The sequence below is a fragment of the Fulvia fulva genome, chromosome 13, assembly GCF_020509005.1.
Source record: "Fulvia fulva chromosome 13, complete sequence".
In the NCBI taxonomy this organism is placed as follows: Eukaryota; Fungi; Ascomycota; class Dothideomycetes; order Mycosphaerellales; family Mycosphaerellaceae; genus Fulvia; species Fulvia fulva.
This window is the reverse complement of record NC_063024.1, coordinates 1,367,958-1,504,891: the sequence shown is the minus strand read 5'-3', so window position 1 is coordinate 1,504,891 and position 136,934 is coordinate 1,367,958. Positions and strand designations below refer to the sequence as shown.

Sequence of the window (136,934 nt, the reverse complement as noted above, 5' to 3'; positions counted from 1 at the left end):
AGTACCTTTAAGAGAATATACGAATATTATAAGCTCTCTAAGTAGAAGTAGCAAACCGCTACCGAAGTATTCCTCTAGACTACAAGGTAGGTAATTAGGTATATCTTAGTACTAAGAACATCCGTACGACTCGACTATCTAAGAAGCTAGATAGGAGATATGCCGGCCCTTACTAGATTACGGAAGTTATACCGGCTAGACTCTCTTATCGACTAAAACTATTAGACGCTCTAGTAGGACTTAATAACTGCTTCTATACCTTACTACTATAACGAGCCGACCACCCCGATTTCCTACTACTTAAAGGGCAGTATCTAGCGCCGCTACTACTAATAACTATTAAACCTAACACTACCGAGGCTAATATAGTAGCCGATATAGTAGTAGTACCTACGTATATATACGAGGTAGAAAAGATCCTTAATATATATACCCGTAAGCGGGTAGGTAAGGTAAAGAAGGGGTATAAGCGTAAGGTAGATATATAGTATAAGGTGAAATAGGCTAGATATTAGAACGAGGAGGATAGTAAGACCTAGTAACCTATAGAGGATATACTTAAACACGTAGCCGCCGCTATTATAGACTTTCACTATAATCGGCCGGAGTTGTCTACGCCTAGAGGCTTCGTAGCTCTATCTAACTAGTCCCTACTAGCTACTAAGGTGCTCGGGCTTAATACGATTAGGGTCATTCCGAAAGATACCGTTACGAATAAGTCGCCTCGGGCCTTACCTCTAATAGAATCTACTCCGTATATATTTACTACGTACCGCTATATTAGCTAGGTTATAGGAAAGCCTACTATTATAACTAGAGTCTCCGGTCTTAACTACCGCCCTTAGCTCTATAATAGTACCGGTAGTTATACTAATACTCGAGTAGAGCCTATAGAGCCTATAATAATACCTAACTTTAGTTATAAGGATTATACGCGAGTACTAGCTAAAGATAGACTTAGGTCTAGGGCAAGCTAGCTAACTAGGTAATATATTTCTCGAAGGAAGCCGGTCGAGGATAGTCTTAATAGAGCGAATACGATGTTATCGGATAACGACAGGGTACTAGAAGATAATTAGGCGTTCGCGCGATTATAGAGCTCGATAGGTAAGTAGCCTTATAAGGTAGATAACGCTTAGAGGACTAAGGCATATTTTGAGAGGGGGGGTACTATTACGGGTAGCCCGCGACCCCTTACTATAGCTACGTCGGCCCGGGTGAACCGCGGACCTTCCGTATCGGGTTAGCGCGGCTTAGCTTTACTTTATAACTTCGCCGCGCCTCGCGCTCCTCTTTCGTAGCTTTATAGAACAATAACTATCTCGTTCGGACCCTATAGTACGCGCGCCCTTATAACTAATACTATATAAATAGCGAGACAATTACGAGATCTACGATAAGGAACTCCTCGCGATTATTAAAGTATTCATCATTTAATAGCCCTTATTAAGACGAGCAATCCACTTAAGTAGTAGCGACCCGCCTACGCTAGCGGCGGCGTAATCGTAGTATAAAGAACCCTAAAACTAAGGTTCCGTTCCCCTAAAGGCAGACCCTATTGAGAATATGTAGGTCATAGGGTCAACATTGAGTGCTTAGGGGGATTAGTAATCAGGGCTTGCTAGTCAAGTCCTAAGTATAGCTGTCCCTCCTAAAACACCTACACCAACACCGGCGATACTATATGTAGATATACGCTATCCTATTAGGTCCTTCTTCGTCTTTAGTATGATCCGCCGTCTTCTACTACTGCGTAACTCGTACCTATTTAATAGACCCTAGAGTTACGGAGTTACGGAGGACAACTGCCTAATTAGGAAGCGCGACCCCGAATAGTAGCGAAGGATAGTAACTAACGAGAGCTATAGCCTTACGAACACTCTATACTAAGAGTCAAACCGGGGAATAGACTAAGAAAAAACCTAGGACATAAGCCAAGGCCTACTATATAGAAAGTAGAGGCTAACGACAAACAATATAGCGTAGACGACCCTATATACGGAGGCGGAAGACTTGCTAGGGGATAACGAACACCTAGCCCGGACATATAATAACACTATAGTATAGCTACTAGGAGCGCTAAAAGCGCTATTATACTAAATCCCGAAGACAATCTAATAAGTAATATAGAAGGTAGCCTAGAGACTAACTATATAGGTAATAGTAGTAGTAGGTAAGAATAAACCCCCTCCGAAGGCAAGTAAGGCGGTACGTCTATACATTACTAATCCGGCGGAAAAACAAGAAATCGTAGCCCTAATAAGTAAGGAGATTGTCGACAGAATCGGCCAAAAGGAGGTAGTTAGAGCGAGGGTAGAGGCAATAGGCGTAGTGAGACTCTTTACCGTATAAGAGTCTAAGAGACGAAAGCTAGAGACCTATAAGGAGTAGACTACTAAAGTCGCGAAGTCGGTATAAGTCTCCTACTAACAGTATACCGTCATCGCCTACGGGGTCCCTAGGACATTTAAGGTCGAAGACCTTCCCTACCTCTAAGTATAGAACTAGAACACCTCCCTAGGAGTACGACTAGCAAAGGCGGTATAGCTATATAAGACAGTAGACCGAGAAAAGACGTACTTATCGCTTATTATCGAGGTAGAGATAGCGGAACAAGCTAACTAGATACTAGACATTAGGCTATTCTAGAACTACGAGAGAATAGACACGGAGATCTATTAGAGTAGCTATAGGGTACTACAATACTTCTAATACTAATAGTACGGCTATATAGCCCTAAAAAACGGGGAGAAGACCCTAAGGTATCCTTACTACGTAGGCCTATACTAGGGAAGGGAATGCCTAAAAAAGGAGAGTAGGTATATATACTACGGTAGAAGGTACCTAGTATATTTAAACTAATGCCTAGCTAGAATAGTAGTATAAGAACGAGCGAGTCAAGTAAGGATCTCTATACTAGCTAGGTACCCCTAATAATAGTAGGAGGGACCTACTATATATAAGGGCTTCGAGCCGAGTAAAAGGAAGAGGGTAGAAGAGACGAATAAGGGAACCTAACCGTAAACGTATCTACCTCCCGGTAGGCCTCGACACCTTAACTAGGCCGCTAACGAACTAGGCCAAATACGAATCTTTAGGGCGCCCTAGCGGCCCTAGGGCTAGCCGGATAGCGGGATATAGGCTTAGGAGATATAGTAGGTTAGTACGGAAATAGACCTTACGGTTAACAAATAATACTATACGACGACATTACTATTATATAGTATAACGTAAACAAAAGTAGGGACAAGGTCTAGCGCCACTTTCTATAAGAGCTAGACCCGCTACGGTACTACGTTATTACGGTATAGGAACTATAGATCAACCCCTACGTAGAACTCCTAGCTACTTATAATGACTAGAGATACTATACCGTAATCGCGGGCTAACGAGGCGTTATCCCGAGGACATATATATACGTAAGTAAGACTATAGACCTTGAGTCGTAGAAGGTTTTACTACCGTAGTAGGGCAACCTAGGAGACATAACATTAATCTAGATCGATACGACATAAGGCCCTATCTAGATCTATAACGTTTATAACCCGCTACCGCGGGGTCGGACGAGTAGGGAACTAGGAACCCTCGCCTACCTAGAGCGGACCCTAAGCTAAGATACGAAGTAAGTACTCCTCGGCGACTTTAACCTCTACTCCCTATAGTAGGGACTCGAATTTACTCCCCCGTACGCGTTTCTAGGGGGAAAGCTACTAGATATAACCGTACGCTACGGAATAGCCTTAGTAATACTAAAGGGAATAGAGACGTAGAAGGCCTATATAAGTATAAGTACGATCGACCTATACTTTCTATTACGAGAACTTAAAGAGAGACTAGTCTAATGCCGACCGAACTACGCGCCAGAAGCCTCCTTAGACTATATCCCTATCTAAACGACGCTAGGGGTGAAGGCGATAGAGGAGCTAGTAAGCGAACTACGCCGTAACTAGAAGAAGGTACGCTAGGACGATATAAGAGGCTTCCTAATAGCGAACCTACTATAGTATAGAGAACTCGAGACGACAGCTCAGCTAGATCAAGTAGCGGAACAGATTACCTCGGTCATATAGTAAGTAGCGGAACAATATACGCCGTTACTTTGGCCCTTAACGTAGTAGAAGGCCTTCTAGACCCCTAAATACTCTACGAAGGTAAGGGAGGCTAGAAGGGCAAGGCGATAGTAGACGAAGGAGCATACCTAAGAGACGTAGGAGCAATACTATCGCGCGACATAAGAGAAGAAGGCATAGATAAGACGCGATAAGCTATAGGACTAGAGAGCGACAATCGGGCTCGTTATAGAAAACCCGGAACAGATATAGAGACTTACTAAATAGGCACGACTACCTAAAGAGTAACAAACCCCTTACTTCCCCCTAATCGTAGACCGCGAAGGGATTGCCTAGGCTACGCCCCGGGGCAAGGCAAAAGTATTAGCCGACTATTTCTTTTCGACGTAAGTAGAGGTAGACCTTACGGACATCGACCCGAGTATATACCCGGAACCCCTAGATATAGATTAGGCGGTTAGCTCTAACATAGTAATAGGAGTTATAAGTAAGCTAAAAGGACGAAAAGCCCTAGGCCTAGACAGGATACTAAATATACTACTAAAAGAGTATAGAGAAGAGATCGCGCCGAGCCTTATAAACCTATTTACCGCGTACCTACGGCTAGGGTATCACCCGAAGCCGTATAGAGAGTCTATAATAGTAGTGCTACGTAAGCTATAGAAGGAGGACTATACTTAGCCTAAATCGTATAGACTAATCGCACTTCTAAATACGATAGGGAAGGTCCTAGAAAAGATAGTAGCCTAGAGACTTACGTAGCTAGCCGAGGACAACTACGTACTCCTAGTAATATAGATAGGGGGAAGAAGCTAGCGATCGACACTAATAGTAATAGAGCTAATTACGGAGCAAATTCAGACCCTCTAGTACTACGGTAGGAACCGAGCGGCGTCCTTACTATCCCTCGACATTATAGGAGCCTTCGACAACGTCTTATACTAAAGGCTTATACATATCCTATAGTAGAAAGGCATCCCCTAGTAGGTAACGACGTTCGTCTACTCCTTTCTCTAGGAACGGACGACATACCTAGTCCTAGGAAGGTATACGTCCGACCCGGTAAAGGTAGAGGCTAGAATACCTTAGAGATCTACTCTCTCCCCTATCCTATTTCTAATATTTATGTCTAATCTAATCCCCCTACTCACCTCTCCGTAAACCTTAGTATCGGGGTTCGTAGACGACATAAACATCCTAGCCTAGTTAGACTCGATAGAAGAGAACTGTCGCCTCCTCGAAGATAGGTACAAGAAATGCGAGGAGTGGGCAAAGAAGTATAGTGCCCGGTTCGCCCCTAAAAAGTACTAACTTATACACTTTAGTAAAGCGAGAACATACTATAATATAAAGGCGGCGGTAAGAATCTAAGGCTATAAGACAAAGCTATTATCGGAGCTACGAGTACTAGGGATCTAGCTCGACCCGAAGCTAAGCTAGAATATATAGGTTAAGAAAGCCTAGAGTCGAGCGCAAGTTAACGAAGCCTCGATAAAGAGACTTACGGTATCTATATAGAGAGTAACATTCGATAAGGCAAGAGTAATATATAAGGCGATCGTTAGACTAGCTATATTATATAGGGTATAGATTTAGGGAATAGGAGGCGTAGGTAAGCCGATCCCGAAACGGATAGAGTAACCCCTAAAAAGGATATAAGTAGGTAACCTACGTAGGATACTAGGCGTATATAAGACAACGTTAATAAGCACGGTAGAAATAGAGATAGGAACACTACTAATCGGCTAATATATCCGGGGAATAAGAATTTAATACGCGGTAGTGACGATAGGTTACCTAGTATAAACTACGATCTAGGAGGTAAAGAATAAGATAGAAAGCCACTACCGGAGAGGGGCCGGACATAGGACAAGCTAAAAAGAGGATGACCTTACTACCTTTACGGCTATATAGACAAGCACCGAATAGCTAGTACGAAAAGAGGAGGAGCGTAGGACTCGCTAGGTAGGCGGGAGCAAGGCTAAGACCTAAAGCCTAGCGGAATAGATAGCGAGCTACCTATAGGAGTAGGACTAGAAAAGGAAGCCCCCTAAGACAATAGGCCCGATAGCGCTCCGAGCCTTCTAGAGACATAATTACTAGCTATATAGGGACCTAATAAGGGCCGAAGCAAGCATAGCGATCCAAATCAGGTCCGAATATATTGGATTAAGGGCCTACCTATATAGAAGACGCGTACTAGACATCTATAGCCTAGCCTACTAGTATAGCTACCTATCGCAAAACCTAGAATATATACTACTACAATACCCGTAGTAGGCGAGAGGTAGGGGAAATTAGAGGTACTAAGCGGGAAGGAGAGACTATAAGTCAATTATTAGAGACAAAGGAAACATTCGCCGAATCTCTCGGTAAATACTATAGTAGGGACACCTCTAGTAGTTTAGCCTCGCTAGCGAGACGGAGGAGTAGATAGATAAGAGGCGGAAGCTAGGGGGTAGCAGATAGGGTAGTTATTAGGGCAGGCCTATAATACTAGCGTACCCCTAATAAGCGAAATTTAAGACGATAACTAGGGGGAAAAGACAGGCGGGAAGGAGGAGGGGTTTTTACTAACACGGTTTCCCCTCTATATATACGAAAACAAGATAGTATAGCTATATAGGCCAAAGGGCACTATAATAGCTTAATAAAATATCTATCTATCTATATAAATAGCGACTAGACGCCGAGTCCGCGGACAAGTTTACGGCTAAGATATAAGAGATATACTAATACTTACGATAGTAGATAGCCTTAGTATAAGTAGTCTAAGCTAAGTACGTAAGCTAGACGCGTATACCTATACTACGGTACGCCGAAGGCGACGAAGTATAGGTAAGCACTAAGAACTAGACAATAGAGAGACCTTCTCGTAAGATAGACGTAAAGTAGTCTAGACCGTACGTAATTATAGAGGTACTACCGGGTAATACTTATAAAGTAGAGCTCCTACCTACTTTAAATATCGATAATCGCTTCTACTTATACCTTCTTATACTAGTTTATCCGCCGGTTATAGGAAAGACATAACCCGTACTACTACCGATCCGAGATATTAACGACGAATAATACGAAGCCGATCCCGCCGAACCCGTTTAATAGGAAGTTAAGCAAATTCTAGACTATAAAAAGAGATAGCCGCGAGGACTAATACCGGTAGGAGGTAAATAGCTATATTAGAAATACTTAGTAAAATATATTAAATATAATAATATTACGGGTAGTGATCTATAAGATAGTATAGGGCTACCGTAAAATAAGCGTTATTCGGTAAGGCTACGAAAGAGAAGCGCAAAGCGCGCGAGATATATAGGGAAGCGCTAAGGCGCTAGTACGTAGGGAAGAGCCGCGGCGCGACGTTACGGTAGTAGTAAACCGTAATAGTACCCCCCCTTTAGATCGCTATTCGTCCTCGGACGGCTCTATCTCTATAGTAGTATATCTACGGAAACTATATTATCCTCTAGTCCACCTTGTTTAGCTTAATGTCGATTACTATATCCGTCGGGCGGCTAAGCTAGTACGGCTATATAGAGGCTTAGGGTGTGTTTCAATAAGACACTAACGGCGACTCCTTAGAGAAGCCCGATCCTTATAGAAGTAGGTATACGCGGTTCTATAGTAGCCCTAGCGTATTAAGTATCCTAGAATAAAACTCTATTATACTCGTATTAAGTCTTATCGAGCGGCGTAACGTCCTTACTTATAGCTTAGACGCCGTTACGGGCGTATTAGTTTACGATATAACTACCGGTATAGACGTACTCGCGTTCTCCGTAGGCACCTAGCTAGACTTAGTATAAGATCGTAGTATACTAGTAACTCGGTCCTTATTAGGTACCTAGTCGTACGGCGGCTTAAAGTTAGTAGGTATAGACTTCGTCGGAAAGTTATAGTAGAAGTCTATAATAGAGGCGGCTACTCCTACTAATACTTCTAGTAGCTCCTAGCTTAGCTCGCGGTATCCTTTCTACTTTACTAGGTACTTATACTCGTCTTGCTTCTATAGTAAGTGTTTTAGTAGTCTTCCCTTTAGCTTAAAATATTTCCTATCGAGTATATCCTCTACGAAGTACTCTTCGGATATTTCGCCGTCGTCGTCGCGGGTAATCTCGATTAGGGGCGGCGGTACTAGGATCTGTCTAGGTTCGGGGTTATTAGTAGCTAGTTATAGGAGCGAGGCGTAGAAAGTGTTATAGAGATTGCCTAACTAATCGGGTATTATAACGCGGTAAGCATTTTAATACGGGAGTGCTACGGCGATCTCGTACGGCCCTACGTTCTTAATGTCGAGCTTCTTAGACGGGCGTATTATTAACTAGTTAGTAGTATTAATATAAACTTCGTCGCCGATATTATTTTCGGAGGTAGCTAGCGATATACGTTTATAAAATCTACTTATAACGCTTAGGCTAACACAATTTCTTGCCTTAGGTATAAGTTTATCTAGTTTATACGCTTAGTAAACGTATTCGTAGATTCTATATCGAGTCGTTACTTATAGGGCATAAGAATTATAGGGGTGGTTAGACTAGTATCCGTAAATTCTAGGTTACGACCGGTATTAGCGTAGAAGGGTAACACTCTAGTAGTAGCTAATATATAATTGTTAGTAGCAAACTCGGTAAGTAGTAACTAGATAGAGATAGATAGATATTTTATTAAGCTATTGTAGTGCCCTTTAGCCTATATAGCTATACTATCTTGTTTTCGTATATATAGAGGGGAAACCGTGTTAGTAAAAACCCCTCCTCCTTCCCGCCTGTCTTTTCCCCCTAGTTATCGTCTTAAATTTCGCTTATTAGGGGTACGCTAGTATTATAGGCCTGCCCTAATAACTACCCTATCTACTACCCCCTAGCTTCCGCCTCTTATCTATCTACTCCTCCGTCTCGCTAGCGAGGCTAAACTACTAGAGGTGTCCCTACTATAGTATTTACCGAGAGATTCGGCGAATGTTTCCTTTGTCTCTAATAATTAACTTATAGTCTCTCCTTCCCGCTTAGTACCTCCAATTTCCCCTACCTCTCGCCTACTACGGGTATTGTAGTAGTATATATTCTAGGTTTTGCGATAGGTAGCTATACTAGTAGGCTAGGCTATAGATGTCTAGTACGCGTCTTCTATATAGGTAGGCCCTTAATCCAATATATTCGGACCTGATTTGGATCGCTATGCTTGCTTCGGCCCTTATTAGGTCCCTATATAGCTAGTAATTGTGTCTCTAGAAGGCTCGGAGCGCTATCGGGCCTATTGTCTTAGGGGGCTTCCTTTTCTAGTCCTACTCCTATAGGTAGCTCGCTATCTATTCCGCTAGGCTTTAGGTCTTAGCCTTGCTCCCGCCTACCTAGCGAGTCCTACGCTCCTCCTCTTTTCGTACTAGCTATTCGGTGCTTGTCTATATAGCCGTAAAGGTAGTAAGGTCATCCTCTTTTTAGCTTGTCCTATGTCCGGCCCCTCTCCGGTAGTGGCTTTCTATCTTATTCTTTACCTCCTAGATCGTAGTTTATACTAGGTAACCTATCGTCACTACCGCGTATTAAATTCTTATTCCCCGGATATATTAGCCGATTAGTAGTGTTCCTGTCTCTATTTCTACCGTACTTATTAACGTTGTCTTATATACGCCTAGTATCCTACGTAGGTTACCTACTTATATCCTTTTTAGGGGTTACTCTATCCGTTTCGGGATCGGCTTACCTACGCCTCCTATTCCCTAAATCTATACCCTATATAATATAGCTAGTCTAACGATCGCCTTATATATTACTCTTGCCTTATCGAATGTTACTCTCTATATAGATACCGTAAGTCTCTTTATCGAGGCTTCGTTAACTTGCGCTCGACTCTAGGCTTTCTTAACCTATATATTCTAGCTTAGCTTCGGGTCGAGCTAGATCCCTAGTACTCGTAGCTCCGATAATAGCTTTGTCTTATAGCCTTAGATTCTTACCGCCGCCTTTATATTATAGTATGTTCTCGCTTTACTAAAGTGTATAAGTTAGTACTTTTTAGGGGCGAACCGGGCACTATACTTCTTTGCCCACTCCTCGCATTTCTTGTACCTATCTTCGAGGAGGCGACAGTTCTCTTCTATCGAGTCTAACTAGGCTAGGATGTTTATGTCGTCTACGAACCCCGATACTAAGGTTTACGGAGAGGTGAGTAGGGGGATTAGATTAGACATAAACATTAGAAATAGGATAGGGGAGAGAGTAGATCTCTAAGGTATTCTAGCCTCTACCTTTACCGGGTCGGACGTATACCTTCCTAGGACTAGGTATGTCGTCCGTTCCTAGAGAAAGGAGTAGACGAACGTCGTTACCTACTAGGGGATGCCTTTCTACTATAGGATATGTATAAGCCTTTAGTATAAGACGTTGTCGAAGGCTCCTATAATGTCGAGGGATAGTAAGGACGCCGCTCGGTTCCTACCGTAGTACTAGAGGGTCTGAATTTGCTCCGTAATTAGCTCTATTACTATTAGTGTCGATCGCTAGCTTCTTCCCCCTATCTATATTACTAGGAGTACGTAGTTGTCCTCGGCTAGCTACGTAAGTCTCTAGGCTACTATCTTTTCTAGGACCTTCCCTATCGTATTTAGAAGTGCGATTAGTCTATACGATTTAGGCTAAGTATAGTCCTCCTTCTATAGCTTACGTAGCACTACTATTATAGACTCTCTATACGGCTTCGGGTGATACCCTAGCCGTAGGTACGCGGTAAATAGGTTTATAAGGCTCGGCGCGATCTCTTCTCTATACTCTTTTAGTAGTATATTTAGTATCCTGTCTAGGCCTAGGGCTTTTCGTCCTTTTAGCTTACTTATAACTCCTATTACTATGTTAGAGCTAACCGCCTAATCTATATCTAGGGGTTCCGGGTATATACTCGGGTCGATGTCCGTAAGGTCTACCTCTACTTACGTCGAAAAGAAATAGTCGGCTAATACTTTTGCCTTGCCCCGGGGCGTAGCCTAGGCAATCCCTTCGCGGTCTACGATTAGGGGGAAGTAAGGGGTTTGTTACTCTTTAGGTAGTCGTGCCTATTTAGTAAGTCTCTATATCTGTTCCGGGTTTTCTATAACGAGCCCGATTGTCGCTCTCTAGTCCTATAGCTTATCGCGTCTTATCTGTGCCTTCTTCTCTTATGTCGCGCGATAGTATTGCTCCTACGTCTCTTAGGTATGCTCCTTCGTCTACTATCGCCTTGCCCTTCTAGCCTCCCTTACCTTCGTAGAGTATTTAGGGGTCTAGAAGGCCTTCTACTACGTTAAGGGCCAAAGTAACGGCGTATATTATTCCGCTACTTACTATATAACCGAGGTAATCTGTTCCGCTACTTGATCTAGCTGAGCTGTCGTCTCGAGTTCTCTATACTATAGTAGGTTCGCTATTAGGAAGCCTCTTATATCGTCCTAGCGTACCTTCTTCTAGTTACGGCGTAGTTCGCTTACTAGCTCCTCTATCGCCTTCACCCCTAGCGTCGTTTAGATAGGGATATAGTCTAAGGAGGCTTCTGGCGCGTAGTTCGGTCGGCATTAGACTAGTCTCTCTTTAAGTTCTCGTAATAGAAAGTATAGGTCGATCGTACTTATACTTATATAGACCTTCTACGTCTCTATTCCCTTTAGTATTACTAAGGCTATTCCGTAGCGTACGGTTATATCTAGTAGCTTTCCCCCTAGAAACGCGTACGGGGGAGTAAATTCGAGTCCCTACTATAGGGAGTAGAGGTTAAAGTCGCCGAGGAGTACTTACTTCGTATCTTAGCTTAGGGTCCGCTCTAGGTAGGCGAGGGTTCCTAGTTCCCTACTCGTCCGACCCCGCGGTAGCGTGTTATAAACGTTATAGATCTAGATAGGGCCTTATGTCGTACCGATCTAGATCAATGTTATGTCTCCTAGGTTGCCCTACTACGGTAGTAAAACCTTCTACGACTCAAGGTCTATAGTCTTACTTACGTATATATATATCCTCGGGATAACGCCTCGTTAGCCCGCGATTACGGTATAGTATCTCTAGTCATTATAAGTAGCTAGGAGTTCTACGTAGGGGTTGATCTATAGTTCCTATACCGTAATAACGTAGTACCGTAGCGGGTCTAGCTCTTATAGAAAGTGGCGCTAGACCTTGTCCCTACTTTTGTTTACGTTATACTATATAATAGTAATGTCGTCGTATAGTATTATTTGTTAACCGTAAGGTCTATTTCCGTACTAACCTACTATATCTCCTAAGCCTATATCCCGCTATCCGGCTAGCCCTAGGGCCGCTAGGGCGCCCTAAAGATTCGTATTTGGCCTAGTTCGTTAGCGGCCTAGTTAAGGTGTCGAGGCCTACCGGGAGGTAGATACGTTTACGGTTAGGTTCCCTTATTCGTCTCTTCTACCCTCTTCCTTTTACTCGGCTCGAAGCCCTTATATATAGTAGGTCCCTCCTACTATTATTAGGGGTACCTAGCTAGTATAGAGATCCTTACTTGACTCGCTCGTTCTTATACTACTATTCTAGCTAGGCATTAGTTTAAATATACTAGGTACCTTCTACCGTAGTATATATACCTACTCTCCTTTTTTAGGCATTCCCTTCCCTAGTATAGGCCTACGTAGTAAGGATACCTTAGGGTCTTCTCCCCGTTTTTTAGGGCTATATAGCCGTACTATTAGTATTAGAAGTATTGTAGTACCCTATAGCTACTCTAATAGATCTCCGTGTCTATTCTCTCGTAGTTCTAGAATAGCCTATTGTCTAGTATCTAGTTAGCTTGTTCCGCTATCTCTACCTCGATAATAAGCGATAAGTACGTCTTTTCTCGGTCTACTATCTTATATAGCTATACCGCCTTTGCTAGTCGTACTCCTAGGGAGGTGTTCTAGTTCTATACTTAGAGGTAGGGAAGGTCTTCGACCTTAAATGTCCTAGGGACCCCGTAGGCGATAACGGTATACTATTAGTAGGAGCCTCGTACCGACTTCGCGACTTTAGTAGTCTACTTCTTATAGGTCTCGAGCTTTCGTCTATTAGACTCTTATACGGTAAAGAGTCTCACTACGCCTATTGCCTCTACCCTCGCTCTAACTACCTCCTTTTGGCCGATTCTGTCGACAATCTCCTTACTTATTAGGGCTACGATTTCTTGTTTCTCCGCCGGATTAGTAATATATAGGCGTACCGCCTTACTTACCTTCGGAGAGGGTTTATTCTTACCTACTACTACTATTACCTATATAGTTAGTCTCTAGGCTACCTTCTATATTACTTATTAGATTGTCTTCGGGATTTAGTATAATAGCGCTTTTAGCGCTCCTAGTAGCTATACTATAGTATTCTTATATATCCGGGCTAGGTGTTCGTTATCCCCTAGTAAGTTTTCCGCCTCCGTATATAGGGTCGTCTACGCTATATTGTTTGTCGTTAGCCTCTACTTTCTATATAGTAGGCCTTAGCTTATATCCTAGGTTTTTTCTTAGTTTATTCCCCGGTTTAGCTCTTAGTATATAATGTTTATAAGGCTATAGCTCTCGTTAGTTACTATCCTTCGCTACTATTCGGGGTCGCGCTTCCTAATTAGGTAGTTATCCTCCGTAACTCCGTAACTCTAGGGTCTACCTTTAGGGGAACGGAACCTTAGTTTTAGGGTTCTTTATACTACGATTACGCCGCCGCTAGCGTAGGCGGGTCGCTACTACTTAAGTAGATTGCTCGTCTTAATAAGGGCTATCGAATAAATAGTCCTCGTCGATATTCCCTCCCGAGGATATATTCTAGTAATATAATAAATATCTAAGTAGTAACTAATCAACCTAATTATCTTAGGCGTAGTTAATGTAGGCCCTAAGGTAATGTTCTATAACCTTATTCGTGTTTTTAGACTATCTATCGGATTCTAGGTAAAAGGCCGTCGACAGTCGTTATTAAATACCGAGTAGGGAGTAAACTCGTCTCTAGAACGTAGACGTCTACTAGGAGCCCCGATCCGAGACGATGCTCTTAGGAATACTATAACGTACAAAGATGTAGCGGATAAAGATATATACGATATATAGGGCGTCTATCTATAGTACTAGAACTAGGTATCTCTCCTTAGTAAGCCTGTCCGTAACTATAAGGACGTTCTTATACGTTTGTCTATCGGTTAAGCTCTTACTTACGGGCAAATCTATAACAAAGTTAATAGCGATATCCTCCTATACTCCGAAGGGTACCGGTAATAGTATAAGGAGGCCCTAATACTACCGATTTGACGGAACCGTTATTCTATATATAATATAATTACGGACGAATCTCTTAATCGTTTGTACTATACGTAGCTAGCGGTAGTATCTACTAATCAACTCGAATGTCTTTTTACGGCCGGGATGCCTAGCCGCGGGTATGTCGTAGAAACATTTCGTGATTAGAGTACGAAGTTCTACTACGCTAGTAACTTCTAGGACAAATAAGCTATATCCTCCGTAGGCGTTCTTTATATAGATTATACTATCTTCTACTTTAAACGTACGATCGTCGATCTTATATTTACGTAATAGGGGTACTTACTAGTTCTAGGATAGCTATTATATAGTAGCCTAAACGGTCTCTTCGTTATATAGAGCCTTGACTTATATAAGTAAATCCTACTATACTACCTACTACGCTACCTCCCCCTTCCGTAGCTCGCTTGAATTAAGCTTAGTATCGAGGCGAGCGGGCGGTAGGATGACCTAGCTCTAATACTATAGACGTAGATCGCTTAGATCCGACGGTAGATCTTACGATCGTCTAGTAAGACTATTAGGCTTTATACCCTATACACCTAGACAATAGGTAATTTTGAATACGAACTGTACTAGGAACTATACCTAGCGTACCTACCGTCTATTAAGTTGTTTCGTGCTTATAAAGTATTCTAGGTTCTTGTGATCGGAGTAGATAATAACGGGATTATTGTCTATATCCTTTGTATTCTCGAAATCGGTATCTATATTATCGTCTAAGTTAACGGTAAGCTTAGGTCTCTATTCTTCGAAGGCGAGGACGATAGCTAATAGTTCCTTATCGTAAATCTCGTAGTTATACTCCTATAGTAATATCTTCTTAGATATATATACTACCGGTCTCTAGACGTCTCCGTGTTTCTATAAAATTACTACCGTAGTAACGAAATCTAAGGCATCTGTTTCGACTATAGTTTCTAACCCTAGTACAAAGTATACGAGTACCGTGTCCGTTAAGAATACATCTTTTAATCCTTAGAAGGCTGCTTCGTATTCTATTGTCTAAACGAATAGTATCGGTTTACTATTCTTACTAGTCTTTATTAAATTCGTAAGGGGTATACAGATTTTAGAGAAGTTCTATATAAACCTTCGATAGAAGTTTCCAAACCTAAGGGATACTTATATATCCTTTAGGCATATTAGAGTAAGCTAGTTCTTAACTACGTCGACCTTTTCTAGGTCTATACGGATACCGTCGACTCCTATAATAATACTAAGGTACTTCGTCTCTATTTAGTAGAACTCGCATTTGTCGATGTCTAATTATAGGCCGGCTTTACGTATACGTTATAGCACTTTACGTACGTATTATATATATTCCTCGAATGTATCGCTAAAGATCAGGATATTATCTAGGTATACTAAACAGAAGTTATCGAGATACTCCCTAAGCGTATCGTTAATATATAATTAGAATGTTCCTAGAGCATTATATAGGCCGAAAGGCATTACTATATACTCGAATTGACTATAGCGAGTACTAAACGTAGTTTTCTATTCGTAGCCCTCCGTAATACGAATACGGTTAAAGGTAGAGATAATATCGAGTTTAGTAAAGTACTTCTTCCTATTTAGGCGGTTTAGCGTTTCTTAGAATAGCGGTATTAGGTATCTACTATTGACCGTAAGGGCGTTAAGAGCTCTATAGTTGATATAGACCCGTAGACCGCCGCCTAGTTTACGTACAATTAGTACTAGTATAGAAGCCGGGCTCGTACTTCGTTATATCGCTCTAGATTATAGCTAATTGTCGACCTACTTCTTTATTACCTTATTCTCGCGAGACGACATTACGTATAGCCGCTTAAAAGGAGGTGACTTAGTTTCGTCTTTAAGGTGTATTTTATAGTCTTTACTAGGGCGGTAAGGTAGGATCTTCGATATATCCTAACGGTTAAAATAGTCCTCGAAATCGTATGGTTCCTAGGGTAAGTAGACCTTAGTATCTTAGTCCTTATCTTTGCCTTTTATAAATCTATCGAAGTCGCTATTCACTATTATTATATATACTATTAAGGGGTCTACTAACTATACCTTTCGAAGGTTTATAGCGTAGAGCCTAGTAGGATCGAAGTCTTACCTAGTCGCTACTATTACGTAGGCTCGTAATATATTAGCGTAGTACTTCTAACTAGGTAGTATAGTCTATATTATATAGACTTCCGCTCCTTTCTTACGAGCTAGTTTTACTACGTAGGCCGCGGAGATGTTTACGATATCGATCTCTAGTTCTATTTTAACAACTCGTTACTTTTATTATCGTATGTTAGCACGGTCGCTTTAACGTCTTAACGCCGTCTTCCGGTAACGGTTATCGAGTATATATATAGAAGTTATCCTCTTCGTCCTCGAACGTCGTATAGAACTATAGTTAGGGTATATACTTAGGTAACGATAGCGTAGGAGCGGTAACTTCGTCGGGGTTATCTTCTACTATCGGCGGTCGATAATTGCCTAATAGTACTAGCGTAGCTAGATAGTTAATAGACTATACTATTAGGTACTTATTAGACCTCTAGTCTGCCTTATAGGTACGGCATTTCAAATGATTCATTATTATAATGCCCTTCTCCTACTATATCTCTAGTTCGTAGTCTATAAACTAACTAGAGCCGAGTACGATATTATACTCTAGTAATTCTACTAAATAGTAGCTAAGGATTTCGACGTAGCCGCCAATATTAAAAGGAAAGTACGTAGACTCGGTAATAAGCTCGTTAGCGGAGCCGCTATTAGCTAGTCCTAATTAAAGAGGTTCTTCCTAGAGTCGAGAAAGATTATATATACGAGCGTATATAGAATTTATATACTAAGAGGTAGTACTATAATTAAGAAAGGCGAGAGCTTAATTACTATCTATACTACTAGGCATTATAAGGTAAGGGAATACTCTCGGCCTTAGTACCCCTCGTGTAATAGGCGGTATTAGAGAGCTTACTAATATACGTAAAGCGTACTCTAGTCCTTATATTACCGTATCTCGCTATATTTCCTTCTTAGTATTATGTTCGTAAGTAGGACTAACGGTTATCGTACTTAAGCGTTAGTCTAGCTATTTCTCTATTACTAAGAGTTAGCCGGTGTCTATATTATAGAGCTAGTATTCGCGCGCGGCGGAGGGCGCTTATACTACTTAATAGGGTAGTCTAGCGAGTATAAGTTATAGTCTATACGGCGGTAGCGGATATAACCGCCTACTACGATAATACTAGCCTTCTTCTTAGGCTCGAGCTTCTTAAGTTCCTTAAATTCGCGCGGTATCTAAGCGTATAGCTTAAGGCCTAAACCTTAGGCTAAGCCGGGCGTAGTAGGTATAGTGCCGTTACTACCGCTAGTACTACGAGGTGGTCGTAGTATAGCTAGGGTCTTTGACTTTAGGCGCTCAAACTTAGCTTCGAGCTTATAGTATAGGTCGACCAAGTCTTCGCGGTCCTTAGTCTCTATAGGTAGTGCCTCTATATATTTATAGTTAAGCTTACCCTCGAATAGGCGGTGATTAGTCTTAGCTAATAGGTCGTATAAGTTACGCTGTTCGTCGTACTTAGCGATAAAGATAGAAAATGACTCGTTCTTACCCTACTATAAGACCTAGAGCTTCTAGAAGGCCTTGCCTACGACGTCCTTCTTACTATACCGATCGATAAGGAATTAGATTATCCTATCGATAGACTTGAAGGGGTTAACGTAATTGCGCTTAGTACGCTTAGAGGGTACTCGCGGATTATATAGCTAGTACGGGTACCCGTCGAGGTAGTTAAGGATATAGCGTAGTCCGTCCTCGATAGTCTAGAACTATATTACGGACAGCTTAATCTCTAGCTAATCGAGCTAACGGTTAAAGTTTATATTCTTATTATCGAACTTACTTTCTAGGTCCTTAACTAACTTATTAGTATATATAACATTAACGGAGGGCTCGATAGTAGTAAACTAGCTAACGGCGGTATTGCTAGTTACCCTAGAAGCACTACTAGGTATGCCCTAGCGTTCTCGTCGTAAGGAGTTACGGCGTAGGTAACGGCGTAGTCGACTATTGTCTCTACCCTTATCGTTATTAGAGTTGTCTCCGTCGTAATCGCTACTACCTCTACAACCTCCTCGTCGGGTGCCTCTACCTATACGGTCCTACTAAGTAGGAGGCGTAGGTAATCGTAAAACACCGTTACGACGAGGAGAGTAGACGCGGACCTAACGACTACGGTTATTATTATTATTACCGTTAGTACCGCTAGTATCGCTAGTACCGTTCGTGTCCTTAGCTACTAGCTAAGCCTTTAGCTCTACTACCTCCTTATTTAGAGCCTAATTACGCTTAGACAGGGCTTTAATGTCCTTAGGTAATATACCTACCTACGACTCCTCGACCTATCCGAAGAGCGTATCGTTGTCCTATCGGAGGCGCTAATTAGCTTCGTAAAGGTCTTATATCTAACTCTTATACTTCTAGTATTTGTTAAAGTAGAATATAAAGAGGCCCTTCACATCCTTATCCTTTTCGAGTTGACTAAGACTATCGGATACGATATTACGTTCCTTCTTTATATTAGCGTACTTACGCTATATAACCTTATTAGCCTTCTTTAGGGACTCGACCTAGTTAAAAAGTATAATAAAGTCTAACTATATCTAGCGAACGAGGTGAAACATAATCTCTAGGTATACTATAGTACGAGTCGCGAACTCGGCTAGGCTCTTAATAGTAGTATATTCTAAGGCGATTACCTACTCTTTAGGTTAGCGTATATTATCAGTTTTACTATCTTATATAGATATATTATCTCTTAGCTCTATAATCTTATATACCTTAATTCCTCCTTCTTCTAAGATCTATTCTTTGTCGAGGAATTATACGAAGTTAATAGGGTCGGAGGTTAAGGCAAACTACTATTCTTTAGGTAGTAGATCCTTCTTAATCTCTTATTATTCGGCGGCGAATACGTTCGAGTCGTCGTCGGAAGGGAAGGCACCTAGGGCGGTATCGATACCTAGGTTATCGAGTGTCTACGTTTTAGTAGATACGGTTAGGAAAAGCTTAGCGCGTACGAGCGACTAACGCTTATACTTACTAAGATCTAGATAAAGAGGTTACTTAGGTAAGAGCACCCCGTTAGTAGTACTACCGGGTGTAGCTATATTATACTATTACGTAGTAGATAAGACTACTCTCTTAGTAGGTATATAAGGGCCCTATAAGAGTAGGGAGGCGCGCGTTTTACGCGAAGGAGAGAGGTGATCTATTAACTTAACTAATACGCTTATTTACGCGACTATAGTTATTATTAGTACTATTTGATTATGACTACTAGCCTAACTAGATAGGCCGCTTATAAGACCGATTAAACTACTACGGGTAGTAATCTATAAGATAGTATAGGGTTACTATAAAATAAGCGTTATTCGGTAAGGCTACGAAAGAGAAGCGCGAAGCGCGCGAGATATATAGGGAAGCGCTAAGGCGCTAGTACGCGGGGAAGAGCCGCGGCGCGACGTTACGGTAGTAGTAAACCGTAATAAATAAGCTATCCTATAAAGCTACGGACTAGGTTATCGAGACTACCGCCGCCTCCGTAGCCGACTTTTACTATAACTACCCGAGAGCGACTAAGCTACCTAGTTTTTAACTACCTATAGACTAAATACCGAATAAGAACGCTATAGGTATACGTATAGCGCGCTAACTAGTATAAGTAGCGATAGCTCTAATACCGGTAGAACGAGGCCTCCGGGCTTATATAAAAGAGAGCGATATATATAGTCTAATAGATAATAAGGTATTTACGAAGGTAATAAGAGATGTAATAGATACGAAAGATATAAGAGGAGAGGAGAGTACTCCGGAGCGTACTCTAAGGGGGGGTAGTATTACCGTACCGGCGTATATTTACTTGAACCCGCGGGTACGTATCTAGACCTCGCGCCCGCTAAATAATCCGACTAGCGGCTTGGCGCCCGGAAATAACTCTCGCGCCCTCCGCGCCTCCCTTAGATAGAATATCTATTCGACTTATACCTTACCTAACTACGTACTTATACCTACTTATAATACTTATCGAAGGTTAGAGACCCTCTAGACTAAATATACTTACGCTTTCGTACTTTCCGCTATATAAGGGCCTCGTTAGACTTACGTAGCTTACTAATCTCGCTTCGTATAAGAGCTATCTAATACGCTATCTCTCTACTCCCTCTCTATTACTCTATTAAACGACCTTCCTCTTTCTACTACGCCTTTCTAAACCCGTAACGACGCTCTAAGACATAATAACACCTATTATAAACTCTTTCTCGTCGAAGTTATAGGTGTCCTAGTTAAGGATACTATACTTCTCCTTTATATTACGTATAAGTAAGAACTACTTCTCGATAACGTCTAGATCTTCTATTAGGGCTCGCTAACGATCGTATCTACGTATTATATAAACCTTTAGCTTACGATACCGCCTAATGAACCTGTCTATCTAATTAAGACTAGCGGGCTTAAGACCCTTCTCTTATAGTAATAAATCGGCTATTACTTATATACTAGCCTTTAATAGCGGGAAACCTCTAAGATCTAGCTCGAGTATATACTTAAGTATTACCCTCTCTTCTAGCTCTATAAGCTTCTTCGAATTAGGCTCGTAGTCACCCCGAGGAGGTTGTCTATTCAATCGATACCCTAGTATAGTTCGAGACGTATCGTATACCTTTATAGTAAGTCGATTCGTGATTATCGCGTCGCGTTTCGTAGCCTAGATAGCTAAGGTCAGTTTGGCCTCGTTTAAAGATAATATACGCTATAATAGTAGTTATATAGCTATATCTATAGAAGTGGTATAGTTCTTAGTAGAAGTAGCCCGCTCGGTAGTATAGCCCGCTCGGTAGTAAAGTACGTTATATTAAATAGTCCTATAAAGTTATAACTTATAGATAGATAGATAGATTTGTTATTCCCCTGTTCTAGGACCCTATTTAGCCTATATAGGTATATATCTATTGTTATATACAAAGGGAAACCCGAATAGGTGAAAACCCTTCCCGCTCCCGACTACTCCTTATCTAGATTAGCTTTCCCTCTGAACGTACGTAGTCTATATCACTACCCCGTTAGCCCCCGCTCCTAGCCGGTCTCGTCGCGCTACGCCGTGTCCTCTCTTCCTATACTACTCCTACTAGGCGGTACTGTTCTAGCTAGCCCTTCTCTAGTATCTAGTTCCTAATACGCCGTAGGTCCTTAGCGTTGTTAAGAAGTGCCCTAATCGTCCGGTTCCTCGCCTTTACTATCTACTCCCCCCTTCCTAGCGACCACCTCGGATAGACGAGGAGTACGTACCGTACGTTCTAGGAGCGATAGCCGTAGGGGTAGCTAGTATTCGTATATCCTAGAACCTTCCTCTATAATAGGTACCCCTAGAGGCCGATGTGTTCGCTTCGTAGTTAGGTTGCTATACTACTCTATACCCTCGTAAGGCGGTAGTAGATAAGCTTCGGGGGGTGCTTAACCGCGGATTTTGTAGCTAACTATTCCTTAGGTTGTCCCGCTAGCTAAGGGCGTCTACTATACCCTACAACCTAGTTGTTCTACCTCTCTTTCTATAGTTGCTCTATAAACGATTTCTTACCTTCCTATTATATTGCTAGCTGTTCGTCCCTTAGCCGGTAGTTCGGCTCGTTTCCGGGTCGAATGCCCCTATACGCTAGTACTGATTCGCGAGCCCTTACGACTACACTAGCGATGACCTTCTATACTAGGTACTGTGCCGACTTGCCTAAGTAGGAGGTCCGTAGTCCCTAGATATATAGGTCGATCGGCGGTATAGCGGTCTCGTACTTAAGTATCCTCGTTAGTGTCGACTTATATGCCCCGGTGACCTTCCTTAGGCATTAGTTTTAGATCTTCGCTAGCGGCGCGACGAGTCCCTTCGATAGGTAGGCCCTCTCGCCTAAGGACTATACTTGGCTACTATAGGTAAGGACTGGCCGTATAATAGCCGTATATAGAAGTCGTAACTACCGGAAGTCCGCCCCCTATATAGACGTAGTGAGCCTCTAGTATAATGCTATATTCTGTTTAGCTTTCCGTAATATTGCCTATACGTACTTCCTCTACCGTAGCGCCGGGTCTACCTATAGTCCGAGGATCCTAAGCTAATTTGCTGGGTTAGTCGTATACCCCTATATCTAGATAGAAGCTTGTATATTATAGAACCGTGGCCGGCGCGTAAAGTGTATTAGATTGTACTTTTCTAGGGCAAACCGAGCCCCGTGCCTCCTAGCCTAGTCCTCGTAGATCTTGTGCTTCTCTTCTAGTAGCCTATAGTTCTCCTTAGTCGAGGAAGACTACGCTAGGATATTCGTATCGTCTACGAAGCCGCTCGTAGCGGTGTTCTAGGATTCTAGGGCTAGGAGTAGCGTCGCTATAAAGAAGAGGAACAGAATAGGTACTAGCGTTAAGCCTTACGGGATTCTAGTATAGACTACTTGAAATAGGCTTTTGTACTAGCCGACTAGGATCGACGTGCTACGGTTTTAGAGGTAGGACCGTACGAAGTTAATAAGCTACTTAGGGAGTCCTTTCGACCTTAGGATATAGAGTAGCCGCGGGTATAATACGTAGTTAAAGTCTCCCGATATATCTAGACTAAGTAAGGATGCTACCTTATCCCTATTCTTATACTAGATAGCCTTTACCTAAGAGGTAATAAGTTCTATCGCGGATAGTATCGATCGCTATAGGCGCGTACCTATCTAGGTGTCCGGGAGTAGGGAGTATTCCTCTACCGCCTCGGAAAGTCTCGTTATAACTAGCTTCTTAAGCGCCTTCCTAAGAGTATTAAGGAGCGTAATTAGGCGGTACGACTTTACCTACGTATAGTCTTCCTTTTACGGCTTACGTAGGACTACTATCGTCGATTATTTAAATACTATCGGGTAGTATCCGGTCTATAGGCAGGCGTTAAAGATCGCTACGACTACTAGGGCTAGTTAATCTCTATACTTCTTTAGTAGCTCGTTTAGGATCCTATCCGGCCCCGGGGCTTTCTTCGCCGGTAACTTCCTAAGTATAGCGGTAACTTCTCCCTCGGATACCTCCTATTAGACCGCGATACTTAGGGCTAGGGGAGTAGAGCTATTTATGTCGCTTAGATCGGCCTCGACTAGGGGCGGGAAGAACTTGCTAGCTAGTAGACGCGCCTTAGCCTCGGGGTCGCTAACCGGGCTACTAGGCGATTATAGCGCTAGGATAGAGAAGGAGGGGCCCTATATAGGGTCCTATCGGGCCTATTTTGCTAGCTTCTATATCCTCGCTAGCTTACCGGCGATTTCTTCTACTATAGCCCTCTAGCCGACTACTTTCTCCCTCCGTATTATAGCCTTCTTCTATTAGTATATCTCCCTATATACGTTCTAGGCCTCCTCGCTATAGCTACTCGTCTACACCCGGCGGGCTCTCCTTACTTCTCTTACTACCGTAGTGTACTTCGGCGTCTAGTATAGTTTAGACTATATTATTAGTTAGGTAAGCGGAACGTAAAGTAAGGTCGCTTTTCTTATTTCGTCTATTAACCCTTAGACTACCTTGTCTATCTCGTCTTTACTATTATATTACTACTACGCGATCTAGACTAGCCTCTCGGAGTTATCGAGGTACGCCTAGATATTAGCCTAGTAGGCCTTTCCCTAGCTTAGCTTAGGGGTTCTCGCTAGTATACGTTATATCTATATTATAATAGAGGTCCTAACTAGTATATAGTCTAACGACGCCTCGAGTTTATATTCGATCCTATAGTAGGTTACTATATAGTAGTAGCTATCTAAGATCTAGGAGAGGTCGATCGTACCTTAGAGTCCCCCTCTCTTCTAGGTACCTAGGTCCTTCGGGGTATTTAGGGCAATTACGTTACTTACTATCAAGTCGAGTACTTCGTCGGCTATAGGGTACGGCTATATAAGGCTTTCCTAGGAAGGGTAGTATATATTAAAGTCTCCTACTACGATATAGTACCCTTGTCTCTTAAGCGTACTGTCTAGGTATCTATAGACCCTAAGGTCGCGGCTAGACCTCGAGGCTAGCGGTTATATATATAGGTTGTATATCTAGGTACTACCTACGTAGAGGGAGGTAATATCGCCCCCGCCTTCTTCGTCTACGTAGTATACTACCTCCTAGTCGGATTCTAGTATGTCCTTACTAATATAGAAGCACGTACGGGGTCTACCGTCGCCTCGTAGGTATATCGTATAGCCTAGTAACTTATAGGTCGTTAGTCTCTTATAGTACGGGTTAATCTATAGCTCCTAGATTACTAGGACGTAGTAGACGTACGGGTCCGCCTCGTATAGGAAATGGTTCTAGACTATATCCTTGCTATAGTTAACGTTATACTATATAATACTAAGCGTATCGAGGCTAGTTATCGGTATTGATAATCATTTCCTCTATAATGTCCTATATCCTACTACCTTATACGTCCTAGTCTACGCCTATCGGCTATATACTAAAGGGGAGCTAGGCCTAGTTAGATTCCCTCGCCGTAGCTAGTAGAGTACGTAGCCTCCCGTACGCCCTAGGTTACGTATCCTTTATATTATTCTCGGCCCTAGGGCGCTTATACCCGACCGCCGCTAGCTAGTTCCGGTATAGACTAGCCTTACGGTTACCGTAGAATCTTAGGGCGACGGTTCTGTTTATAATTGCCTTGTTTTTTGCTAGTTTCCGCTATAGGCATTCCGCGCTATACGATAGGTAGTGCCCCGGATAGCTCGCGTACCGTCTCGTAGCCGATATATAGTCCCTAGATATATAGTCTTCTATATATAAGGGCGCGCGTATTATAGGGTCCGAACGAGATAGTTATTATTCTACGAAGCTACGAAAGAGGAGCGTAAGGCGCGGCGAAGTTATAAAGCAAAGCTAAGCCGCGCTAACCCGATATAGAAGGTCCGCGATTTAGCCGGGCCGACGTAGCTATAGTAGGGGGTCGCGGGCTACCCGTGATAGTATCCCCCCTCCTAAAATACGCCTTAGTCCTCTAAGCGTTATCTACCTTATAAGGCTACTTACCTATCGAGCTCTATAATCGCGCGAACGCCTAATTATCCTCTAGTACCCTATCGTTATCCGATAACATCGTATTCGCTCTATTAAGACTATCCTCGACCGGCTTCCTTCGAGAAACATATTGCCTAGTTAGCTAGCTTGCCCTAGACCTACGTCTGTCTTCGGCTAGCACTCGCGTATAATCCTTATGACCAAAGTTAGGTATTATTATAGGCTCTATAGGCTCTACTCGAGTATCGAATATGTGCGGAGTAGATTCTATTAGAGGTAAGGCTCGAGGCGACTCATTCGTAACGGTGTCTTTTAGAATAACCCTAGTCGTATTGAGCCCGAGCACCTTAGTAGCTAGTAGGGACTAGTTAGATAGAGCTACGAAGCCTATAGGCGTAGACAACTCCGGCCGGTTATAGTAAAAGTCTATAATAGCGGCGGCCGCGTATTTAAGTATATCCTCTATAGGTTACTAGGTCTCACTATCCTCCTCGTTCTAATATCTAGCCCATTTCACCTTATACTATATATCTACCTTGCGCTTATACCCCTTCTTTACCTTACCTACCCGCTTACGGGTATATATATTAAGGATCTTTTCTACCTCGTATATATACGTAGGTACTACTACTATATCGGCTACTATATTAGCCTCGGTAGTATTAGGTTCGATAGTTATCGGTAGTAGCGGCGCTAGATACTACCCTTTAAGTAGTAGGAAATCGGGGTGGTCGGCTCGTTATAGTAGTGAGGTATAGAAGCAGTTATTAAGTCCTACTAGAGCGTCTAATAGTTTTAGTCGATAAGAGAGTCTAGCCGGCATAACTTCCGTAATCTAGTAAGGGCCGGCATATTTCCTGTCTAGCTTCTTAGATAGTCGAGTCGTACGGATGTTCTTAGTGCTAAGATATACCTAATTACCTACCTTATAGTCTAGAGGAATGCTTCGGTAGCGGTTTGCTACTTCTACTTAGAGAGCTTATAACATTCGTATATTCTCTTAAAGGTGCTTATAAAGCTCGCAAATTTAACGTATAAAGGTTTCTACTAATCGCGTATCTAGTCGCTAGAGAGTAGTCAGTCCTCCCTCCTTTCTAGCGTTTAGGTCAACTCGCTCTATAAACTTAGGGTTGTAGCCTAAGGTAGCGTAGAACGGCGACATACTAGTAGTCTCGGACAGGTAATTATTGATCGCGAACTAAGTAAGGTATAGCTATTCTGCCTAGTCATCCTATACCTTATTAGTAAATATACGAAGATACTGTTCTATCGCCTAGTTAGTACGTTCTGACTATCTATTAGTTTCTAGGTAATACGAAGAACTTAGCTTACGATTTGTACGGAGTATCTTATAGAGTTTCTTCTAGAAGGTAGTAACCTACTACTTACTACGGTCTAATATAATAGTGTTAGAAAACCCGCGCCGACAGAACATATGTTTAAGGAAAAGCCTTGCCGTATTCTATACTATTATTACGCTAATAGGGATCAGCTCGACTTCCTTAGTAAGCCTATTAGTAACGGTCATAATGTTATTATAGACTATGCCGTCAAGAGTACTATCTAGGAGTCCGATAACGAAGTCGACTACAATATGTTTCTAAGGCCGATCTAGAACAGGAAGTGGCTATAATAATCCTAGTGGCTAGGAGTATAGAGATTTTGTTATACGGTAGGTACGGCAATTCGCGGTATATCTACGTACGGATCTCGCTAATCTAGGCCAGTAGAATTTACGTACTACGAGTTTATAAGTACGAGCTCGTCCTAGATAGCCTACTACTAGAGCGTTATAGTTTATCTTAATTATCCTAGTCTATAAGGCTTAGTCATTTAGTACCTATAAGCTCTAGCCGTTGTATTGATTTCGAATATATAGTAGGTCGCTATCTACTTTATAGTATACTAGGTAAATCTTCGCTCTCTATAGTAGTATAGGAGTGCGGTCTTTCTATAGGTCCTTAATCGCGGTCTTAAGCTCGTTATCGGTTACGTACGCCGTCGACATTCGATACTCGAGTTCGGCTTCCTATTAACTTTTACGCGTCGCCGGTTATTTAGTAGGCGTATCTCGTTCTATAGGCATAAACTCTTCAGCTTTAGGGTCTAGCTATACTAGTTCCTCTTCTTCCGGCGTATCTTCTACTATTGCCTATAGTAAGGCAATCTTAAGGAATCGCTTAGGAGGTAGTAATGTCTAATGCTAATGCTAGTTCCGAGGGTCGTTCACCCCCTACGGAAGGTCCTAGCTACGTCTCGTTAGGCTGTCTAGCTTTATACCTTAAAGTTCTAGACAGTATATTATCTTGAAGTTGAACTATAATAAGAACTTAGCCTAACGCGCTTGTCGCCGATTTAGCTACTTTGTCTTTATAAAGTATTCTAGGTTCTTATAGTCGGTATAAATCTTAACTAGCTATAAGTCCTTATTATCTACTTTATAGGCGAGCTCGGGTCTCTATTCCTTAAAAGCCTTAATAATAGCTAACAGTTCCTTGTTATAGATTTCATAATTACACTCCTATAGACTTAACTTCTTCGAGTAGAAGGCTATAGGATGTAGTATACCCTTCTCGTTATACTACGAAAGTACGCCGGCGTTTACAAAATCTAAAGAATCTGTCTCTACTACCGTTTCCCTACCTAGTATATAATATGCGAGCATACCGGCTTTACTAAACGTAGCTTTCAAATTGTTAAAGGCTCGTTAGCAATCTAGTGACTATTAAATCCTTCTGTTCTTGTGATTGCTTAGTCCGTCCGACTTGGTCAGGTTTATAAGAGGAGTAGCTATACGCGAAAATGCTTCGATGAACCGCCTATAGAAGTTAGCAAATCTAAGGAAGGCCTAGACATCCTTTAGGTTCTTAGGAGCTTCCTATGTCTAAATATATTCGAGTTTCTCGGGGTCTATCTCGATACCGTTAGGGGTTATAATTAGCCTAAGATACCTCACCTTCTATTAGTAGAATTCGCTTTTGTCGATATCTACTATAAGTCCTACATCGCGTAGCTTAGTAAGAACCTTCCGCACGTGTTCAATGTGCTCCTCTAAGGTGTTACTAAAGATAAGTACGTTATCTAGGTAGGCCGACATAAAGTCGTCTAGGTGTTCTTATAAGACCTTGTTAATATATAATTAGAACGATACTAGTCCGTTATATAAGCCGAATAGTAGTACTAGACACTCGTAGATGCCGTATCGTGTCGCAAACGCCGTCAACTACTCGTGCCCTTTAGCTATCCGTAACTTGTTAAAGGCTACTATAATGTCTAGCTTCGTGAAGTACTTCTTACCGTATATACGGTTAAGCGTCTCTTATATCAAGGGAATCGGATACCGGTTCTTAATAGTGATCGCATTTAATCCTCTATAGTCGATATAAACACGTAGCCCACCTCTAGGCTTACGTACTACTAGTACTAGTATAGGAGACTAGCTCGTCTTTTGCCCTACTTTCCGTACCTTCCCTTTAGATATTTACTCGTCTAGCCATTTCTTAACTACCTCGTTCTCCTTCTTAGCTAGGCCGTAGGGCTTGCGGTATAGTAGCTCTTATAGACTATTAGGCTTAATGTGAATCTTATGATCTATACCTAGTCGGTAAGGTAGGAGTTCTTTATAATCCTTAGCTAAGAAAGCGTCCGTAATATCGTAGTATATCGGCGGTAACTTCTCCTTCGGGTTATAATTGAACTACTTATTCAAGAATTAGTCTAGATTATTAGTAGCTATTATACTTAGCTTAAGCTCTCCGTCGTCGCTCTTACGCCTAGTAGGCATAATGTAGAAGCACTTAGCCCTAGGCCGGTACGCGTACATTCTCTACGCGCGTTAAGAAACGCCCTAGTAGTCCACTTCTTCATCGTCTATATCTTCTAGATTATATAATAAGACGTTTAGCTCCGCCCCTCCTACTATAAAGCTCGCTACTTCTCTAGTAAAGGGCTCTAGTCCGTACCGTACTAGTGCCTACTTCTTCTTCTCGCGATAGTTTAGGGATTATACTATTGTCGATGTCTTATTCTATAGACAGTGACCAAAGTAGTAATCCGATCTGAATGCCACCTCGCCTATCTCCTAGAAGATGTTTAGGTTGTACGCTATAAGCTACGGTAGGCTAAAGACGATGTTATATTCGAGGTCGGTAACGTAGTATAACATTTGCTCGTAATAATCGCCGATAACTACGTCTATAAGGGCCGCGTATATAATCTGCCGTATAGTAGCCGTTCTATCTCCTAGTGTTAGTCGTCGGCTTTGCGTTAAAGGGATTAGCGGTATTATATATTTGCGTATGAATTTCTAGTTAAGAAAGGGAGAGGTAGAAGCAGAATCTATAAGGCCTCGAGCCTTTCTATATTATATTATTACGGGTAACAATATATAAGGGTATATAGCTAGCTATTGTTTATCTAGTACATATACCAATATCTTAAGCTCCTTACTATAGTCTATTACCGTCTCTTGCATTCCGTGTCTCTTAATCTTATACTCTTTCTGTCCTAGGAAGTTCGGCTAACCGCTATCTACTACGCTTAGGTAGCGGTCGTGCCATTTCCCTACTACGGATCGGCGGCTAGGGAACTGAGGTTCGCGTTCGGATTCGGCGTAGTATTACGTAGACGCGGTGGGCGATAGTCGCTATCGTACCTATATATTAGGCATTTAGGGTTAGTCGATACGTAAGAACCTATACGGTAGCGGTAGTACTTACCCTACTTCTTAAGGTCTTCGCGCTACTTACGGTTAAGTATAGGTAGGTTCTATAGATATATCGGTAGATCCTCCTTCTTCTTAGTACTAGCGTACTATAGTAGGCGCTATACTAAGGTACCTACTATACTAGTAGCGGTACTAGTAACTACGTTACCGTTGTTCTAGTTATTCTAGCCGCTATTACCGTTCGAGTTACTATTACTACGGGGGCGCTCCTTCTACGGGTATAGTCGATCTGTCTCGTAGAAGCTCTCGTCTAGTACGGTGTACTCCTCGATAATATCTTATATACTATCTAGGCGGCGGTCGACTTCGCGGTCGCCGAAGGTCTTAATAAAGTACTTACGGTTTAGTCGGTTACGGAATAGTATAAGCTCGGTCTTATCGGTCTATAATATCTAGGCGCGTAACTTCGAGTAGCGTGTATAGAAGGCTATAAAGGTTTCGCCTTGTTCTTACTTATAGGTAGCAATATTAACTATAGCCTTAGTTCCTTTATTACGTATACTATATTAGCGTATTATCTAATCTAATAACTCTTCTCTAGTCTTGAACTCGTTAAAGGACTACTGTCTAGGCATAGGGATCCTCGGCTTAATGCTTCGCTAAGGATTACCTTACGTCTACCTATATACGAAGCGTAGACTATCTGCCTTAGTACGGAAGGTTGCTATAGTTAGCTTTAGGAGAACACTACTATACTAGCTATCGAAATTAGGGTCATTATCGTTCTCAAAGTACTTAGGGTTAGGCACACCCTTACCGATCTCTATACCGCGAGTAAGGGTGCGGTTAATAGTAAAGAGACGTTCTAGAAGGTTAACTAGTAGTATCTAGGTACGGGTGTTACGTATTCTCGAGTTACGACTATTGTTAGGTCCTAGTCGCGGACGGTCGTTATTACGTCCTCGGCTATTATTACTACGGTTATAGTCGTCTCTATCGTTATCACTACTACCGCTACCGCTACCTCTACTAGTAGCTTCGCGATACCTACGTAATAGCTACTCGAGTAAGGTCTCGCGTAGGCGGGAACGAGAGGGTCGGCGGCCTAAGCGGCCCCTACCTCCGTTCTATATAGTATCTCCTACCTTAAGCCGAGCCTTTAGATCATCGACTTCTTGTTATAGGGCCTAGTTCTTCACCTTAGTATCTTGTACCTTCTTCTTCTCCTTCTCGTAGATCTCGCTAAACTGCTTATATAGGTTATTAGCTTCCTTATATTTCTTCTCTAGCTCTTATAACTTAGCTAGGTCGTAATCCTTCTTACTCTTAAGATCTGCTACCATTTTCTATATAACAAGCTCTTTACTTCGTAGCATCTTATAGATACGGTCGTATTCGGTGTATAGCGTAGTGTACTAGGTGTTCTAGAGGTCGTTAGCTCGCTCTATTACATCGAGTTGTCTACCCTTAGTAATCGCCGTGTTAACTACTTATAGCACGAAGTCGTAGGTAGTCTTCGGGTGTTAGGATGTAAGGGTCGTAAGGTTGTCTAGGGTAACATTCTAGTATTCGGATACGAGAATATATTCTGCCTCGTCGAGTGATAGATACACCTCGTCTAGGTCGCCGCCTAGGTTCTCTTCGAGCTTGAACTCGAACAGTTCTATAAAGTCAATCTTACTACCTTCTTCTCGCTCGAAGGCCTTCTAGTAAGCTTTATTAATCTCTTATTATAGCGCGACACCGGTATCTACTATAACCCGCCGGTTATCGTCCTATATCTAACTCTAAGGAAAAGAGGAGAGGTCGGGGAAAAGAGATATACGCTACTTGCTTTTGCCCTTAGGCTTAGGTAGCGGTAGTATACCGCCGTTCGCTATTTATAAAGTCATATTGTCTAGGTTCGGGGGAGGCGTGACGGTGCCTATATCCTAACTATCTACGAGCGCGCGACTACCTACTAATAATGTCGCTACGTTACGTTCTCTAGGCATCTACGCGCTATACGCCTTACCGTGTTCTATGTTCTAATACGACTCTACGCGTTCTCGAGTTCTACGGTTCTGTCTATTCCTATTATTACGCGTCCCTTACCTAGATCCGCGATCTAGGTAGGGTAGTAGAACAAACTATAAGGGCGCGCGTATTATAGGGTCCGAACGAGATAGTTGTTGTTCTACGAAGCTACGAAAGAGGAGCGCGAGGCGCGGCGAAGTTATAAAGCAAAGCTAAGCCGCGCTAACCCGATACGGAAGGTCCGCGGTTCAGCCGGGCCGACGTAGCTATAGTAGGGGGTCGCGGGCTGCCCGTAATACTATATAGTTTGAGTAGGCCTACTTGTTTATATACGCGTAGGTTTAGTATCTATACTATTAGCATTTGAAGTATTAGAGGACACGAAAGGATAAGGAGTGCTTTTCTACTATCTTAAGGCTATATTACTAGATTAGGCCTTGTTCTATCGCTAGATCCGCCGCTTTCGCGTCTTATAGCTATACTATTAGCGCCGAGGCCTTCTTACCTTCTAGCTATTTCCTATAGAGCTAAGTCGCCTTCTAGATTAGAGAGTTAAGAGTAACCGGGTTGTCCTCTTAGAGAGTACGTAGGTGACCTTAGTTAGTGAGGTCGAACTCCTTAGGTATATCGTAGACTAGGATCGTAAATTGCTTCGTTAAGACCTTCGCTAATACCGTAACCTTAGATACCTACTATAGCTATGCCTCTAGGTGCCTCCTAGTAGTAGTAGAGCTAGTATAGATCTATAGAGTGCCGTTAGACTATTAGTTCACTACGACCACCCCTAGTTAGTTAATTCGTTAGGCGAGCTCCTTATTCGATAGCTTCGTAACTTTGGCCTAGTCTTCCTTTACTATAATACGGATCGTAACTATATCGTACGTTAGGCGGGGGCCTAGTATCGATACCGCGACCGATACCTAGCTATAGGGGTGTTAATTCTAGGTGGCCTTACTAATCGCCTAAGACGTCGTCCTTATTTCTTATTACCCTCGGTAATACGATAGTATAAGCGCCGTACGTAGCTAAGTGATTATTACCTATAGAGACCGGTATAGGAGCTAATCGTTAGTTTCTATACTTTTTACGTCCTCTATAAGTTACTACTAGTTATCTTAGGGGAGCTTCGCCTATAGAGCCGTAGGCGCCGGTAGTACTGTAGCCTAGGCTACTATTACCTAGGAGTTGCCTAATATAGCTAGGCACCTCCGCGGCGTTTAGAGCTAAAGAAATAGGGTAAAGAGAACTTTAAGCTATTCAAATTAAATAAGGTAGAACTCCCTTAATTCTAGGGGCAGTGGCCTACTTTATAGATCGTTAGAATAGCCTTAATAAGAGCTTTCGAATATGTCGTGTTTTGCCCTAAAATACTAAAAGTATATAACTTATAACTTATATAAAGCTTAAAATCTGAAAATTTTAGGTCTTAAAATCTTAAGGTTTTAGCGTTTACTAATAAGTGAATATATAAGAACATTAGATTTATAGTATAAAATGTGCTATTAGCGGTTATAAACCTCTAAAGGTAAGCGTAGCGGAGTAGAGCTCTCTACTAATCCTTCTAGACTATAAAGTAGCGTACGATCTACGCTACCGCTACCCGACGTATAGTACTTATTATACGACGACATAGGCGTTAGCGACGAGTATATGTTTGCGAGTTCGCCAACAGGCACAGTGCGGTAGGTCACGTGACCCTTAAACTTGAAAGTTGACCAATCAGAGCGGGCGCCAAGGCTAGTTGAGGTCTGGTATAGAGCTTCTCTCCCTCGCTAACGCCTCACCTACGTACTCGCAAGCTCGTACTCCGGTGTGGCTAGCGCTCGGTCGCTACGCTTAATTACCATATACTTTTCTTAGTTCTACCTCTTGCAAAACCTCTAAAACGTATATTCTACACACCCTAGCGTTGTTCCCGCGATGCTGCGACTACTACATATAGACGAAGGACATCGTAGTATTTTTGCAACAATGCAAGGGCTACGGGAGAACTTTTTAACATAAGAGGGACATGGCGGTACTTTTTGACACAATAAGGGACATGGGAGTATTTCACCGAAATCTGTCGCTACATCAAAGCCCTACCACCATCAACCTGTGCAAGCCAGAGTCAGCACACACCCCTGGAGTTCATCAGCTCTAGTACCCCCATACTTACCGGAAACTCAATCCCCGTGATAAAACTACTCTCCTCACTCGCCAGAAAAGCCGCAGCATTCCCAATTTCCTTCGGCTCCCCAATCCTGCCCATAGGAATCGCAGCAAGCAGCCTCTGTCTACTCACGATCAGCACCATCGCATCCACGCCGCCCTCAAAACACATACCTTCCCTCAGGCGTATCAGTCCCACCCAACACACTACTCACCATCCCCGTCTCTGCGACCACAGGACAAATCGCATTACACCTCACGCCCGCAGGCGCAAACTCGGCCGCGAGTCCTTTCGTGATAGCACTAACAGCCCCCTTACTCCCCGCATACCACACCAAATTCGGCCTCGACCTCGGCGCAGAAATCGAAGAGACATTGACGAATACCCCGTGGCCTTTGGCCTTGGGTCTTGAAGTGCGGGAAAATGTGTTTTTTGGCGGAGTGTTAGAGGGATGAGACGTTGATTCTCATGATGCGGTCATACTCAGATTGGGGGACTTCGTAGCTGGGCTGTTTTTCATGCTCGTTTGTAGGACGAACATGTTTGAATGGGCGGAAGGGTGACACTTACAGCACTGCGATGCACGACCCCGGCGTTGTTGACGACGATGTCAAGCTGGTCGAAGGTGTCGAGGACGTGCTTGAGGGCGGCGGTCCATGGGTTCTCGTTTGTGACGTCGCCTTTGAAGAAAGATACGGATTTCTCTAGAAGGGTTTGAACGAGCTTCTGGCCAAGGTCCTTGTTGATATCGAAGACAGTACCTTCACCAAGACCCATGCTCCCGCCAGTCACGATCGCCACTTTGCCGTGGAGTGTCCCATGACGTTCGGGCATGATTGATTTGGTGCAGATGATCTGGCGCTGAGGGAGGGGTTTGATGGAATAGACGTAGTGGAAAATGGGGAATGAGGTGGTGCGGGAGGTGAAGTATGAACAGTAGAGATGGAATGTACCTACTTACCCAAGGCACACGAGGCGCTCTACTCCTCACGAGCGAGGTATGTAACTATGTAGCGCTACTGTCAGGTACGAAGCGACGTGAGGTGGTAGGAGGACAGCTGCTTACCCGTTGATCATGAAGCTCCTCGAGCTCACCCCGCTTGCTTGCTTTGCTCTCCTGAAACTGCGGCAGCCGGGAATAGCACCATGCTTGGCCCACCTGCATTGTAATAGCACGTGAACATGAGAAGGGTGAACATGGTTGATGTGTAACTTTCGATCTTGCTCGCTGTACCGTCTCATTCACAAATGCGACACCTCCAGTCCTCCGCTGTCTCAATGCATCTGCATGAGCATTCAATCGCTGTAGCTGCTTTTGCCACCTCTACCAACACATAGCACACGCGTCTCTTCCTCTTCGCCGTGAAAACACATTACGCCTTAACGCCATCGCATGTATCGAAATAGCAGGCCAAGTATAAGCAAGTAGTAGTAAGTATAAATAGGTCATCTTCGTGGTCGGGTGTATAATTCGGTTCGGTGGCTCGGGGGTATATGTAAGTCATGTTTGGGTGGCCATGTCGAAGTATGTGATGTGCACTGTGGCGTAAAGGTGCTTTTCGGTGGACATGTGCATCGCATTGCAGAAGCCACGGGCCACGTGCCTGGTTTGTGCTTCCACGGGTTGCATGTGATGGCTTACATGACATTGCAGCCGCAGCCATCGCTGGATTTGTCGCCTTTGACGTTCTTGACTTGTAATGCCACGCGTGCGGCTTCGGTGAAGGCTTCGTTGACGCCGCGGTTTTTCATGGCGGAGCATTCTGTGGGAGGGTCGTCAGCTGCTGGGTGCCCATACCTTCCCAATTGTGTAGCTGTACTCACCCAGATATCTCAACGCCTTGATCCTCTCCGCTATCGCCAGACCCTGCTTGTAATCGATCATGTTCCGTTTCGGCTCATTCGCTACTCCGTCGTCCTCATCCTGTCCTTGTTCTCTCAGATCGCACTTTAGCGCCACGAGCACCAGCTTCACCCCCGGGCAGTTCTCTGCAATCTCGCCGACCCATTTGCTTTCCACGTTCTCGAGCGAGTCGGGCGAATCGACGCTGAAGCAGAGCATGATGGCGTGTGTGTCATCGTAGGAGAGCGATCGCAGTCGGTCGAATTCTTCTTGTCCAGCTGTGTCCCATAGCGATAGTTCGACATGGACGTTATCGATGAAGATATCGTGGACGTAGTTCTCGAATACTGTCGGTTCGCTGTGCGGGGTGCTGTGTTAGAGGTGGCTGGCTGGGAGATATCGAGCGTACTCACTATACTGTTGGGAAGTATCCTCGCGTGAAGACATTCAGTAGTGATGTCTTTCCGCATGCACCGTCGCCTCTGGATAGACATTGTGTTAGCCCTGCCTCTCACTTTCACAGCCTTGCTGCGGTTCCATATCTTGTCGCGCTTGCATGGGATACCTACAGCAATACCAGCTTGCGCTGCACCGTCTTCGTCCCGCCACAGAGAGCCGGCATTGTCGCAGCACTTTTGCTTGCTTCTGAAAGATGTACCACCTATTTCTCTACCAAGGCTCCAGCTCGCGCAATCGCTGTCGGGTAAATGTCGTGGGTGTGGTGATGCGCGCGCGAGTCGTGTGGTGGTGGAATCGGACGTAGGAGGTCGTAGGGCTGGGGCGGAGTCGAGTCCAGGTGGTGGTGAAGGTGTCGGTAGCAGATTGGTGGCTTGCGCAAAATACAGGACTCGGGACTCAGCACGTCAGTGCAATCGCAATGATGATCAGGCTAATACCCTTCTTGCCGCCGCGGATGCCGATCGCCGGTTCCGAGGAAGTGGATGATGGTATAAGTCAAGCCTCACTATGATCTCACTACAAAGTCCACGCACTTTCGCGTACAGTTTGAATCAAGATCACGCAGACGTGGAGGATGAAGATGTACAACAAAAGATGTGCAGCCGGGAAGCATGAGAATGGTCAACGACAAGAAGGTTCACCCGGCCAACTTTCCCCACAGGCGCGGCGAACAACCCACCACCCACCACCAACACTCTCCACCATCTTCCGCCCTTTCCCACTTCCACTTCTCCCCGAGCTATACTTAGACGAGCGAAATGCCCGTTCCAGAAGCCCATTGACCGATCATACCGGCCTACAAGGTGATCCTCGTACATGATCTGGACTTTGCATGTACGTTTGTATACATGTACAGCATATTCGTACCTGAAATTTGATGGACTTGTGAACGAGTAAGCAAGGTGTACTGTAATATAGTAGACTTTGGCTCGACCGAGCACGTGGGTCGGATCGATTCTGCAACGAATGAGTGAAAGCCAATTCACATCCTTCATATAAGTGAACAATGAACGGGGTCTGGAGAAGGATTCGAGAACGCTGGTACGTGTGGTATATAGGGTTGCGATACACCGACGGTGTATCTTCATCAACAACCTCCTCAATCATCACGCATTGCACCTTTCGGCCTATCTCCTCCCAGCCTCCGGCCAAGATCGACATTCTCAGCCTCCTTCCTCACACTGCCGATGAATTTGCCCTTCTCTGACCGTTTCCTGTCATCTTCCTCACGCTGCTCAGCTTCCTGCTGCTCAAGGGCAGTCAAGCGAGCCTTGCGATCAGCTTCCAGGTCGGACGCATTTGTCTGCATGGCTGCTAACTTTCTCGCGCGTTCTGCTTCTTCAGCAGTGTCATCCTTCTTCGTGCTGTCCTCTGGCGGCGATCGGTAAGGATTGTCCCTCTTGCTGCGAGGTGGAGAAGATCGCCTTCGATCGTCTCGGCGTGGCTTGTAAGGTGACCGAGAACGGGAGTCAGACGAGCCAGAGCGCTTCGGCGATGGGTATGATCTTCTGCGCTCCCTGCGATCATCCTCGTCACGCCTTCGTCGGGGTGAGCGGGATCTAGAGGCACTGCGATCTCGTTGTCGGTCGGACTTGGAGCGCCGCTCATCTCTGTCACGAGCGTCTCTTCGTGGCGGAGTTCGCGACCGAGATCTTGACCTGGATTCTGAGGGCGACCGTCTGCGGTGTCTGTGGAATCTGTGTCGATGTGACCGCCTCTCATCGTCCCGATCATCGCTGTGCCTTCGTCGCTTTCTCCTGTGCCCATCATCGTCATCGTCTCGGTGCCTGTGCGATCGGTGCCGGTGGCTGTGCCTGTGTTTCCTGTGGCTGTCTTTCTTCTCATCCTCTTCCACTTCCTTGCCCGCAGTTGCCATGAGCATGCGTCGCTTTGCCGGATCGCTCATCATAGCCTCATATGCAGCCTGTTCCTGCTTCTTGATCGCAAGCATAGGGTCGTTGCTGACCTTACTCGCGACATCTCGGGCACTGTTCGCATTGCTGTTCAAGGCCATGAATCCATCCTGAGGCGCATCTTTCTTCAAGGCTTCGCCTTCATTCCTCTTCACCAGTCCGTCCAGCTTTCTCTTTCCCAACAGATAGCCTTCCATTTCCTCGCTCACACCACCTCCAGCGCCCAATCCGCCAGATCCTGGTCCATTGTACATCCAGTCCACGCGATCGGTACGTTTCTTGCCGCCAGCGGCTTCCTGCAGTCGCTCAAGTTCCTGGATCGCGCGTTCTTCAGCTCGCTCCTTGAGTACTTGGTCGGTCTTCTTGCGCTCTTCGAGTGCCTTGAGTTCTTCGTTGTACACCTTGCGCTGGTTGACCATAAGCGCTGGGTGCCATGACTTCTTCAAGTTGAGATCGCCACCCATGCTGGCGGTAATGGCCGCTGAGCGGCTGCAGCAGGATGGTGAAAGGAGTGAACGGTGGTATTGTGGTTGAGAAGTTAAGTGGCAAGGACTTCTGGCGACTTCTTGCTCACGCAGATCTTTGCTTGGCGCGATCTCAGTGGCACGGGCCACGTGGGGAAAGCGCGCTAGTTCAGTGACGTCTGGAGCTTGAATGTCGAAGCAAACGAAACATCTCAGAACACAACACAACACAACACCACCACAACCTTTCCACCATCCTCAGCGCAACCACATAACATACAGGCGACGAAGCCGACCATCCATACCTCAAACAACCCCCGAGCGCGACCGCGATCATGTCGGACGATGATGACTTCATGCAAGCATCCGACGATGAGAAGTATGTGGGAAGTGCTGACTACGAGTTGCGAGCTCGATACTAACAAATCCTCTAGCTACGACTTCGAGTACGAGGACGACGATGACCAGGAAGAAGGCGGCGATGTGGATGTGGAGAACAAATACTACAATGCAAAGCAGATGAAGACCGACAACCCAGAAGAGGCGATTGATGAGTTCTTGGGTGTGCCAGCATTAGAACCAGAGAAGGGCGACTGGGGATTCAAGGGACTCAAGCAGGCCATCAAGCTCGAGTTCAAGCTGGGCAGATATGACAAGGTACGAGAAGGCAGATATTGGACGGAAGGTGCAGCACTGACGTGGACACCAGGCAGTCGAGCACTACACCGAGCTACTGACATATGTCAAATCGGCGGTAACTCGTAACTACTCCGAAAAGTCGATCAACAACATGCTCGACTTTATCGAGAAGAACGCAGAAGACCAGGCAGCCAACCAGTGCATGGAGCACTTCTACTCCAAGACCCTCGAATCGTTCCAAGCGACCAACAACGAGCGGTTATGGCTGTCCACCAACACCAAGCTCGCGCGACTCTGGCTTACACAGAAGGACTACGCTCGTCTTACAGACAAAGTGCGAGAATTACATCAGGCATGCCAGCGCGAGGACGGCACCGACGATCCCAGCAAAGGCACGTACTCGATGGAGGCCTACGCTCTCGAGATACAAATGTATTCGGAGACGAGGAACAACAAGCGCTTGAAGGTATGACAAATTCTCTGGTATGCAACGAGGATTCCAAACTGACCGGAACTGTAGGGCTTGTATCAGCGCGCGCTTAGAGTTCGGTCGGCGGTACCACATCCCAAGATCATGGGCGTGATTCGTGAGTGTGGTGGCAAGATGCACATGAGCGAAGGTAAGTAAAGCAAGGGATACTCTCCAGGTGTTCATGTATGGAAGGCTGACGATTCTTTCTCAGAGAACTGGAAGGACGCACAGAGCGACTTCTTCGAGTCCTTCCGGAACTACGACGAAGCAGGCTCGTTGCAGCGCATCCAGGTGCTAAAGTACCTTGTCCTGACGACCATGCTCATGGGATCGGACATCAACCCGTTCGATTCTCAGGAGACCAAGCCATACAAGAACGATCCTCGTATCGCGGCTATGACGGAATTGGTCGATGCATACCAGCGGGACGACATCCATCAATATGAGACAGTCCTCCAGAAGAACAAGGACCTCCTTGCTGATCCCTTCATTGCGGAGAATATCGACGAAGTCACCCGCAATATGCGTACCAAGGCCGTCGTCAAGCTCGTCGCACCATACACGCGCTTCCGCCTAGACTTTATCGCAAAGCGGCTGAGCATCTCGATACCCGAGGTTCAGGACATCGTGGGCTTCTTGATCATGGACAAGAAACTGCGTGGCAAGATTAACCAGGACGCCGGAACCGTCGAGATCGAGAGTCGTGCAGATCTGGATCGCATGCACGCGGTGGCGGATTGGACAGCGGCAATTCGCTCGCTGGCATCGTTTGTGCTCAACGAAGGTGATGGTTTCAAGGGCGAGGACGGCGTGATGGGAACACAAGGCCCACCACCCATTGCCTCTGCACCGGACCTCCTCGAGGGCATGCCTTCGTCACGGGCCTCGCACGCTGCTGGGAAGCGGAAGCCGAACCGAGCACCAGGGAAATGACTTGCATGCACGTAACTAATCCTCCAATCGTCGCGCGGCGTGAACAGCAGCCACGCCATGCATCTAGATCCATTGCTGGGAGCGAGACAAGAGTAGCCGTGATGGCAGCAAGGCTAGAGAACATTTGGAAGCGATCGTGGGCAAGCCTCGCGACCCGCTTTACTGCTCTCGTCGCGAAACGCGGAAAGGCGCTTGCACTGCGATGTGGTGGAGGGTCATCCAGGTGTTTTCGTTTGATATGGGCTATAGTGCTCTTACCGTTGCACTGGGACGCAAGGGCAAGGTGGTGGTGGTGATGGTGGTTCCGGATCCACTTATCGGACATGGTCGGATTATCTGGCGCACATCATTCGCTATATACCCATGCTGCGTTGCACCGAGCTAGGGATTCGAAAGACCACCAGCCTGCCTTTCCCCGCGGGAAGGAGCGCTTGCAACGTCAGTTCTGAGCAATTACTGGTTTCTGTGAATGGTGAACGGCACAACACAAGAGGCACTATTGAGCATGTGTAGCGTGGATAACGTGGCCGAAGGTACCGGTGACCGGTCTCTTATGAATTCCTCGGCATGCCGTCGCCGTTGCGCCAGCGTCGTGAGAGGTGTTTGATTGTCTCAGATCTGTTGCGTGATGATACGCAGTTCCCGACTGTTTGATGGATTAACGCCCACAGCATCGGCGACGTTGCTTCCCCGAGTGCTCATTGGTGGCGATCGAGGGCCCTTGCTAGATGTGCGACAAGCGAGGCTGCGAAGTGCTTTCTTCGCGTTACCGACCTGCTGGGAGTATCTGCCGCCTGCTTGGTGGAGTGGTAGGGATGTTGTATGCGACTGATCACTTTTGGCGAATGATACCGGCTGGTTGATTCGGCTGCCCTGAACGGCCCAGGGCTCACGGTCGCTTGTTCCCTGTTCATGATGTACGCGAGCGAGAGGTGTAGGAGATACATGTATGCGATTCCCGTACCAAATGTTGGACTTACTTTATACTTGTCGCAGATGATGATATCCTGGTGGGAGATCACCAAAATGTTCCGTGGTTGAATGTCTTCGCTGTCATGGCGACAGCTGCTGCAGCTACAGATGTCTTTCCAGATTGGTGAGGCGTTCGAATCTTGCGATTTGCACGACAGAGTGGCACTCAATGACTGTGCAAAGCTGCGAGATCTGGTCGTACACCTCACGAGACTATTGGCAAACCCTTACCCACAGGTCGACCTGGTGGGCGGGCGGCGACGCGGGTCACGCACAGGACGCGGCGTCGTCTCTTGTGTTGCGATGGCGTTGCGCTGTGCAGGTGCCCATCGGGAGCGAGTCGAGCAACGACTGGAGATGCTCCGTCTGCGCGGGTCCTTGGGAAGTGGTGATGCGCTGCCCGCACTTTTCTGATACATTGGGTTCCTCCTCTTCGTTTAATGCAGGGCTCTGTTGGCGGGCTTGGTTAGAGAGCGTTAGCGCTTGCTTACGTTGCCGTGTGTACATAGGCCTTTGGAAGGCAGTGGTGGAGCACGGGAACATGCTGCTCAGCGCAGTGCTTGGTCTGATCGTGCCGGGTCTTGGGCTTGGATGTTTATGGAGACATCATGAGCCCCCTGCTCGTCGACGGATTGCACTTTTGGTACCTGGCATGATCGATTGCACCTGTGCCCGGTGGCGTCTTCGCGAAATAGGTGATGATGTGGGTATTCTCTTCGGCGAGTGGATCTTGGGATCTGGCGCCAGTTGCGATCTGCTGGGAACGTATATCTGCGAGTATGCTGCCCAAGCTGCTGTGAAGCTCTACCTGCTTGCCTGCCCTGACCTGACCTGACCTGCTGCGCGGTGTTTTGTGGTTCTGCTTCCTGCACGTCTCTGTTGCCCCCCGGTCCGGCTGGAGGTTACTCTACAGCAAGGAAGAAGTGCATTCGACTGCGCACGTCACCCAACCCCAACCCACCTCACGCACCTCCACTCCCTCCGGTCTCTGTTTCGTGTCCAGTGCGTCTCGCAGCGCAGTCCGAGCCTCCGAGCGCCGTACTGCACGGCGAGCCAGCCTGCTGGGCCACCGAACACTTTGGGGGTTGCCGTGGTCACTTCAGTCCTTACCCTGTCGATTGTCTGACCTTGATCAACACGCATACCCTCCACCTCCGACGGGCGTGTGCATTGCATGCGTGCTTCCCGTCCCTTCGGCGTTCCTGGTGCTTCCCTTTGCACTGCTGAGGCGAGCAGATAGCCGTCGACCGCTATCTACCAAGCACATCCTCCTCTCACACCTGGGATACCCTTTCGACTGGACCGACTGCACTGCTGCTGCTGCTGCACGAAGCGAAGTGCATCACCACTGCCAACGTCAAACGACTACAGCCGCCAGATATCCCGGTGCTATCCCGCATTCCAGTGTCGCCGTCCTGCCGCGGACGACATCACGACCACGGCCACGGCCACGACCACCAACGATCAGCGCTTGACAGCACAGCAATACACGTCGAGCTGTCCGGTGCAACGCAGCAAACAACTCTGTTGGTGGTGTCGATAAATCAGAATTCAGTTCGGTCGCCAAAGAATTGGCTGTGCCCCGCTTCGCTGCTTTAGCTCGGGCTTCGACCGCGAAACAAAAGGGACGTAGCTTGCCCGCGAGCCGTGCGAAACCTGGAAATGATGAACCATCGACAACCAGTCGCTACTGCGTCGAGCTACTACCATCACCACGCCGCCGGCCATCACCACCATCCCGCTGCAGCCTCCTTTCCCCCGCACTCCCAGCACTACCATGAGACAGCACATGGTCCGCTGGTGTACCGGCCGTTGCAGCTGCCTCTCGCCGCTCCGAGCCCGCCTGTGCCTGTGCCTGTCCAGCAACAGCAACACCATCAGCAGTCGCAGCACCATCACCTCCCCCAACATTCCGTAGAGCAGCCAGCACAGCTTCCTCTAGCGGCCGTCGGCGCGGGCCCGTACCAGCACCCAACCTTCCGCCACCACTCAGTAGCGACGCTCTCGCACCGCACCCGTGCTCAGACCCGCCAGCATCAGCGATCCGCCATGGCCGACTACCAGGGTCACCACCAAGCCACTGATGAGGAGCTTGCGCAGATGCAAGAACTCAGCGCCAAGTACGAACCGGAAGTCACTGTAAGTTGCTTTCGCATCTCACACCTCACAAGAAGTGATGTCGTCGTCGTGTCCTTTAGACTTTCGGCGCGGATCGTGTTTCTAACGTCGACATGGCGAACCAAAAACATCCGAGTGCTGGCTGACCGGTGATGATCTCCAACAGGGGCCGCTTGTTGGTCAACGCCAACCGAGCACAGCCATTACCACCGAGTACGCTTCGGCAGACCCCATCTACCAGGCGAAGACCACTGTATGTTTGACAACAACCTCTGGATCTGCTATGGCATGCAAGGCCAGGTGCTAAGGACTAGCAGACACTCCCGCAGAAGTATTCGCACTATCGGACTGTGCGTGGAGATGGCAAATGTGGCTGGCGAGGTATGGTCGATGGATGTGTATGGTGTTGAGTCTATGCTGACGAGATTTCACAGCTGTGGCCTTTGGCTACTTCGAAGCTCTCATCCACAATGGCGACACCAACACGATCATGTTCGAGATGGGTCGTCTTGAGTCAATGAAGAATGTGATCGTCACGGCTGGCTTCGACCCCATGCTGGTCGAAGAGTTCGCGGATGAGTTCCGGGACTTGTTGCGCAGCATCAATGAAACGATGCAGCAAGGCGGCAACGCCATCGAAGTTGTGGAGAACGCTTTCAACGATGACATGCAGCAGAACTACATCATCACTCATCTCAGGGTACGGAACACGGCATGGCAAGACAACGTCGACTTGAAGCTAATCGTGCTGTAGACTGCCACTTCTGCTTGGATGAAGACGCGCGACGAGTATGCGCCATGGCTACTTGGCCAAACTGTTGAAGAGTACTGCAAGCTGCAGATTGAGCCTATTGGCGCAGAGATCGATCATGTCGGACTCGTTGCGCTCAAGGACGCTCTGCTATCCCCAGCCGGCATCTCGCTTGAGGTCATGTACCTTGACCGTAGTGAAGGTAGTGAGGTCACGATGCATCGCTTCGACCCTGTCAACCATGGAGGCTACACTATCGGCAGTGTGAGACTTCTCTACAGACCGTGAGTCCACTGTCACAGTTGTGGCGCCAACATGTCAAATACTGATCGGTGCACAGTGGTCACTATGATCTGCTCTACAAGCCAGAGGACCTGCCAGCCCCACCGCCACCGCCACCTGCTCCGGTGCCAACGTACTTGCAGTTCGCAACTCAAGCCTATGAGCCAGTGCAAGACCTTGGTGTATCGGAGTGGATGACCTCGATACCTGGCATGTCGTATGCGAACATGTCGCAAGGCAGCAGCTGGTCATCTTCCAACTTCGGCTCAGGTGCAGACTTCTTCAGCACGCCAGCACCGGTTCCATCTTGTGCACCGGCAGTGCCCACCCCTCCTGCACCAGCCCCTCAGCCGCATGTCCAGTCGCAGCCTATGTATGTGTCCGCGAGCACACCAACCCAAATGGTAACACCACCGACACAGATGTCGCATGAGCTGGCGATACGAACCACTGTTCCTCAGCATACGCTAGGTCATCCGGACTTCCAGCATCAGCTCAGTGGCGGTCCATTCAGACCATCAGCTTGGCAGCTCGAGGAAAACTTTGTGCAGGCGTCGTCGATGCCGTTCCAGACGTCGATCTTCCGAAAGTGAGGATCAACCCATAATCACATGTGTAGTATCAATGTTAACAGTCGCAGCTCCCACTTCAACACGGCCCACTTCCTCAACCCGGAATTCCAGCCCGAACAGTGGGATCCCGATGACGAGTACGCCGTGGTAGCGAGCAGCACCAAAGCTCCGCGACACAAGAACAGCGGCTGACCTCGGTCTACATCGTGGCAACACGGTCCTACGATCCACAGAGGATCCGACTGACCATCTCTCCTCGCTGCCGTCTCCGCTCGTGGGCGCACCCAGACTCTGGTAATGCGTTCCACAGAGTGTCACACAATCGCGACGGCACTGTGCATTAGTCTCTCTCATACTTCTCCGCGAACATCCTCATCTGCACGCAGCCACCAATCTCAACCTTCGCCGCTCCTTTGGTTGTTTCATCAAGCTTTTTTGACGACGAAGATTACGACCTAAGATTTTATCTCCTCAGGGAACCCTATCAGCAGCATGAGTTTTATCAACATATCATACTCTCCGTATCGGATACTCTTGCAACTAATGGTGTGGTGGGAGCGTGGTACAGGGTGGGAAGAAGGAAATAGACTGCACTTGACAGAGTGTGTGTTGTGTAGCTTTAACAGGGCTCGATGAGAGTTGTAAGCATTTAGCGATGGCGATGGGGAGGAACAACATGGGGCATAGGGGGGCGTGATGGGTGGCGAAGGAAGGGAAGAGTCATCACTTTCGGTTTTTGTCCTTATTACTGTGTGCAAAAGTCCACGGTGCTTTGGTGCGTGGCGAAGTAGGATTATCCAGAAGGATTGAGGCATGGCTAGAGTGTTAGACTTAATCAGACACTCTTTTGCTTCACATGATGCTTGCAGGCAACTGACTCCGCATCTTCGACTCACCCTCAGCGCCACGTTGGAACAAGCCTAGTCCAAGATCTGACCTGTCCCGTGGGAGTGCAAAGTGACAAGTCGATAGTCTTGTGCATGCTGAAACACTGAGTCACCGTCTTGATGCCAAATCTCGTCGCCCGACTGAACGGCAAGAGTCTCATGGCCTAAGCGTGGCTTTTGAACCGATGCTAGCTTCGATGAGCAATAGACCAGTCATTCACATGCGTAATTGTGATTCATTGTCAAGTGATGAGAGAAAGAGCGTTCGCGAAGTTGCAAGGATGACTAAACCTTGGCACAAAAAAGCACGGACGTCCACGAAGTTAGCAAACTCCGCACCAATTCTCAATTTGCCATCGACTTTGATCTACCAGCGCACGCATCGCCGACGTCGACAACCACAGTCAAAACCCGAGACGATTCATCGACAAACCAATTCCGACATCAAATAACATCGAAACACCGCAATCATGGTACGTCGCAGCGCTCGAGAGGTGCTGTGGCGGGCGCCCCTGTCCTCTTCGCCATCAGGCACACGACAGCCGAGACTGCACTAAAACGGCGAAGAGGACATTGGGAAGCTCTGCAGACACATTCAAGAGACGAGAAACACAGGCAGGAGGACAGCGCAGGCTAACATGGACACCACAGGTCTTGGCTCAGGATCTCCTCAACCCAAGCCCACAGGCTGAGGCGCGCAAGCACAAGCTGAAGGTATGCATATTCATCAACCACACCCCTCGCATACCACCATCTCTAACACAACACACAGACTCTCGTCCCAGGCCCACGCTCTTTCTTTATGGACGTCAAGTGCCCCGGCTGCTTCACAATCACCACCGTCTACTCGCACGCACAGACCGTCGTCGCCTGCGCCGGCTGCTCACAGGTGCTCTGCCAGCCAACCGGTGGCAAGGCCCGTCTTACCGAGGGCTGCTCTTTCCGGAGAAAGTAAACGACTCGCCTGCTACGATGACATGAGGGCGGTGGGATGAATAACGGAACGGAGGGTGCATGGCACGATATCGACCTCGGCTGGCAGATTGTAGATACTACATAGTATCTACTCGTTCTGCCGGCTACCAACCGCGATGGACGCAAATGGACACGGCTACATTCTTCTTTCGGATGCTGCGTTGCGCAAAAGGGGACAAATTGGCGTTTCCGGTGTACACTCTGTCATATCTTGATGCATGGCGGAGGTGAGATGGTGTGGTTGATGCGATCTCTGGCTGTTTCTGTTTTGCTCGAGCCAGAGCAAGGACCCAGATACCCCGTCGAGGAGTCCTATCCCTGCATGGTCTGCAAATGCCAATGAAAACAATTGCAAATCACGTTGGTGCTGTCTATGATGCTGTTATCCTGACACCTCACGTGATGCCTTCCTCCTGCCTTCGACAAAGTTTTCTGCCAATCCTCTCGTATGCTGCAGCTCTCCGCAGTCTCTGGCTGAATGTCGCTTCTGCATCATATCATGCAATCATGTTCTCCCCACCCACGTCCCCTCGAACCTCTCCCAATCCCAACCCCAGCGCACCTCGGCGCTTAACTCAATCCATCTAGACCACCATCCCACCACGGCTCATCTCTGGTACAGATGCATTATGATGAGCCATGTATTCAACACAGCCTGACCGCGATTCCTTCCCCAAAAACCCTACCCTCCACAGCTCCTCCAGCGATCCCAACAACTTCGCCGCCCTCCAGCAGAGAGTCAACAACGCTTCCTCCGAACGACCCCCTCCCATCTCAGAGCGCTCTGAAACGAACGACGAGAGTAACGAGTACAACACGCGTGGTGAGAGGAAGGCTAGTGGGGTGGGCACTTTGCCGCCGGCGTTTGCGGAGAGGGGGAGGTTAGTGGACGGGCGGAGATGACGACGGAGATGAGTGGTGGGAAGGTGGTGGGGGTGGAGGAGTGGGTGGTGTTGATAAGGGAGGTGGAGGGGAAGGTGCAAGAGGTGGTGAGGGAGGGGAGGACGTATGAGGTGCCGAGCAGTGGTGTTGCGGGCACGATTGATCATACGTTGTTGAAGCTTGATGCGACGGAGGAGCAGGTTACGATGTTGTGTGAGGAGGCGAGGAGGGAGGGGTTTGCGGTATGTTTATGGTTGTGAGAATGGTGAGATACGATATGGTCGAGTCATGCTGACGCTCAACACCACAGTCCGTCTGCGTCCGCCCCGACTTCATCCCCCACGCCCTCTCCAGCCTCAAAGGCACCCCGATCCCCATCGCCGCCGTAATCGGTTTCCACGAAGGCACATATCCTCTGGCCCACAAACTCGACGAAACTTCTCTCTCCACCACCTCCGGCGCCCTCGAACTCGACATCGTCCTCAACTACCCCGACCTCATCTCCAAGTCCTACTCCAAGATATACACCGAACTCTCAACCCTTCGCGCAAAAGCGCCCGCCCCAGTGGTCCTCAAACTAATCCTCGAGACATCGCAACTGAACGCACAGCAAATTGTAGCAGCATGCGTGATTGCCGATAAGGCAGGCTTTGAGTTTGTAAAGACGAGTACGGGGTTCAATGGGGAGGGGGCTACGGTGGAAAATGTTAGGTTGATGAGGGCGTGTTGTGAGGTGCTCGCGAGTCCGGAGAGGAAGATGAAGGTCAAGGCGAGTGGAGGGATTAGAACACTGGGGGATGCTGTGAAGATGTTGGAGGCTGGGGCGAGTCGGTTGGGGTGTAGTGCTGGTGTTGCTATTGCGGAGGAGGGCAGGGGTGGGAACAAGGCGGAGAGGGGGGATGGGGGGTATTAGCTGGGTTGACTGGGTTGATGAGGAGAAGATATGAAGAATACGACAGGGCTTGTGGCAGACAGTACCGACTTGGGTTCCGAGTTTGTGAGGGTGTCATGTGGATGTTGAGATACTGACGCTGCGATAGGCGCTCGTGTTCGACAGGCCTCTCAGGCTTCGAGTCTCAACGTGTGCGCGCTACCAGCATTCACATTCATATTCACATTCACATGCTGGCAAAGCTGATTGCTGGCATTGCTAGCGCGCTGATGTAAGCTTTACTAACGCACCTTCCCAGCGGCGATCACCAACCGATTGACTTCCCCTCCATGACCCATCGACAAAGACAACAGCAACACAACTCCGACACGGCGCAGCACAGCACACAAGAGCGACGCAACTGCGACACCACACCACACCACACCACACCACACGACATAGCATACAGAACATCATGTCGACTGCCGCCACTCTCGCGGCGATGCCGCCAGAAGTGCTCGAGAACATCGCCGAGAACACTTCTTCATAAGATCTCAAGTCCTTACGACTGGTGAGCCGAGACATGGCGTCGAAAGTCCTGCGCACCTACGCTCGAGTGCTGTTTGAGCACCAGGCCTATTATCTCAACAGCGAGGCGAGTCTCGATCGTGCCACACTCATCGCCAAACACCCCGTCTTTGGTCCGGCTTTGCGAATACTGTCACTGTTTGTAGAAGAGGTGGAGCGCGATTACGATCTCGAGGATGAGACCGCACTCACCGAGAAGATCGACGCATCTCACAAGCGCAAGATGCGCGGACTGGGGATGCCACCGAGCACCAATCACGAAAAGCGACTCAGAGCATTGGATCAACGCCGAGTGTCGTGGCTGGAGCAGGAGCGATTTCGTGCCGAGGGCAAGCAAAACCGAGCTCTGCGGCAGCTCATGGACCAGATCATTCTCAACGGCAAAGAGGTCGAGATGGCTCTCACTGACAGAGATGGCTGTGATGTGAAGCCGACCCGTCCCAACGACTGTGTCATGTCGGGGGCCAGTAGTCGGTCACCAGGCCATCACTCGGCGGAGCCAATCGAGGTCATACATCGAGCGCTGCGAGGATCGGGCATTCTTGGGCATCTTGTGACATCTCTATCCTTAGATGCGAGGGACTGGTGCCTGCCGGCTTGCATCAGATCACCAAACTTCGATGGCTTAACGTACCTTGGACTCGAGCTCAACACAGTAAGGGACTATCCTGTGGGTCATGCATTGGCCCCCGGCTTCCAATTCGATAGCGAGAAGGACGTCGTCCGTCCCCTGCTGAACGCGGTCGTAGCTGCGGCTACGCGTTCTCTGCGCCACCTTGCGGTGTACGATGTCTCGTTTGCTAAAGCGGGATCCATGCCACCTTCATCCAGCCGAGCGGACGTCATCTGGCTTTTGCTGAATGAGACAATGCCTCTCTTGGAGAGCCTGGAGCTGGTTGGCGGCCACGTGAAGATTCAAGAATTGATCGCTTTCGCACGACGCCATTCCTCACTCCAACAGCTTGACTTGGCGTATCTTCGTGTTGGTGGGTGGCATAAGGACGATCTGTTTAGCGAGGAAGAGCTCCAGAATTTGGTTGGCATCGATGGTCAATATACCAACCTCACGCATGAGGAATGGTAGCCGAATGGCGGTGAGTCGCAGACCATTGGTTGAGATACTTGGCGGTTTCCGTGGTGGGCGAGCATTCATTGGAGCAGAGAGGTGCATGGCAAGAGCACGGAAGTGGCTGCTGTCAGACTGGAGTGAGTGCTACGCTGCCGTATGTTGTAGCGGCTTGGGTCCTTTCAGATCTGCCCCTAAGTCGGTTCGGAAGCTGATATGGAGAGGTCGCCGCAGGTGGTTTTGAGCAATGCTGGCGTTTATCTATTGGCTTTGCTTCACTTCTTTCGGCAGTGTGCGGCTTCTTGCACACAACCGTTTGCTTCCATCGGGTGTTTTTGATTCACTTAGGGGCTGTAGAATCACGAGACGATGAATCAGTCCTTTCGCACAATCATAAGTACCTTCCTGGGTGGGATCCCCGTGTTTCCCAGTCATTCACTATCTCCAAAGCTAGACCAGATGTGAATGCAAGACAAGACCCCGTAACGCTAGCGTGTTTCCCACTTCCCGGAAGGTGAAGTACCTTCTCGCCTGCCAAAACTCTCCAACTGGACCGCAAACTACCGCAATTTAGCATATTTCGCCAAGGCCTGCAGAGCTACAGTCCATCGCACAGCTCAGTCTGTACCGCAAGAATACGCCGGTGCAATAGACATCCCACACACTTCGGTCTCAACACCTGACCACACAACATGCCGGCCGCCAACCTCACGGCTATACCACTGGAGCTCTTCGAGACCATCGCGCAAGATGTCGCGCGCAAAGACCTCAAATCTCTACGCCTCGTGTCAAGCGAAGCCAACTCCAAAGTCCTCACCTTCTTCAGCAAAACCTTCTTCCCACACCAAGCCTTCTACCTCAACTCGCAGAAGAGCCTCGAGCTGGCTGTCGAGGTCACGCGACATGCAGCTTTCGCCCCCGCAATCAAGACGATCTCTTTGTGCATCGAGGAAGTCCACATCCGCGCGAGTCTCTCTTCTGAGATTGAGGGAGCTCGGAAGGCGAGGCTTCGAGCGGTGGAGGCAGGGGCAGATATCACGGCGTATGCGAGGATTGAGGAAGGCCTGATCAAATACCGCAAGGCACTCGAGGAGGAGAAATCTTTTCAGTCGAGTGGGGCTCAAACAGCACTCTTACGACAGATCTTCATCAACCTCGCGGAGCACGGCAACCTATCTAGGCTTGAATTGACGGATCGAGCTACTTCTGGGCGTGATCCACTGGTCCTGCCCGGCATGGAAGGTTTCGTCTACCGTACGCCGTTGGCCTTGCCTGCTTGTCGAGATGGGGCGCCTTTCACGCTGGTCTCAGAGGCACTCGAGCATGCTCGCTCCCAAGCATCTACGCCTCGAGAACTTCTTGTATCGACGTTGGTAGTCTGTACCAAACGTTGGGCACTGCCAGGGCGGCATTTGAACAAGCTATCGCAATTCAACGGCATACAATATCTCGACATAACAGTATGCGGCAAAGGTAGCGAAGCACAATTCGCCCCTTTCATCAAGTCACTCGAGCATGCAGCAGGGGGAAGCCTCAAGTCCCTCAACCTCAAGGTTACCGTGCCATTGTTGCGGGGGACCTACCGCCACACGTTCTCAACGCCATTCCTTGACGCAGTCTTCCCCGAGGTGGAGACACTCAGCATAAGTGGAGGCTCGTTCGTCATCAAGGAACTTGCCCAATTCGTCAAGAGGCAGCCACGGCTGGGACAACTGGATCTGAAAGGCTTGGTCCTCGTCGTGACGAAGAAAGAGAGGAAGGCTATGGAGAAAGAAGGGCTCGAGGCTTTGATCGGCGTGAAAGGCACGTACCAGAGCTTGATAGCAACTAAGGCCAAGCGCGTGAGAGGCACGAACCAGGGCGTTAGCTAAGTGCTTCTCGATCGAGAGGCAATTTGAGAAGGCCAAAGGAGGGTCAAATTGAGCGAGTCCCGAGCGCCGAATATGTGACCTACCGAGACGTGTGATCGACAGAGGGGCATGCAAGCAGTACGGCGGTGGGTTGAAACGAACGGCTGTCGAGCTCTGAGTATGTGTTTGCACAAGAAAGACACATCAACATACCAAGATGATTCTCCGATGTGATGGAAGATTCTTTGCTGTACACTGTCGCCGAGCTCAGAATATCGGCCTGGTCAAGTGACCTGCAGCAAAGGTCATATGCCGAACACATGGTGCTACTCTCGAGCAATCAACCTGGTCGTGGCGATGTAGTGGTAAGCTAGCACATGATATCCACCACTACGCCGTATAGACGCTGTGGGCCAACCTGTGCTGGCGGTTCGTCCGTGAAGTTGTTGCTGATGTCGTGGCCGGGCTGGTTGCTTTTTGGCCCCTGTCGTCGTCGCTGTCTCTTCACTAGTGGGACACCACTGCTCTGCAAAACGATCTAGCTCTGACACACAGACAAAATCGCGAGCGAAAGCGTATGCTTATCATAATCTCATGCTACTCATCGGCTAGACTGATACCATCCATACCAATACCATGCAGTAGACCAAAGCCAGAATCGCGCGCTATGGTATCATCAATCATAAACATGAACGTTACCCATCCAACCCCATCCTCTTCATTTCAAACCCATTACCGAAAAAGTTGCTGTTCTGTCATCCATCTCATGTAATCGCGTGAAACGCCACGACCTTCTAAACCGTCCTGTAAACCGGTCTATACCTGCGCTTCATACTCTTGCTGCAGCGAGATCTGCTGGTTGTCCACGACCTTTGTGCGCGCTGTGCCGAGAGTCGAGTTGCTGACAGTGCTGCCGAGGACTGTGATGCTCTCGATGACAACGCGAGAGTCGTAGCCGAATTGGCCCGTCATGCGGAAGGTACCATCTGCGGAGTAGTCGAAGTGGATCAGAGAGGTGCTCGACTGGACCTCACTGACGCCGTCGTCGAAATAGAGGTCGCCTTCGGCAGTGCCGTCTCGGCTTGGAGCAATGATGATCTCGAAGTTCTGCTTGCGCAGCTCGGTGGTCGTGTTGGCGGAGTTGACACGCTGGGCCAAGATGTTGCCACCCTTGTAGTAGAGCGGGATGGAGTCGTATGCAACATCGTTGACGGTATAGTTGGCGCCGGTGCCTTCGATTGTGGCGTGCGTGTAGAAGTCGTAGTAGATCTCATCTGGGAGGTAGAAAGTGGCCGTTGTGCTGTCCTCTTCTGTGACTGGCGCCACAAGCAGACCAGGGCCGTAGTAGAACTGGTAGCCCAACGAGAAGGTGTTCGCGTCATCCGGGTGATGGTAGAACATTGGCTGGATGCTGGGCGTGCCGGTCTGGTTCTGGTGGTGGAAAGCCGTGTAGAAATAGTCAAGCAGTCTGTACCTAATGTCGATGGCATTCTGAGCGGCAGAGGTGACGATCGGCCAAAGGTAGAACTCCTGCGAGATTGCGTCGTTCTGGTTGTGGTTGCGGTAGAATGGCGAGAAGGCACCAATCATTGCCCAGCGTGCGCAGAGATTCTCAGTCGTGTCAGAGCCGAAGCCACACACATCAGATCCGACCATTGCCACTTGGTACATGGCGCTAAACTCGAGATTCTCCTTGATGGAGATCAGATAGGAGAACCAGTTCGAGATGTTGTCACCAAGCCACTTGCCGACTTGTGCGCCTGCGCCAGCATATGTGGAACGAGTGATGATGAGCGGTCGGAGTGCTGGACGACGGGCAAGCATAGAAATGCGAGAAGACTCGGACATCATGGAGCCGTAGAGGTTGTGTGTGTCGTATTCGACAAGTCCGTTGTAGAGCACGATATCGGTGTCTGCTGTCTTATTGCTCAGGCGGCCCGCTTCGTTCTCGATGTTGTAGGCAGGGTTGATGAGATCGCGTCCAGGAAGACCCTTCTTGTCACCAGTAGCTTGTCGCTTGTAGTTGAACGAAGTGTGGTGTCTCTTCGCTGAGAAGGCGGCAGAGCGTCTGACCTTCGCGCTCTGAGGTGGCGAGGTCGTGGTGATAGTGTCATTGGTCGCTTGGGCCGTGCTGTTGCAAGAACCAGTAGTGATGGTATGGTTCGAAGCCTCGTAAACGTAAGTGCCATCGGGTTGAGCACGAACATACTGGAAAGAGACAACAGTGTTGGCAGGAAAGTCGATGGTTGCACTCCACGTCGGGTAGTTGGTTGCGCCAAGAGGTGCCGCATTTGTGATGTCAGCACCACCAATGGTCGAGACATTGCCGTAGACGATGATGTTCTCGCCGAAGAAGGTCTCTGCGACCACGTTGAAGGTGATTTGAGCCTTGCAAATGGGCTGGAAATCTGGTCCAAAGCCAGCAATAGGACGAGGAGATCCGAGTCGAACGGCTGGTGGTCGTGGTGGGTTGCCAAGCGCTTGTGCTTCCTGCTCAGGGTTGCTGCACGGGTAGTTGCAGAAGTTGCTGGGGTCATTCATGTCGATCCAGAGCCCATCAATGTCCACACCAGCGTCAGGATCGAAGAAGCTCAGGAATTCCTCGTCCCAGTAGTTCTGAGTGTTTGGATGGAACCAATCAGGGAAAGCGGTAACACCAGGCCAGACAACACCCTTGTAGATGCTCCCGTTCTTCTTCATGAAGATGTCGTCCTCAACTCCGTTGTTGAAAGCATCATAATCTTGGTACGCAACCGCTGGATCAACCATCACGATGTACTGCTGTTGGCGTTCGTGCAGTGTCGAGACCAGTTCTCGCATGAGTTCGAGTGGGTAGCGATCCTCGTCGAGGGTGAAGACCCATCGCAGGTGCATGTAGTCGATGTCGGTCCACATAGTCTCCAGAGGAATGTTGGCCGCAGAGTAGTTTGCAACCACTTCAGCAACGTTGTAGACATCCTGGTATCCATAACGACATTGGTGGAAACCAAAGCCCCAGTACGGCTGCATGGCAGACTTGCCCACAATCTCCGAGTACTGTATGGAAGCTTCCACAGGAGTGGGGCCCGCCACGAAGTAGAAGTCTAAGACTCCACCAAGCAAGTCATACTCGAGGTATGTGCCATCGCTGTCGTCGATCTTGTAATTCATGCCGTTTGAGTTGAGCAGGAACACAGCGTGCGTGCCATTGGCGCCACGGTGATCGTAGTGGACTGGGTGGGTCCCGTAGAGGTTGGTGCCAGGCGGGGTACCGTATGCATCACGGTTCCATGCTGTGCGTGTGTAGTTGCTCGTGTTCAGCTTGCTGTGGGCGTGCGGCGTTAGCGAATTTGCCACTGTGACCATTTAATGGGACTTACAATGGATCGGTGTGCTCTCCAGTGCCGTACAGGTTCGGCTCGTCTGGTACCCATGTTCTCAAGCGCACGTATTGATCCTCAAATATCAGCGAAGCTGCTGAAGTATCGAACAGGACCTCGCCCGAGGACTTGCGCTTCACGGTGAAGCTGAAGGGGCTCTCGACGTAGTCAAAGTCGAGGTTGCTCGCGGTGGAGTCAACACCGGTGAAGGCAGGTCGAGGGAAGACGGACTCGGGGAGCTGGTAGACTTGCTGGGCGGCATCCTGAATCAGGACGTGCAAGCGGTTGTCTAGAGCATTTGTTAGTGGGCTGCAATGGGGGCTGTGATGTGATTTGACTACTGACCAGTCTGATACTCAACAGTCAAGGTCAAGTCTTCGAGATCAGTGCCGTAGACGTTGCAAGGCGAGCCGGCCAGGGTGAGTCTTGCAGTCAGACCATTGGCGCTGGTCTGGATGTCGCTGGCTGAGTAGCCTGGACATTGGGTCGGGGTAGTGCCGTTCTGTCGGCGGGTGAGAGCGAGTGGTGATGCGAGTGCGGCAGTAGACAGTGCCAAAGCCGCACCAACGATGCGTGCAGGAGGAGCCATCTTGCTGGTCCTGGGTTGTGGCGATGTTGGGTGGGAAGAGAGCGAAGGCGCGACGCCGAACTTTTAATGTGCGGACTGGAAGTGTTTATAAAGAGGTGTGGGGCGGCGCATGTGCTTCACGCTCGGGCCTTGATGCGATGTGCTGCCCCTTGCTCAGTTCGTGCGGGGAGTCCACGTTCACCAGGCGCCGCTGGCGAGATGTATCCACACGCGTGCGTCTCGATGAAGGTTTTTCGCGGTGAATGATGGTTCACGTGACGGGCTCAAAAGTTCGAGGGAGAAGCTCCAAAGGTGCAGGGATAACAAGCTCTCCCCGCTGCAGGACACCCGCTTTGACCAGGGCCTTGTCATGCAGGTGAATATGTTCCACCACCGATCGTGCGAGTGCGGACGTTCATGTGCACACCGTTCACCGCAAATGGGTACCCGGTCGCCTCAAGCACGTGGAATACTTGGTCCTGACGACGTTCACCGCGCTCGTGACCATCATGGTACCCGCACGACTGCAGATTCAGCCATGTCCATCTCCATCCTCGGGGCCTTTCACGGGCACACTCGTGCACAGGTGCGTTTCTTCTTGGCATGTGAGGCAATGACCCCATCATCTGGTCGTGCCGCTGGCCACGGCGGGCATCCGACGGCGGCAGGATGCATTGACCGCTGGCCTTGGCCCCGTCTTGGTGCATGTCCGACGCTGTGTGTCTCTTTTGTCATGTGTGGTGAAAGAGAGAGGCAGGGAGCTTCAAGGTTGGACTTGTGTTGGAACGGGAAGGTGCGGCTGTCGGCAACAGATCTGGCCGATCCGGTCGGTGCTCGCGGACAAGGGTCCGTCGCGTCTTCAGATCCAAACAACAGACGCGAAAGAGGCGGACACTTTCATTCCTTCATCCACGGCACATCACATGGCTCTTCTCACCAAGACACCTCGACGATGACAACAACCCCAGCCTTCCGCGACCATGGCTAGCAAGGAGGTTTTCCGCGTCAGACTGAACTGCGTGGACCACTACCAGAATGCTCCCACCAACCTGGATGTGCCACTATGGGGGCGAACAGTTTCCTCGACACAACGAGACAAGTTGCCGCAGGTCCCGGTCATCAGAGTCTTCGGGTCGACGGAGACTGGGCAGAAAGTCTGCGCCCACATACACGGAGCCTTGCCGTACCTCTATGTGCCTTACCAGGAATCGACAGAAAAACAGCATGTCGATACCTACATTGCTCAGCTTCGAAACTCGATCGACCACGCTTTGGCTCTTTCGTATCGCAGGAACCCGTATGAGGATCCACGAAAGTCGGCGTTCGTGGCGCACATCAGTCTGGTCAAAGGCGTACCGTTCTTTGGTTACAATGTTGGCTACAACTACTACCTGAAGATTTACTTATTGAATCCCATGCATATGACACGTTTCTCGGACCTGTTGCAGCAGGGCGCCATCTTGGCTCAACCTTTTCAGCCATATGAGGCACACTTACAGTACTTACTGCAGTGGATGTGCGACTTCAACTTGTATGGATGCGCCTCCATCGAGCTAAACAAGCCGCAGTTCCGCGAGCCTGTGCCATCGTGGGATGAACTGGACGATCCGGCTCACCTTTGGCACGACCGCTCAATCTCTCCAGATCAGATCCTGGACGTGGAGAAGTTCCCGCGCCAGAGTCACTGTCAAATCGAGCTTGACTTCCGTGTAGAAGATATTCTCAATCGCCATTGTATTGAAGAGCGACCCTTGCACCACTCGTTTATCGAACGCTTAGAGAGTCTGGAGAACCTTGCCCCGGAGGAAAAGCTCGTGCATTCGATGGCGGGACTTTGGAAAGATGAGACGCGAAGACGAAAGCTGCGCATGGGTCTGACTGCCCCTTCGTCTTCACCGTTCCCGCCCGAAGTCTTGGTGAGCATGTCGGCTGATCCGAGAAATGATAGTGAGGGTGGTTGGATTCATGAAGAGGAGTTCCGCGAGGCGGTCGCGCGTCTATCCGAGCAAGAGAAGCAAGCGAGAGGTGGTGGAGACCTGAGCTTTGAGAGCTTTAGCAGTCAGGCATCTCAAGAAGATGGAGTACAGACTGTGTTTGACAGTGTCCAAGAGCTATTCCACAGCGTGGTCGAGCGAAAGTGGGCGCAAGCAAAGGCCGAAGAAGATGAGGCAATCGACGTCGCGTTCGACTGGCCCGGCGCTGGGCCCGATAATGACAAGCAAGATATCGTTCCACTAGTGGACATGGACAGCATCACTCAAGTCCTCGATGAAGACGATTATGGGAGCGACGAAGAGAACGCAAAAGACATCGTCCTCACGCAGCAACAGAAGCTCAGGGATGCTGGCCTCGGTGGAATCATGGGTGAAGCGAAAGTCAGTGGTACCTCCGCCGATATTGAAGCTGCAGCTGAAGAAGTGGAAGACGCCGAGGTGCCTCATACCAACGTCGAGCGAGACGAGCGAGGTAACTTGAAGCGCAGCGCTCCAAGCGGATCTCAGCTTCCATTCAAGAAGACTCGCTTCAGTGAGCATGATGGATCAGCTTCCACTAGGCTCGGCAAATTTCGAGTCAAAGACATCAAGCCAGATGGTCGATCGAGGCCTGCTCATGATGGTATCGAGCTTGCATATGATCTTCCGCCGCCTGCACAGGACAGCAAGACATCGTCTTCGAAAGCTGGCAAATTGCCAGAGCCACCCTCAGCACAACCGCCCTCGTCGCAGCAGTCATCCCAAGGCAACAGGCTCGACTTCCCCTCTGTGAAGCATCCTCATGACGCTGAGACGAGCCTTCGATTGAGTCAACGTGACGACCTCGCGCACATTCCGCATCGTAGCTCGCAAATACAGCAGAAAGACGACTTCTTGGCGTCTTCTCATGAGTCTGACAGTGCAAACTCTTCATCAACATTGAAGTCGTCGGCTCTGCAGAGACCTGCAGTCGATCCAGATGTTGCCATCAACTACTCAAAAGCCTTTCCTGTGCCTGAAGGCAACCACGCTTACATCTTCAGCGCCTTGCCTCCCACCAAGGACGATGTAGTGTCATCCACAATGCCCGCTGTCATCTACCAGGATGCATACTACAGTAACGAGAAGGACGTGCCAGAGCGGCCTCGCGAATACGCAGGCCAAGAGTTTAGGCTGGAGAGCAGTTCACTGCCCTTTCTGCCCGTGTTCGACAGAACTGGCATGACCAAGAAGGTCAAGCCGGCGGACAAGGCGACTGTCGATTTGACAGAACAGCGACGCCGATGGCAATGCTCTCTGAAGACTTGGGAGATCATGAATCCACCCCCATCGTGTAAGGAGGTGCAGGAATGGCTGGACGACCAGAGACCGCCAGAAGCCGATGACCTGGATCAGCTGGAAGTCGATGGCCCGACGGCGGCGTCACAGCTTAAGCGCAAGAACCGACCTGCGCCTGAGTTGTCTCAGATCGAAGGACCCACCCAAAAGAACAAGCATGGCTTCAAGTTCTCTCAGAAGAAAGCGAGCACGAGTGTTCAGCACGAAACAGGGTACATGAGCACCATGAGTCTTGAAGTCCACGTCAACAGCCGAGGTGATCTGGCACCAGATCCTGAGCGTGACGAGGTGAATCTCGTTGTGTGGATCATCGCGGATGAGCAAATGGACAATGCTCGGAAGCTGGGTCTTGTGATTTTGAACAAAAACAATGATGAGGAGCTCATTGGCCGAACACGCCGTCTCGCCGGTGCCGATGTCGAGATAGCGTCGGAAGATAATGAGCTGGACCTGCTGAATCGGATGGTGGACACCGTGCGCATGTACGACCCGGACATTCTTACCGGCTACGAGGTCCACAATGCCAGCTGGGGATATCTCATCGAGCGTGCCCGCTTAGTATATGAGTTCAACCTACCGGATGAGTTCTCTCGCATGAAGTCGCAGTCTCATGGACGTTTCGGCAAAGATGCGGATCGCTGGGGCTTTACGCATACCTCGACAGTAAGCATTACAGGACGACACACGATCAACATCTGGCGTGCCATGAGGTCCGAGTTGAATCTCCTGCAGTACACGATGGAGAACGTCGTCTTTCATCTGCTGCACAAACGCATTCCCCACTACTCCTTCCAGACACTAACGTCGTGGTATCAAAGCAAGAAGCCGCGAGGTCTCGCAAAACTTCTCGATTACCTCATCACACGAACGAAGCTCGACTTTGACATTCTGGACGCCAATGAGCTGATACCAAGGACTTCGGAGCAAGCACGCCTGCTTGGGGTGGACTTCTTCTCGGTCTTCAGCCGCGGCTCGCAATTCAAGGTAGAGTCACTCATGTTCCGTATTGCGAAGCCTGAGTCTTTTGTTCTAGTCTCGCCGAGCAGAAAACAAGTTGGTGCTCAAAATGCATTAGAGTGCCTGCCTTTGGTCATGGAACCACAGTCAGCCTTCTACAACAGCCCCCTGCTGGTCCTTGACTTTCAGAGTCTCTATCCGAGTGTCATGATCGCATACAATTACTGTTACTCAACATGTCTGGGCAGGATCACAGAGTGGCGGGGCACGAACAAAATGGGCTTTGCCGACTTCAAACGCTCACCAGGCCTGCTGGAACTCGTCAAGGATAAGCTAAACATTGCACCCAACGGCATGATGTATGTCAAGCCAGAGATGCGCAAGAGTCTCCTGGCCAAGATGTTGGGCGAGATCCTCGAGACTCGTGTCATGGTCAAGAGTGGTATGAAGGTCGACAAAGACGACAAGACTCTACAGCAGCTGCTGAACAACAGACAACTTGCCTTGAAGCTGATTGCGAACGTGACGTACGGATACACCTCGGCTAGTTTCTCGGGTCGCATGCCCTGCTCTGAGATTGCGGACAGCATTGTCCAGACCGGCCGAGAGACCCTCGAAAAGGCAATAGCATTCATCCACTCTGTCGAGCGATGGGGCGCGGAAGTGGTCTATGGCGATACCGATAGTTTGTTTGTGTACCTCAAGGGTCGCACCAAGGACGATGCCTTCAAGATAGGCGACGAGATCGCCAAGGCAGTGACCGACATGAACCCTCGGCCGATCAAGCTCAAGTTCGAAAAGGTCTACCATCCTTGTGTGCTGCTTGCCAAGAAACGCTACGTTGGCTTCAAGTACGAAAGTCCCAAACAGACCGAACCGGACTTCGATGCGAAGGGTATTGAGACAGTTCGCCGAGACGGCACACCTGCTGAACAGAAGATCGAGGAGAAGGCGCTGAAGCTGCTCTTTCGCACTTCGGATCTCAGCCAGGTCAAGAAGTACTTCCAGGCACAGTGTGCGAAGATCATGGCGGGACGTATCAGTGTGCAAGACTTCTGCTTTGCCAAAGAGGTCAAGCTTGGTACCTACGCAGACAAAGGACCGCCACCGCCTGGTGCGCTGATTGCGACCAGGAGAATGCTGAAAGACCCTCGCACCGAGCCGCAATATGGCGAGCGTGTGCCGTATGTTGTCATCGCTGGTGCGCCTGGCGCCCGACTATGGGAGCGATGCGTGGAGCCAGAGCGCCTCATCAACGATGAGTACACAGAGCTCGATGCAGAGTACTACATCAACAAGAACCTCATTCCACCTCTCGAGCGCATCTTCAACCTGGTCGGAGCGAACGTCCGACACTGGTACGATGAGATGCCAAAGGTACAATGCATTCGCATGCTAGGCGGGCCACGCGATGGCGATACCACCACCAAGGCCAAGAAGACCATGGAAAGCTACATGGGCAGCTCGCTCTGCCTCGTCTGCAGGACGAAGCTCGCGCCTGTCTCTGCGGCATCGACTGAGACTGAGCTGCCTCTGTGCTCGGTCTGTAGACATAAGCAGACCTCGAAGACGTTGATGGCTTTGAGAGAGAAGTTGCACAAGGCTGAGGTCAGAGCGAGGGATATGCAAGACGTTTGCAAGAGCTGTGCTAATCTTGCATTTGATGATCAGGTCCGATGCGACAGTCGCGATTGTCCGGTGTTTTACAGTCGTGTCAAGGCGGATACACAGTTGCGTGTCGCGAAGAACGGAGTTGGGACTGTATTGGAGACGCTTGAGGCGGAGCAAGCGAGGAAGATGTTGTACGATTGGTAAGGTAGCCGTTGAATGCTGCATACTCAATCCCAAACTGCAGCATACCGTGCGGACAGGACCACGAAAGAGGCAGCTATGGGAACCATTGACAAGGATCGATAGAACGTATACTGTTGTCGAAGTCAAGCTCCCTCGTACCTTCCGCAAGCAGCAAGCGCGCCGTCAAGCTTTCGCTCCAAGCCACACGTGCAGGTCGATCGGTGAGCTTATTAGTGCGAGTCGAGCTTCCGTATAGCAAGTCTCATGCAGCTTCTCGGCTGTCTTGCAGAACGAGGTAGATCTCCAGCTACTAACACGGACGACGTGGCATTTGACAAGAGCTATGTGCCAGCTTCGCCAGCTGGGAAGCAGTATATATCCGGTTCACCACACTCGGTCATCAGCGCTTCATTAGACCCCTTTGCTTCCTGACACCGCACAAAACACTCACTTCCCAAGCACACCATGCTCTTCATCTCCTCCCTCCTCCTCGCATCCCTCGCGGCAGCAGCACCAACATCCCTCCTCCCTCGCGCGCAAACATGCTACTCCGGCGTCTACATCATCGCAGCCCGCGGCTCAACCGAAGCAATGGGTGAAGGCAAGACCGCAACAGTAGTCTCCATGATCAAGGCCCAGATCCCAGACTCCGGTGACGTTGCCGTGGTCTACCCAGCTACGTTGACCAATTACGCTTCCTCAGTGAGTAGTGTCAAGACACGCAGAATGGGAAGATCCGCAGTCTGACTGATGCGCCAACAGGTCACAGCAGGCATCACCGACACCAAGAACAAAATTCAATCCTACGTCTCCGCCTGCGGCAGCAAAAGCCGCATTGTCCTGGTAGGTCTCAGTCAAGGCGGACAAGTCATGACCGATACTCTCGTAGGCGGCGTCGATAAGCCCGCCCCTCTCGACTCCTCGTACAAGAAATACATCACCGCCGTCACAGTCTTTGGCGACCCGACTTTCACGGCAAATCAGAGTTTCAATCGAGGGACGTCAACGAAGGATGGGGTGTTTAGAAGGGCAGAGAATGGGGCTAGTCTGGCGTTGTTGAAAACGTATGCGAGTGTGTTAAGGAGTTATTGTGATGCGGATGATGAGGTTTGTGCGAGTGGGGATAGTTTGAGTGTGCATTCGGCGGAGGTGGGGAGTCATGCGAAGGAGGCGACGGCGTTTGTTGTTGGTAAGGTTTAGGGCTTGGGGGAATGGGGAGGTGGGATGGATTGATTGTGCTCGGGAACGCTGGGGAGGTTATAGGAGAGGTCTCTGCTCATGATCATGACTCGTGGGTGGATGGGAGGGTTGAGGACTGCTGTGTATTCGGACAGGACTCTGTCGGCCTTCGTCAGGAGTGTGAATATGTGACGCAACGACATGTCAACTTTCCCACTGGCGTATCTATCACCGAGCGAGAAAGATCAACATTATACCCTCCCACACATTACAAACAACCCACCATCACTTCTCCATTCCACCAACCCATACCTCACAGTCCCCGATCCCAGTACTTCTACCAGCACACTACCTCAACCCTAGATGACTAATTCATCAAACGGGACGATCAATCCTCCGAAAGGATCACTTGGTATGTTGTGCTTCTTCGAACGGATCCAGCTATGTGTAAATTCCAGCTCCAAAACCGGCCTTTACCTTGATACCGTTGACCCTCATCTCGCATCCATCGGATCTGCGTTAGCGTACAAGGGTCTATACCACAAACGCCCGTCGATGATGTAGCTGCTTAGACAGCTGATTCGGGTCCGATGAGGGCTTGGAGCTCAGCATATATAGCTCTGCCCGTAGACGCGTAAGTGTCGGTTCTAGATTCTACATATTTCGTATCCACATTCCAATATCTGTCTGGAACAGCATTAGCAATGGCAACCAAAAAACATCATCCTCGTCACAGGCGGTACGTCACCTTTTATACCCCCTCCCGCCCACCCCTCCATCGACTCCTAACACCCCCCAGGCAACAGCGGCATAGGCCAGTCCCTAATTCACCAACTCCTCGCCGACAAAAAATCCCACCACATCCTCCTCGGCAGCCGCTCAGCAGAAAAAGGCGCCAAAGCAGTCCAAGACCTCCAAGCCCAAAACCAGCCCGGCACAGTCGAGCTCCTGCAAGTAGACGTCAGCTCATACGACAGTATCCAACAAGCCGCAAAAAAAGTCGCATCCTCCCATGGATACCTCACTGCGCTGGTGAACAACGCAGCCGTAGCGTCGTTTCCAGATGACACACCGTTACATGAACAGATGGATGCCTGCTTCCGCACAAACGCTACCGGCGTGCAAATGATGGGCGATGCATTCGGGCCCTTACTCGAGAAGGCTCCAAACGGAGTTACGGCGAGAATTGTGAACGTCTCCTCGGGGGCTGGATCGATTACAAGTCGGCTGAACAAAGACTCCCCAGTTTATAAGATGTCTGCGATTCATTACCGCGCGAGTAAAGCGGCGATGAACATGGTGACCGCGAACCAAGCTGTGGAGTTTGGGGAGAAGGGGATGAAGGTTGTTGCGTTTTGTCCGGGGTTTACGGGGAGTAATTTGAGTGGGATGAATACAGCAGAGAGTGGTGCGAAGCCGACTTCTGAGGGGACGAGGCCGCTTGTGGAGATTTTGGAGGGGAAGAGGGATGAGGAGCATGCGGGTTTTTTGCATGGGACTGGGCAGTATGGGTGGTAGCGAGGAGTGAGGTGTGTGTGAGAGAAGGTAATTTTTGGTTTTGGGTATCGTGATCTTATGTTGCCTTGTACCCTAGAGGTAGCCTTTCAATATTGCAGCCTCTGCATTGAGGATGCTGCTACCAGCGGCGCCGAGTACTGTATTGTGACTCAGTGCAGTGAACTGCAAGTCGAAGATGCCGCTTTCATCTGCACGAACGCGGCCAACGCTGACGGAGTAGCCGTTGCCAAGGTCGCGGTCCAGTCGAGGCTGTGGTCGATCTGGCTGGTCGTCGTCGAATACAACAATGGCATGTTTTGGTGCTGAGGGGCAGCCGAGCTTCTGTGCTTCTGGGATGTAGTCTCGTAGTGCAGCCTTCACCTCTGCGACGCTTGGCGGTGGCTGCTTCTCGAATTTGAGTGATACACATGCAGTGTGTCCATCCAGCACTGCTACACGATTGCATGTAGCGCTGATGCGGAGGTTGTCCTGCGCAGTGAACGCTGTGGCTTCGCTGTTGATGCTGCCTAGGATCTTCTTCGCTTCGGGTTGGAGCTTGTCTTCTTCGCCGCTGATGTAAGGGACGATGTTGTCCATCATGTCCATGCTGGGCACGCCTGGGTATCCTGCTCCGGATACTGCCTGGAGGGTTACGACTGAGACTTGGTTGATGGGTCCGAACTTCTGTTGGAGAGCTGCGAACGGTCCCACGATACCAATGACGGCGCAGTTCGAGTTGCAGACTAGGAAGCCTTTGTCGAGTTTGTGCTGTTTCCTTTGGTGTGGGATCAAGTCTAGGTGTGGAAGGTTGACTGTCGGCACTACAAGAGGTACGCCAGGATCTTGTCTGTAGTTCTTAGCATTGCTGAAGACTGGGATGTTCGCCTTGAGGAAGGCCATTTCTGTGGCATATCAGTATCCTGTCCACCACAATATCCTGCGCACCGTTATCCTCTTACCGGCATCTCCCGCAACATCGCTGTCCAGCCCACTGAAGACGACATCGACTTGCCCCGCGAACTCCTCTGGCGTACAGTTCTTGACGACCAACTCACCCAGCTCCCTATCGAAAGCGCCAGCCTGCTTCCACTTCACAGCATCTTTGTACTTCTTGCCCGCACTTCTCGGCGATGCACCCACCGCGGTGAGCTCGAAGTGCGGGTGTTGGTGGAGGAGGAGGATGAAGCGTTGGCCGACGGAGCCGGTGGCACCAAGGACACCTATGGATCCTTCTGTTAGCTACATATGTTCTTGTGTGCGTACAGACAAAATGCTCGGCCCAGCTCTATGCCATTGGCATATGCGAAAAGCTGTTGGTGACGGGGAGGGACTCACTAACCACACCGCTTGGCCGGGAACTCGGTCTTTCCCGGGACATCAGCCATCCTGACTTCGGTTGCGTGTCCCCGTTCGTGAATGGCGAATTTGGCAGTTTCCATCGAATGTCTGCAGAAAGATGGCCCCGGGGCTCACCAAGAAGACCAACCACATGCACTTGCGACAAAGATTATTTGGTAGCAGATATGACGCACAGTGTCAATGAAGTATTGATGGGGCCTCGAGCTGTCTAATAGTGGACGTCTCGCCGATCTCGGATACACAGCGCCTTTTGCGCAACGCCAACACCTCGCGACCTTCTTCTTCCTTGCTGTCCACAACAACATCACGTTGCTGGAGATATCATGATCCATCATCGCACCTTTTGCCTTGATGCATGCTGGAAGCACATCCGCACCTTGACACCAGCTTCCTCCTGCTTACAGGCTTGCAGATATCCCAGCGACTGTCTCCGTCGTTGCCGACTTCGTGTCGGCGACGCTTTGATGCTGCAGCAGATACCTGATACCGGACTGGATACTGGCGTCATTCGTTCCAACATACCGCATCGTCGCCATGATGGCCCACGATGTCTGCACTGGTGTCGAGGCCGCAGAACACAGATTCTTCACCTCGGCTAGGTTGTACTCTGTGACAGGCGACATGCGGTAGCTCCCAATTCCCTCGCCCCATCCGCCATCTGGGTTCTGTATCGACACCAGGAAACGCACACCATCCTCTACCATTTCCATCACGCCACGAGATGCCGTGTCCACGGACCCTTCGGGAGCGCCATCCGCGGAATCTTCGAAGCAGTGGTACGCAAGACCACTCAACACGTTGCTTGTGCCGTATATGTAATTCACACCTCATCGGCCGTACCACGCACCATTGATCTCCTGCGATCGTTGGAGAAACTCAATGCCGCGACGACAGGATTTTCGAAGCTCGTCCAGCACGCGACTCAAGGGTCCATCAACATGCTGGCGGGTCTCAAATGCTGCTGTCAACACCAGTCCGAACGCCTCGAGGACGCGTCCAACTATATCTGCGGTGGCAGGATCACACAAACTGTCCATATCAGAGAAAGGAATCTTGTTGAGAAACAGCTTGTCGTTGTCAACATCAAACGCAGCCCAGCCACCATTGCTGCACTGCATGCCAAGGATCCATTGGACAGCATCCAGGACGTGTGAGGATCCCACAGCCCACTTATCGTCCCTCAGGAAAGCTATGACCGCGGCTGCTGTGTCGTCAACGTCTGGGTACCAGGCATTGTGATTCTCGAAACTGAAGGCGCCTGGCGTGAGACGTGATCGATACACACGCCAGTCGCCTTGGCTCGAGAAGAGCTGGCGTTGCCGCAGCCAAGCCAGACCACGTCTACGCAATATGGAGGGATCAGAGCACCGCGGGTGAAGCTCAAAGCCTGTGGCGCTCAACGCCACGCACATCAGGATCGTGTCCCAGACAGGTGACACACACGCCTGAATACGCTTGCCGGCATCGTCCTGCCATGCGAACCTTTCGATGGCTTCAAGGCCTAGGCGCATGGGCGCGCTTTCGAGAGAGTATCCTTCCAAGGCATAGGCGAGAAGACCAAATGCCATCGGTGGCCATATGCCTGCCCAGTCCCCTGTGGCTTCCTGATGATCGATGATCCAGTCCATACACAATCGTAGTGCATGCTTTCGCAGAGGATTGAACTTTCTCAACCCACCCAATGCCGAAATGAGATGATCGACTGCGCTAAAAACACAGCCGGAGAAGTCACGCTGATACAGCAAGTCGAACATGCTACGTCCATAGGAGATCTGTTTCTGGTCCGGATTGCGCCAAAGCTCATCGAGGTAGCTCTCATTGCACGTTCCTGCGGGAGGAAGAGCAAACACTGGCTGGTGGTGGCAGACTACCAGCATCGGCACCACAGTACTTCTGCCCCCAGGACGAGAGCTTGTAGACATTTATCGGCGACATCGCAGGCATCAGGATGAGCTCTGGAGGTGGTTGCGGCACTGACGTCCATGGCAATAATCCGAACATGGCCAGAAATATCCGAGTCAATACTCGAACATTTTCGATCCCACCCTCGCGCCCTATCATCCAACCCTGGGCTCCGCGCATAGCTCTCGACTTGTCGGTTGTGTGCCCGAGGACCTTCAGAGCAAGGTACGCTTCTGTTGTAGTTGACACATCTCCGGGATAGGATGGTGCTATACCCCAGGATCCGTCTTCATTCTGCTGCGAGAGAAGGAACTGCGCAAGAGGTTCCCGGTCCAGCCTGTCACAAAGGCCAAGTGCTTGATAGAGGAGCACATACTCAGCGGTCATTGTGGCGTTCGACTTGAGCTCCCCATACCAATGACCACTTGGCCTCATGATCTTCTCTGCGTAGCTATACGCTCTCTGCATGGCACCCGTCACTTGCTCCGTTAACAGCGGTATCTCTGCGTTGCTCGCCATCGTGCTACAGTAAGGCAGCCTACACGGAGATCGAATCTTGATAGGCAAAAGGATGATGGGATCACCCAAGGCTGAAGAGACGGTCTCCTGTTAAATCATCTGGCCATCGCCGTGTATGTGGCTGACGAAGACAGTCCGCCGTAAAGACGGACATACTCGCGGTCCGTGCTGACTTGAACAACTTCGACGCCATCCGGTGATCTCTCTTTACAGCCGTCCGATATCGCGAGACAGGACACGGTTGGCTGCACGTTTCATGCTCGAAAGCACCTCACCTAGCACGGGCGTCGGGTGGTCCACCGCCTCGTCTACAGCTTCACGAAAACGAGTTGAACGCCTCGACTGACACAAAGGGCGCACACTTCACGATAGACCACGGATTAGCATCGACGATACACCTCAGCATCGGTCGTGCCTCAAGCCTGATCTGCCCAATCGGGACTGTCCACGTCGTCTTTCTCGGCCACAGATACGCCACACACGCCTCTTCTTTCGCAAAGCTCCCTTTCCGCGCGCGAGCAATCGTTGACCAATACAACTTGTCTCTGTAGAGACTTGCAATGCCACCATATAGCTGCCGATCCATGTGGCTATATATACCATGGCAAACAGGTAGCCACATCAGCAAAGCGCGATGGAAGTCATTCACTTTGGCACGTTGGCAGTGTTGATTTTACTGCTAAGCTTCGCATACTTTTATTTCCGCCTGTTCATCCAGGGCAATGGGCCAACGTCACTTCCATGTGCACCTCTGGGCGATCGAGGACTATGGGCTCTGATTTGTTCTCCTATTCGCACAATGCCAGATCTGCGCAGAAGTATCGCTCAGTACCTCGCGGTAGGTGATCAAGGTGTTGGGCATGAAACTTGCGATTCCAATCTCGTGACCATAAATCACGCTAATAGTACCGTGCGAACAGATCGAGTCTCACAAGACGCAGCCCTTCCTTCTCTCCACTTTGCTATCCGGTCAGACGGTGATACTCCCTGCAAGTGACCTCAAATGGATATGTGCTCAGCCCAATGACATACTGTCATTCATCGAAATGAACAATGACCGATTTCACCTTCGCGCCACGCTTCCGAGCGCTGCACGCCACGAGCCCAAAACTCTCGACAATCTTTTACCCAGATTTACGAAATCCACGATCCCGGCGCTTCATGAAGAGCTGCTGTCTGCGATCGTAGACGTCGATGTCAAAGTCACAGACCAATGGAGCCCTCTGTGTGTACCGAAGCAGGTCACTCCGATCCTTGCTGCTATGGCCAACCGCATGATTGTGGGATTGCCTTGTTGTAAGACAGCGCCGGTTGTAATGCGAGAGGCCTGAATCTCTACTGACCCTACCCAGGCCGCGACAAGAAATATCTCGATCTGGTCATCTCTATGGGTGCATGGATCCTCCCGGCAGCACTCGTCATACGATTGATCCCAGGTCTCATACAGCCAGCTATCAAAAGAGTTGTTCGTCTCGCGTTACATTGGTGCCTTTACCGCAGCCTGGAAGAGCGAATCTTCCCCATGGTCGCCGACAAACTCGCAAGAACCAAGCATCCGGACCGCGAGCCTGATAGAGATAACACTTTGTTGCAGTGGTACATTGATGCCCTCCACAAGGGTGATGGTGACCAAGCGACGCAGTCTCCCAGGTTTATAACGTCGTAACTCCTGGGTACGAACTTGGGGGCTATCCCAACGACAGTCGCCACGTTCAACAAGGTCGTCAACAACATCCTGAGCTCGGAGCATGCCGAGGACCTCATCAACGAACTGCGCGAGGAGTCTGAATTCCTAGTAGATGCAGACCACAGTCATTGGACCTGGACCGAGTTGCAGAGATTGAATCTCCTCGATGGCGTCATTAAGGAGACGCTCCGGCTGAGCCCGGCTGAGGAGTTGGGCTTCGGTAGGGACGTGATGAAGGACACAATCACTCCCGCAGGCCTCATCCTCAAGCGAGGGACGAGAATAGCATTGACCTCAACGGCAGTACATTACGACGAGGTTCTATATCCTGCGCCGACAACCTTCGACCCATATCGCCATCTCGATGCGCAAAATCATGCTATGAGAGGGAGCACAGTCGTCTCGGAGGAGTCTCTGTCGTTTGGGTTTCAGAAACATGTAAGCCTTTCCCAGCGTGCACTTGCAGTGGTGATTAGAAGAGGATAGTTACTGATGACTGCTCTTCGAACTTTAGACTTGTCCCGGGCGATGGCTCGTGGTGGCTATGATCAAGATGCTGGTGGTTCATCTGCTCACGACGTATGATCTGAAACTTGGTAAGCCGGCGAAGTTCTTTTGGCTAGGGTCGTTCGAAGTGCCGTCGCCTGATTTTACAATTCTCGCGCGACGGCGAAGACGAGAATAGCGTTGCCCCTCGGGCGAGCGGGCTCATGCTCTGCGGGAGTGCTGAAGTGTTCAGGCGTCCCTGGAGACATAAAAGTAGGGAATACAAAGCATCTCCAGACCACTACTCCGGCGCATGGAAGGCTGAACACTTGATACGGCCTGCCGAAACTTCTCATAGTTCACTGTCGATGTCAATCCCCTCCCACGCCTCTCCCTCTACTCCTTCAACATCCCCTCCAAATACCCCCTCGCCGTCCCCTTCGGCGCCGCAATACGCAACACCTCCTCACTCGTCGTCTCCGCCTTACACTTACCCTCATACCCCGTCACCGGCGCATTCACAACACTCCTAATAACATTCTTGCTCCCATTCTGCGTCGCATCCGCCCACTTCTCAATCAACCTCAGATCCCTAAACACCGTCTTCTTCACCTTCTCCCCGCCGATATACTCCTCCACCAAATCCACGATCTTCCGTCCGCTGATATCCTCCGGTCCGTTGAGGACGTAGTGCTTTCCAGCGTGGGGGGAGATGTTGTCGGAGGCGAGGAGGTGGGCGGCGAAGACACCGACATCGTCTGCGGCAATGATGCCCACAGGGGCGTGTTCGTCCAGCATAGTCGAGAGGCCTTCCTCGGGCTGGGAGCCGGTTTTGCGGTAGTGGCGGATAAAGTCCACGGCCCCTTGCATACTGTATGGGAAGAACACGTTTGGCTGTAGACTGGTATACTCCATCGCGTCAAATTCCTTGGAGCTCAGCATCTGATCAATAGCCCAATGCGTCCTGGGATAATACGCCCTGTAGTTCGGCGCGACGTTCGCCGCCGTCGTGGAGATACGGACAACGTACTTCACTCCCGCCAGCAATGCCTCATTATGTAACTGGCCTTCTTCGGCGAAATGGGTGGGTTCGTTGTGGGAGGCGATGAAAATGCGCTGGACTTTATGGGATTCAAGCCAGGAGGCGGTGAGTTCGATCCAGTTAAATTCTATGACTTCGATGCCGGAGGCGGCAGTGGTTTTGGCGGCGGGTGAGTCCTTAGAGCGTGAGAGGGCGATGATGTGGTGGTTGGAGAGGGATTTGGTTTGTTTGAGAAGGGAGGGAAGCGTTGAGGTGACGCCGCGGCCAGTGTTGCCTGTGGCGCCGATGATGAGGATCGAGGGTGGTGCCATTGTGCTGGAAGAATGGATGCTTATGGTTGTTTGAGCTGTGGAAGGATTAAGGATGAGGTGGAAGCATATATGCAAGCTACCATTGACGTCGTTCTAGATGCTGTGAACTCGTCACTTAGGGCTACGGCCACGGAATTCCGTGCAAATACGCGGGGTCCTTTGCACAGGTCAGTAATCTTCGTGGCCATTGTGCATAGTCTGAGTGTGTTCATTGTCATTGTGAATGCCACACGCTTACTAAGTTGAAGCGTTATGCTTGAGAGATGCACAAACCCGGACGCCAAGGGCTTTCATAACTTCCGGGGCCGGCCTCAGGCAGAAACTTCAGCGTTCTTGAAGTCTTGATGGTTTCAAACTCCCTCTCAAAGATGCATGATAGCTTCTGTCGGTCATGAAACATTCCGTTGGCCATAGATCGATATCCATTGGCAGTTCTTGTTGTCCCTTGCAATGTCTTCGACCTCGTGAGCATTGCCATCGACCGCCGAGACCAGCGTAGAATACCACGCCGCTTCTCAGGAACCAGTTTCGTCGAGGACAAGATCGAAGACAGACACCAGACGGATTTCGAGCATGAGTTTTTAGAAACGAGACAAGGTCATGTATGGAAGAGCAGTACGAGAGTTCGCGCTTTCCAGTCGGGATGTGCAATTGCTTACTTGCAGGACCAACCAGTCGGGCACGACTTACTGCTGTTATCAGGCGCCTTCCGACCATGCTAGAACAGAGACTGGCATGATGCGATCGAATCATACTGGTCTTCTGGACGACAAAGTACTGTAGTCAATCATGCGAATCGGCATAGCCATAACGCTGCACGCATCGACTTTGAGCAACGCAAGCAGACGAGAAAGACGGCTGAATGCAAGAGCGGTCTGCTCCGTCTGCTGTGCCGCTCGTGGTGTGAAACGGTGGAGAAGCTGAAGTCGATTCTGGCTGCGCCTAGCTCCACGCGGTCTTGCAGAAACTGGTCGGGACAATGCCGCAGAATCCACTTCTCCTTGGTTGAGATGTCGAGAATCCGCTTCTCCACAAGCAAGTCGGAGGTGTTTCCCGCACGTCGTATTTCGTATCCGTGTGGATGCGAAAGAGGTTAGCAAACTGCTGGAGTATGAAGATGGTGGATGTACTGTATAGCTTGTTGTAGAAGCTGTGAGTAGAGCGGGAGCACGACCGCTGGCATGATCCTTTCACCTGGGCTTCCGCGGTTGCAATGGGCAGGATGTGGAGAGTTTCTGTTTAGTGAACGCCCGCTGACAGCTGACCGGTGAAAGGATGCAACGTTGGAATTGTCTCTCCACAGCGTACCGCCAATCGTGATAGAGCTGCGATTCCTTGCCACGACTGTCTGACACCAGTATAGCTGTGGTGAAGCATCGAGACAGGACTTCGAACAAGCAAAGGTGAAGAGACGCTTTGTAGCTTCTTCACAGCGTCTCATGCGTGGTAGTGAGCTGTCATAGGCGACAAGCTTCGCAAGCAACGCCTGATCTGTGGACGCAGACAGTTGGTCGCGTGCTTCTCCGCATCTGCGCATCATTTGCTGTGGCAGTGAGAAGTCTGTTGGGGCTGAGTGATGATATAGTAGTATGCTGATTGCTGACGCATTGAGTGTTCCTTGGATGCTAGCTCATTAGTTGCAGCGACTATTCGACAATCGGGGAGTTCCTGCGAGCGGCATGACGAGGTAGTTAGAGGTTGCAGAGACGCCGGTGGCTAGCGAAGTTGGCTACATGTACCAGAGACGCACCTTGGCCTGCTCTAGGTATGGCAGGCGAAAGAGCAGCATAGCACAATGCAGCGGGGTAGGCGAATTGATGAGAAGAGTCTTGGCATGTCGGTCTGGTCCGACGATCACATGACTCACATCCGCTTGCAAGGATTCCTCCTTAATGAAGTTAACCCGCTCGGCCCTCTTGGTCTGCTCTTCCTCCTGCTGTTGTGTCCCCTACTAGCTAACAAACAACACATTCTCTTCGCCACACCGGAGGCACCAACTTCACGACTTGACGACAGTCTATTGCTTTGTCCATACATTCTTCGCCGCAGCCTCTTTGTACAGTCACGCGACCACCCCTCCGACCTCGCTCCCTCCCCCCCTCTCCCGCTGAATCCGACCAACACGAGCTACGAACCCCCCGTACAGCCACAGCACCACACGACACATAGCGCGCGCGTGTGTTGTCTTTCTTCGACGGCACACTGGCGTTGGTAGAGGAGGAATCGCTCCAACATGGCGCATCACAACGGCACAATGCCTGACCTGGGCAAACCGCAGTCCGAGGCGCGTGCTTGGTTTGAGCCTGTGGTAAGCCTCACCTGAAATACAACGCACCGCAATGCTATCCTCCGCCATGTCGCTCATGCTCATATGTGATCCAACAGCTGGTCGTCTCCATCATGGCCGCCTCGCTATACTTCAACCGCGACCGCACTTTTAGCCTAATCCCTTCTCGAAACGAGCGACACGATCCATCCGACGAGCACCTGATCAAGAACCCGAATGGCGAGTATCAAGAGAGCCGCTCGTCCTCGAGATCGACCAGCCCGGACAGGCCGAAGAACAGCGTGGACGTACAGAGAGGAACATCGCCATCACAATGGGAGGACCCTGTCTCACCCTCGACCTTGAACATCCCAAGCCGCATCCTGCAAAAGTTCCCCTTCCTGATCGAGATGTTCTATTGGGCACTGAACTACGTGGCCTACTCCATGACCAAAAAGATTGGCGCGGCAATGTACTCCAGGTACGACGGGCAGAACCAGGTGACGGAGCTGGCGCAGCGACATGGCATCGACATCTTGACCATCGAGCACGACACCATATTCACCATCTTCTTCCCCATCACTGAGGTGGCCTTCCAGCAATTCTTCTTGAAGCACCACCTGTTGATCCTGAGCTTCTTCAACCAGATCTACTCCCTGGTCCACATCCCCGGAACGGTGGCCTTCCTTTCCTGGTACTACTACGTGGCTCCCTCACACGATACCTTTGCGATTGTCCGACGGACTATGACCCTAGGCAACTTTTCCGCCTTCTTCATCTTCTCTTTCTACCCATGCATGCCGCCAAGACTGCTGCCTGAATCCTTCGGCTTCAAGGACACCGTGCGCCAGGACAACGCCGAATCCGTCTGGGTCGGCGGCGCGAACGTGAACCAGCTGGCCGCGATGCCATCCCTACACTTCACCTACGCCTTCGTAGTCGGATGCACCTTCCTGTATCAAAGCGGAATCTTGGCAACCTGCTTCGGTCGAAGAGCCAGCGTAGCAGCCAGCCGGACAAGCAGGAGCTGGCGAAGCATCATGAGCGTGGTCTACGCCGTGGCCGGTGTAATCTACCCGATTCTCGTCTTGAGCGTAATCGTGGCAACAGCAAACCACTACTACCTCGATGCAGTGGTGGCAACATTCTCAGTAACGCTCTGCTTCTTCATCAACCGGATATGGAACGTCCTTCTCCCTGCAGAGAGACTCCTCTGCAAGGTCCTCCGGCTACGCAAACCTACACCCACAACAGCACGGAACAGCATCCCGGACCGGCCGAGGGTGGTCGTCGAGCAATGGGCATAGGAGTTCTCGTTGACTTGCGGCGACGGCGTTTATCGGGTGCATCTTTGAGTTTTGAGTTGTTCATAATGTGGCGGCAGTGGCGGGCATTTTGGGCTGGCGATATGGTTCCTTCCAGTGTTTCGATGGATGGCGACCTGGGAAACACCTGGGATCGGATTAAGACAAGACGTGTTGATGTTGCGTTCGCCAAAAGTCGGCCACGTTAGCAGGCCGCTTGAGAGTTTTGGTGGGCTCCCTTTCTGTCGATAGGTAGAGCCTCTTATGGGCGAGGCGAGGCGAGATGAAGCGAAGCGGGGAGGATGTGTAGCATATTGTATGAGAGCTGTTGCATACGAAATCGACAATCCCGGATCTTTCATTTGCTGGAGAACGAATGTGAAGCGATGCAGCAGCAGAGATCAACATACAGTATCACGCAGAAGGAGCGCCAGTCGTATAAGCCGGTGTATGAGGTCAGCCACAAGATCTTCCCCGGTTGGACGATGAACGAATGCGTCCGACAAAAGGCCCAATGGACCAGGCAACACAATAATAAGGTCGAGAGGAGTGTACGTGTAATACTTGGACTGACTTGCTCATAGTGCTTTGCGGTGCTGTGTGGTACGGTCTTGAAGCTCGTGCTACGGCTGGTGTTGTACAGTCTGGTCACGTTGAAATGGTTGTGCTGCGTTGAGTGTCGTTATAGGGAAGGAGGGGAGGGAATTTGGAGGGGTTGGAACTGGGGGGTATGGTGTGAGATGTATGTGTGGGAGCAGGTGTGTTCTAAGGGGAGAGTGTACGCTGCGCAGAGGTATGTTATGAGAGGCTTTTCTGGGAGCAGGTGCGTTACGAGGTGAGACTGGACGCTGCGCAATGCTATGCGGTTCGCAGATGTGGGAACTAAAGGCATTGTATGTTCGACTACGACGATTGCCCGTCCGCCGAACGTCACACGGGATGTGCCACCGCATGGCATTCGCGAGTTCGTATTGGGAAAGGTTAATGTTTGCTGGAGCCTGGAGGACGTCGAACGGAGAAGCTTAGCTTACTAGAGGACGACACTTCACTCGCTGCTATACCGGTCACCCTCAGGTTCGCAGTCGTACGGATGTTGCGCTGTCCGCTGGCGGCTCAAGACCGCTCGCTCATAGCTTCGACGGGCGATGAAAATCATCAGCAATCTTGGTCGGGTAAGTGGAAGCAGCTGTGGTGTCATGGTCAACGCAGTGGCATCTGTGGACGGGTTGGAGAATGAATGAATGAAGAACAGGAGGAGGCGGATAACACACCGCAGCCAGCGTTCCAGCCGCTGACAGACAGACGTACCCACACAGACCTGTTCGCCTTGAAAATCGTTCACAATCCAGCCTCCCGTCTACCACATCTATCAACCCAGCTTGTCACGGGAACGAACATCACTCGATCAACGCTCACGTCACCCGAATGGGTCCCAAGACAACAACACAGAAACTTTCTTACTCATAACGAGCCCTCTAGATCTTTTTGGGCTACAGACTGGACGATTATCAATGTGGACCGAGAACTGCTTCGATTACTTTGGCGGTTCGTTCTACAATCAGTTCAATGTCGGCGAGCGTGCAGTTGTACGCTGGAGCGAGCATTATCACATCGCCATTCGTGCCGTCAGCCACTCCGCCTCCAGGCAGCAAGGAGATTCCGAATTCCTTCTGTAGCGTTGCATGAATCGTCGCGGAGACCTTTTCGGATGCTGGGAATTGTTCCTTGGTCGTCTTGTCTTTCACAAGCTCAATCTGTCAAAGAAGCAGGATGTCAGCACAACCCTCGCAAACTGCACCAAGAAGAACACCGACTCACCCCCCAAACAAACCCCCTCCCCCTTACATCCCCCACATTGTTATGGCGCCCAAGACTCTCCCTCAACCTCCTCCCCAGAACCTCCCCCAACTCCCTAACCCTCCCCACCAACCCCCCCCCCCCTCACAACCCCCTGCACCGCCACCGCCGCCGCACAAGCCACCGCATGCCCCTGATACGTCTGACTATGCACAAAGCTCCCCGTCCCCTTCTCAACCGCCTCCACAACTCTCCTACCCACCAGCAACGCCCCGATAGGCTGGTACCCTGCCCCAAGTCCCTTGGCTACAGTCTGCAAATCTGGGACGACGCCTTCTTGCTCCCAGGCGTGCAGCGTGCCCGTGCGGCCCATACCGCACATTACTTCGTCGAGGATGAGCAGGGCGCCGTGCGCGTTGCAGACGGATTTCATGGCTTTGATGTAACCAGGCGGCGGGGGCGGAGCACCGAGGGTGAGACCTGGGACCGTCTCCAGGACAAGAGCACAAACCGTTTCCGGTCCTACTCTCCTGAACTCCTCGTCAAGCTCCGCCGCTAGACTCGCCGCATACTCCTCCTCACTCTGCCCCGGTCTTTTCCCACGATAAATGTAGCAAGGACTGACGTGACTAACATTCGTGCTCAGGAGAGGTTCGTAGATTCCCCTCCTAGCCTTGTGGTGCCCCACGTCCAGGGAGACAAGCGTATTACCATGATACGACTGATACCTCGCAATGAACCTTGTCCGCTGCGTCTGCCCGGTCTCCACACAATACTGTCGCGCCAGCTTGAGACTCGCCTCAATCGCCTCTGTGCCCGAGGACACGATAAACACCTTACTCATCTCCCCTCGCGTGGAATCCGTCAGCAACTGCGCCAGGTTCTCGGATGCCGAGGTGGTGAAGAAGGGGGCGTAGCAGTATTCTACTTCGTCCAGTTGCCTCATAATAGCTTCCTTGACTTTCGGATGGCCGTGGCCGATACATGCTACTGCGGCTCCGCCTGTGGCGTCGAAGATCGAGGTTCCGGTGGAGGTGGTGAGGTAGTTGCCGTGGGCTTTGACAATTTCGGGGGGGGGGGGGGTTGATGTTAGTTTGGCGTGGAGGATTGAGCTGGTGTTGGTGGAAGTGCCGTCGATGAGGGCGTGGGATGCTGCGGATGCTTGGGCGGTTGTGCCGCTTTGGGGTAGGATCCTTTGGTCGCTACTGTTGGTGGTTGTGTTGGTTGCTGGTTCATCGTTGAGGAGTCCAGACATCGTTGCGATTTTGTTTAGCGGTAAGCACTTCGTCGTTGTCGTGCTGGAAGCTTCGTGTTGAGTAGAGCTCTGGGCGATGTGTTCATCGCAGACGACGACGCAATCCTTATCAAGCTTGCTCTCCCACCGCATGCGCCTTCTTCTTCCAGTGCAATAGAGCGGACTCAGAGGGGTATTAGTGATGGCATCACACCCCGCTTCACGTACCTGCAGTAGCTCAGTATAGAGATATCGGCCAGTTCCTTACCGCAGATGGGCCTATCATGGCTTTTATCGTTGTAGCGGAGCCACTCGCCTCAAGAACATTGACCTTGACCATTGTGCATGCTTGCTGGAACGAAGCGAATAGTTGCGTAAATTTTGATTGACATGAAGCTGTACTCCAGCATTACAGTATCCAAGCCTTCATCTAAACTGTGATCAATGCCGGGACGCGTGCCTTTACACCTGGGAAAAAGTAAAAAAGCATATACGCCCATGCCATGCGTGTCATGCTGCCGTGATTGAAACTACTGTACAGCACTACTATGTCCAATATGCTCATCTGCCACTCCCTTACAAGCCCATAACGAGGGCACCAGCAAGAGCGAGCACAGTAAGAGCAGCGACTGGACGAGCCGATGAAGCAGAGCCCTCTTGGTCGCCACCGCTGCTCGAGTTGCCACCGCTAGCGCTGCTGGAGAAGCTTGGGTCCTCAGCCTCAGTGCTGGAAACACCGTTGCTGAGATCTGGCTCGGTGGTGGATGGAGTACCAGCCCACTGGCTGCCGTCCTTGTCGCTGAGGCCTGGACCGGTCCCGGCGCCATCCTTGAAGAACTTCTGGGCACCCTCTGGCATCTCTGGGAGGAGGGTGGTGGCGACTTGCCACTCCTCGGACTCAGCTGGGCACTCTGGCGCGGTGCGGTCGCGGCGGGCGCCGCCGTCACCGCTTGGGTTTGGAGTAGCCTCGTAGGCGGCCTGCAGACGCTTGAAGTCCTCGTTTGGTACGACCTTGCCGTTCTGGACCTCGACCAGTCCATAACCGTTGGCCTCGAGAGTGTACTCGTAGGCGAGACCACCGGAGTAGGCGACAGTCATCTCTGGGGAGTAGAGGGCCTCGATCTCGTTCCATTCACGGGTGTTGGTGATGCAACCGAACTCGGACAGGAAGAGTGGCAGACTGTAGTTGGAGTAGGTCTCGACCTTGGCAGACCAGCCGGACTCTTGGTAGGAGGATGGGTCGCACCAGGAGTAGTCGTTGAAGGCGAAGAAGTCGGAGCGGGCGATGTCGTCCTCACCGCAGGCGAAGTAGAGGGCTTGCGCCTCGATGTTCTCGGCAACGTCGGCGGAGGAGTAGCCGACTGGAATTTCACGAGGGGCCTGGGCGCGGATGTAGTTCTTCATGTCACGGGTGACGGCCTTGATGTATGGGGCGGCGTTGGTGTTGTTGCGGGCGTTGATGACTTCGTTGCCGGAGAAGAAGAGGAGCAAGTTGCCTGGAGGGTGTTAGTCTCACTTCGCGGAAAGCTGCATGATGGTGTAACATACTGTAGCCAGCGAAAGCGTCGATGGTAGCGAACACGGATTGGAGGTAGACGTCGTTGTAGGAGGCGTGGAGAGAGTCGATGTTCTGTCTGTTCAGCGAGTACCCTGGAGTGTTGGCATCCAGAGCGAGGTAGATGCCCGCGTCACAGAGAAGTGCCATGGCCTCATCGTGGTTCTGGCTGTTGTCGATGGTGTAGATTCTGATGGTGTTGATGCCCAAGTTCTTGAACTCCTCAACGTCGCGTTTGAAGGACTGCATGTCAAGCATTGGGTCGGCGGCATCGGCGGCACCGCCGGGCTGGTATGCGACACCACGGACGTAGAAACGCTTGCCATCTGCCCAGAATGCATTGCCTTCGCTGGTTACCGCTGGGAGGTTGCAGTTCTGGCGAGGGAGGATCGATGCGGTTGCGAGGGACGCGAGCGCCAGCGCGGCGCCTCCGAAGGTGGCCTTCATATCGGGTGTTGTGCTTTGATCAGTAAGGGTTTGAGGTGCGTAGGTGGATCGGTAGGTAAGTTGCGGCGGTGTGAACGAAAGACAGCGGCGAAAATGGGAAGAGCGAGCGTCGGCAGTGGTTGAATTACAAGGTAGCGCAACAACAAGAGAAAGAATTGGTGTTGTCGAAGGGAGGACAGGAGTTGTGCAGTTGAAGGCGCGAGACATGGAGGTGTGGACTTATTTCGGGTGAGCTGATCGCCAAGGTCATGGCAAGGCTGGGCAGGAGAGTGATTGCGAATCACTTCTTGGGACACGTTCACAACCCCAAACACTGAACAGCATGCCAAACACGACGTCGTCGCTGGTAGCATCATTCACTGCTTGCTGGTCCTCTACCCACGACGTGATGCAGCGTCTCATGTTCTTGACCTTGTATTGGAGCCGGCCGTGGTACACCGAGGTGCGTGCTTCGGCGTCTGCATCTCATCATCATGCCAGGAGCAGCACATGTTATGATTTCCTGCTCTTCCACCCCGTGTCATGTCTTGTCCTGTTCGCCACCTCTTGGACGCTTCGTATCAAGAGGGAGTCGTTGGAGGACTGGCGACTTGGCGCCCAGTCCACGCGTGTCCAGGGGCACTATACTCGGATCGGGACACCACACTCGGTCAATCCATCAACTGCCCACGGGCCACGGCATCAATTTCAATCAATACGAAGCCGCCACTCACAGCACCGCTGACAAGATCTGGCATCCACTTGGTCAATGATCAGACACATGGGTGCCACATCGCTTTACTGTACATAACAACTCGAGACGCTGATCGCCATCTCTATAGAGCACGTCCACTGCCTACCATCGTGTCAATACACCCAAAATCAAGCATCATTACGGACAACGCACATGGCAGCGAGCTCGAGTCTGCTGTGGAACGATGCAGCAAATGCTGTGCTATGAAACACAATGCATGCTCGACACAAACTTATTGATATAGTCTACAGGATCACGTGTATGTTCGATTCGTCTCTCACGCGAGGCTTCCTTCATATCATCGGCTCCATTTGCAGTCATGGACCGCAGCACACTGCTCATATGTGGTGTAGCCCGGATAGTCGTCACAGCTTGGCCCCCAATCTCCAGTCCAGAGTGACATTGGTCAGGCGAAGTGTGCACGTAGATTGTCTCCTCGTCACATTCAATCCATTCGGGCTGGTGTCCCAACGCTTGGAAGAGATCAGGCACTGCGTGTGTTTCCGGGCAGCCGAGTCGTTCGTAGTGGCCGCAGAGTGCTCTGCGCTGAAGCACGAGTACCCTCGCTCCTACATCACAGATCGAGGCCTCAGTGGTCGCTCCACAATTGAGTGGTATAGTGATGGTTCTACCACGCGGAGGGAATGTTAAGAAGGCTGTTGAGCTTCTCAGACGAAGTTCGAGGCCTTGGTTGGTGATGACATATGGCAGCCGCTCGAACCTGGGCGTTCTGCGTACAGCCAGACTGTTGGCGAACCACTCCAGATGCGAAGCTAGCACTGGCTGCGGCGATGGTAACATACCCTCTCTGCCTGGACAGTCAGCCTCCCAGGCGAAGATTGATTCGTCGCCGGACGAGCGCACGATTTCTTGTTGCAACCGTAGCCATGCACGCGAGCCTTCGCCATATAACAACGGCAAATTGACCTGCAGAAGGCCGAAGAGGCTGTAAGCCCTATCCTCTGTTCTCGTGGTCACGCGGTCGGCGGCCCAGCTTAGCCTTTGAGCGACACTGGCGGCGCGTACCTGTCGCTGATCGGTGAAGACCACGGAGGGAATTTTCGACGCCTCGGCAACGCAGCTCAATAACACATTATCAGAAGCGTTCGTCCACTTCACCAAATCAAAAATGCCACCGATAATTCTCCAATCTGCCGAGACGAACACTCGTGTATGTGGCGCTACCAATTCTTGCAGCGTCCAACCTCGCCTGAACCACTCCGAATGCTTGATCTGGTGCTTTGTATGGTCACATGTCTCGCAGTCGACATTGCACAGACTCTCACCGCAAGGAGGAGTGTCAATATCGTGGAGGTGGACAATACAAGCCTTTGCTCGCGCATAGAACTGGTACATGGAATTGATCGACTCAGGAAGCTCGGCGCTGCTGCTTTTGTCGATGCAGCAAGTATCGATCCAGATCCAGTCCACGTTTGATAGGAATTCACAGTTATGCCGTGCCCCCCGCCGTCGAGAGGTACCCGGGCAGAGCTTCTCGCTCCATTCGTAATCCTTGGTATCTCTTACAGGCCAGAAGTGATCCTTCTCCCTCTTCACAAAATTGCAGAAATCAACGACCTTCCGGTACCCAGCACTAGCTTTGTCGCAGCCAGAGGTGAACGAGGCAAAGGATATGGAGTTGTCTGCATCACACCAGCGATGCGAGAGTATCGCATACTCGGGAATCTCTTCGCCGATGAAAGTTCCCACTTCCAGGGTGTGTATGTTGATGAGCCTCATGATGCATGGGCGACCGTTTCGTACCGTCTACACGTCAACAAAGAGCGATTGGGTGTGATGAGTTGATCTCGACGATGATGGGTCGTACTGTTTTGAGATCTTGCGACAGAAGGCAGATGTACCCAAAGTGCTTCAAAAAGCGGTGTCGATCCTCCATGCATGAGCGACACAGCCACAGCCACCTGCTGCGGCATGCCATCAGTTGTGCTAACAATCGCGCTCGCGACGAATGCATGAAGTATGTTGACTGATAAGAGAGGTGTGTCTCGCTGCCACTGATCCTGGCAATGACCTGAAGTACTCAACTCAACGATGGAGTCAGAAAACAGCTGCTTGCTCCCAACTTATGCCAGAAGTTATTGCACTGAGGCATAGTGCCACAAGGAAAGCATTCGTGGCCTGGGCGCGAGATAACAACGCCCTCATTTTATTGACCACTGCACTATCACGAGCAGTGATCTGTGAGACGACAGTGTAGGGTTGCCGTAAAACAAGCGTTGTTCGGTAAGGCTACGAAAGAGAAGCGCGAAGCGCGCGAGATATATAAGAAAGCGCCAAGGCGCTAGCACGCGGGGATGCGGGTTCCCCGCGGGGAAGAGCCGCGGCGCGACGTCACGGCAGCAGTGAACCGTGACATGCACGACCCACTCCCCATCATCAAATACATTAGCTCTCTACATGCCCAGTCTCCTCAATAACCGCTGACATGTCACAAATCTGATAGAGTCAATGGACGCAGAGGAGGTTCAGTACCTGGCAAGCACCAACTTCAGCACATTCTCCAACCTCTCAACAGCTCCTGCGGCAGGCACGTCTTTGCACCTCCAGGCCACAGTGCGGTCAGGTCGAACGAGCACTGCGCCCTTCTCTCCCACGCCGCGCTTGTCGAACCATGTAAAGAACGTATCTTCGTAGTCCTGTCCCCACCCGATACTGTGCACATCAATTTCCACACCGAGCGTCTTAGTCACCCAAGTCGCAGCATTAGTCCAAGCCTCCTTCCCACCAATCCCCGTAAGAATCGAAAACTTCCCATGTCCACACAGATCCCTTGTCGAGACAAGTGGTGGTCGAGGACCCGGCTTCGTCGTCGCCTGCCCGAGCCATGCGTGCGGGACGCGGAAGCCGGGGTATGTCGATACAGTGTGATGCAGCGCGAGCTCGTCATTGTTGCTAGGCCAGTACGGCTCCTCCGTCTCATCTCCTGTATAAACGGCATCGGACTTATACCACTGATTCATCTCCCCGCCCAGACCATGACGTTCATCATCAAGAGCGCGAATGGCGTTCCGGAGCGCATTACGCATCTGCTCGCCTTCCTCCGAGTCCGCTTTGAGGAGTTCGTCGACTTGGCTGCGGCGCTGGATGTCCGGGTCGAAGACGCCGAGCATGCCGTACAGCGTCATGTTCAGACGTCCATTATCGTTCGCGCGCCCGACGACGTAATTCCCGATGGGTTGGCGCTCGGTGCTGTAAGTCTGGAGAAGGGAAGGGCCGCCGTGGCCTTTGAGGACGTAGGCGAGTTTCCACGCGAGGTTGAAGGCGTCTTGGATGCAGGTGTTGGAGCCAAGACCGCCGAAGGGCGGGTGGCGGTGGACGGCGTCGCCTAGGCAGTGGATGTTTCCCTTTGAGTAGTGCTCCGCGTAGACTTCTTCTGTTTTCCAGACACTGATGTTCTTCAGCTTCATAGGGATTGTGTCGTCGCCGATGAGCTCCTTCACGCGAGCCATGATTTCGTCTTCGGTTGCTGTGACTTTTTGGTAGGCCGGATGGCAGATGAGGGAGATGACCCATTCGGACCAGGGCTTGATAAAGTGCGCGAGGCCCATCATGCCGTACATGGGTTGGGCGAGGTCGGGGCGGGTTAGGTAGGAGAGTAGAGCGGGGGTCGTGGTCATGAGGTGCCCCATGTCTGCTTCGATCCAGACGTTGATGGCGAGGCCACCTCCTGGACCGACATTGAGTGGGAAGTCGAGTTCCTTTACAATCTTGCTCTGTGGACCATCGGCACCGCACATGAAGCGTGAGCGTACAACGTAGCGCTGGCCTGTCACAGCGTGTTCAAGCTCGGTTTCCACGATGTCACGCTGCTCGTTCTGCTGGAAGTGGACAAGTTCCGTCTCGAAGCGGACGGACCAGCCACGTTCTGAAGCTCTCGCGAGGAGGATGGGTTCCAGTTGATCTTGTGGCAGGCAAGCTGTTTTGCAAGGACTTGCATCGGCGTAGTCGCCATGTCGCTTGGGATCGTTGCCAAAGGTGTAGGCACGATAGATCTCTGCTCCAACGAGACTCTTGCAGATCCTGTTGTAGGTGGAGTACTCTTCGACAGTGTGAGAGACTTCCAGCGCGGCTTGCTCCAGGTCAATGTCGCGGAGACATTCTGTGGGTAGAGTTAGACTTTATGATTTGTGAGTGCTTGAGACCTGACTGCTCACCGAAAGCAGCCATATTCTGGCAGTTGGCACGAGGAGTGGGCGATGGTCCCTTGGCGTTCGAGACCATCACGCCCTTGATGCCGTGGGAGCCTAGAAAGCATGCCAAAGCCGCTCCAGAGGGCCCTGCTCCTACGATCAAGACATCTGCGTCCAGCACTGGCAGAGTGGCCGGGGGCTGTTCAATGCTGCCCATGGTGAGTGATGACTTGGGGAGTGTATCGATCTGGTAGCAAAACGATGCTAGGCGTAGTCAAGACTGTCAGTACAGGCAAACGACTTACATGTCTATCAATCGTGCATCGGAATTCCGAACGCCTTTGGGAGGACTATCGTGCTATAGGCTGACAGCCGACCTGTCCGAGCATTGTCGCGCACTCGATTATTCAACGACGTGCCGGAGGACTGTGGTGTGGTCTGCCGACCATCCTCACTGACGTCGCTGGTCTGCATGGCAAGCGAAGGTGGCCACATCTGTCACAGGGCGGTACTCATGAGACACGCTGTTGAGCACTGTGGCAGTCGAAGCGTTGTTGTGTGGGCCGGTGACCGATGCTCACGGCTCATCAGTGCAGGAAAGAGTGCCTCTCCGACTGCGACTTTTGACGGTCCCGTGCCTGGAGCGTGACTTATTTTGCTCAGTCTGCCGCGGCTAGAAGGGCATTCCTTCACCAACAACATCACGCAGCCTCGAGGCACCGCCTAGGACTTCAGCTCCATCATCATCCACGACGCCAAACTTCGGCTTTGTTGACCAAGTCTCGCCCGCCGCAGCCAGTGCGATACATGTAACATAACATGAACAGCAACAAGATGACAACTGCCCGTGCCGACCTAGCTTCTGAGCCTGAAGGTCAGGTCACTGGGACACCGACTACCGCCTACAGCCGCCGCGGACTGATGATTCAGCCCAGGCGTGTTGGTCTCTACGGCATTCGAAGACGGCTGCAAGATTTCCCGACACCACCATGTCGTTCGGAAGACCGGAGCACGAGTTCGCAAAGAAGAAGGAAACGCCCTTCGCTTGGCTAGTACGCTAGGCCTCCCCGTGCCGCGGGTCCATGATGTCGCCGTCACTCAGGAGGCATGTGTACCATGTGCATGGACTTTGTTGATGGAGTGTGCCTAGAGGACGCATGGGACACCATGCATGCTGAGGCCAGAAAGTCTCTCGCGTCACAATTGCGTGGCATCATATCAACCATGCGCGCTGCCACCCCCGCGCCAGGGCCGCAACTCATCGGAGCGTGTGACGGGCCTGCACGGGACTGCCGCTACATCAGTGACTACACAGGCGGACCATTCGAGCGAGAAACGGACTTCAACATGTTCATACTTGACCTGGGAAAGCGGACCCCACGGCTCGTTCGCGAAACGCTCGAGGACAGCTTGCACGCTCGAACCGGCCATCGCATTCTGTTCTCACATGCCGATCTATCCCCACGAAACATCATGGTCCGCGGTGGCCAGATCGTAGCTCTCCTAGCCTGGGAGTTTGCAGGCTGGTATCCCGAGTACTGGGAGCCCGTCAATTTCTTTGACCGTCCAACATCTTGCAAAGGGTGGCATCATCTTGCCATCGACATTTTCGAGACTCGCTATCCAACAGAGCTCTTAACACACCAAGCAATTGCACGCTGGCAGCGTCCATGAACGCTATCACTCCTCCTCGTCCTCAGCCTCTGCAATAGCTTCGACCATACCGTCCAATGCCTCGTCATAATCCTTAGCCGATATGTGTCAATGGTCCTTCAGGGCCTTGAGAGCACTCTCGATCCACGTTTGACAGTTGAACCCTCTGTCCCTATTGTCGATCGGAACGTTTCGAAGCGCTTGTCGTATCTGGGTTGGAGTAGCAGGCCTAGCGAGGGCTCCTACCACCACCAATTTCGCGAAACTTGTGCTGGCTGTGGGGTTCGGGGCTTCGCGAGCCTCGAACTCGAACATTCCAGTAAAACCAGTGACATGCACCATGATGACTGAGACTATTCGAATAACGGTCGTCCGTACAGCCCGCCTCGGCTATCCTCCACAAACAACATCACGCTGCGCCTTCCCATCGCTCAGGCACTCATTGCACTTGGCCCTCAATTGCACAGTCTACATCCGCAGCTTCGAACTAGGACTTCAGCTCCACGCGCCAGGCATCTGCGTGCCCATCTTCTGACTCGCAAGGAACCTGGCAGCCTGTGAAAGCAGGTCTCCCGTCTTGTGGAAACACTGCCGGTTCGCTTTTGCGTCCTCCACAGCATCGCCTATCGTCACATCGAATGGCTGTTCGGTGTGACTGTCCTTGGCGGGTACACGAAGATCCTTCAGGGCGTTCTGCTCAGCCTGTGGCAATGTGGCAGTGTACGTCAGGAAGCCCTCGACCGCCTCACGGCTGGCTGCGGCATCAAGTGTCTGGTCGCCCAGAAGCACTGCCGCCATCTCATTCAGCTTGCTGATCGTGCTCTTTCGGACACCACTGGTGAGTTCTTTCTGCTTGAGCTGGAGCGCGGCTAGGCCTTTACCAAGTGGATGCCTGATAATGGATCGCACATCGTCTGCTGAGAATAATTGCTTGGACAACGGGTTTCGCATGACACCTCCATTTGCCTTGATGGCTGAGGCCAACTCTGCCATGTCCCATGCATATCCATCGCCACTGCAATAGAAGTCCGTTCGCGGAATGGCAATTACCAGGTCCCCAAGCATCGTCTGGCCACCATTCTGGTACTTTCTGCCGAGGATCTCGTGTTCGACATGCATCCAAGCATCGTCGACGAAGTGATGTAACTCTGGTGCTAGAGCTGCCTTGATGGCTTCAGCTCTTTTGCGGACTGTTTCTCGAATCTGGTCAGATTGCTTTCCTGATGCTTGGTTGCGGATCCATCGAACATTTGCTTCCAGGTCGTTGCAGACGTTGTCTACTCGTTGCGGTGCTGGACTTTGCTTAATGCCTTGAGCAACAGTACGTACTGCAGGGGGCGCTCTGGCTTTTACCGCGGATGTCAAGCGCCCTTCAGCTATGGCTCGAACATCAGCGATCTGGCCTGCGATATCTGTCTCTGGCCCGCACATATCTTGAAATGCCTGCAACTCGGAGAGAAGGCCCTGCGCATCGGATAGGAGCAATTTGTAGCCATTCCCCAGTTCTCGAAGTCCTCCAGGAGACAAAAATTTCCGAGCGATGTCATCGTTACTCTCGGTTGCCTGTACCGCTGTTGACGCTGTTGACGCTGTCGACGCGCATTCTTGGAGTCGGCCATTGGCCGCAAGCCACTCTCTCGCGGTTGAGTCTTCTGGTTGTAACCCGAGAATCTCTTCCATGAAATCTCCGGCAGCATCTTTCCAGCCCCACGCATCGTATTGCTCGGCCAGCACGCAACGCGCCTCCCCAGAATTTGGATTTCGCTCAACGGCCTCGAGGAGCTCGTTGATGATGTTGTAGTCGTCCGCCGATGATGGTCCAGCTGATACAGTCGCAGTGTGATGGTTGACTCCCTCCTTGGGCATCGTAGGACTTGTCGAAGCTATATCAGAGCGAGATAGGCTTCTGGCTTGTTTTGAAAAAGGATGAGCATCAAACATAGTTCACAGACGATTTCCCACGCGTAGTGACTAAAGTGTGCTCAGGAAATTATTCTACCATTGTGTTGCTGGCAGGCATGGGGTGGTCTTGGGAAGTACTTGACGGGTAAGGCATCTTTACCACACACATGATCGAATTGAGGCTGACGCGAAAGTCTATCGTGCCTAGCGGTGGAGGCTGCGTGCATGTGAAGCGAGGCCGCCCGAGCACCAACGAAGGCCAAGCTTTGTGGTTGGCAGTGCAAGAACAGCCGAACCAACTGATGGCAAGTACACAGTAGGACATAGCCTCGTGCTGTATGCCTGCTATGAGCGAGTTTGTGGTACCAAAGGACAAGCTGTGACTTTTTGCATCCATCAGTGTTGCCGTTGTGTTGATGCTCGTCCGACCTCATGGATGCTCTGAATACCTATGCGTTTGATGCCTCTCAGGGAGTGATCGCATTGGCGTCGACCCCTAACGCCTTGCTCAAGTCACACGGAACGTCGATCAAATGGTTTCACAGAAGATACACTCCGGAACAATGGCACAAGGACATCGACCAGACCGCCAATGGACTCCTACCAGTACACACTTCGATCGCTCTGGCGTTCCCTTGGAAGGACCTACGATCACATACGGACGTGTACTTGGCGAAACGACATGCTTCAGTGACCAATACAGACGAAATAACCATCCAAACAAGGCGGTGGATTTAGCGGCTTGTTCACATCGGATGACACACGAAGCGTTACTAGCTGTGCTTTCTCGTATCTCCGCCGAGCCCGTGGACCAATATCTACAAGCCGTCGTTGCGTCTAGTCAGTGCAGCAACGTTATATCGTTCGTGCACGATGGCCGTTGGGCCACACTCCTGATACAGACTGCCCAAGAGCTGACGTCGTTGACATCGCCTCACTCGGCCGTGTATGCAATCTTGAGCAAATGGTGCTCGCCGTCATTACCTGTCGAGCCAACCTTATATTTACGCGCAATCGACATCACCATCCGGCTCCTGCACAGGGTTGATGATTCACTGGCGATTTCACGGCTGTGGGAAGACTGGACTGCAGCTATTCCGTATGCATCGGTTCTATCGAGACTGCAAGCTCGTCCTGAAGGCATATCAACGGCACTGGAAGAGCTGCTTGGACCGAACATACCAAGATGGCATAGTTGGGCCTGCTGGCGGCCACACGGAGATCGTATACTGCGATGGCAGGCGTTATGGCATGAGAAGCATATGCGCGCATTGTGGACGCTGCTAGGGCCAGATCCCGAGAGCCTCGGCGGCACATGTAGAGAGATTTCGCCATCAGCACCAGCATATCACATTACGAACGGCACATTCAACCATTGGCTCAAAACCAACGGCCTAACACCCGGTCCTCGACTACTAGATGCAGATGCCAAGGAGCTGAGAAGGTTCTCGGATGATCTATTCTGCGCGGTCGACGGGATATGCAGCGATGGCCCCATAGGCACAGAAGCATTGTTTTTCGAGCATGTTTGTATGGACAAGCAGCTTGGCCTCGATGACCACGCCCTCCACCTAATGAAACTATGCAAAGATGCGATATCTGAGGAAGCTCAGGCCTTCCTCATGATGGTCTTGCAACGGGAGGACGCACCACTGGCCCCACGCTGCCTGACATCGACCATCATCAAGGGGCTACGGATTCTCGACAAAGATGCTTACGCGGAGCTGCGAACGTATCTCAAGGACGACATCATGACGCAAGTCTACCGGGCCACAGACTCTCTCAGGAACCAGTATCTCGATTGGGTCGGACACGACCAGGCCTTGCAAAGCGCGCACGCAAATGCCATTAGTAGCTTCCAACTAGCCCTCACCCCATCGTCCTCGTGGCTACAAGGGGCGGAGCTGAGGGAGACAAGCTTCGATGCCGAACACGGCATTTGGCTGAAGAGTCTATACACGTTCTCTGCCTTGTACAAGGCCATCGTTGCTGACAACGGTACACTGGAAGTTCTCGCGACAAAGTACATCCGAGACTTCGTCTTTGGAAATGATACCACTGGCGATGAAGAGCTGGCTTTGATGCACCATCTCCATGCGCTCTGGGTGCGAACGACTTCTAGCAGTAAGCGTTCAGCAGCATTGTCGCTCGCCGGCGCGCAGGACACTCCGCTCGTTGCTCGCACTGGGTGTATCATCGACCTGGCGCTGTTGCAAGAGGCTTCAGCCCGAGCACTCTCTGCATGTATCACGCGATCCACCGACTCAAGTGCTTCTGATGTGTGCCGGCAAGCTATGGCACTTGCTGCGGATGCTGTTCAGCAGCCTGGTAGTCACAAGGACTGTTGGCGAAGCTTGGTGCGGTATGTCATGGGCATGTACCGCTTATCACCTCAGTATGTACTGCAGCTGCGGACTTTTACAGACTGTGCAGTCAGTACATACGAGCACTGGATTTGGAATCTGTATAGGGTCTTTGACGATACTATTAGCCATCTCGACGCAGCTCTGGCGTGGACACAGAGACTGAGTGCGTACAGCAGAACTCTGGACGACCTTCACGCCATGCCGAACTCGAATCAGAGCATTCGCTGCATTTACACTGCATTCGACAGGGTGCAATCAGAGACTGTATTTCAGGCCCTGAGCTGTGTGAAGCAAGAAAGTCGAGAGGAGCGTCGAACTGCAATGCTCCACATTCTACAGTGTCTGACAAACACCCATGCATATGCTGGGACGACATTGGCTGGTGTGCAACTGATCAAAGAAGCTTCACATTCCTGCTTTGAGCAGTGTTGTAAGCTTATTGATCTGTCGTTGACCCAGTCTCTGTACGTCGCAGCTGTGCAGCTCAATGTCTGGCTAGCGACCACAGTTCTTGACCAGAGCACAACGAAAGCGTTGCAATGTCTTGCTGTAGCATTACACCTACCACCGACTGCGAAGGCGGATCTTGCTAAAGACTACTTTCTGCGCCGAGTAGCAGACCTGATGAAGGGAGCAGCCGAGCTCGACGCTACGAGGGCCCAATTGAAGCGTACAGACAAATCTGGCGTGGCAGCCCTTCTGCTCAAGCTCAAGATAGAGGACACTACATCGACGACAGATGATGAGAATCTAAGTCTGCCAGATGACATTATCAACATGGTCGAACAGGTCGACGAGAGAACACTCGAGCTCTCATTTTCCACGGCCCATCTGAAGCTGCTGCAGCGAAAAGCGATGGGTCTGACAGCAAGTGAAAGCATCATTGTCCGCATAACAAGAGCGCCCAGTGGCTCGTGGGAATCGTTCTGTGTACATGTGTGTGATCCACAAACAGACTGGCACAGCATCAAGCACAATCCCATGAAGCTAAGCCAATCAACGCCACATCGTTTACCCTGTGAGGGAAGAGACACACGTATCGGCTATGCTATTATGAGGAGCGACTGGAGGTGGCTAGTATCGACCCACAGCACACGAGGAACATCAGTCGGCGTCATCTACAGGAACATCGAGCGTGCCATCAAGCTCTTTGGCAACCATTGTATCGTGTGCGATCAGTCCTTGCAAGCTGACCTATACCGGCCAACTCTCTGCGCTGCGAACGGATGTTGGGCGATCTGGATACAGTCGAGTCTGGAAGTACGACTAGCAGATGTCCGTCTTGATGAGCCTGTTGTTGAACTATTGTTGGCAGCGGTGCAAGCCTCCGTTACGTGGATGTCGATCAAAGGTACCCTAGACCTCTTGCCTACGCGCCCTGCTCGGCTCAATCAGAATGCGCCGCTGTTGGACCTCATGAACAAGATACCTTCTATAGCAACGGCAGTGAAAAGCTTGGATGATCTCTATCAGATCAAGTCGAAGTATAGGTATATCTGCCCGGTCGCAGCATGATTCGTCGAGCAAAGCTGACACACGACTACCGTAGTCTTCGCGGCGAACTGTTGCTATCATGGCTCTGCAACGGCTACAAAGGCGTCCTTGCCTCCGCAAACTCGGGGCCTCTGCGCATTCCTAACCTCCCGAATGTCTTACAATTCGTCATGGTCGATAGCCCTCCACCAATCGCTGCGGCTTTCGCCAAACATGACCACCTGCAACCGCGACAAGTCCTCTTCCATGGTACCAGCATGGACCGTCTTTGGCCAATCCTCTGCCAGGGCTTGAAAGTCCTCAGCAGCACAAGCTTCCAGACTCATGGTGCTGCACATGGAAGTGGTATATACCTGGCAGAGAACCCCTCTACTGCTGTGGGATATGCTAGTCAAGCCCCATGTCAACAGCCGACGTTTGCTGCTCAGCATTCGGCTTATGTGAATAAGAAAGTGTTGCTTGGCATTGAGTATGCCGGGAACGACGCTTCTCGCGGCAACGGCATTCATGTTGCGACAGATCCGACGAAGCTGTTGTTGAGGTATATCTTCTTGCTGCCCGAAGGCTTCCGAGCGCCGATTGCGAATCACGTTGTTCCTGCTATGCTTAGCAATATCAGCACGTTGCGCAGTGGGGTAAGGAAGACGTGATTGTTTGTCCACGGGCACATAATATCAGTATATACACTGCCTCGCGTAGCCGTCTCTTGCAATCACGTTCGCTCTAGTCTATCTATCTCTTACTGGAGCTTGACCACTTCCCACACAGTGGTACCGTTGTACTGTTCCTCGCCCTCAAAACCTCCCTCAGTAGTAGCGAGCCATCTCGTGTATGCTGGGTTCTCGGTAACGATGCCGTAGCTGGTGAAGTTGACGTGGAAGTTCTTGCCCTCGACATCAAAATCCACAGTCAAGCCAAGCGGAGCACCACTCTGCATGGTAGGTGGGTAGGTAATATCGTTACCCCATGGACGTGCGATGACCGAGTTCTCGGCACATGTGCTGGTGATGATCTCGCCGTCCTTGGCGATGTAGGAGAGGAAGTGCTCGCCGCCGTTGCGGTCGCGGGAGTCGTAGAAGACGAAGGAGTAGGGACCGACACGGCCTTGGGCCCAGTACCAGTTTCCGACTGATTGGTAGAAGTTTTGGTCTTCCCATGTCTACTCAATGTTAGTCCAGATTCTGGAAACCAGGGGACTGCCAACTTGCCTTGTCGTGGTAGCCAATGCCATAGAAGCTAAGGCTTTCGCCCTTGTATGTCAGGTCGACCTCGGCGTTACCGTCTGCGAGGGCGTTTGACCACCACAGGTGAGGGTGGAACTCTTGCTCGCCGCCTTCTACCGCCGGGCCACAAGCAATGTGAGGTGGTGCACCATTCTGTAAGAGTCAGTATGCGTGCTGTCCAAGGAACCGTAATACGAGCACAAACCGAGTGGATCTTGACTGTTCCAACAAGCTCAGAAGTAGGCATGTCAAAGTCAAGCTGCCAGTACTTCCCATCGGGACTACTCTCCCAGCTGCCGTACGGTCCCCACTTGCCATTCGAGCTGCTACCTGCAGTCATGACTGATGCTGTCTGGGGATATTCGTTCGCCCAGTAGTTTGTGCCGTTCGGGAAGCTACCGAAGATCTCTAGGTCCAGGATGGTAGATTTGTTCTGGAGCAGTGGGTAGCCACCTGGTGATGTGGTGTAGAAGTTGAAGTTCACGCTGGAAACATCACCATCGCCATTGAGAGAGAACGCATGGAAGTACCACCAGTCTGATACAGTGCCGTTGATTGGCGCCACGCGAGGTGCATCGAGCCCATAGCCAGGGTAGATCTTCTGCACATTCGATGTCTGGTTCGCGATCTTGGTGTCCCAGTGGGTCAGAGACGTGCTGTAGTCGACAGGCCACTGTGATGATGGAGCTCCTTCTGAGCTATAGGCAGCGGGTGAATCTGATGTAGGCGCCGCGAAGGTGTAGAGTCGGCGTCCAGAAAGGCACGCAAGTGCCAGTGACGTGCTTGGGAGCATGGGGAGAGCAATGCGGATCCAAACAACGAATCTGGCAGGAAGAACTTGACCCTGCTGAAAGCGACGTGTATGGAATCGAGTACCTATTCAATAAGCAAGATGACAGCATGGGCTGGTCAGCTTGTTCTTATAAACATCAAGGACATTTCGCTTCCACAATGGCGCGAGACGGTGGGCGCGCGGTCCATCTGCCACCCGGGTCATCGGACTATTGAGCAACTGAGCCATCTCCGTCGCGACATGTGGTAGACGCGTTTTTGCATGGGCAACATGATGCTTGTAGGACAGGACTCCGAAGCATTCGCTGTTTTCGCAGAATCGTGCCCAGCACGGGCTTTCGGACGGTCCCGTAGCCCCGCTCAAGTGAATGTGATTGGCCATCGCCCTTGCATTGGCAGCTTTCGTCGGATTCCGAGAACTTTACTTTCACAACATGCTGAGCTACCATCGAGACTTGCCAACCAGGGCATCGTCATGGCTGCACGATATCACGGTCCTCCAATACGATCTGGTAATAGTCTATGGGATGTCCTGCATTGCAACGACCTTTTCGGGCCCTGTTGTAAGCCACGAACCAGGAACGGAAAACGCCACGGAGGCAAGCATAAACTACATGTCTTGTGCACGCTCTCAAGTCTCCAGAACGACACGCTGTGGTCCTTGACCGGACTGAGAAACGTGTGACCCACCGCGGACTGCGACAGGCCAAACGGTAGCTGTAACTTTTGCCTTGCCACGAAGGACCCCTGCAGCCAAGTGGTCTCGTTCCAGTGTCGCACCTTAGCAGATTCTACCAAGCCCGGAGAGACGGGTCAATTGTTTGACCCAAGGCTTGGACACAGAGATTGCGCAGACAGATTCGGTGAGGTGATATCCAAGGAAGACGGGCAGGATTGAGTCCCATCGCATGTCGCGAGACCTGTACGACGGAGGCTGACAGCCACAGTCAAGCTTGGCTCAAATACTACCAGAAAGGCGGAGCTACAACACGGTCAAGTCAATACCAAATCCCCTGCCACACCGCAATGTGCTTCCCACCAGTCCAAGAGCCTCAGCCACTCTGCCATCTCATCACACGCCATGATAAGCCGTCATCTCTTGGGCCGAATCAAGCGACGCATCCTGCTCCCTCTGCATCCAGTCATAATCCGCCACCATCGCGACCGCGACCTCTCTTGCAAACACAACCTTCACAATCGCCTTCCCCTTCCCATTAAGCAGCGCTCCAACCTCACTCGGATGCACAACCGCAAAAGCCACCATAACAAACACCATCAGCAGCGCATCAAACACATATATAACCCACTCATTCGTCATAAGATAACTATACTCCCCCATAGCATACTCGATGAATCGGAAGACGCATCTTACCAGAACCATACTGCTGGCAGTGTAAATGTTGTCAAGATGTTTCTTCCACGGGATGCGGTTCTTCCGGACCTTCTGAGTTGGGTTCTTGGCGATGCGGAAGTGGAAGAGGAGCGCGACGACGACGAAGAGGGCGAAGAAGACGATCTGCACATTGAGGCCGATCTGGATTATGGTGCGGCCTGTGTCGTGGGAGGAGGAGGATGAACTTGCGAGCAAGCCGGCACCTGGCCATGTTAGCACATGGACGAAATGTGCTGAGTCTGATAAACATACCGAGAGTTTGGGTCAGAAAGGCAATCACATCGCCCACCACGAAGATCTTCGTCAACCAAGTGACACGAATCATGGAATAGACCTCGCCTCCCGTCAGGCGAATAATCCTTGCCAGCTCCATATACATGCTCGCAGCGAAGAGCGAGGGTGCGACCAGGACTGCGACTTGGCTGACTATATAGGGCGCTCTGGTGTATTCAGGCTCTTCACTTGCGGAGATGGTTCTGACGATGAAGCCAACCGTTTCGACTACCTATCGTCAGCCATGCGCATCTTCACGGCATATTGAAGTACTGCGTGACGTACAGATTCCACCGGCGAAGAAGGCCAGGAAGTACCAAGTCTTCGTGCGGAAGAGCTGGTAGCCATGGAGAAGTGTTAGAATGCCGAAGAGGGCGGCGAAGACTGATGCTGCTGCGATTGATGGTGTGTAACCATTGTAGTAGTCGCCATCGTCGCCTCCGGCCATATTTGGTCAGTATCCTGGTGATTGAGGTGTAATGGAAATCTCGGTCGTCGTTGGAGATGAAGATTGTTGTGCTTACCGGCCAGAGTCTTCCTTTCCGCTCATATACAATCGCATGTGAGGCGATGCACCAGTCGATCTCATCCACGCCAGACCTAAATCCAGTCAACAGTCCCTAAGCCTACGGTGGCAACGTGGCGAAGCAGAAGCTCGGAGGGGAGATGTGATGCCATCCAGCCAGGTACCGAAGCGATACGCACGTGGAAGTGGTGTTTGTGCAGGACAGGACAGCATTGTGCACTCATGCCGGAGCATAGCATCTCCAGTTGTCCACCCGGAGTTCTCCAGATAAGCAGAAAGCATGGTCAGCAAGGGAACATCGATGGCAGCACAAGAGATCTGAGAACAATGCTGTCCCGATCGTCTCACCATAGCCACTGTCATCTGGTCCGTATACCCGTTTGAGCCACGTGCGGGCGAACTGCCAAGTCATGCTAGCAAGGGTGGTGTCGTCGTTTGCTCGTATTGATGATACAGGCTTACTCGATACGAGTGCGAAGACTGTGGGTGGAAAGCTAGTCAGCATCGCAGGAAGATTCGGAAAGGGCGTGTTGTGTTGCAGAGCAACTACATCAAAGTCGTTAACATTAGTCGTTTCTATACATATTTGGATAAGAGCTACCTCGCAAGCTCGGAAGTGGCTTCACTTCAACACCATCGAGTGCAGCAGCGGTCTGATTTAGGAGGTAGGATAAGAGTCTGATGCTCTCCCAGAGACTGTAGATATTATCTCCTCGACTCGGCGGCCTCCCATGTCATAGGTGGCTCAATCATTAAAGCCCACCGAGAAGAATGGCTGATGATGGTTAGCAGAGCATGGAACACTCTCCAAGGTCGACTAGAGCGTAGGAGTGGCTGTCGGTGGCGGCAAGAGGTCCAGAGCATCATAGCTAGCAACAATGCTTGCACTCCACGAGGCGTATCCTGCAGATTCCGTAGGTGGCAGTGGCACGAACGCGTTCGTGTGTGTAGCATTGGCAGTGCCATTGCTGACCAAGCTGGCGGAGACCTTCTCGATACCTTGTGGGATATCGACACCACTGATCACACGCTCGAAGTGTGCAAGCGCGGCCTGTGGCTGGTAGTATGGGACCTCATGACCGGACTCGTATACGCGAGTAAAGGAGAAGTTGCCGCGCTCGCGAGTCTCGCCGTACTCCATTCCGCCGTACATGAAAGGCTCGTATCCAGCTGCGTTGAATTCTGCCTTGTGCGTGTGGTTGACTTGCAGACTGACGGCTTGTCCTCCGAACCAGTTACAGATGTAGTCTGTGCACACAATTAGTATCTGTGCAATGTGCAAATGGTGATGGAAAACGACTCACCAGCATCACCATAGGCCAAGGCCACGCGGACACCACTAGCGATGATATCTTGAAGATCGAGCAAGAAGTTAGGGTAGATGAAGTCGCCAGTATCCTGGAATTGATAGTAGATATCACTGTTGCTTCCGGTGTAGTTGACAGAGACGCCGACAGCTTGCTGGATGTGCGCCTGGTTGAGGTAATCTTCGTAATAGGACGGTGGAGTTGGGTCGGCTCGCGGGTGCCTAATGTCATAAACGCCACGGTTTCCGTAGTTGTAGTACATCTAAGAGTTGTTAGCAGTGAAACGGGACGTAACAGTACCGATACTTACCCCCTCCACATTGTCTCTGCACATATTCTGAGCTTCACTGCAAATCGCTGCAATCGCGGGACTTCTCGAAGCAATGTCGGTAATTCTGCCTCGTACAGAGCCACCATTCAGTTCCATCGCAGCCGCCTCGCAACTTTGGATCATCTCTTGACAGCCACCAATCATGTTGTTGGCGAACTTGGCATAGTTGTAGACCGTCTCGTTGTAGGAAGTGATGTTGTACGTGTTCTTGGTAGCGAACTCTGGGTAGTAGCCTGCCTGGATCGTCTCCGAAATGATAGCATTGATCAGGGTCAGAGAGTTGAAGTCCATGGCATAGCCCTTGCTCGAGCCGTTCTTGATCTTCTCATTCTCCTGGTAGAAGTAGTTGAAGAATGCAGGTCCATAGTGTCCACCGTAGGACTCAGTGGCGAGGTTGAACTTCTTTGGGGCCTTCATATCGTTGCCTTCAAGCTTGTCGATTCCAGAGAGGAATCCTTGAAGTACGTGCCAAGCTCCAACAGCCGCGAGATCAGTGGTGTCGATTTCGCCAACGTTGACTGGGTCAAGGATCGGCCATGTGCCGTTTACGTTTGTCTGAGATGAGTTCAGGAACTGTCCAGTGTAGTTACCAAGAGAACCCTGTTGCTCTTTCGCGTAAGACAGTCCAGTACCAATAGGTTGGCTGAGGAAGAGCATGTTTGACACATTGTTCCAAGACCAAGGGTTCAACACTGTCGTGAGGTTCTCGTTGATGCGGCAAGGACCCAACTCCTCGAAGAGACCGATCAATGAATCTGAGCCCGGACCTCCATTCAGCCACAAGGTGAAGTCATCGTTGGCAGGATCCCGTCGGCTCTCAAAGAACCAGAAGAACATGTGCACATTTGGCGCAATGTCAATGTATCCCGAGTATGAGTCGACTCCGGGTGTGGTCTCGCAAACGCCCTCCTTGCCTGGCTCCTTGTAGCGAATCTTGACGCCGGTCGGTGTTGTGATGGTCTTGTAGTCTGTGACGTTCGCTGGGAAGGTAACCTGTCGCTTGTTGATCTTTGGTGAAGCGCCATGGAATTTCGGACTCAGTGAAGCGTGAACTGGTGCCAGCGAGGCAAGCAGAGCTGCCCCGGATAGAAATGCTTTCATCAGCATTGTAACGATCGATGTCAGTAGCAACAAACAACAGATGTCAGAGGACGACGATCTTGAACAATAAGATGAGGTCGGGTGTTGTTCTTACTTATCCGCCTACTATCACGACCACAGCCATCCTGAACGATGACGGCGGGGGTGCAAGATGCACCTGCAGTGTTCCAAACGCTCGTACAGCGGTAGCCAACCAGCGGCAGTGATCTTGCCCTACATGCTCGTGTTTGCCTGCCCCTGCTGCGGTTCTCGGTGAGTGCCGACTGTGCTCAAGCTGTGGTAGGTTCGTGCCGGCGTCAGGTTGCATCAAGCTGTGCAACGATCCAGGACGCTGACGACGATAAGACTTAGCCGAAGCGTTCGAGCTGCCTATATAGGCAACGTACCAGCATCGTTCCTGGCATCAAGCTTCGCCCCGGCGAACTAATCAGCCGATCTGCCCAGATGAAGTGCTTGCTTGTTGTTTCTTGTGCCCGCTGTACCCGCTCAGTGCCTCAGGAACACGTCCACAACAGGAAGGCCGCGGCTGGCAGCAGGATTGTACACCGCTGTGGAGGAGTTTTGTGAGCGGATTCGCGCGTCACAGGAAGCAGCAGTGTTTTGGGGATACGAGATACCGAGTGCGGAGTCGTGAAGTGGGAAGGATACCGGGTGCGGAGTCGTCGAGGATGTGCCTGCGAGTTGGAAGCTTCCTTGGCGCGGCCAGCGCTCCCCCGGATCGTCATGGCATCGCGTGATTCCGCTTGCGATATCCATTCAGTACAACGTACTGCTGTAGACATCGATGTTCTATGCCGACTTTTTAGCGGTGTTGGTGGCGCCGGCTCAGCAGTAGGAAAGTTCGAAGCTGTTCACCAGGTATGCTTGTCGCCACGTGGAGACGTATCGCCCGAGCAGATGAAGCGGCCGCACTGCTGCGAGACTAAAGACGGCAACGGTGGCCCGGGAGAACAATGTACGTCCATACCAAACAGCTACGAGACGCTACCGGGTATCGTCGTCAAGTCATCAAATCATGTCAACTTGCCAAACCTAATTCCCGACTCTGTGTTATCGTCCACCACAGCCGCACAGCATAAGCTTAACAAACCGCTCCCCAAAACTCGGCGGCTCATCGTAACGCCCCCGCTGATGCTCATGACTTGAAGCCATAGACGTCTTCTTCCACGCGAACTTCCGTCTTAAAGGCGCCTCTTCATCGTCCTCGAAGAAGCATGCAGGATACTGCGCACTGTCCCGTCGCAACAGAGAACCAAACGAGGTCCTCGGGCCAGGCGTAGATGCTGTGGAAGGTGATGTGATTGTGTCGTCGGACCATCTGCTTTGCTTCTCTGGTACGGCTGATATGTTCGAAGAGGCGACTCTGGTGCGGCAGGTGCTGGAAGTCGAGTCGGATGACAGGATGCGGAGTGGTATCCGGCCATGCTTGTCGCGGTGGCCGGAGATGAAGCTGTCGTTGCGGCTGCGAACGGAACTTGATATGCTCTCCTTTCGTGGGCGGTGGCATCGATCTGGCGGGGAAGCTATTGAGCTGGTGTTACTTCCTGGAGTGGTGTTGCGTCGGCCAAATGGCTCGACCAGCGTGATTGTAGGCCTTCGGGGTGGAGGTGTCACTTCCTTGATCACTGGAAAGAGACTGTAGCCATTGTTCATCACATTGTGGCGTAGCTGACCACTCGGAGGCGATACTGGGATGAGAGACTGCTCCTGCCGCTCTGCTTCAGCTGTCGCGTTGACAAGACATGGTATCGTGGTCACGACGGATGGCGTTGGGGTTGGAGGAAGACCGAAGTCAAACTGCTCGATGGCAGAGTCCAGCTTCGGTGTAGGTGGCGGTGGAAGCTCAGGACTTTTCAGCGACGGGGTTGGTTCTCTGGTGTAGTAGTCTAATATACCAAGAGAGATCTCGGACTGCCTGGAATTGAAGTGCGATGCTAGGTTCGGCGAACCCATGCGGCGATTTCGTACGGCGGGAGAACCACGATGCGGCCATGGTCCAGGAGGACCCAAGTCGACGATCTGCGGATCAGTGGGAATGTCCTTGGCCTGGTCCGAATCGCCATTCTGGGGTGGAAAGTGCGACTGCTTAGCATTGGGCGGTGTTTGGGGTAGTTTTGATGGTATGTTCAATGGCTTAGGGCGCAGTGCGCGCTGCGAATTGCCGGAAGACCGTGAATGCGCGGTCCTTGACTCATTGGAGATGCTAGCATTCAGCTTTGTGGGATGTACAGGCGTCCAGTCCTCGGCATTAAGTCTTCGGGATGTCATGTTGATTCAGCCTTCGCGCGGCAGATGGTGACCACAGATGAGCAGAACCGACTGAAAGCGACCTACCGCGAGCGACCGTGTTTGAGACACGACCTGCCACATTCCCATTCTACATATACATGGTCTGGGGCTCCACTGTGGTGGACGTGAGGGGTGGAATGTAGACTCCTCGATCTGTCAACAGAAGCCAGGCACTACCGGGTGCGTGGGAGAGAGCTGACGGTCGCCGATCTTTTGCATGAGCTCTTGTCTGGACTTGCGCTTGACTGCTTCGAGCGACCAGAGAGTGTTCACGGCCAATGGAAAGAAGGCAGGCGATGCACCTTCGAACTGCTGTGGGTTCAGCAAGGGATGTCATGCTGGGGTGAAGACATTCGACAAGGATGTAAACAAGTCAGAATTGCTGGAATTGGTTGCTAGCCACATGTCCAGTGTTCGGTGGTGAGTAGATCGAGCGATCTGTTTAGGTAATGAGAGAGTGTCCGATGTGCCTGTCGTCCTCGAAAGCCACGTGAAAGCTTCTGCTAGTAGACCTCGTACACCATGCAAGGAGCGCACAACGGCGAAGGAGTAGTTCTGAATGCCAGGAGACAGCTGTAGTAGCATTGTTCTGTGACATGTCCGCCAGGTCGCTCTTCGGGTAGCGTCACTCCTGAGGCAGAGTGTTCAGTACACGTAGTTTTCCGCTGACCAACCCGGATCTCCTCACCCGAAGCTTCACACTTGACTCTCATTCATCAATATTCGATTGTAGTGTGCAGCACGTGCAGGTCCATCACGCTCAGCAGACTTGGTCACCAAGGCGTCCCTCGATTGGACAACTTCAGCGGCCATGACTGCACATTGGCTGTACCGCGTGATCCTTTGCCGCTGTGCAACGTGCGGAAAGGGTTAGTCTACGGAAGGTCAAATTCTCGGCTTCCTCAGCGACGATTTCTACTTTGAGGCAGTCCAATGCCACTTCACCGTTGTCAAGCCATCGCTATAGGCTGAGATCCCGACGGTGCTGCACGACATGCATCCGAACCCGACCGGAGCGCTGGCTCGCTGCCCCGATCACTTGCTTCTTCATGACGGGCCATTGTGCGTGTTAGCTTCGCCACGCTGAAGTCAATGTAAGTATGCTCAATGCGTTCGTAGTTCTTAACTGTGCCACATAGTATACTCGCGAGGTAGACACCCTTTTCGACTTATCAGGACTGCGTGAGCGACCATAGTGTCCAGCACTGTGGCTGGAGGGACTTTCAGCCGCCTGTCGTCCAGCGAGAGCTGTCGAACACCGAAGAGAACTCATCACTATGAAGTTTCGTTCTCTCCGAGACCTGGACAACACCGGAGACACTGTCCTCCTGCGCGACACGTCAAACGATGGCCTTCTCATCCTCCACCCAACACCCAACTCACACGACCCCGACGATCCTCTCAGATGGCCGAAATGGCAAAAGTACATCTGCTTCTTCAGCGTGTGCAGCTTCGCCTTCCTGACCAACTACGCCATTGGAGGCCTCGCACCGGCCTTCTACCCTCTCAGCATCGAGTTCGACAAGACGATGACCCAGACCAGCGAACTACTGATTTGGCCAATCCTGATCTCAGGGGTCTTCAACTTCCTCTGGGTACCTCTCGCTCTATACATCGGCAAAAGACCCGTCTTTGTCTTCTCAACACTGCTTCTCGCGGTGGCCTACTTGTGGGGAGCGCTGGCCAAATCGTTCGAGAGTCTCCTCTTGGTCCAACATCATCGCCGCCTTCGCGGGATCCGCAAGCGAAGCTCTTTCAGCATCGATCGTGAACGATGTCTTCTTCCTGCATGAACGAGCAAATCTCATGGGCTGGTACATGAACGCAATCGCAGGCGGGAACACTATCGGACCTTTGATCTGTGGGTTCGTGATCTCTGGTACGAGTTGGCGAGTACACAAATGGCACTCCTTCGGCCTTGTGGCTGTAAACTTCCTGCTAGTCCTATTCTTCGTCCCGGAGACCCGATACGATCGTTTGACAATCGATCTCGATGCTTCATTTGCAGGCTCATTCACGAGCCTGGACGACGATCCGGCTTCGAGGACAGATTACCCTACCACGCCACGATCCGAGACATTCCTCACCACCGCTGAAGACCCAGAGAAAGCCGTCCCATCAGCTGCGACCAATGCACTCAAAGAACACCACCACCACCACCACCACGAACTCTCAAAAAAGACATACATCCAAACCCTTAACCTCTGGCCCGGCCTAGCAAAGAACACGAACCTCCTCAAACTCTCCCTCCGCCCCTTCCCCATGCTCGCCTACCCAGCCGTAATCCTCGCCTTCCTCGACTTCGCCATCTCCCTCGCCTGGGTCGTCGCCGTCAACATCCTCAACCCCTTCATCCTCCAAGCCCCACCCTACTCCTGGTCCCCCTCCATCAACGGCCTCATCAACATTCCCGGCCTTCTCGGAAACCTCGTCGGCGCTTTCATCGGAGGATGGGTCGTGGATCGATATAGCGACTGGCGGAGTTGGAAGAAGGGGGGGGGTGTCTTCCAGCCGGAGACGAGGTTACATCTGCTGTTCGTCCCGGCGTTGGTTGTGCCGGCGGGGTGTTTGGCATTTGGGTATGGGGTTAGGGAGACGCTGCATTGGACGAGTTTGTTCTTTGGGAATGGAATGGTGAGTGTCGGGCTGACGGCTGTGCCGACTATGACGATGACTTATGTGTCGGATTCGTATTTGCCTGTTAATGCGGATGCGTTGACGCTGGTGGTGGGGCTAAAGAACGTTGTGGCGTTTGGGTTCCTGTATGGAGTGGTGCCGTGGGTGGATGATGTTGGATATGTCAAAGCTTTTGGGACACAGGCTGGGATCTTTGTGTTGATTATGCTGTTGGCGATACCACTTGTGATCTGGGGACGGCAGATTCGACATGTTACGGCGAGGTGGAAGATCATCCTGGCTTGAGGATGCTGTGAGACTAATAGCAATAGACTTAGATCACGACCTGACGAGTTTATGAACCTGACAATCCTCAGCAACCAAGCGATATCCATCGCCACCCAGATCATCTCCCTCCATTGAGTCCTGCCACCAGCTTCACCCAGCTATGCTTTGAACCTTATCCATCCATGGAGACAACATCATTAAAAGCAGGACCCATGTTCCCATCCACATCAACTTTCCAAAAAAGCCAAAAGCAACCGTCCGTCATTGGCACAAATGCTGGCATTGAGAACGGGCCTGGGCGATGTGTTGTACATCGCCCAGGCGCATTCATGCTTGACCTCGACCACGCAGCCAGACAACTCTTACTGTGGTGTGTCTCTGCGCCAACGATGGTTGCTGTACACGGAAACCTTTTTACCCATTATAAAGGTACACGGGAGGCTCTATAGTGCAAGAGTATTACCTACGACACGGTCAAAAGGTGGACGGTTCTGCGATAGTCGATCAGTCCTTGAGGGCAGCTCTTTATCCACGCGAGTTTAAGAGTTGTGCACCACTCCAAGGATCGTCTTGGCAGACATTCACCACTGGCGCAATGGCTCAAGCAATCGAGACTACACTTCCGCATGGATGATTGTCGTTTGGACCCCTAAGGAGGTCTGATCTCTCCAAGTTTCTCATTCGGATGCTATTGCGCCAGTGGCGATTGTTTTGCCTCATCGTTCAGCTTGTCTGCATCAAAGACATCGGGTGATAAGGCAGTCCGTCAATGACAACTTGCCTGACGTGCCACCACTGGCACCTCACTCGCTGAGCACGTGTAATCTGCAAGGCCAGCAGCCTGTCAATACATGAGCATTCTGTGTCTACCTAACCTGTCTCGCGTCTGTCGTATACAGTAATGATCCACCTCAGAGCTTCACCACAGTCCCACACGCCTTCTCACTCTCCGCCTTCAGCGTCCTCAGGTCATCTGCATACAAGTCCATCGCCATAACAGCAACCCTAGCGACTCTGAAGGTCAGATACAGTGAAGGAAGCAAGATAACAATGATGATGGCGCAGAGGCTGCTCAGACCACAGTAAAAATCAGCCCTCGACCTAGCATCATCCAGCGCAGCCCTCCAATGCCGCAGCACAGCTCGGAGGGGCTAGGGTCATGTCCGGGGTTTCCTATCCTCCCAACACTCCCAGCGCACGCTCTTCATCCCACACCACAGCCGTAACATTGCCACCAATCTCAATCCTCGCAACCGGCTCGCCGATCAAACCAGTCTGTACATCTCTTGCCAGAATCGCAACAGCCTGGCTATTCTGCAGACCAACGGCTACCAGGTTACCAATCGCGTTGGTCTCATAGTGACGTGGGAACAGACCAGCCGCTGGCCAGAGTTGGGTGAACGTTATGCTACCGTCGTGGTCAAGCGCGAAGGTGGAGATGGAGTCGCTTTCGCCGATGGGGTCGGGGAGGGTGAAGGAGCTGTCGTTGCGGTTGGAGATGATGAGGAAGCGGTTGTCGGGGGAGACGTGGATTTCGGCGGGGGCGTTGCGGCGGTGGGGGGTGAAGAGGGGGATTGTGCTGGTGTTGGAGAGCTCGGTGAAGGAGAGGCCGCTGTTGCCGGGGAGGTAGGCGACGGAGTAGGCGGTGACTATGTTGATGTTAGTCTGGAGTTGTCAGTCAGTGTTGTGTGACCTAGAACTCACCAGTCCCTGTAAGCTCGCCCACGAGGTACATGTGCGTCGTTCCACGCGGGACGCCATACGGCGTGTAGAATGCAGCGTGTCGTGGCCCGGTTCCTGGAGTGAGCTTCAGTGGCTGCAAAGCTTCGAGCTCGAGGGTCTCAGCATTCCAGCCAAAGACTCGCACGAGATCTGCGCCGAGGTCAGGCACAACAATGTACTGGCCAGTCGGGTCCGTGATTGCTTCGTGCTCGTATGGAGCGGCCTGTCGGTCTGGATGCGGGCCTGGCTGGTGGAGCGTGAAGAAGTGAGCGCCATTCTCGGCGAAGTTGCCGCCCTCTGTCAACAACCACGAACTGACAGCCGAGCCGCGGTAGTGTGCCAGAGCAAGGGCACGCTGACCGGCTGGCTCGCCGTAGATGATGCCGCTGACTGGGCCGTTGGCGGTTGTGGTGTTTTGGACATGCTCGAGGCTGCCGTCGGCGTTGATGGTGAAGCTGCTGAGCGAGCCGTTTGGTGAGGAGAGGCCTTCGTTGAGGCAGTAGAGCACGCCTCTTGCTGGGTCGATGGTCAGCCACGATGGGTTGGGTGCGCAGCCATCGTTGATGGAAGTCTGCTCGAGCTTGTAGGTGCCGTTGGTCTCGCTGAGCGATAGCGTCGTGACGTTGCCGCTGTAATCTGCCACGAAGAGGTTGGTGGCTGCCGAGGCAGTAGTCGCGCATAGCGCTAGGAGATTTGTTGATAGCATCGTTGTCGGTCCGGTCACGGGCGATGTTCGAATGTCGAGGTTCGCGGTGCGGTGCCTTTTGTAGATCGAGGCCAGTCGATGGGTGGACGGCCTGTATGGTAAGCGAGTGATTCCTGCACTCCTCGACTCATCAACAACGCAGCCGCGCCTTCTTCACTTGTTCACGAAGTTGGCCCGGAGCTGCGCCTCCGTGTACGTCTATTCAGCCACTTCAGCGTCGTCTGCTGTACCGATCTATAATACTGTCATGTGGATGCTTCAGTTCACGGCTACCTGCGGCAGATGGCACACTGTGGCCATGCTGCGTGTGGGACATGGCCTCTTTTGTACAGCTGCACTCAGACATTCATCATGCCAATCTTCGGCTTGACGCTATTCATCTGGGCTCTGGTAGCTGCGAACGGCTTCGGACCTACCTTCTCCAGACCAACACGCATCACTGACGGCACTCCGGTCGTCGTGGTCTTCTTCCAATGCGTCACGACCGCTATTGGACCCAAAGCAACACTGGCTTTGAACATGCCCGACTTTACTCGCTACGCGAAATACCCACGCCAGGTCTTCTGGACGCAGGCTGTTGGCTTGATGGTCCTTGTCACCATGTGTGGTGTGCTGGGGGCGACGGTCACAAGTGCCGCTGGGGTGGTCTATGGTGTGTCTGCGAAGCAAGCCTGGAATCCGCTCTACATTGCGACGCTTTGGAACAACCGAGCTGCCCAGTTCTTCGCTGGACTATGCTGGGCGTTTGCGGTGGTTGGAACTAACATCTCAGCCAACAGTGTCAGCTTCTCCAACGATCTTAGCTTATGGTTCCCAAGATACATCAACAACAGAAGAGGCGCGTGCGTGTGCGCTACTCTTTCCATTGCAGCCGTGCCTTGGTACATCCAGTACAGCGCGAACTCCTTCTCATCCTTCCCCACAGGCTACGCGCTCTTCCTCGGAGCCCTTGCAGGTATCCTCGTCTGCGACTTCTGGATCATCCGCCAGCGACGCCTTTCTCTCGCAGCACTCTACACAGCATCGCACGACGCACCGCACTGGTTTTGGCATGGAATCAACTGGCGAGCTTTTGTGGCGTTCATGTGTGGAATTGCGCCGAATATGCCAGGTCTCGCGAAAGCCTGCAACGGTGCACTCGCAGTACCGAAGGGCGCATCATACCTGTACAGCCTCAGCTGGCTGGTGAGTATACTCATCAGTGGCTTTGTGTACTGGGCGTGTCACAAGCTATCACCCATGCCGATCAGCGAGGACGAAGTGGTGGAGGGTGTAGGGAGTGATGTGGAAGTCCAGTCTACGGAACATCACCACAGCAAGTCGATAGATGGAAAAACAGCTGAAGTATGAAAACATTTGATCACGCAAATTGACTGGCCCCAAAGATCTGGGTATCGGCTCCGCAATCACATTCCTCGCTTGCGATGCCATCCGCATCGAGCACAAACTCATTGTGGTCAGCTCCAAGCTCAATGCAGCCTCCTCCTGCGACAAAGAACAACACCTCATCTCGCTTCGAACAGCCCAACAACCTGACCCTCGACATGCAAATCTCATCGCTCATCCTCCGTGACCCTACGACGATGCCACCACCATGCACGGCCCAATCCAGGCCCTCCTAGAACTGGTCGAAGAGCTCATCGCCGAAACACCCAAAGACGTCGACTCAAAGACTGTCCTAACAGAGCAAAGTATCCGCCTTCTCCTCGACCCTACCGATCTCACGGCCTCACAACTTGGCCTGCGCCAGAATGACTTCCCAACTGTCCACGACATCAAATACATCTCCCACCTCCTCACCACCGCTCCGCCTCAACACCTCCTCGCCCTCCTCTTAGGCCACAACGAAGCGCAAAAGACTTTGCGAGAAGTCCTCACTCCCGTTGAACTCTCTCGCGTGGACCAAGCGACGTACGCACGCCTGCAGATTTTGAAGAGGCAGAGCGTCAGTGTCTCGGATGCCCTGGGACGGAGACTCAGCGCCACGAAGGAGAATTACCGCATGATGAAGGCCACCATGAAGCAATTTGTGAAGACGGCGGGAGTTGCGAGTGTGTTGGATGAGACGGCGAGGGAGAGTCTGATTGCGCTTTTGTGGGATGATTTGGTGGGGGTGGAGGATGCGCTGAACGCGCTGGAGGTGGAGGAGGCGCAGAGGGAGGTGAGGGCGTTGATGGTGAAACTTGATGCCATTCTGGCCAAGGTCCTCTTTGTGGGGTGTGATGTTGCGGGCTTGAAGGATTGTCAGTTTCGATGGGTTGTGGAGATGAGGGGCATGGGGAGGGAGGTTCTTGGGTTGTGAGGGTATCTCACATTTCTTCCCGTCGTACTCATGCGTGTAGTCCTTCATACGAAGCGTTCGGTCATTCATACATACCCCTGTCCCCTCCTCTCCCTGCCAGCAGCACTACTCCTCCACAATCCCACTTTACTCGTCCTGCCACCCATCCTCACCACGCCTACAAGATGCTGCACTCCCGCTACAACGCCATCCACAACTTCCACTCCCTCGCCCCTCACCACCTCCCCCACAGCTTCTTTCATCCCCGTCATGCCCGCGCATCCTAGACATAGCACCTCCGCTCCTCTTTCTACTAATCTCTCACTAACACCCCTCATCCGTTCGATCACGGTCTCACGTGGCAACCGCTCTAGATCCAGAACGCCGAGATCACAAGACTCGACGATAGCACAGAACTTCTCCATCCCGTAGGTCCTAACATTCCCCTCATGCCCAATCTTACTCCTCTGCCCCGTCGCCACGATGCCGAATTTACTCCCCAAAGTCCTGGCGTAGAACAGAGACGCTTCCATGATCCCAATAACAGGCAGCTCGAATTCTTCACGCAGCATTTTTATCAACGCGTGATCGGAATAACATGCTACCAATAATGCATGATAAGGGTTCGTCGGGGAGGAGAGGATCGGATGCAGAGCGCGAAAGGATGCTGCGGAAGATAGAACGTTGTCGGTTTGTGATTCGATTGCAGTGGAAGCGTCGTCGGCGGGACCAGTGAAGCCGTGGACCTCGATGTCGGATGGGAGGGTTGATTGGACTGAGGTTACGCAGGCGTCTGTCATGGATTTGGTGGCGTTGGGGTTGATGAGGAGGATGCGGATGGGCTTAGCGCTTGGTGATGCTGGGGAGGTAGAAGATGCGGTCGGCACGCTCTCGGTGTGCTGTTCCTGGCTGGTATCGTGTATCTCCGATACGCCGTCACGGTTCGTAGGAATGGCGACGACCGGTGTCGCGTGCTGTCGCTCAACTAATCGGAGAGGTTCCACAACACCGGTCTGCTCGACAATGCGGCTGTAGTGCTCTACGCGGCGATGTCGTGCGAAGTCGAAAGTTCTGGACTTGCCTTGTCGGCATTTGTCCAGGTCACAGTCTGCCACTACGATTTCGTCTTCTTTGGTTCTTGCTTCTGCCAAGATCTTTCCTTCTGGATCAATGATACAGCTTCCGCATATGAGATTGTACTTGCCATCGTCGAGACCGCACCTCGCAGCGCAGACGGAGAAGGTGGCGTTCATGTAGCTGTTTGACTGCATTAATAATTTGTGGTGTAATAGGGCGTTTTGTTTTGCAGCCTGTTATGATAGCCTGTTAGTTCTCACTTCCGCTTCCAGGATGGTCGGCTTGCATCACATACCTCAGGATCCTGCTTGGTATCGCCGCCCCATAGATGAGGTGCAAACCCAGCAGTATTGTAGCCACAAAGCACCACCTCCACACCCTGAAGCCCTAAGCATCGCCACGCTTCAGGCCATCTTCTGTCATTGCATATCATCATACCAAAGATCGGTTGTGCATCATCAGCTTGATCTGGCGCTCTGAATGCTTCGAAGCCCAGATTCCCAGGCTTGAAGTAGCGCTTCTCTAGCTGGTTCGTTGCGTTGGGGTCACTGAAAGGCTCAAAGTCACCAGGAAGGTGTATCTTCCTATACTTGGCCAAGATCGATCTTGATTTGGCGTGGTAGTAGATGGACGTATTGAAGCGATCGCCATTGTCGCAAGCTTCTGCGAAACCGACTGATATATCGATCCCATGGAATCGTGCTCTTTCGAAGAGGGGAGCTGTCTGGGACGAAGTTGTGATGTCGCCATACTCGAAGAACGATGCCAATTCTGCTTCATCTTCGATCAAGTAACGCGGAAAGAAAGTCGTGAAAGCTGTCTCTGGGAACAAGACAACTTCGGCCCCTGTGCAAGCTGCATCATCCAGCAGCTTGATCATTCGTCGCAGGGGTTCTTCTCGAGGTGACTGTCGATGAGTCGCGCCCATCTGGGCGGCTGCTAGCCTGATCTTGCGAGCCATTCCGATGGCCCCGATGTCGTCGGCTAGAGACGGTGTCGCTTCGTCTTGTGCAGGGAGTGGTAAGGTCTTGGGTGCGATTTAATCCCTGACTCTGCTGGGTTAAGCTCGTCGTGCTTGTTCGGACAACATGCTACAGGAGCAGGGAAGAACGGATGGAGGGAGCAGACAGTAGGGGAGGAACGAGGAATCCGACATTCAGAAACAGCCTGGAGCGTTTCAACATTACCTTGCTGCTTCGCCGCGGTTTCCTCATGGCCATGGCTAGGCGAAGATGTTTGCCTATGACTGCCAGCCAGCGTGCTGATGCCCCGGGACGAGTGTTGTTCGGGCAGCAGGCCAGGTACACGGCCCGTAGAGACGGCCGGCGGCACGTTCATGCATGATAACGAGCTGAGGCGTCAAGACGATCCTTATCGGCGCATGGCGTGTGTAACACGGCTTTCATCAACAGCAGTTCTGTCGTCGTATCGCAGCCAGACGTGCGGTGCTGATGGAGGGTGGTAAGGATCAGGGTGGCAAGGACAATCATTGTAGCGAGAAGTGGAGGCCTGCAGCGTTTCCATGACCAATATCGCTGTCGATTGTGAGGTTACAGGTAACAAAGTTGGAGAAGGTAGTTCTAATGATGATTCGCCAATGCCTTCGGAATCCGGAGTCGAATGCCTCTCACGTGGGAGCCACGAGTAGGAGGACTAAACCACATACGGCTGACGTGCCGAGGCTGTTGGCCATCAAGGATTCATCAGGCATTCACAATCATGTTGGAAGCAGCCGCTATCGGCATACGCGCAGTGGAGTCGCAACGCATTCACTGACACAGACGCCAAGCCTCGCCCATCCTTCTGGCCATTGCACGCAATCGATTCGCGACAAGCTACCTAGCAGCACAGCGACATCGTGGCTAGCAGCCCCGTAGCGGGGCGGCCATCGCTGTTGGGGGCGCATCCTCACACCCACCAGCAGCGACTGGCCCAGCACCCGCACCCGCGAGAGATAGCGAGCATCGACCGAGTCATAACAATGGCCCTCCCAACACACCACGCCCATCCGCCGCCGCCTCCTCTGCCCATACCACACATGGGCTCCTTCCACACCCCTCAGCAGGTCTCGCCGCCAGGCCCACAAGGCCAACAGCACCCTGGCTCGGCCGGTGATGCCACCGACAGAGCACGAGCACGAGCATACAAGTCGCGTAACAAGAGACCATGCGACTTCTGTCGATATAAGAAGGCTGCCTGCCATCTCGAAGCGAATCCTCCGTGTGAGCTGTGCATCAGGTTCAACAAGGAGTGCACCTTCGTCGAATCCCCCGCCAAGAGACGAAGACCCAACGAGCAGACGACAGAGAACCATAAAGCAGTAGACGGCGTCTTCAAGCACGGCACGAATGGGAGCATCGACAGCAGTGCGCAGTTCAGCAATGGCGGCATCAACGGCATGGACATGCAGCAGGACATCATGCCTTGGGAGAGCAACATGACGCCCTTTGAAATGCCAGGCATGGCCATGAACGGCGGAGGAATGCAGCAGGACTTTCCATTCGACCCTCAGCTATACCACGCGCCCATGAATTTCGAAACCTTCGAGCCAATGTCGGCCTCCACGAGCAATGGCAATACCTTGGCGCACAAGTTTCCCGACCACCACCAGGCCCGATCGTCCATGGGCGCATCCTCTCCTCAATCGCAGCCGTCGAGCTTGCCAGCGAACTTACAGCTTCCCTTCGACTCGACCAGCGGCGAGCCTTCCCTCGATCGACAGAACTCTTCCAATGCTCAGATTGTGGGCATCAGCGGGGAGTCGGATCCTTACCTACTCTCCAAGTACAGATACGATGAATACAACGAAGCGACGTTCCAATCAGTGAGGATGCGGAAGATGAACAGTGGACCAGGCGAGAACGACAGCACGATACCCACATTCTTCATGATACAGCACAATGCGTTGGCGTCAAAAGCACAGCCACAAGACAAGTCAGACACGCAAGATAGGTGGCGGCGGGAGCTGGAGGACATTGTCAGCGATGAGATAGGCAAGCGGCTGATCAGACTGTTCTACAAATATGTGCAACCATACTTTCCTCTGCTGAGTCGCGAGGGCGGGGCAAGAGACGTGGACGGAGTGCAAGTACCGCGAGAGATTCCACCCTGTGTGCTGGCTGCCATCTATGGACATGCTCTGCCTTTCTGTGCTTGGGACGAGAAGCTGTGTGTGGAAGTGTATACACCTCCATCGGCTGACGCGCTCTTCAAGATCGCATGGCAGTCGTGTCAACCATTACTGCACACGCCGAGCATCTCGGTCATGCAAACATTATTATTACTGGTACAGCGACGGCCCACAAACCGACATGTCAGCGACACACCTTTCAAGTGGGTCATGATGTCCACTGCAGTAAGCATTGCGCAGGCGCTAGGTCTGAACCGAGATCCCACAGATTGGCCCATTCCTTCGTGGGAAATCAAGCAACGCAAGCACTTGGCGTGGGCGGTCTACATACAAGACAAGTGGTTGGCACTCAACTTCGGACGCAGTAGCCACATACAGGCTGACGACTGGGATGTGCCGCCACTCACGCATGATGATTTCCCCGAGGTGGATCGAAGAAGCGATGACTTCGGTGACAGCAGAGCAGACTCCGCTGTACAGCACTTCATCAAGCTTTGTGAGCTCACCTTGATCGTGGATGACATCTTGCGGGACCTGTTCAGTATCAAGGCAACGAGACAACTTCATAAAAGCCTGGAGGCCACATTGGAAGTCGCCAAACCGTTGCGCATCCGCCTGACAGAGTGGTACCAAACACTTCCACCTGGCCTACTTCCAGATCAGCCTAGTGGCACTTCTTCCATGGGCTCGTCAGACAGCAACCATCGACGGAAATTGATGCAGCTTGAGCTGGACGGGAATGGATCGTTGCAGCTGGCGTACATCACAGCAAAGATGGAGCTCTTTCGTGCGATGCTTAGATCGAGAGTAACGGACTCGAATGCCGCAGCCGTCACAGCACTGCGTACTGGAGCACTGGCCGTGGCGAAAGAAATCTCAGATTTTCTGGAGTGCTTGAACGCGAGAGAGCTGGAAGCCTTTTGGGCGAGCTGTAAGTTTTGAACCAACTTCGCAGCGAAACGGACATTCACTGATATCTTAACAGACTCCCGCACAAACTTTACCATCGCCTCTTCGTTCATGCTACTGCTCTTCGTCACATCGCCAGGAGTAGCCGACGCCAAAGAATGCTTGGGACTGCTCAAGGCCTGGCGAAGCTTGCTGCGAATCAAGAGCAGGAGCTGTGATTTGCTTAATCTTGCACTATTACGACTCGATGGTGTGTTTGTCGCTGGCATGGAAAGGCTTATTGAGCTCAGTCCTGCAGCACAACAAGCTTGGGTGGACAGTGGACAGGGAAATAATTGATGAGAATGTGGATGAGACTAATAATGATTGAGATGTGTTTGGATGACTTTTTGTCTTTGATGATATCCACGGAAGTGTTCAGGCTGTAGATAGTGTAGACAGAAGAACTGTACAGAGTGAACATGTATCTGCGTTTATCGTTCGGGATTCGCGCGATATCGGGACGCTGAGTCATCTCTGAGCTTTCCAGATGGCAAAAGTCGAACTTGTCCTTGACAACAATATGCATTGAACATCTTGAGTGACAAGATGAGTGCAGCATCGGATACAGTGGAACTGGGCGTGGTTCTGCTGATTTTTGCGAAGGCGAAGAAGCCGCAGGAGGTAGGTCTGATCCTGAAGAGAAAGCGTTGAGGCAACAGTTGCACCTACCGACGAGGAGCATGCCAAGACGAAGATGACATGGCTCGGACAAGGACATACACCTGAATGGACATTGATGTGCATAAGGCTGACCATCTTCAATAGGTCTGGGAAGCCCTGTTCAAAGATCTCCACCAACATCTCCAACCACATCTCCATCCATCCCATGAGGACTCACCACTCCAACCTACCTTCCAGGATGGCGATGATGGCAAAGTTGCATCGCTCCTTCTCACTTTCAAGGAAGTCCTATCGCTACGGCAGCTGAAGGCTCTGACCGATCATGACTTGACAACGTTTGAGAAGATCCATGAAATCGAACTCTTCCTCCAACCCGGCCCCCTCTACGCCTTCCACAAAGCACCCGGCCTCGCAGTCTTCGACATGGACTCCACTCTAATCCAACAAGAAGTTATCGACGAGCTGGCCCGCTGCGTTGGTGTCTACGACCAAGTGTCCGCCATTACCGAGGCGGCCATGCGCGGTGAGGAGCCCTATACGGACTTTGAAGCTTCGTTACGGGCGAGGGTAGGGTATCTCAAGGGTGTGCCAACTTCTATCTGGGACGAGATGAAGAAGGGCGGGATCATTACCTTCACCACCGGAGCACGGGAATTGACGAAGTCCCTAAAAGCACAGGGCTGGAAAATGGCAGTGCTGAGCGGCGGCTTCACGCCCCTAGCCTCTTGGATTCAAGCCGAGCTCGGTCTAGACTACTGCTACGCCAACCACCTCGTCGCCGACTCATCCACTGGTACCCTCACAGGCGAACTCGTAGAAGGCCAACCCATTATTCACGGCATCAAGAAACGAGAGTTATTGCAGGAAATTGCCGAGAAGGAAGGCATTCCGCTCGAACGGGTCGTGGCGGTGGGCGATGGGAGTAATGATTTGCCTATGATGGAGGTGGCGGGGTTGGGCGTGGCGTTTAATGCGAAGCCGAAGGTACAGGCGATGGCGCCGACGAGGTTGAATAGTGGGAGTTTGGTGGATGTGTTGTATGTTTTGGGGTATGGGAGGGGGGAGATTGAGGGGGCGGTGTGAGATTTATGGTAGGGTCTGGCGTGGGTGGGGCGGATGGTAAGACAGGCAAATACGGGCGCGATTTCGAGTGAGGATAGACGCTGGAGGTCTTGTTACACGGCAGTCTGGAAACATGGAGGTCGATGCTTTTGTCTTGGCTTGACACTTTGCACCGACACGTCGGCGTTCCCGCTCTTCTCTCCGCCCAATTTCACCTTCAACCCATCGCGTCGAAGGTGTCCCTTTGGCAACAGACGGTGCCCAGCCGATGCTGCTTCGGCTAGCCACATGACTTGGATGACTGACAGCAAGACAGCCCGTTCGTCGTCGGTCGACCGACCCACACCATGCTGCCTTCCGTGAGAGCTATGCGCCGCACTTCATGCACCTCGTCCTGGGTCCTCATCTCAATTGGAAGAACGTACACAGTAGAGTCAGTATTGTCTCTGGATCATACTGCATCAAATCGTCTCACTCTTGCCACGCTCTGCCATGGGCACGGATCATCTTGGTATGAATCAACGAACTGGACTATCAAAACGGCTCTGCTGGGTGGCCGTACGCATGGAAGATGTTTGACCAATGAGAGAATCCGCAATGGTGGATTGCGCTTGCCGTCGGCCGTTAGACATCAGATTCGAGATGTCGGTCGCAGATCTCCAAAAGAGGAGGTAAACGCGATCCAGGGTGAGTGTTGCATGGACATGATGTATTGGTTGCGACACCTTTGCATTGTCTCATTGAATAACACAGGCGAAACCAGTCAGGCCCAGAATCTAGGAACAAGACGCCCAAGTCGCAATCTTGCGGGAAGCCGGCCAGGCCCATCTTGCGCAAACGGAACATAGTACCTGGCCTGCATCAGCGCTGCTTTGTCTCACAGCCCGGATATGTGTCGGTGTGGATGCAGGTGCTATCATTGATCTGTCTTGCAGGACTCACACAACACTTGAGACAAGAGAGCGCTTCACACACACTCTTTTTTATCCACCAAACCGGTCATCTTCTTGCTGCATTCTTGTCGACACAGAATCACTTACTTCTTCCACATCAACGACATGCCTCCAGACATCGCTGTGGGCAGCATCAAGCGTGTTCGCCAGGTCAGCGCAGACAACATCGTGGTGCAGCAAGGTTTGTCAAACATCTAGCCTGAGGTCCATACTGATGTCCGTCCCAGCCCAGCACCAAAGCGCGCGAAACGAGACGAGCAGCCTGACGAGCGCCTGTCCCCTGGCGATCTTGGCCTACCTCGCCATCCCGCGTACCACCCGAGTGCCGCCCGACTGGAGAAGACTCTCATCGACTACATCGATCGCACTTTGTCGCTGGTGGGCGAGCTCGAAGGCCCTGGGCACACCAATCGAGAGCTTTAAACATTTTCCGTACAGCTCAAGAAGCTCCGTAGAGCGCTATCCAACCCGGCTAGGCCAATTGCACTGGTCGGCCAAGCCGGTGCCGGCAAGAGTGCTATCACGAGCTGCCTGCTCGACCAACCCGGACTGGCGATCAGTGATGATGGGCCTCGTGGCACGAACATTGTGCACTAGTACGCTGCGGCAAGATCCGGCCAAGAAGAGACGTTCCAGCTTGATGCGCATTACCATACCAATGAGCAGATTCGGAAGAATATAGAAAGGTAATTACACCGCAGAGCCGGTCAAGCACGACACTCCCGCATCATTCTTGTCTTGCTAAAAAGTGGCCAGCTACTGTCAAGACATTGTTCTGTTCTTCGAGATCCAAGAGTATTGAGCCGACAACGCCGACGATGTCGACGACGATTATCACCAGGAGAAACAGAAGCAGTGCATGGCTGCTGTCGAACGCCTCTTTGCTCTGCTACGTCAATACGGCTACACGTCTGTTCAAGCCGTACGTGCATGGCTCTCTGCTGGACGCGATGGAATTCCAGCTTCTGTCACAAAGATCACTGGGTATGTGCAGCAGTACCTCAACACACGAAATCGCCGCAGTGACATCGAATCTTGCGCTGCGCTCAACATCGGTGAACTACACGCCGTACTCTACGACCTTTCCAGACCTCCACCAAGTCTTGACAACGGCACTGCCAAGTCGCATCCTTGGCCGCTTCTCAAGAAAGTGCGAGTGCGACATGCTCATAATCTCTTGAGAGCAGGCGTGGCACTCGCCGACACGCCTGGTATCTCGGATAGCGACCCTTCGATAGTCGAGACGACGACATCATACATCCAGCATGAGGCGGGATACGTGGTACTCGTGACACCGGTGTCTCGGTGCAACCTCAATGTGCATTTTGATGATATGTTGCGCTTGTGTATCAGTCTGCGGAAAATGGACTGTGTCATCGCTTGTTTTACCTTCTGTGATCAAGTAGACCCTCAGTGAAAGCACATCTGTGTGCAGCAGACAAGCATGCGGTCGAGACTGCGGAAGAAGCAGTGAAGGGGCTCGAGACACATCACACGGCCTTGACAAGCCAACTTACGCAACTACTGAACAGCGGGAAGTACACAGAAGTCCCAGCAGTCCACGAAGTCCTCGAACGAATGCCAAACGCGATTCGTGATGCCAAACGAGCTGTGAAGCATATTGAGGTGGACATCCGGAACCGAAGGACGGAAAATACCATGAAGGACAAACTCAGACAGCTCTCCGGGTCGCACGATGCACCTGACTTGAGAATGATCTTTACTTCGCCGAAGGAGTACGCAAAGCATGTCAGAGAACCTGTTACCTCGGAAGAGTCCACGCTGGATATCGAAAGTACTGTAATTCCGGCTCTAAAAAAGGCCCTCTACTGCATCGCGGGTGATGACAAGACGAAGATCATGGACGAAGTCGTCACGACCAAGCTCCCCGTGGTCATGGAACGTATGCTTGCCTGCTTCACCAATACTCCACTCACGAAACACCAGGAACTTCGAGCAAAGATCGTCAAACTCTTTGCAACATGCCGGAGCAGAGAGCAGGCCATGATGAAGGAGAGATTTGAAGTTGCTTTCGAGAACCACATTCTCCGGCTGTTTCCACTGCACCGTCCTGTCTGGCAGCGGTCTGTATCGCGACGAGTAGACCAGTGGTCGCGCTATCATGTCGCCAACTTCCGCGCTTTCTGCCGGAAACGTGGCTATTGGAAGCGGCCCGGCAAGAATTCAATCTCATGGAACGCGTCGATCCAGGCCGTCATCGTCAACGAACTGGCGCCAGGCTTCGAGCAGCTTTCCACGCTATCTCGAGCAGTGTACGACAGACATCATACAAGTATGGACGATGTGCACGACGCGTTGCAAAGCCTCTCGACTGCCGAAGAGATACCCAACGGAGCTGAATTCTCAAGGAGCTTGAAAACTTTCAGCAGGAAAGCTCATCGCAATGTTGACAGAGAATTGCGTGCCTCCCAAGACGAAATCGAATGCATACGTCACATGGCACTCCACGATGACCAGTACACTCTATCTTTCGTTGGACAGGCCATGGAAGATGCCTACGAACGAGCTGCAAAGATTGAGTCGAAGGACTATGCGGCTGAAGGCAAAGCGAAGGCACGGAAGGCTCACGAGGCGCGAGTCGATCGTGTCAAGGACAAAGCGATATCTCTTCAGGGCGAGAACCTATTCCACGAGGTTCCCGTAATGATGGACGAGGCATGGGCGGAGAGCTTGGCACTGCGACTGAAGGGCAGCGATTGAACATGGGGTAAGTGGGAGCAGGATGTTCTGGCAAGCTTTGATCATCGCTATGAGGCTGCTCTTGCAGATGATGGACGCGATCGTCAGAAACTTCAAGTTTTGATCGCCGCGAATCAGGATGGGCTGGAGGCGCTGCGCGGTTCGATGTTTCAAGATCTTGAAGCATGCAAGGAGTGGGCTGTCAAAGACTGAAGCCGCCCCTGTGGGGTCATAGGCATGGACTTGTACGATATCGCAGTGGAATGGCTCACCGCTGTCGAACGCAAATGTAGCTGGAGTCGCTAGTAGTAATGTTTTGTCACGTCTTCGTCATGGTACAGTGACTAGTATGTGCATGTGCACGCCTCATTCTATGCGTTGAAGTTCCATCCACCGGTATATTTCGCAAAGAAGTTATCTGGGTCATAATTCTTCTTGATTTTTTGCAGCCTGGAATAGGTGCTAAATGTCTTCAACGGATTCTGGTCGTAGTTTGCGTCATTGATGAACAGTGGCAAGCCAGCAGCATTCGGCACAGAGTTAACCATGTCTCGGAAGCTTGCCTGTACAGCATCGTACTGTGACGACGTGAGCGTCGGTGGTGTTGAGATGAGGTAGTTGAGCCAGAACCATGGTCCATCTGGCATTTGCATTGCATTACCGCCATTTTGTGACTTTGATGCGTCTGTCAGAGACTTTGGAATTGGCTGGAAGTCCAGCGAGGACAGGATGTATTTGCCCTTGTTGGTCTCGCACCACTTCTCCCATGCGTCGAAAGCTTGTTGGTAGGACTGGTCGTTGACGCGGTGGACTTGGACTCGGAAGATGTTGTCGCCTCTGCTGATATCGGTAGAGAGTGGGATTGGCATGTTGACCACTTCTGGGTATGACTTTGGCCCGAGCGTGTTCAGCAGGTGCGGGATACTGGTAAAGTTCTTGAAGGCGTCTCCCGAGTTTGGCCCGTCATACACGAGGAACATGATGATTGCTTGATCCAGATCAAGGGCGCCGACGGATGGTGTGCTCAACTTCTCGTATGTGCCGATGATAGATGCCTTGGGATCCGTGTTGTACTCAACAAAGTTACGGATCGCTTCGAGGACGGCGGAGTTGTTGAACAGGTAGATGATGTTGCCAGCGTAGAACGTGCCTGAAGGCCTTGTCTGTATGGTGTACTTGGTAACCACACCATAAGCATTGCCTCCTCCACCGCGATCAGCGAAGAAGAGGTCAGAGTTCTGCGTTGGCGATGCGGTCACGATCTTGCCATTCGGAAGGACGACCTCTAGCTCCCTGAAGCTGTCGCATGCCAGGCCGTACTGAGGAGAGAGGTAGCTCAAGCCGCCACCCAGAGCAAGGCCGGTTCCGACACCTGCCAATCGAGCACCAACAACAGTACGACCGTACTGCTGGAAGTAGTTGTACACATCGCCAAAGGTACCACCCGGCTGATAGGTCCCGATAGTGGTGGACGCATCATATGTCCTCGTTGTCATGGAGTTTAGGTCGATGAGCACACCTTGATCGACGCTCGAGAAGAAAGTGTTTGGGTTGTGTCCTGCGGCTTTGATGGCGAACCTCGACTTTGCGGCCTTGATGACTTTGAGTGCCACCGATACATCTTGCGCGAAGGTGGGATAGATGGCACAAGTCGGGTTGTACTTTGACTGCACCGCATTCCAATATTTGAACTTGGATGTCTGGTACTCAAGACTGATGGGCTGCTGCACTTTGCTTGCCCCAAGACTTGTGGCAAGGTTGCTGCAAGCGATAGCGCCTGGACTCGTCGCTAGTGTTTGACGTTGTTCGAGAACCGACGGAGGAGGTAGGGATTGGGAGATGGGAGTTGCGTTGACAAGGCCTACCGCAAGAGCGGCGAGGGGGAGGAGTCGTGCGTGCATGACTCTCGAAATGCTGAATGAAATGAAAGATCGTGCGCAACAGCACAGGCACTCAATCGCCACATACTTATTATCCTTGACGCGCTTCTTGCAGTCTATGTTTACGAGGTAGATACGAAGTGTATCAGGATCCACAATGACACAAGCTTAACCCTCATCGACTTCGTGGCCGAGCTTGGCGGTGCTTGAGTCCTGGGCGTTGCAGATCCATGCTCGCCACATGTGTATATTCACTGCCAGACGGGCAAAAAGTAGGCAAGGCTGCTTGATGCTTTCGAACTGGCGACCCGTGTGATGCCGTGGTCTTCGTAAAGCCTTCGCAAACGCATGCTGTTCGTCGGAGCCCTTTGCTCGCGTGTTGAAAAGTTGGAGTCGTGCCTCGGTGATCTGCGGTAACTTTACAGCTAGCGCAGATCTCCGGACGCCACAGCCTCTCGCCACATCATTGCGACCAAGTCTGGGTGAGAAAACATCTAGGATATCACGCGTCATACGGACCAAAGCGCCCACCTCCACCAAAAAACAACACCACATCTTCAATCGTGTTTTCTTTATCCAATATCAGGCCCATTGCAACCAGCAAATTTATACACGTATCTGGATACATCACTGAACAAATTGTCGTGCTTGGATTGGCTATATGTGGTGTTGTTGTCGCATGCTACCGTCGCAAACTTTTCACCTGTTTCTTGGGTTGGAGAAGCTACTGCAAGATGACCAAACACCTTTCAACACCTCATAAAGAATCAGATAGTAGGAGCCTATCACTACTGCAGACTTAAGGGCATCAAGTGCTCGCAAAGAGACCTTATTAAGACCTTCAAACCGCTCTTCGCACCCACAAGGCATCAGGTGCGCAATGCTCTGGACACTGCAGGCTCAAGACAGCCATATCACCCGAGAGATTAGAGAATATCATATTCAGCAGGGGTCAGAAGAACGCAGTAGATACACATTGTGACTATAGACGCAGCAGAACGAAGAACAAGGTGGTGTGGATGTGAATAGCGAGATAGAACAACACCTTCAGAAATGAACATAATCCCACCAGTTGTTTTGGGCGGTTTGGTTAGTGTGGAGCGTGCTACTATCAGTACTACTTAGGCTATAGACGATCCGGAAATAGCTACCGTCCTAGATATGACTATCGACTAGACTAGATATAAGTAGCTACGCGCTTAAGTCTAAGGCCTAGTAACTAGAAATACGACCGCCGCCGCTATACCTAGCGTATAGACTAGTCCTACGCTATACGTTAAGTATCTAATCCTTAGGGATCCGCCTATATCGGAGTACGAGAGAAAGCCTATCCTCTCTCTCTCGTACCCTTAGCTCTTTTACCGTAGTTAGACTAAGTATAACGTTAACGGTAGATACCGGAAAGTTAAGTTCCTATAGTAGATATAATAGATACTATTAAATAGGTACGAGTTACGTAGTAGTAGAAGGCGGTGAATTATATAAGACGACGAAGAAGAAGGACCGAGCTAGATAGCGTATATCTATATAAAAGTATTAACGCGTATACTACTAACCTAATCTTACTAAGTAAGTACCGACGGAGGAAGTAGCCCTAAAACACGACATATTCGAAAGCTCGTATTAAGGCTATTCTAACGATATACAAAGTAGGCCACTACCCCTAGATTTAAGGGAGTTCTACCTTATTTAATCTAGATAGCTTAAAGTTCTCTTTACCCTATTTCTTTAGCTCTAAACGCCGCGGAGGTACCTAGCTATATTAGGTAACTCCTAGGTAATAGTAGCCTAGGCTACGGTACTACTAGCGCCTACGGCTCTATAGGCGAAGCTCCCCTAAGACAACTAGTAGTAACTTATAGAGGACGTAAAAAGTATAGAAACTAACGATTAGCTCCTATACTAGTCTCTATAGGTAATAATCACTTAGCTACGTACGGCGCTTATACTATCGTATTACCGAGAGGAATAAGAAATAAGGACGACGTCCTAGGCGATTAGTAAGGCCACCCGGAATTAACACCTCTATAGCTAGGTATCGGTCGCGGTATCGATACTAGGCCCCCGCCTAACGTACGATATAGTTACGATCCGTATTATAGTAAAGGAAGACTAGGCCGAAGTTACGAAGCTATTAAACAAGGAGCTCGCCTAACAAATTAACTAACTAGGGGTAGTCGTAGTGAACTAATAGTCTAACGGTACTCTATAGATCTATACTAGCTCTACTACTACTAGGAGGCACCTAGAGGCATAGCTATAGTAGGTATCTAAGGTTACGGTATTAGTAAAGGTCTTAACGAAGTAATTTACGATCCTAGTCTACGATATACCTAAGGAGTTCGACCTAACTAACTAAGGTCACCTACGTACTCTCTAAGAGGACAACCCGGTCACCCTTAACTCTCTAATCTAGAAGGCGACTTAGCTCTATAGGAAATGGCTAGAAGGTAAGAAGGCCTCGGCGCTAATAGTATAGCTATAAGACGCGAAAGCGGCGGATCTAGCGATAGAATAAGGCCTAATCTAGCAATATAGCCTTAAGATAGTAGAAAAGCACTCCTTATCCTTTCGTGTCCTCTAATACTTTAAATACTAACAGTATAGACACCAAACCTATACGTATATAAATAAGTAGGCCTACTCAAACTATATAGGAGACTATATATCTAGGGACTATATATCGGCTACGAGTCGGTACGCGAACTGTCCGGGGCACTACCTATCGTATAGCGCGGAATACCTATAGCGGAAACTAGCGAAAAACAAGGTAATTATAAACAGAACCGTCGCCCTAAGATTCTACGGCGACCGTAAGGCTAGCCTATACCGGAACTAGCTAGCGGTAGTTAGGTATAAGCGCCCTAGGGCCGAGAACGATATAAAGGCTACGTAACCTAGGGCGTACGAGAGGCTACGTGCTCTACTAGCTACGGCGAGGGAATCTAACTAGGCCCGGCTCCCCTTTAGTATATAGCCGATAGGCGTAGACTAGGACGTATAGGGTAGTAGGATATAGGACGCTATAGAGGAAATGATTATTAATACTAATAACTAGCCTCGATACGCTTAGTATTATCTAGTATAACGTTAACTATAGTAAGAATATAGTCTAGAACTATTTCCTATACGAGGCGGACCCGTACGTCTACTACGTCCTAGTAATCTAGGAGCTATAGATTAACCCGTACTATAAGAGACTAACGACCTATAAGTTACTAGGCTATACGATATACCTACGAGGCGACGGCGGACCCCGTACGTGCTTCTATATTAGTAAGGACATACTAGAATCCGACTAGGAGGTAGTATACTACGTAGACGAAGAAGGCGGGGGCGATATTACCTCCCTCTACGTAGGTAGTACCTAGATATATAACCTATATATATAACCGCTAGCCTCGAGGTCTAGCTACGACCTAGAGGTCTATAGATACCTAGATAGTACGCTTAAGAGATAAGGGTGCTACATCGTAGTAGGAGACTTTAATATATACTACCCTTCCTAGGAATGCCTTATATAGCCGTACCCTATAGCGGACGAAGTACTCGACTTAATAGCGAGTAACGTAATTGCCCTTAATACCCTAAAGGACCTAGGCACCTAGAAGAGAGGGGGACTCTAAGGCACGATCGACCTCTCCTAGATCTTAGATAGCTACTACTATACGGTAACCTACTATAGGATCGAATATAAACTCGAGGCGTCGTTAGACTATATACTAGTTAGGACCTCTATTACGATATAGATATAATGTATACTAGCGAGAACCCCTAAGCTAAACTAGGGAAAGGCCTACTAGGCTAATATCTAGGCGTACCTCGATAACTCTAAGAGGCTAGTCTAGATCGCGTAGTAGTAATATAATAGTAAAGACGAGATAGACGAAGTAGTCTAGGGATTAATAGACGAAATAAGAAAAGCGACCTTACTTCACGTTCCGCTTACATAACTAACGACATAGTCTAAACTATACTAGACGCCGGAGTATACTACGGTAGTAAGAGAAGTAAGGAGAGCCCGCCGGGTATAGACGAGCAGCTATAGCGAGGAGGCCTAGAACGTATATAGAGAGGTATACTAATAGAAGAAAGCTATAATACGGAGGGAGAAAGTAGTCGGCTAGAGGGCTATAGTAGAAGAAATCGCCGGTAAGCTAGAGAGGATGTAGAAGCTAGCGAAATAGGCCCGACAGGACCCTATATAGGGCCCCTCCTTCTCTATCCTAGCGCTACAATCGCCTAGTAGCCCGGTTAGCGACCCCGAGGCTAAGGCACGTCTACTGGCTAGTAAGTTCTTCCCGCCCCTAGTCGAGGCTAATCTAAGTAACATAAATAGCTCTACTCCCCTAGCCCCTAGCATCGCGGTCTAATAGGAGGTGTCCGAGGGAGAAGTTACCGCTATACTAAGGAAGTTACCGGCGAAGAAAGCCCCGGGGCCGGATAGGATCCTAAACGAGCTACTAAAGAAGTATAGAGATCAACTGGCCCTAGTAGTTATAGCGATCTTTAACGCCTACCTATAGACCGGATACTACCCGATAGCTTTTAAACAATCGACGATAGTAGTCCTACGTAAGCCGTAGAAGGAAGACTATACGTAGGTAAAGTCGTACCGCCTAATTACGCTCCTTAACACTCTTAGGAAGGCGCTTAAGAAGCTAGTTATAACGAGACTCTCCGAGGCGGTAGAGGAATACTCCCTACTCCCGGACACCTAGATAGGTACGCGTCTATAGCGATCGACGCTATCCGCGATAGAACTTATTACCTCTTAGGTGAAGGCTATCTAGTATAAGAATAGGGACAAGGTAGCTTCCTTACTTAGCCTAGACATATTAGGAGCCTTCGACTACGTATTATACCCGCGGCTACTCTATATCCTAAGGTCGAAAGGACTCCCTAAGTAGCTTGTCAACTTCGTACGGTCCTACCTCTAAAACCGTAGTACGTCGATCCTAGTCGGCTAGTATAGAAGCCCATTTTAAGTAGTCTATACTAGAATCCCGTAAGGCTTAACGCTAGTACCTATTCTGTTCCTCTTCTTTATAGCGACGCTACTCCTAGCCCTAGAATCCTAGAACACCGCTACGAGCGGCTTCGTAGACGATATAAACATCCTAGCGTAGTCTTCCTCGACTAAGGAGAACTATAGGCTACTAGAAGAGAAGTATAAGATCTACGAGGACTAGGCTAGGAGGCACGGGGCTCGGTTTGCCCTAGAAAAGTATAATCTAATACACTTTACGCGCCGGCTACGGTTTTATAATATATAAGCTTCTATCTAGATATCGGGGTACACGACTAACCCGGCAAATTAGCTTAGGATCCTCGGACTATAGGTAGACCCGGCGCTACGGTAGAGGAAGTACGTATAGGCAATATTACGGAAAGCTAAACAGAATATAGCATTATACTAGAGGCTCACTACGTCTATATAGGGGGCGGACTTCCGGTAGTTACGACTTCTATATATAGCTATTATACGGCTAGTCCTTACCTATAGTAGCCAAGTATAGTCCTTAGGTAAGAGGGCCTACCTATCGAAGGGACTCGTCGCGCCGCTAGCGAAGATCTAAAACTAATACCTAAGGAAGGTTACTAGGGTATATAAGTCGATACTAATAAGGATACTTAAGTACGAGACCGCTATACCGCCGATCGACCTATATATCTAGGGACTACGGACCTCCTACCTAGGCAAGTCGGTATAGTACCTAGTATAGAAGGTCATCGCTAGTATAGTCGTAAGGGCCCGCGAATTAGTACTAGCGTATAAGGGTATTCGACCCGGAAACGAGCCGAACTACCGGGTAAGGGACGAATAGCTAGTAATACGATAGGAAGGTAAGAAGTCGTTTATAGAGCAACTATAGAAAGAGAGGTAGAACAACTAGGGTATAGGGTATAGTAGACGCCCTTAGCTAGCGGGACAACCTAAGGAATAGTTAGCTACAAAATCCGCGGTTAAGTACCCTCCGAAGCTTATCTACTACCGCCTTACGAGGGTATAGAGTAGTATAGTAACCTAACTACGAAGCGAATATATCGGCCTCTAGGTATACCTATTATAGAGGAAGGTTCTAGGATATACAAATACTAGCTACCCCTACGGCTATTGCTCCTAGAACGTACGGTACGTACTCCTCGTCTATCCGAGGTAGTCGCTAGGAAGGGGGGAGTAGATAGTAAAGGCGAGGAACCGGACGATTAGGGTACTTCTTAATAACGCTAAGGACCTACGGCGTATTACGAACTAGATACTAGAGAAGGGCTAGCTAGAACAGTACCGCCTAGTAGGAGTAGTATAGGAAGAGAGGACACGACGTAGCGCGACGAGACCGGCTAGGAGCGGGGGCTACCGGGGTAGTAATATAGACTACGTACGTTTAGAGGGAAAGCTAATCTAGATAAGGAGTAGTCGGGGGCGGGAAGGGTTTTTACCTATTCGGGTTTCCCTTTATATATAATAATAGATATATACCTATATAGGCCGGATAGAGTCCTAGAATAGGGGAATAACAAATCTATCTATCTATCTATATAAAAGTATTATAGGTGTAATAATATTAAGGATATAGGTGTCTAGATGTTTCCTAGCCCGGGGCTAGGAGATACTAGTCACGTAATTACTGATTACGTAACTAAGTACGGGTCTACTAGACCTATATATTTCGCCCTACTAGCCTATATATTCTTAATAGATACTACTAAATAAAGATAGGCGGTTCGTTATAGAGCTAACTTTCCGCTTTACCTATTATAATATATTTATAAGATAATAGGCTCGTAGTTATTCGACTTATTTCGTTAAGTAATATCTATAGTAAGTAGCTCTTACCGGTCTATAGCTTTAAGCTACTTCTATAGACTAGTATAGACGACTAACTACCCTAGTAAGTAAGGGCGCGCCTAGTGACCTTAGAATAGCTTACGCGTAGGTATATATATTTGCCGGTCCGCGGGCCGTAAAATATATACTAAGATCCTAAAAGATAATAAATCTAAAATTCTTAGATTCCCGTGTTTTTACCTTATAGAGATATTTGTTCGTAAATCCTAGCTTCCTACTAAGGTTGCCTCCTAACTATATATATCTTAGTAGTACCTCTATATATCCCTACTACGTAATCAACTGTTAAAGGTTAACGAGATTCGACGCGCAAATTTTAGGGTCTAAAGGGGCCCTTAGCTCGTTAATATATCCTCCCCTATTACAAAACTGTCCCTAGTTTCACCTCCGCTACGCTAATATAGACTAAGAAACTATACCTATAAGTTATACGTAAAGAAGGCGGGTCCGGCGTCTAGTTAAGTAGTTAGTCTAGAGTTATTAAGGAGATCGCAAGTTCATTCTATAAGGGCTAAGGAGGCTAAGTTAAAGTCTAGTCTTCGTAGTAAGCCTACTCTTAAATTAAGGATATAGCCTAGAAATCGGTTAAGCACGCTAGAAACTAGGTACTAGAATTAGAAGCTAGTTAAACTAAGGTCAGAAACCAAAACCACTAAGTGAACTCCTCACGCCTAAGAAAAAGAAATAATAGAGTCCTATCCCTCCTTTAGCCTAAATCCTAGTGAATTTGGCTATCTCCTCCGTAGTAAGGTTATAAGGCCGTACCTATAGTCTCGTCGGCTTAGATTCTAGTTCCGGAAGTGTAGTAGCCCTATTAATACCTATTAGAAGTATATCGTCATCCTCTTCGTCGTTAGATCCGGACGTAGTAGGTCTGTTCTTATTCGGAAGATCGCCCTTTTCGACATTCTCGACATTAACCCTATCCTCTAGCGCTATAATGTCTTTAGTATTAGGAAGATCAAGCTCCGGGTCCGGTCTTAACTATAGGATTAGCTTTAGGTTCTCTCGGGCTTATATACCCTTTAACCTCGTACTATTAAGCTCTTCGAGGACGTATATACTAAACCCCGAGTACACCTTAGCTACACGATACGGCCTAAGCTAGCGGTACCTAATCTTTCTAGATAGGTCATCCTTATACGGCTTGTCGAACTTGACTATAAGATCTCCGACCTAGAACACCTAGAAGTTAATACTACGTTTAGTATCGAAGTATTCCTTACTTAGGGCACGAAGCCTTACTCTTCGTAACTATAACTCCTAAAGACTTATGTCCCGTACCTATAACTAACGCGCCCGAATAGCTAATAGCTCCTCCGTTGATCTAATAGATCCCTATTTATAGTTCGCCTATATCGGGTATTCTACCTTAATCGGGAGAATAGTACGATAGCTATATAGAACCTCCGCCGGCGTTATACCTATAATTCTAGATACCGTAGTTCTATTAGCCTAAAGCACCGTAGTAATCTATCGTTCCTAGGACTTATAGGTGTTCTTAGTAAGCTTAGCTAATATAGCTAGAATAGGTCGATGTCCTACTTCTATAGTTATATTTAACTATAGATAGTAGGGTAAGATCCGGATATACTTAATACCTATACTAATAAGCATCCTCTCTACCTCCCCTTCGTTAATACTAGCATTATTAAGTACAATCTTATAGTAGTATCTATACCGGCTAAATACTATCTCGTATAGGAACTTAGTAATTACCCGCGAATTTAGAGGCTTCCGTACGACCTTCGCCTTAATCTACCTACTTAAAGCTTCTCGGGCGATAAGTAAGTACCCGTTTCTATATACGTAGATAGGATCGTAGTACTACCTCTCTCCTATAACCTACTAAGTCGATAAGTATATTTCTCCTACTCTCTAGTTGCCTTCGCAAAAGTTATAAGGAGTATAAGTCCTTACCTAATTCGATACGTCGGAGAAGTAGCCCTCCTAGTAATACCGGCTAGTAACAAGATTATATACTAGCTTATACTCCGGTAACTATACTTTTCGTAATAGTATATTACGATCTCTTTCTAAGTATTATTATCGTCTACTACTAGCTATATCGGTGCACCCTTCGCCGCTAATAAAATAAGAGCCTATCTCTTAAGTAGTACCGAGGACTCTTCTTAACGAGGTTTCGATACTTAGCCCGGGTAACCCCTTCCGGTCGTGTTTAATATACTAGAATATAAGCTATAAGCTCGGAATTGTCACTATACTAGGGTTCGAGGAGTCGTTCACGCTCTAGAATAATAGGGAAAGTGTTAATTAGCTCGGCGTAACGGAAGAATTTGTCGTTAATTATCTTATTAATATTATCGTTAGGTTCCGTAAGCTCCTTAGCTATAGGTAGTTTACGAGACAGTATATCCGGTCCGGAGTGCTTCTTCCTATCGATATGCCTTACTTTAAAGGTAAATAGCCGGATCTAAGTAACCTACCTTACTATTATAGAGTTTAGAATATCGGATACTAGCCGATTTAACTACTATACTAGCGTTTTAGTATTAACTTCGAGGATAAAGTCTACTCCTACGAGGTAGCGCTATACCTTCTTAAGGCCCTTTAGTACTCCGAGGCACTCCCGCTTTCCTATATCGTACTTAGCCTCGTTTACGTTCTAGGTACCGCTCTTATACCTTACCGGGTATCTTCGTCGAGTATTATCTAGTAATTCCTACGATATTATATAACCCTACCTAATACTACTCGTATTAATAGAAACGAAGATCCTACTAGCTTCTAGGGCGTAGGAGATAGTTACTAACGCTAGTGCTATTACTAAGAATCTTACTAGGTTCTCTTTCGAGAACTACTTATTCTTAGTCTAGACAAACTCGACGTCCTTCCTCAAAAGCTTATATATTAGCCGAGCGACAATTACGAACTAGGGGACCTAAATCCGGAAGTAAATATAGATCCTAATATACACTCGAACGTCCTTTACGTACTTTAGGGACAGCTAGTTCAAGATCTTAGCTACTACCTTAGGATCTAGATAGCGGCCGCTCGGGCTAGTAATATAGCCTACGATCTTTAGGGTCTTATAAAGCCACTACGACTTCTCCCCTACGACTACCGCTCCGGCCCTCTCTAGGTCCGTAAGAATAAGATTAAGGGACATAATATGTTCTACGACCTATCGTCGAAGGCTAGGCTCTACCTTAGCGTTACTATAGTCCTTAGTAGGACCTTTTACGCCGATATCGTTAAGAAATAGTTTTACTCGGTAAGAAATATAGTCTATTAACACCTTAGTTACTGCCCGTACGAACTAAGTAACTAAGTTCGTCGTACCCTATAGTAACGTTATATACCGTATAAGCCTAAGAGGCGTTATAAAGGCCGTTAAGTCTCGGCTACTTTCGTTAAGCGTAATCTAGTCGTACCCCGAAAACAAGTCTACTATTAAATAGGTACGAGTTACGTAGTAGTAGAAGACGGCGGATTATACGAAAGACGAAGAAGGACCTAATAGGATAGCGTGTATCTATATATAGTATCGCTAGTGTTAGTATAGGTAGATGCTAGGTGTCCGGATGTTTGCTAGCCTATAGGCTAGTAAACCCTAATTACGTGATCTAGTCACATAATATACCTATACCTATATGCTTATCCTACGGCCTATATGTTCTCAACACTCCTACTTAGGCTATATAGTCTCCTACAATCCCTTTACGTAAGCTAGAGCTGCCTTATAAAGTTTTAGAACTACTAGCTATTAAGGGGCTTTATTAACCTATTAGTAGCTATGTCCTTTATATAGTAGTAGTTAACTATAATCTTCTTCTACTACTAGAGATGTCTGACATAGTTATACGCAACATCAATATACTTTGACCTTTTATACATATAGGCATCTTTAACAAGTGTTAAAGCGGCTTGGTTGTTACCTATAAGCTTGACTGGCCTTAGCTCGTCAACAGTACCCCGGCTTACCCTTATACTCGGCTAGAAAGAGCTCTTTCCTACTAGTTCTAGGCACCCCATTTCCCTAAGGACAGTAGTAAGAAATTGTGACTACTTTGCGGCTACGTTTATAGCTATAAAATCAGCTTCTATTATTAATGTTATAATAGACTTCTGCTTCCTACTTATCTAGGACATAGGTGATCTATAAAGGAACTATACGTATCCTAGAATTGAGACTCTATCCACTTTGTCTATAGCGTAGTTAGAGTCCGAGTATCCCTAGAGATTGCCCCCTCCCTTTCTATATATAAGACCTAGGTCTAGGTACGACCGTAGGTATCGGGAGAGCTTCTTCAAAGCCTTTATATACTACTACGAGGGATTAGCAACATATGAGCTAATTCTTCTAAGGGGGAATGCTAAGTCTGGCCTTGTTATTATTATTGGCCACATCTAGATACTATTATAGCTCTAGTAATCCTGTTTATTGCACCTCTTATCTATAGGTACCGTAGGTACTAAATGCTCGTAGCTCTCTATAGGTAAGTAGGTTAGCGTAGCCTTCTCTCTAGCTATGTTTATCTTGGCTAAGTTAGCGTGGACATAGTGTCCTTAATCAAGCTTTAAAGTACCTTAGGACCTGTCTCTTATAATCCTTATTCTAAGGATCTTCGTAGGTTTACTAAGATCTTTAATCTTAAACACTTTTCTAAGCTTAGCCTTAAACTACTAAATATCTAACAGCCTCGGAGCTATAATAGGTAAATTATCTATATAGGTAAGGACTATAAGGTCTCTATCCGTATAGATAAGTAGGTATAGATCTACCTAGGACTAGGTAAATCTAATCTTCTCTAGCTTCGTAACATAGAGCTTGTTCTAGTCTCTAGCTACTTGCTTAAGCCTATAAAGGCTTCGTAGGACCTTAAACACTATGTTTAGAGGTTCTTTAACTCCTAGGGGTAGGATTATATAGATGTCTTTAAGGAGGCTGCTTTAGGTAAAAGCATTATTCACATCTACTAGGTGCATCTCGAGATCTCTCTCATATACTACTACTATGAATACTCGGAGAGTATTATGTCTAATAGTAGGTGCAAAGGTCTCTTCGAAGTCAACCCTATATTTCTATAAAAACCCTCTTATAACTAGTCTTGCCTTGAACTTCTTAATAGCTCTACTAATCATTCTTTTCACATCAAAGACCTACCTAGAAGTAATTAGATTCGCACCCTTTGGCGGTACAACTGCTTCCTAGGTATTGTTGCTTACTAAGGCAATAAGTTCGTTCTCGATTGCCTCTCTCTATATATATCCCTATTCGGGGTCTCCTACGGCTGCCTTATAGGACTTTGAGATTAGCACTTCCTGCTAATAGGCTATAGCCTGCCTAATAGCAGCAAATGCATGTTCTTCTACGTCGTTTAGAATCTCCTCTACCTAGCTCATTGTAGGGTCTAGATGGAACATCTAGGCGATAAGAGCCTTATAGTATTTAGCCTTATACTCTTTAGAGTTATCATCTCCGTCCCCCCTTAACCTCTTATTGCCTACAACCTGAGGTGGCGCTAGGTGTTTAGATAGGTCGAACTGAACGACATCTTTTTTTTCTTTTATTAGAGTACCCTAATCTCCAAACTTCTAGTATTCCCTAATGTCCTTTAGGGGAGGGGGAAGTTGTATAGACAGCGGTTGCTATAGTGTTAATAACTCGGGTAGGTTCTGTATAGATCCACCGTTATCGGCCTTCGACAGTGTTAAAACCGCCTCAATATTTTCTCCTAGCCTTCGTAACGGTGTTTCTAATAATCCCCTATCGGAAAATTTCGCCCTAAAGGGCTTCCTCCTAATAGGATTACGCTGTGGCGCTCGACTCGGCTAGTTAGTGAAGGTGATACTAAGATCTATATCTCCCCCCTTCTTATTCTTAAACTAGTCGACGTGACTATACGCTTTTATAGCTTTTATGTCGGGATCCTAGAACAGCTATTATTTTGTAGTGTTTTCTAAGTAGCCTATAAACACGGCTTCTTTTCCTCGGTTCATCAACTTGTCTCTCCTCAAGCCTTGAGGTTGGGCTCTTAGGTCTATATAGACCACAGCTTTGTATCCCTAGACGCGGAAATGGTCGACTGACGGTACTTAGCCAGTAAAGGCTTCTTCTGGTGAAAGAGCAATACCATCAATGATCGGACCATTAGGCAGTCTGTTTCTAATCACAGTCTGTGCTTACAAAGCTTCTGGCCAGAACTCAACTGGTATGCTAGAGTCTTTAAGCATAGCCCGGACTGTGTTCTTAGAGGCTTGAATTGACCTTTCTACAGGTCCATTCTGAAGAGAGTTGTAGGCATCAGTTGTGTCTATCTGAGTGCCAAACTCCTTCTCCTACTCTTTTAGCAAGGCGAGAATTTCCTTTGTACCATCACTGCGGATCGTAGACAGAAAGCACCTTGACTGCCGTTCTACCTGGACCTTCCAATCCCGTAGGGCTGTAGGAGCGTCGCTCCTGGCCTTCAAAGGGATTACCCACTTCTTCCTAGAGAAGTTGTCTACAATCTCAAGCCAATATTTGTATCCTAGCCTAGAGACTGCGCCCTGAAAAGGCCCACAGATGTCAATGGAGATGAGGGCCAGCCTCTCCCCTTTCCTCTCTGTGGCAGGTCCTTTGAACTTCCTCATGTTTGCAGGGGAGCAGACCTTGCAATTCTAGTGTTCAGAAGGAACAGGAATGGGATCTTTCTTGTCAGTGACTCTATGCAGGTTTCTTAGCAGTCCCTTGCCAAGGTGTGCACATCTTCTATGCCATAGCTCCCACTGATCTTCGGACTCAGTGTTAGCTATAGCGGTACCGTCACGTTCTTAAGAGAGTATGCCAGCATGCTGTGGCTCAAGAATTTCCGAGATCGAGTGGATAAACGGTACTCCTCCTCGAAGTTTGGTCTGGACAACGGGTTTACCAGACAAGGATTTTAGGGTGAAACTGGGTGGTTGGACAGCAAACTGTTAGCTGAACTGATTCCACGAAACAAGACTAACTCCAAGGCCAGGAACAAACAGGACATTTTCTAAGACAATTTGCTTTCCAGAAGGACCACCCATTACTGCACTTCCTATATGTGTAGCTTGTAGATAGCCACCCCCAACCTTGATCCACTTCCTCTTTTGAAGAGGCTTCAGTGTCCTGAATAGTGAATCTTGGTCAGTCATATGTGATGATGCACAAGAGTCAAGTAACCACTCGGACGAGGGGTACTTGCCTTTAGCTTCTACAGTGGAATGGGCAACCTCATCAACATCATCATCTTCTGATGGTATCTCAGAGTCTGATGCG

The 136,934-nt window shown here is 50.2% G+C and overlaps 39 protein-coding genes across 39 annotated transcripts; 20 read left to right on the top strand and 19 right to left on the bottom strand.

The window, feature by feature from the left end:
* Positions 1-33,942: 33,942 nt before the first annotated feature.
* Positions 33,943-35,365, bottom strand: CLAFUR5_14529 (4-formylbenzenesulfonate dehydrogenase; the record flags this gene model as incomplete). The annotated part of the gene is made up of 7 exons (XM_047913677.1): positions 33,943-33,951; positions 34,207-34,324; positions 34,374-34,607; positions 34,684-34,709; positions 34,771-35,061; positions 35,162-35,206; positions 35,267-35,365. 7 exons carry the CDS (start codon positions 35,363-35,365, stop codon positions 33,943-33,945), a joined length of 822 nt encoding a protein of 273 aa, XP_047769741.1.
* A 473-nt stretch (positions 35,366-35,838) lies between these two features.
* CLAFUR5_14528 (GTP-binding protein RHO3) lies at positions 35,839-36,665 on the bottom strand (the record flags this gene model as incomplete). Its single annotated transcript, XM_047913676.1, has 4 exons — positions 35,839-35,963; positions 36,025-36,401; positions 36,457-36,525; positions 36,613-36,665. 4 exons carry the CDS (start codon positions 36,663-36,665, stop codon positions 35,839-35,841), a joined length of 624 nt encoding a protein of 207 aa, XP_047769740.1.
* A 936-nt stretch (positions 36,666-37,601) lies between these two features.
* CLAFUR5_14527 (Pre-mRNA-splicing factor cwc25) lies at positions 37,602-38,879 on the bottom strand (the record flags this gene model as incomplete). The annotated part of the gene is made up of 1 exon (XM_047913675.1): positions 37,602-38,879. The coding sequence occupies one exon, from the start codon at positions 38,877-38,879 to the stop codon at positions 37,602-37,604; it is 1,278 nt and encodes a 425-aa protein (XP_047769748.1).
* A 335-nt stretch (positions 38,880-39,214) lies between these two features.
* On the top strand, positions 39,215-40,923 carry CLAFUR5_14526 (COP9 signalosome complex subunit 2; the record flags this gene model as incomplete). Its single annotated transcript, XM_047913674.1, has 5 exons — positions 39,215-39,258; positions 39,314-39,536; positions 39,589-39,984; positions 40,039-40,138; positions 40,202-40,923. The coding sequence occupies 5 exons, from the start codon at positions 39,215-39,217 to the stop codon at positions 40,921-40,923; spliced, it is 1,485 nt and encodes a 494-aa protein (XP_047769747.1).
* A 2,634-nt stretch (positions 40,924-43,557) lies between these two features.
* CLAFUR5_14525 (Ubiquitin thioesterase OTUB1) lies at positions 43,558-45,810 on the top strand (the record flags this gene model as incomplete). Its single annotated transcript, XM_047913673.1, has 7 exons — positions 43,558-44,034; positions 44,180-44,266; positions 44,331-44,394; positions 44,448-44,713; positions 44,768-45,048; positions 45,105-45,635; positions 45,687-45,810. 7 exons carry the CDS (start codon positions 43,558-43,560, stop codon positions 45,808-45,810), a joined length of 1,830 nt encoding a protein of 609 aa, XP_047769746.1.
* Positions 45,811-46,975: 1,165 nt separating this feature from the next.
* Positions 46,976-47,460, top strand: CLAFUR5_14524 (40S ribosomal protein S27; the record flags this gene model as incomplete). Its single annotated transcript, XM_047913672.1, has 3 exons — positions 46,976-46,978; positions 47,157-47,219; positions 47,278-47,460. 3 exons carry the CDS (start codon positions 46,976-46,978, stop codon positions 47,458-47,460), a joined length of 249 nt encoding a protein of 82 aa, XP_047769745.1.
* Positions 47,461-48,379: 919 nt separating this feature from the next.
* On the top strand, positions 48,380-49,275 carry CLAFUR5_14523 (Deoxyribose-phosphate aldolase; the record flags this gene model as incomplete). Its single annotated transcript, XM_047913671.1, has 2 exons — positions 48,380-48,604; positions 48,673-49,275. The coding sequence occupies 2 exons, from the start codon at positions 48,380-48,382 to the stop codon at positions 49,273-49,275; spliced, it is 828 nt and encodes a 275-aa protein (XP_047769577.1).
* Positions 49,276-49,816: 541 nt separating this feature from the next.
* On the top strand, positions 49,817-50,905 carry CLAFUR5_14522 (uncharacterized protein; the record flags this gene model as incomplete). The annotated part of the gene is made up of 1 exon (XM_047913670.1): positions 49,817-50,905. The coding sequence occupies one exon, from the start codon at positions 49,817-49,819 to the stop codon at positions 50,903-50,905; it is 1,089 nt and encodes a 362-aa protein (XP_047769743.1).
* A 674-nt stretch (positions 50,906-51,579) lies between these two features.
* On the top strand, positions 51,580-52,758 carry CLAFUR5_14521 (uncharacterized protein; the record flags this gene model as incomplete). Its single annotated transcript, XM_047913669.1, has 1 exon — positions 51,580-52,758. The coding sequence occupies one exon, from the start codon at positions 51,580-51,582 to the stop codon at positions 52,756-52,758; it is 1,179 nt and encodes a 392-aa protein (XP_047769257.1).
* A 795-nt stretch (positions 52,759-53,553) lies between these two features.
* CLAFUR5_14520 (putative alpha/beta-glucosidase agdC) lies at positions 53,554-56,685 on the bottom strand (the record flags this gene model as incomplete). The annotated part of the gene is made up of 3 exons (XM_047913668.1): positions 53,554-56,041; positions 56,097-56,385; positions 56,442-56,685. 3 exons carry the CDS (start codon positions 56,683-56,685, stop codon positions 53,554-53,556), a joined length of 3,021 nt encoding a protein of 1,006 aa, XP_047769742.1.
* A 959-nt stretch (positions 56,686-57,644) lies between these two features.
* On the top strand, positions 57,645-62,849 carry CLAFUR5_14519 (DNA polymerase zeta catalytic subunit; the record flags this gene model as incomplete). Its single annotated transcript, XM_047913667.1, has 2 exons — positions 57,645-62,743; positions 62,804-62,849. The coding sequence occupies 2 exons, from the start codon at positions 57,645-57,647 to the stop codon at positions 62,847-62,849; spliced, it is 5,145 nt and encodes a 1,714-aa protein (XP_047769444.1).
* A 342-nt stretch (positions 62,850-63,191) lies between these two features.
* Positions 63,192-65,423, top strand: CLAFUR5_14518 (Short-chain dehydrogenase/reductase tropE; the record flags this gene model as incomplete). The annotated part of the gene is made up of 3 exons (XM_047913666.1): positions 63,192-63,428; positions 63,489-63,915; positions 64,705-65,423. 3 exons carry the CDS (start codon positions 63,192-63,194, stop codon positions 65,421-65,423), a joined length of 1,383 nt encoding a protein of 460 aa, XP_047769445.1.
* Positions 65,424-65,495: 72 nt separating this feature from the next.
* Positions 65,496-66,841, bottom strand: CLAFUR5_14517 (putative aspartate-semialdehyde dehydrogenase; the record flags this gene model as incomplete). The annotated part of the gene is made up of 3 exons (XM_047913665.1): positions 65,496-66,304; positions 66,362-66,622; positions 66,742-66,841. 3 exons carry the CDS (start codon positions 66,839-66,841, stop codon positions 65,496-65,498), a joined length of 1,170 nt encoding a protein of 389 aa, XP_047769442.1.
* A 747-nt stretch (positions 66,842-67,588) lies between these two features.
* CLAFUR5_14516 (Squalene hopane cyclase afumA) lies at positions 67,589-68,389 on the bottom strand (the record flags this gene model as incomplete). The annotated part of the gene is made up of 1 exon (XM_047913664.1): positions 67,589-68,389. One exon carries the CDS (start codon positions 68,387-68,389, stop codon positions 67,589-67,591), a length of 801 nt encoding a protein of 266 aa, XP_047769443.1.
* A 1,427-nt stretch (positions 68,390-69,816) lies between these two features.
* Positions 69,817-70,848, top strand: CLAFUR5_14515 (Cytochrome P450 monooxygenase lnaC; the record flags this gene model as incomplete). The annotated part of the gene is made up of 3 exons (XM_047913663.1): positions 69,817-70,020; positions 70,103-70,478; positions 70,535-70,848. 3 exons carry the CDS (start codon positions 69,817-69,819, stop codon positions 70,846-70,848), a joined length of 894 nt encoding a protein of 297 aa, XP_047769440.1.
* Positions 70,849-71,751: 903 nt separating this feature from the next.
* On the bottom strand, positions 71,752-72,708 carry CLAFUR5_14514 (uncharacterized protein; the record flags this gene model as incomplete). The annotated part of the gene is made up of 1 exon (XM_047913662.1): positions 71,752-72,708. The coding sequence occupies one exon, from the start codon at positions 72,706-72,708 to the stop codon at positions 71,752-71,754; it is 957 nt and encodes a 318-aa protein (XP_047769441.1).
* A 2,233-nt stretch (positions 72,709-74,941) lies between these two features.
* CLAFUR5_14513 (uncharacterized protein) lies at positions 74,942-76,281 on the top strand (the record flags this gene model as incomplete). The annotated part of the gene is made up of 2 exons (XM_047913661.1): positions 74,942-75,016; positions 75,094-76,281. 2 exons carry the CDS (start codon positions 74,942-74,944, stop codon positions 76,279-76,281), a joined length of 1,263 nt encoding a protein of 420 aa, XP_047769438.1.
* Positions 76,282-77,786: 1,505 nt separating this feature from the next.
* Positions 77,787-81,311, bottom strand: CLAFUR5_14512 (1,3-beta-glucanosyltransferase gel1; the record flags this gene model as incomplete). Its single annotated transcript, XM_047913660.1, has 5 exons — positions 77,787-78,032; positions 78,338-79,227; positions 79,641-79,777; positions 79,890-80,805; positions 80,858-81,311. 5 exons carry the CDS (start codon positions 81,309-81,311, stop codon positions 77,787-77,789), a joined length of 2,643 nt encoding a protein of 880 aa, XP_047769439.1.
* A 934-nt stretch (positions 81,312-82,245) lies between these two features.
* CLAFUR5_14511 (Vegetative incompatibility protein HET-E-1) lies at positions 82,246-83,784 on the bottom strand (the record flags this gene model as incomplete). Its single annotated transcript, XM_047913659.1, has 1 exon — positions 82,246-83,784. One exon carries the CDS (start codon positions 83,782-83,784, stop codon positions 82,246-82,248), a length of 1,539 nt encoding a protein of 512 aa, XP_047769436.1.
* A 746-nt stretch (positions 83,785-84,530) lies between these two features.
* On the bottom strand, positions 84,531-86,412 carry CLAFUR5_14510 (2,4-dichlorophenol 6-monooxygenase; the record flags this gene model as incomplete). Its single annotated transcript, XM_047913658.1, has 2 exons — positions 84,531-86,164; positions 86,220-86,412. 2 exons carry the CDS (start codon positions 86,410-86,412, stop codon positions 84,531-84,533), a joined length of 1,827 nt encoding a protein of 608 aa, XP_047769437.1.
* Positions 86,413-87,317: 905 nt separating this feature from the next.
* CLAFUR5_14509 (uncharacterized protein) lies at positions 87,318-87,869 on the top strand (the record flags this gene model as incomplete). The annotated part of the gene is made up of 1 exon (XM_047913657.1): positions 87,318-87,869. The coding sequence occupies one exon, from the start codon at positions 87,318-87,320 to the stop codon at positions 87,867-87,869; it is 552 nt and encodes a 183-aa protein (XP_047769737.1).
* An 87-nt stretch (positions 87,870-87,956) lies between these two features.
* CLAFUR5_14508 (uncharacterized protein) lies at positions 87,957-88,190 on the bottom strand (the record flags this gene model as incomplete). Its single annotated transcript, XM_047913656.1, has 1 exon — positions 87,957-88,190. One exon carries the CDS (start codon positions 88,188-88,190, stop codon positions 87,957-87,959), a length of 234 nt encoding a protein of 77 aa, XP_047769736.1.
* Positions 88,191-88,343: 153 nt separating this feature from the next.
* On the bottom strand, positions 88,344-89,714 carry CLAFUR5_14507 (uncharacterized protein; the record flags this gene model as incomplete). The annotated part of the gene is made up of 1 exon (XM_047913655.1): positions 88,344-89,714. The coding sequence occupies one exon, from the start codon at positions 89,712-89,714 to the stop codon at positions 88,344-88,346; it is 1,371 nt and encodes a 456-aa protein (XP_047769733.1).
* A 569-nt stretch (positions 89,715-90,283) lies between these two features.
* On the top strand, positions 90,284-94,260 carry CLAFUR5_14506 (Mono-ADP-ribosyltransferase; the record flags this gene model as incomplete). Its single annotated transcript, XM_047913654.1, has 2 exons — positions 90,284-93,606; positions 93,666-94,260. The coding sequence occupies 2 exons, from the start codon at positions 90,284-90,286 to the stop codon at positions 94,258-94,260; spliced, it is 3,918 nt and encodes a 1,305-aa protein (XP_047769732.1).
* Positions 94,261-94,349: 89 nt separating this feature from the next.
* Positions 94,350-95,626, bottom strand: CLAFUR5_14505 (Tyrosinase family protein asqI; the record flags this gene model as incomplete). Its single annotated transcript, XM_047913653.1, has 3 exons — positions 94,350-94,769; positions 94,819-94,986; positions 95,039-95,626. The coding sequence occupies 3 exons, from the start codon at positions 95,624-95,626 to the stop codon at positions 94,350-94,352; spliced, it is 1,176 nt and encodes a 391-aa protein (XP_047769735.1).
* A 1,071-nt stretch (positions 95,627-96,697) lies between these two features.
* On the bottom strand, positions 96,698-97,739 carry CLAFUR5_14504 (Protoporphyrin uptake protein 1; the record flags this gene model as incomplete). The annotated part of the gene is made up of 3 exons (XM_047913652.1): positions 96,698-97,221; positions 97,271-97,519; positions 97,577-97,739. The coding sequence occupies 3 exons, from the start codon at positions 97,737-97,739 to the stop codon at positions 96,698-96,700; spliced, it is 936 nt and encodes a 311-aa protein (XP_047769734.1).
* An 895-nt stretch (positions 97,740-98,634) lies between these two features.
* CLAFUR5_14503 (Carboxypeptidase S1 B) lies at positions 98,635-100,562 on the bottom strand (the record flags this gene model as incomplete). Its single annotated transcript, XM_047913651.1, has 3 exons — positions 98,635-99,065; positions 99,122-99,386; positions 99,435-100,562. The coding sequence occupies 3 exons, from the start codon at positions 100,560-100,562 to the stop codon at positions 98,635-98,637; spliced, it is 1,824 nt and encodes a 607-aa protein (XP_047769729.1).
* Positions 100,563-101,606: 1,044 nt separating this feature from the next.
* Positions 101,607-102,824, bottom strand: CLAFUR5_14502 (uncharacterized protein; the record flags this gene model as incomplete). The annotated part of the gene is made up of 1 exon (XM_047913650.1): positions 101,607-102,824. One exon carries the CDS (start codon positions 102,822-102,824, stop codon positions 101,607-101,609), a length of 1,218 nt encoding a protein of 405 aa, XP_047769728.1.
* A 1,298-nt stretch (positions 102,825-104,122) lies between these two features.
* Positions 104,123-104,638, top strand: CLAFUR5_14501 (uncharacterized protein; the record flags this gene model as incomplete). The annotated part of the gene is made up of 1 exon (XM_047913649.1): positions 104,123-104,638. The coding sequence occupies one exon, from the start codon at positions 104,123-104,125 to the stop codon at positions 104,636-104,638; it is 516 nt and encodes a 171-aa protein (XP_047769731.1).
* A 469-nt stretch (positions 104,639-105,107) lies between these two features.
* CLAFUR5_14500 (uncharacterized protein) lies at positions 105,108-105,767 on the top strand (the record flags this gene model as incomplete). Its single annotated transcript, XM_047913648.1, has 1 exon — positions 105,108-105,767. One exon carries the CDS (start codon positions 105,108-105,110, stop codon positions 105,765-105,767), a length of 660 nt encoding a protein of 219 aa, XP_047769730.1.
* Positions 105,768-106,922: 1,155 nt separating this feature from the next.
* On the bottom strand, positions 106,923-108,177 carry CLAFUR5_14499 (putative 6-phosphogluconolactonase; the record flags this gene model as incomplete). Its single annotated transcript, XM_047913647.1, has 2 exons — positions 106,923-107,398; positions 107,454-108,177. 2 exons carry the CDS (start codon positions 108,175-108,177, stop codon positions 106,923-106,925), a joined length of 1,200 nt encoding a protein of 399 aa, XP_047769213.1.
* Positions 108,178-108,528: 351 nt separating this feature from the next.
* On the top strand, positions 108,529-109,527 carry CLAFUR5_14498 (Uracil permease; the record flags this gene model as incomplete). Its single annotated transcript, XM_047913646.1, has 1 exon — positions 108,529-109,527. One exon carries the CDS (start codon positions 108,529-108,531, stop codon positions 109,525-109,527), a length of 999 nt encoding a protein of 332 aa, XP_047769496.1.
* A 244-nt stretch (positions 109,528-109,771) lies between these two features.
* CLAFUR5_14497 (uncharacterized protein) lies at positions 109,772-110,479 on the top strand (the record flags this gene model as incomplete). Its single annotated transcript, XM_047913645.1, has 1 exon — positions 109,772-110,479. The coding sequence occupies one exon, from the start codon at positions 109,772-109,774 to the stop codon at positions 110,477-110,479; it is 708 nt and encodes a 235-aa protein (XP_047769397.1).
* A 65-nt stretch (positions 110,480-110,544) lies between these two features.
* On the bottom strand, positions 110,545-112,496 carry CLAFUR5_14496 (N-carbamoyl-D-amino acid hydrolase; the record flags this gene model as incomplete). Its single annotated transcript, XM_047913644.1, has 2 exons — positions 110,545-111,768; positions 111,831-112,496. 2 exons carry the CDS (start codon positions 112,494-112,496, stop codon positions 110,545-110,547), a joined length of 1,890 nt encoding a protein of 629 aa, XP_047769396.1.
* A 1,020-nt stretch (positions 112,497-113,516) lies between these two features.
* On the top strand, positions 113,517-115,913 carry CLAFUR5_14495 (Communesin biosynthesis cluster-specific transcription factor cnsN; the record flags this gene model as incomplete). Its single annotated transcript, XM_047913643.1, has 2 exons — positions 113,517-115,596; positions 115,651-115,913. 2 exons carry the CDS (start codon positions 113,517-113,519, stop codon positions 115,911-115,913), a joined length of 2,343 nt encoding a protein of 780 aa, XP_047769215.1.
* A 249-nt stretch (positions 115,914-116,162) lies between these two features.
* CLAFUR5_14494 (Phosphoserine phosphatase) lies at positions 116,163-117,320 on the top strand (the record flags this gene model as incomplete). The annotated part of the gene is made up of 2 exons (XM_047913642.1): positions 116,163-116,237; positions 116,382-117,320. 2 exons carry the CDS (start codon positions 116,163-116,165, stop codon positions 117,318-117,320), a joined length of 1,014 nt encoding a protein of 337 aa, XP_047769214.1.
* A 1,037-nt stretch (positions 117,321-118,357) lies between these two features.
* Positions 118,358-118,675, top strand: CLAFUR5_14493 (uncharacterized protein; the record flags this gene model as incomplete). Its single annotated transcript, XM_047913641.1, has 2 exons — positions 118,358-118,433; positions 118,485-118,675. The coding sequence occupies 2 exons, from the start codon at positions 118,358-118,360 to the stop codon at positions 118,673-118,675; spliced, it is 267 nt and encodes an 88-aa protein (XP_047769216.1).
* A 1,155-nt stretch (positions 118,676-119,830) lies between these two features.
* On the top strand, positions 119,831-120,973 carry CLAFUR5_14492 (uncharacterized protein; the record flags this gene model as incomplete). Its single annotated transcript, XM_047913640.1, has 1 exon — positions 119,831-120,973. One exon carries the CDS (start codon positions 119,831-119,833, stop codon positions 120,971-120,973), a length of 1,143 nt encoding a protein of 380 aa, XP_047769400.1.
* A 350-nt stretch (positions 120,974-121,323) lies between these two features.
* CLAFUR5_14491 (uncharacterized protein) lies at positions 121,324-122,853 on the bottom strand (the record flags this gene model as incomplete). The annotated part of the gene is made up of 1 exon (XM_047913639.1): positions 121,324-122,853. One exon carries the CDS (start codon positions 122,851-122,853, stop codon positions 121,324-121,326), a length of 1,530 nt encoding a protein of 509 aa, XP_047769399.1.
* Positions 122,854-136,934: the final 14,081 nt, after the last annotated feature.